The following is a 144,179-nucleotide window of genomic DNA, read 5'->3' as shown; positions in this document are numbered from 1 at the left end:
AACACCCAACTGCATGAGATTGCACAGTCAGTTTCTCTGCAGACTAAGTACAGCAGGTACTTATCATGCAACCAATCAGTGTCATATCACTTATATTTAAATGAGGAGATGCATGGTTAGGGGTATAAGGAAAGGGAATTTCCCCAGTTATCCCACTCCTTGGCCTATACCCAAAGGACTTAAAATCAGCATACTACAGAGATACAGCCACAACAATGTTCATAGCTGCTCAATTCACAATAGCCAGATTGTGGAACCAACCTAGATGCCCTTCAATGGATGAATGGATAAAGAAACTGTGGTATATATATATATATAATGGAATATTACTCAGCCATAAAGAATAATAAAATTATGGCATTTGCAGGCAAATGGATGAAATTGGAGAATATCATGCTAAGTGAGATAAGCCAATCTCAAAAAACCAAAGGACGAATGATCTCGCTGATAAGTGGATGATGACACATAATGGGGGTTGGGAGGGGGGCAAGAATGGAGGAAGGAGGGACTGTATAGAGGGAAAAGAGGGGTGGGAGGGGTGGGGGGGAACAACAGAATGAATCAAAAACTATTACCCTAGGTAAATGTATGATTATACAAATGGTATGCCTCTACTTCATGTACAACCAGAGAAACAAGATGTATCCCATTTGTTTACAATAAAAATAAATTAAAAAAAAGGGAATGGGAATTTCATGATCATTGCATCAGATTTTAAAATGCAGTTTTCTGGTAATAGCTATTGTCTCAGTTTTTTTTTTTTTTTGAGTATTTGTTTTTTTTTTTAAATTGTTCTTTTTTGTTATACATGACAGTAGAATGTATTTTGACATATTATACATACATGGAGTATAACTTCCCATTCTTGTGGTTGTACATGATGTGGACTTATACTGGTTGCTTTTTAAATTCTTTATCAGGCATCCATCCATATTTATTTCTTTGGGTTCTGTTGCTAGAGAGTTAGGGTCTTTGGAGGCATCATATTACCTTTGTTTTTTTCATATTTTTATGTTCCTACGTTGAGATTTTGGTGGAATGGATATTTCTACCATTTTATGGGGCAGGCTTCTTAAGTGGCTGTCTCCTGATGATGTGTCTTTGATTGTGTGTGTGATGATGTATCTTAAGGTTGGATACCATAGTGTATCCTCCTGATTGCTTCTTTGACTGTGATCATTGACTTTGGGCACGAAACATACCACGGCAAAGTTGGAGAGACACACAGTGTCTGGGCCATGAGAGAGTATGGGGACACTAGTGGCTTAGGCAGGTGTGATACAGAGAGCAGTGGTAGTGGAATGCCCACCATGTGGCTCTTCCCACAGTAGGGGGCAGGTCGCTTCTAGCAAGGGATGGGAGTTTCCTCAGACCAGTTCTGTGCTAGCAAGGGCCTCTGGCACCGACAGCTCTAGCAGTGGTGAAGGGCCCGATACACTTATTTTCTGACCAGTCATTGTTAAGGATCCGGATGCTAAAGGTGGAGAACATTCCTTCTATGGCAGTCATAACAGTCCTGACAGCAGCGTGGAGTCAGATAAGGTATGGAGGTAGGGCAGCAGTGGGAGCTACATAGGTGGGTGGCATCAGAAGCTACAGTGCTCCCTTTCTGTTGGCGGCCATTCATGTCCAGGAGAGGAACTGTGGCTTGTGCCAGTCAACTTTCCTCTTGGTTCTCTTTGGCCATGTGTACCTCCTGGCAGGGTGATGACACTTTTCTCCCCTTGATTCCTCCTACTGTAGTGAATGTCTGGGGACAGTGCGACTGTCAGCCACAGAGTTGTTCAAGGTCCCCTTAGCACAACCCAGTGGGCAGGGCAGCAGTGAAAGCCACAGTATCCCCTCACTGCCTTGTCAGTAAAAGGCATCTGAGCATGGCGCATGATGGGTGGCAGGAACTGCATGGGTTCCTTCCTTCAGTCTCAGCACTGGCATGAGTTCACATAAGACTGGCCCTGACCTTAGCACAGAGGTCAAACATCCTAATCTGGTTCTTCTTCTGTTCTCCTCAGTCTCACACTATCTGCCCCCTACATTGCAGGTTACCCAGAGGGTTTAGGTTATAGTCAATCTGCCGGGTCAAGTTGGGTTTGCAAGGCAGCTACCTGACTTTCCCCTGCCCCTGCCAGCTAGCGCAGCAGAATGTCCGTGGGGTCCCAGAGATGGGAATACGCAGGAGTTTCTTGACTCTACAGCAGTCCAAACTCAGATAATAGCTCATTTCTCAAGATGACTCCTGACTACAGCACTCTGGATGTACACTGAGAGATGATGTGAGATCCTTTTCTAAAGAAAGACTACTGGACAGATTTCAGGTTTCTTATCTAAGTGGGTTGTGAGCCTGTGAGGATTGTGAAACTTTCCAGTAACTGGGATTGCTAGCATCCACACTGGTAGAGTTTTCTGGGACTATTTTTTACCCTGGCCCCTATAGAGGGGACCCCCCTCCTCCCCACAAGCTGTGGAGCCAGGGTGGCAGATGATAGGTTATTTCATTTGTCTTCCTATGATGTCATTCCAGGTCTTTGACTCTTATAAGTTTCCAGTTTCTTTTGCTGATTTCTACTGTTCTTCCATAATCATTCACCTAAAATGCAACTATACACTTAAAGTTTTGGTTCTTTTTTGTGAAGGAGGAGGTGAATGCTGGGCATCTCTATTTAGTCAGATCTTTTATTTTTACTGTGTAAAAGGCTTAGATGATACTATTTTCATAGAAGTGCTATAAATACCATATTATTAAGAAGACTATTGTCAAGCTTGCACAGAAAAGAGCACAATGTAAGTTTGGGTAAATATGCTCTTACTTGGGCATCTAAATTTAGTGTCTGAGTCACAATGAGTTTTACAGATGGAATTCTGCTTACTCATTGATAATGTTAGTCAGACATAAAGTTAAGTAACTACAGATTCAAATATTCAATCCTGTGACTCAAAGATCCATGTAAGCACTGTCTGTCCTACAGAATATAGGATTTAAACAATATAGTCATACACCGTTTGAGAAGCAGGCTGAGTGTCAAGGCAGTGTGCCACATACAGAGGCCAGAAATGTCTGAATAGGTCATACATTGAGGCATTTTCTTTGTGAGGAAGTCAGTGTTAACCAAGACCATATGATACACAAGATAAAGTTATTACCTCTTCTGATGAAGCTGGCTCTAGGAGAGACTTGTGCTTCCTTTCAATGAGTTTAGAGAGAAGATTCCTTTCTCTTTCAGAGATGGGCTGCTCTTCCCACAGAATAGCACGTATGCTTTGGTCAAATTTATTGTCCCAGGAAATGGCTGACATTTGTAGGGTGGTAGAGAATGCTTGCCTGAAATAGACCTTCAGTCCCTGGTCAAGGAAGAAAAGAGATAGATTGGTATAACTTTAAGGCAATTGCTATTAAAACTTTAAAATAATAGTTGAAACAGAACTTGGTATTTATCATCCTCAGTTGCCCTCTAACCATTGTGGTGAGATTTGTGCATTGACAAATAAATATCAGCAGAAAGCTGAGATGCTGTTCTCATAGGAAGACCACTTCTTCCAAGAAGTGCTGCCTCCATTATCATATGCATGCACCACCACAGAGTAGTGGATATGTTTTGTTGTATGTTGCTACAGGAAATTTGATTAGGAAAATCCTTTTCCTGGCTTGGCAGTAGAAAACAAAGACTACCAATGGGACTAAATGGAATGGAAATGTTACAAAACTTAAAGCATTTATTATCCTGGGGAATGGGGTCTGAGTCACAAAGAAGAAAAAAGTCCCATGTATGTTTTTACTACCTCATAAAATGACCTCAGAAAGGTGGGGTTGGAGTCCTGGTGGAAGTCCCCAGCAATGATGTGGGCCAGGCAGTGGATCAACAGTAGAACAAAGCTTCCCACAGATGCCAAACACTCTCTCCCAACAAACAGTGTGTTTTCAGCAGTCTAAATGGAGAAGATACCCAAACACAGAGATGTCAACCTCAGGGAACATTTCCACTGCCTCTTCCTTTTTCTAAGTTTATATGGTCTAAAATAAGACTCCCTAGGCTTAATGGAAATGTACCAGAGGGAAAATTCAGAGGCAGGAAAAAGTACTGTTTAGTTCTATTGTATGAGTAAATCATTTTGTGCACTGTCTCCTAATTTTTGCTGCTACCTCCATCTTACAGAAAACAAGTTTAGAAATTCAGAGCAAAGTTATCTATGTATCTGTGTCTCTTATTAATGTTCTCCAATCACTATTCCCTTAGGTGGTGATTTTCAAACTTTAGTGTGAATAAGAATCACAAGGGGTGATTTTATTGTTGGAGTCTCTCTGGTTTTGTGGGCTTTGGGCAGGCCCAGGCATTTTCATTTTTACCAAACTCCCCAGGTAGTTGATGCAGGAGGTCCATGGACCACAACTGAAGAATCACTACTTTAGAGGGCTGTCAGAATTTTTAGTCTTTCATGCTTTTGTTGTAATCAAGTTTTCAAATCACTGGTGTTGCAATTGATTTGAAATAACTTCCTCATTCATTCTCTTAGGAGGCACTAGATTGACATGAAAAAGCCTTAGGTGATTGGAACTAGCCTGAGATCTGTCCCTTGAATCAGTTGTAGGTTAGGAGAATGAGTTTGATGTCACTTGGACCCAAGTCTCAATTCTTGCTAATTCTGTGATCTTCTATCAGTTACTCTAATTTTCTGAACCCCAATTTATCAATTCATAAAATGGAGATAACAAGACTATCTACTCCAGAGGGTTGCTAGAAGTTATAAATGAGCCTGACTGGCACACATCATTCAGTGATTCCTGAGTTCGTTTTCCCATTAGTAGAATGGGATTAAATTTTCCCTCCGTCATAGAGTTAGTTTGAGGCTCAAGTGAAATAATGTCTGGAGAGTACCATGTATGAATATATATATTTTTTTGTTTTATGAAATCCCCTAGTGATCTACTAGGCAAATGTAAACCATTTTCTAATCCTTTACCGTTGATTAGCAGTTCCTCCTCAGAATCATTTACCAATGGACTGTTGTCAGTGTTTAAAGTCCATATACACCAGCTTAGAGTTATCTGCAAGGCACTTCCAACCTACATATCTGAGGAACTACTAGGACAGGAATAATTTAGATCCTCTTCTGTAGAAAGATGCTGATTGCATAGATTTCCTGAAGCTGGAACCATGACTCTTACGGGAAATACCAGTGTGGAACCACCAGCTTGGAGAATGACAGAGATCTATTAATGGCACAAAGCCATTATGTTTCCCTGGGCACAAGCCAGGACATATTCACTTCACTGATTAGAGAAAGCTCTTACGTGGTGACATTAATTATGCCTTAGCTAAATGACTTATTTCCAAGAGGAATAAAGTATATCAGGATTTGAGAAAGAAAAATCCTTTATAAAATTTATTCCTTTTGCTTCTGCTTATCTTTAATAGACCCAAGAATACAATATCCCTGATCTGGGAATGAATGTACAGCACCTTATAGAAGAAGGAACCTTGGAAGGCATTGTCTGAAGCTTCTGTTGTGGGAAGATGAGAAGCAATCTGCAGAGTGATTTCTGGAGCCTGAAGAGAATGACAAACAAAAACAAAACCCATGCTTTTGCTAAAAAATTCTTATGCAGTTCCACTTCATAGAATCAACCAAATTAATGGGAAATAAATACATTGGAACATCAATTTAAATTGTACAGAGTAAGTAGATTCAGAATACACTATGGGAAAATGGAAAGTATTTAACTATGTATTTAATATTTATGCCAACTGACAATTCATTGTTTTCGAAATTAATTTCTGCTGGGTGCAGTGGCACATGCCTGTAATCCCAGTGGTTTGGGAGGCTGAGACACGAAGATTGCGAGTTCAAAGCCAGCCTCAGCAATTTAGTGAGTCCTTAAGCAACTCAGTGAGACCCTGTCTCTAAATAAAATACAAAATAGGACTGGTGATGTGGCTCAGTGGTTGAGTGCCCCTGAGTTCAATCCCTGGTACAAAAAAAAAAAATTTATTTTACTACTTCTCATTAAAGGCTGGCCATCAGGCATGAGGGCTCACAAGCCATGTGGCCTGGATTCTAACCTTGGCTCTACCTTTCTAGCTGTGATCATGCGTAAGTTTACTCAACCACTCTGCATCTTTTTCCCTCAAAAATGTGAAAAATCATAGTATCAGTGTGATTGGGTTTTGTGAAGATTAGAGGAATTAATTTATGCAAATTCTTACAACATTTTCTGGCATCTAAAAAGAACTTACTTCATTCTACCTATGATTAACATCGATCAAATTGTTGTACTGTAGATTGGTGCTATAACTTCCATCAGTGCCTTCAAGGGGACTAGAAAGTTCACAGCTCCAGGATTCATGCTAGGGAAGATTCAGTGCCACAGAGCTCCTTCCTGGCCACCTGACCTCTGCAGTTCCCCAGTGACTGCTCCACAGAGAGGCAGACTTACGTGAAGCTGGGGGACGAGGAGGTCCAGGATGGAGAGGCCATACTGGTAAACCACAAACTCCCTAGCAGAAAGGTCTGTGGATTGCACAGGTATCAGCTCTTCTTTCTGCATTGTCTGAATTTCTAGGAGATCCTGCAAAGAGCTTTTTGGGTCTATGAAAATCAAGAGAAACCAGTAATGATTTCACTGATTTTTAGTATAGTAATGGGAAGTAAATATATTGGAACATCAATTTAAATTGTAACAAAGTAGATTAACCACAAGTATAACACCACAAATCAGTTAAGGAAAATGTTTATTTACAACCAACAAATCCATCTATCCGTATATCCATCCACCCATCCATCCATCCATCCATCCATCCATCCATCCATCCATCTTCCCATGCTATATATGTACTATGTCTAAAGAGCTCTTTCCCATCTTCATGGAAGACTGATTTAGAACAGAGAAGCCATAAGGGGGGCACAGAGAAGATGGCAGCAGATTTATACTCTGCTATTTCATAGAGTTGTTTGGATAATTAGGTGTATTGCACTCAGAACAGTAGCTGGCACACAGTAAGCACTTAGTAAATGTTGGCTGTATTAAAATTTTTCTTTCTTACAAATTGTTTCTAATGGCCTTTAGACAATTTAAATGGGTATTTAGACATTTCTATTGTCTTTTTCTTGAGAGAATAATGAAAAATGGTTTGGGTAGCAAAGTATAGGAAAGAGGGCTGAACTAGTAGTCAGAAGACCTATATTCTGGCTCAGGGTCTGTAAGACCCTGAGGAAGTCACTTCTTTGAGCATTGGTTCTCTTGTATAAATAAAATAAAGAATACTATTTCACTATCTTCTAGAATTAGAGCTAGGTTTTCCAGGTATAAATAAGATAGTGAACATAAAATTGCTTTCAGGATGATACAGTTGATAGAATTGTAAGCAGGTTGAAGTGAAGATGGGAACCCTTAAAGAAGGCCTCATCTCTTTACCTGTCCTCTTTTTAGTTCCCATAAAAGGGAGGAGGAGTTAATCATAAGGTTGGTTAAGTTCCAGAGTCAGTAATCTTCTTTTGTAAAGAGTCAGATAGTATTTTAGGCTTTTTAATCCAAAAGCCAAAATCGGGATTCAAATTGAGTGTTTCCTATCTTTATGGTAGAAGAGGGACCTTGTTCTCTTACAAAGCCTTTCCTTGCTTCTTTGATAAATAGTGATCTGCTGTCTTGCAACCGCATGAGAATGTGTTGCCTCCTCTTTTTTTTTGGTATAGCCCTTGTAATCAGGTAGTTTTTCATATGGGGAAGCAGATTTTGAGTGCAGTTCTGGGGAAGGCACTGCTAGGGTTGAATTCCCACAGAACTACACATTGGCAAAAAGATCTTTGACTACTTGCTTGACCTGTCCAGAAGCTTCAGTTCCTCATCTACAAAACGATCATAGCACCAACCTCAATGAGTTGTTGTAAAGATGAAATTAATTGATATATGTAAGGATTTAGAACTGTACATGACGTATTGTAAAACGTCCCCTACAAATGTTATTCTTCCTTTCAAATTTCCCCTGATTACTTAAAAATGTAAAGCCATTCTTAGCTCACACATCATACAAACACAAGTAGCAGGTTGGAATTGGCCAATGGGCCATGGTTGACCCATCCCTGCTCAAGTTCAGGGATGTTTGTGGAACTGTGCCTGCTAGTGGCCTGTAACATGCATGGTCTATGGAAAGGTACACACTTGTTTTCTGTTATTCCTACTTGGGAGGTGGGTGAGTTGAAACAGACCTGGCTCTTTGGTGTAGACCAGCCACATTTTCTTGAGTTTAATTCCAAGGGGTGGTATTGATAAAATGATCTGGGTTTCTACAGGGCAAGGTCTTCTCCATCTCCCCTGTTTTCCTCCCTATGTCTCATACTTTTCCATTAACTCCTTTTAACAAGTTGCTGACTGGTATGGGACAAAAATCCCAAGATTTAGATTCAGTATTTGGTGGGGAGGTAGAGGGCAGTTAGGGATTCCCTTTTGGTAATTGGTCAAGTATAATTACAGTGGTACTTTATTCCTACTTGTTATTTTTTAAATAGAAAAATTCCTTGGCAGTCTTTGGATGGGGACAAAGAGAAAGGGATGATTGGAAAGACTGGATTCTGGCATTCCTAGTTCCTGGGGGTCACACCTTCACACACCTTCAGTGCCCCATGATAATTCCTAGGGACCACCAGGAGGAAGATTACCTGGTTTGTGATGCACTTGTGGTTCAGCTCCTTCCTTGTGAGCTTGGGACCAGATGTCTATTTTCTTCAGGATTGAGAAGAGTGGTGATGTCTGGATGGTGTCAACTTTATCTGCATCTGAACAGAGAAGAATATTATAATAGTAGAATAAAGGTATAGGAAGGTGGCCAGAGCCCCAAAGAACAAGATGTGGCATCAGGTATGACAGGGAGCCTCTAAGATGGCCCCTCTGATTCCCTAAAATGTGTCAGTACCCTTGTGTAATCTCTTCCCCTTGAGTGAAGATTGGATTTGGCAATATATTTAAAGTGAATAGAACATGGCAAAAGTGATGAGATGTCACTTCTGAGATTAAGACAAACAAAAAATCTGGCTTCTATCTTGCTCATGCTCTCTCTCTCACTTGCTTGCTGTGAGGGAAGCCAGCTGTCAGATTGGAAGGTGCCCTATGAAGTCCACGTGACAAGGTTTTGATGTCATTGGCCAACAGCCAGCGAGGACTCGAGGTCTGCCAACAGCCACAGAGTGGGCTTGGAAGTGGATCCTCCCTTAGTCAAGGCTTGAGATGACTGCAGCCTGTGCAAAACCCTGAGTTAGAGGTGCCCAGGTAAGCTGTACCAGATTCTTGACCCACAGAAATTGTGAGATAATATTTATTATTTTAAGCCATGAAATCTTGGGGCAATTTGTTATGCAGCCACAGATAATCAATACATTGGGTTTCTCTGTGTCCTTCCTAAAGAATCTGTGGCCTGCTCCTATGGTGCCTGAGACCTAATTATAGTATTAGGACTTATCTAAACATGACCAGGATTGGCAGAAGAAGGGAATGCTGGATGAGTGACCAGCCTTACCTGCTCCTGGTTTCTGATCTTCAAGGCCATGACCTTGATCTCCCACTAGCATTGCCGTGAGGCTCTTCAAAAATGGGATCAACAGTGGGCAGGCAGCAGCCTGGTCCCTGGTATAAGTAGTGACTCTTCCATAGAATCTGTCTCCAGGGTAATTCTCCAAACATACAGGGGATCCTGAGGCAATAATCTAGGATGAAATAGAACTGAAGTCCATACCTGGTTCCCCTGTCCCATATGGCTACTTTGGGAGTTTTTCTCTAAAGCCCCCATGAAAAATGGAAATACAGATCTCATTGATCAGATCCAGAGGTCTTTACCTGGCTGTGCAAGAACTGGAGGCGGCTCAGTTCCCGTTGGTACTGCAGTTGACCCAGGGCCCTATCCAAGAAGCTCTGTTTCTCCTTCACTATCTCTTGAAACTCATCAGAGAGATGCTGTAATACCTGGATCACAGGAAACATAATGTCCAAATTAAAGTGGACCTTCTCTCTTTTTTTTGTCCTGCTCCCTCTTAGCCTATTCCTTGGGCTCACCTGCCCCTGAATGTTGTAAGGGCCTGAAGAACCGCATGCTGACATGGGAGGATGTGCTCATCCCTCAGTGTCCCCTTGTCGGTCTTGAGCCTTACCTTTCTGGGACGGTTCCAGACCTGTGGGCTCTGATTCCTCCTGTGCTGCAGCCATGCTTCCTCCTCCTGGCCCTGCAGCCGTCCAGATGCTTGCCTGAGCTTTTCTGCTGCTTGCCTTAAACTCTGCAGGACTTCCTGCAGACCCAGTGCCACCCGTGCCTCCTCTTCCCACTCCTCTCTGTCTGCTGCAAAAGGCAGAGTAAAGGGTCACATGACAATAGCTACCATTGAAGGTAGGGAGGAAGAGAGAAGACAGTACTTTATTGGAGCCAGGGGATCTGCTAGGTGTGAACCAAGGCCTGACTGGGAGCTTGGGAGAGAGGAGCACATTCAGGGGTGAGAGGGACTGCCCCTGCTCCTAGCAGATTGCTGCTGTGGCCACCTCTTTCCCACCTTGAGAGAGAAGGCCTCGCTCTGGGCTGCTGAATGTGCTCAGAACTCTGACTCTCCGCTCTGCCTCCTGAAGGTAGCAGGCCTCCAGGGCTGCACAGGCCTCCTCAGCAGCCCTCAGCTATATAGGACAGAAAATGCAAAGAAATGAGCCATGGAGGGAAGGCAGACCTCTGGGTTGGGGTGCTTCATGTTGACCCCTCCTTCCTGCTTAGGCATTTAGGAGTGACTGAACTCTAGGGCCTGGGGAGTCTTGGAACTGTCTACTCTGAGAGAGATTCCTTCCTGTGGCCTGGGAGGAGACAAGGACTTCGGATATTCAGAGAAACTTGTGAAGTCTTGGAAGATGGATTGGGACCATGAGGTAGCACCTCTGGGCCTCACCTGCAGCCTGCTGTCGTTGCCTGGAGTGAAGCAGAGCTCCTGGCTCAGGCGCCCCAGGTATTCCACTAGCCACGCCTCCTCCTGTTCCTGACGGTGCCAGAACTGCTGCCGGGCTGTCAGTTCCCTTTCCAGGAGGTCCTGCTACAATTTCCAGCCTGTTTAGGCTTTTCCAATCAGAGCCCCTCTCCCCCCAATTTGGCAGCAAAGTCTTCTCAAGATGCTTGTGGTCATCCATGACTGAGCTTGGCGCAGCAGGTGACTTGATTGCAGATGGAAATATAATGACCACGTACTTCCTTCAAGTCCCCCAGTCCCTCCTTCCTGTCAATGCCTGACCTTTCCAGTGTCCCCTAGGCCTCCTGCTCCCAGTTTTCTCTTGGGGGAGGTCAGGGGAGATGGGCTTGTGGCAGTGGGGAGTAGCTATCACTCCCTAAGTATCTCCTTCATACTGATCTGTGAAATAGTATCAGGGTTCAAATGTAAATTTCTTGGCTTCCAACAAAATTACATATTCATCTTTGTTTCTGAAACCATAACTAGACTTAGAATGTATGGTAAGACCCTAAATCATTTTAATTTTGATGGAGATCTGCCAAGGGCTGAATTACTGAAATAACCTCCTGATGGGGCTTCCAGCTCTGGTCTGGCTCTGCTCCCATCCATCCTTTGCAAGCCTGCCAGACAGAACTTTCAAGAATGCTGATTATACATAAGCACAAAAATGTCTGGAAGGACATTTGCCAACGTGTTAACAGTGGCTGCATTTGGAGGGAGAGACTGCATGAGGCCAGTAGTGCCTAGGTGGAAGCAACATGGGGGTGTTCATGGTGGTGGGGGAAGGTTGGGAAGGGGAATTTTGCTTCTTCATTTGTGTACTTTAAATATGTAGCAGGCTTTTGAGTAATTGTTTTCATTATTCCACATTTTTCAAACTTAAAAGTCTTAAAAATTAATATCTGATCATATTACATGCCTACTCATAATCCTTTGGTGGCTCCATTTGCCTTTCATGATCAGTCATATTTCTTGGCTTCTGAGCACATATTGTTCATGATTTCTTTCCTGTCTTCCCTATTGGCCTTTCTGCTATCTTTGTTCCTCTGTCCTCCTCATTCTGCAGGAACATTCGTGGTCCCCCACCTGTATCCTTTGTGCTTGCTGTCCTGAGACCAAGTGGTTTTCTCTGCCTTTATCTTCAAGTTTCAGCCCAAGTGTTATCTCCTTCAGGAAACCTTCCCTGAACTCTTCCCTGAATGACATGTCTTCCCTGTGGTCCTTTTTTGTGTAGGGGGGCTTTACTGGGTATTGAATTCAGAGGCCATTTACCACTGACCTACATCCCCAGTCCTTATTTTTTATTTTGAGATAGGGTCTTTCAAAGTTTCTTAGGGCCTTGCTAAGTTGCTGAGGCTAGTCTTGAACTTGGGATCCTCCTACCTCAGCTTTATGACTTGCTGGGATGACAAGTGTGCTCTACTGTGCCTGGCTCCTCTGAGGTCCTTTAACATCTTCATAAATTATAATCATTGCTGAAACCTATGGCTAGCCCATCCCTGGGGGAGGGAGTCCTGTCTAGTTATCTTTGTGTCTAAATCCCTCACATATATCCTGGAACCTAGAAGACTCTCCACATAGAGTTGCTGAATGAATTAATGAGCAAAATAAACTTCTACATACCAGACCAGGGTCCCTCGCTCCCCGAGGCAAGGCCTCCAGCACCTGTACCACGGGTACAACCACTCTGGCAGAAGGATCCGTCTGAGCACCAATGACAGGACCACGCTCCCCAGTCAGGGGGTCTATAGCTTGAGCCCCAATGGAGATTGGGACAAGACCTGTGGGATGTCAAGCCCACCACTGGCTTTAGTAACCAGAGACGGGAGAACAAAGGAAGGGGTAGTCACAGGAAGGAGAAAACATGGCAGGAAGGGAGCTAAAGGAGACCCTTGACCTCCTTTTACCCTTTGTGGGCTCTGAGTTGGAGTAGGGGACTTCCTGATGGTCACTGGCCCTGAAGTTTGGGAATGGCTGGTGAGTTTCTAAAGTGCTGGTCTTTGAAAGAGCATAATTTTCTCAGGGAAGATAAATGACCTGTGGCTCCAACTAGGGAACTCTGGGCATCTTTATTTTGGGTCTCAGTAGCCCTAATTCACTCATTAATTAACCAGGGGTACCCCTCCCAAGCTTTACTGGGTTTTCTCCCACATTCTTGATTCCCTTGAGCTTTTAGGGGTTATAAGTTCCCTCCTACCTTTACCATCAGCATCTTCCATTGAGCCTGCCAGGGGTGTGGCATTACCAGAATTCCCATCTTGCTCCATGCCCAGAATGGGCACCATGAGCCCAGAACCCTCAGGATCTGGGATCTCCATCCCATACAGGGCTGAGATCCATAGCTCTGTCCCAGGATAGCACATCATTCCTGAAGGGAGAAGAGGAATGGAGGTTAAGCCACCTAAAGTATTTCCAGGTTCAAAGTGTCTGATCCTCGACCACTCCACCCTATAAAGACTGCATTTGTTGCCTTTGAACCCAGCTTAGCATTTTGAATTCAGAAGAGAAGAAAGATTGAAGTTCTGATGGCCTATTTTGGAAGGAGCAAGTGAGAATGGAGTGGCACCAAACCTTTTGGGAACAATTTCCAGGCCACACTGAAAGGTGGGATGAGACAAGAACTTATAGTCTCAAGTGCCTTCTTTGTATCAGAATTTGAACTAAGAATTACATATAAGTCATAGTTTATTTGGTCTTTGACTAAATCTATGCAATAGTGCTATTTTTGTCCTCACTTTAAAGATGACAAAATGATGGCAGAAAGGTTAGTAACTTGTCCAAGGTAAAAGAGTTAATAGATAGAGGGGCAGGTCTTCAAACTCATGTCATTTCTTACTCAAACTCTGGTTCTTTTCTGTCACACCATAAGTAGAAGGAAGCTTCTAGAAAGAGTGAGATAAGCTCCAGGAAGATGCCACTCCTACTTCCTCTTCCTGCCTTTCCTTGTATTGGGGTTGTAGGAGGTGGGTGAGGGGTTGGGTGGGCTCCTTTCCTGAGTTTATGAGTGGGAAGTAGAGGACTGTTGCCAGAATAGAAGTTAGAAAGGAGTTGAGGACTCAGGAGATTCCAGCATTAAACGTGGTTCTTAATTCTCTGAACTTCAGTTTCCCACTATAAAATGGGGATCATAATGACTGTTACAGTGTTTGAGGATGCTATGAAATAACAAGAGACTGTACACTTCACAGACATGAAGTGTGAGACTTAATGGAGTTGACAAGAGATTGAAAGATAGGCATGCGGCTAAGTCCTCATGGTGTCGGTATGGAGGCACCAAGTCCCTTCTTGCTTCTCCTGGTCACAAACATTCATGGCCAGTAGAGCTGCGTCCCTGCTCTGAACGTATGCACTGGGGGGCAGAGAAGTGCCAGGTTATTCTGGGAGGGGAGTTCAGGTTTCGTTAATCCTCATCCTTGCTTAACAACACATACCTATCCTGCCGCCACTGGCTTCAATGCCATGTGCTGCCTCCAGCTGCCTGGCCAGTCTCCGAGCCTGCTGCAGGATGTGGTGTAGACTCAAGGCTAGAGCCTGTTTCATGTCCTTGATGGCAGCCTCCAGAAGCTCCTGAACCCTCCACCCTGGACTCTCCTGGCACTGTTGGAGGACTGTAATCACTTGCCTCTGGGCCACCAGCACATTGGCATCCAGCAGAGCTTGTGACCCTCCCATATGGGGCAATGTCTGGTCCTCCTGTTGGGAAACTCCTTGGAGCCAGACTGTCTTCCCACTCAATGGCTCCACAAAGCTGTCACCAGGCAGCATAAGGTTCCCCGTGGCATCTCGCAGCCCTCCCAGAGGAAGCACCTGACCTGGAAGTAAGAAACCAAGAGGGTAAGATAGAAAGGGACTGTTTGGAATGCAGGCAGGTGAGAGATAGGGTAAAGCAGGGCCAAAGGAAAGAAGCGACCTGCAGGAGAGTCAGTGCATGGGGTGAGGGAGGGGCATCCACATGCAGGGCAGGAAGAGGGATGGACCTCTGGGGCTTGCTTTGATGTTAAGTCACCTTGCTTCTCTTTTCCCCTCCCAGGGGCACAGTAGCAAATGTGGGTCAGGGTAGCTGAGAAGGAGAGGTAATTTTGGGGTTCAGGAGCAGAATGAAGAGGAAAGGTGGGATGAGGTGGAGTTTGCAGCCTGGACCAGAACCTGGGGGTGTAGAGATCGAGAGATAGGAACTGAGCAGCTGGGCCAGGCAGGGAGGGCAGGGTGGGAGGATAGCATGCGGGTTGCCAGAAGACCTGTGTCTTCATCCAACCGGACTCCAAGGATTGGCGAGATGCCTCCTGTCACTGGATCCTCCATGGGGCCCCCCAACTCTAGAGGGGCCAAGGTCTTGGTGAGAGGATTGCAGTATGTGCCCCCAAGAGTGAGCCACTGCCTTGTTTGGGGGTGTAGTGTCACAGCCAGAACTGGCACTTCGATGCCCGTAAGGGGGTCCGTCATGAGAGCCCCCAGCTGTGATGTCCTTCTTGGCTGCAGGGCAGGCAGGTTCGTGGGTGGAGGGCAACCTGTGGCAGGACAGGTTGGGTAGGGCACATAGGGGAGGATGGCGGCTTCTGATGTTCGTACGCCACCTGGACAGGGAGATGGGGTGGTGTTGGTACGCTTTAAAATTCCCCCCGCTTCCCTTACCCTGCAAAGCAGAGGCAGTCTTTCTCCTCCTCTTTTTCATTCAGCGAGCAGCTCTCTGCAATGGTGGGACCCTCTGCATCCAGCAGAAATATTAAGTTGCAGAGGGGAGGAGGTATTTATTTCTCTGCTGGTCACCAAGCTGCGCTACGAATAGGGCCTTCTTCCTGTGCTGTGCTCCATGGGAGTTCATACCTGAGGCCCCCAGTGAGCTCTGACCTATCTCTGAAACCCAAAGCAAGATTGGAGTAACATGGTAGGCCAGGGTCTCACCAGCATTAGAATCAGTAGTGGGCACCAGAGTAGCACTCAGCAGGTCGTATCCCAGGTGTCCGGCCTCAGGCAGCACACGTCCAGTGTCAGGGTGGATGAAGTAGCCTGGGGGGATGGGCCCTGCATGGCCACTGGCTGGAAGCATTGCACAGTTGGGGCCCGGGACCATAAGCTTGGTGATGGGGTTCATACTGATGTGATCAGCGCACCCCTGCGGGCTTGTGGTAGCTGCAGGAAGCAAACATTGCCTGCTGGGTCCTGGGCAGGCAGGTGACTGGAAACAGCAGGTGACAACTCCACCCAACCCCAGACGTGGTGCTCCCCCAAGTCAGGAGTCTTGTCTTTTTCTGAGTCCAGGGCAAAACTCCAAATTTGGATGTGGCATTGTGATATCTTCAGATGGCTGGCTGCCAGAGACTGGAAGAGCCTTGGGATTCCCTGAACCGGGCATCCATCAAGAAAGGCCCCGAGGGACTTCTTTTCCAGGAGGTCCAGCATTTCCCAAACATGGCTGCTTGCATTTATCTGTCAGGTTTTACTTTTCGGAAGTGCCACCTGGCCTGTAGAGCTATAATTTGTGGTGGTTTTGTCTGTTTCCTCCTCAATTCTTCCTATTTCTGAACCTCTCTCTTTTCTGCAGGGCACTGCACAGGAAGCCCCTCCCAACCCCAGGGGCTTCTCTTTGTTTTCCCCTCCTCCTCCCTTCTTCCCTTTCTCCCCTGATGGGTGTCTTGCAGGTAGAATTTGAATTTCTGAAAGCAGAGCCAGGTTTTCCTGGGGGCCCTGGCTGAGGCCCAGTAGGGCTCACCTGGCTGTAGCAGCTCTGCCCCAGTGCCAGTGCCCAAGAAGCCCCAGGCCTTCAAGCGGTGGCCTTCCTGCAGCATGACCTGGGACAAGTAGCCCAGCACAGTATCCAGCTGGGGAACCAGCCTGTAGGAGTACAGGGTAGGGTCCGTCAGGGTGCAGGGGCAATAAGAGGTGGGACGAGGACACTATGGTATGGCCAGTTCTGGGACCCCATGAAGCCATTCTCTCCACCCCTATCTCACTAACCTTGACCTGATTTAAGCAGGTACACACCCTTTGGGAGGTTGCCCGACCTGGGAGGACTTCTGTGGCCTGGAGCTAGTCAGTGCCTTCAGTAGCCGCTGGGCCTCCATCAGTGCAGAGCAGAAGGAGGCCCACTGCTCCTGCCTGTCATGGAGGTCTTGGTGGAGGACCTTCAGCTGGTGACTGAGGCTTGCTGCGTATTCACCTGCCAGGTGCCCCCTCCGTCTGGCCTCTTCCTCTGCAGCCCTGGCAGCTGCCTCAGCAGCCTGGGTTAGAGACAATCCTGCCTGTTCACCTGAAGAGGCTACAGCCACCAGGGACAGCAGCCCTGGGGACTGCGGAATGTTCTGGGCAGGAGTAACACAGCAGCAGTGTCAAAATGGGTAAGGAATTCTCAGGGATGGTGGTGGGGGCTTTGCCCTGAGTCCTGGGGCCAGGGAAATGGAATAGGTGGGAGGAGTGCTAAGGGAGGGAGTCTGGGTCTCCTTGGGGGGGATGTCACATGTGGGCACAGTGACCAGGTGAGAAAAGCCCAACCTGCTGCTGCTCCCCTTGGGTGCTGCCCAGAAGCTGGTTGGTGGAGGCTGGGGTGCATCGCCGAGTACCCCACAGTTGCCGGAGAGAACGGGCTTCACTCAGAAGTTTGAGGTAGAGGAGTTTGAGCTGAGAGAGAATGTGGAGTTAGCCTGTGAAGCTCCGCTCTCTGGCTCTCTGGAGCCTTTCTGTCTTCCACTGCTGGGACTGCAGCACCCCCTGCTGCCAGTAGCTGGAGAAACTCCAGAGGAACCCCCTTCCTCAACACTGAACTGGATGAAGACCAGCTGTGAGTCCCAGCAAGGCCCATCATGTACAGTTTGCCTGAGGAACCCTGTGCTCAGCTTTACTACTTGGACTTACAATGTATTGTCTTTGATTGTAGTAGCTGTCACCTACTGTCATGAATATGCTTACCCAGTTGGGCTACTGAGGACGAGGATTGGAAATCTAAGAGATCCTAGGTGTGGCTGTGGTAGATTCCCTGCCATAGATCTGAGGTCCCAGGTTTCATAATACCAGCCCTAAATTTAATCTGAAATTGATCTCCCCTGCCCATATGCTCCCCTTTCTTCTGATTCTTTATCAAATGACTGAGGATATCTTTAGGGTTTAGATCCCATAACCAACTCTCCCAAAGATGAACCCATTTTTAGCCCCACTGTTTCCTCAGCTTTGGGTGGAAGTACTGTCTGGAGGTGCCAGTTACCTCCTCCTTGGTCTGGCTGAGTTTGGTCGTCACTGTCAGAGACTGCCTGAACAGGATCCTGAAGAAGGCTTCTGCATCAAACCACTCCAGGTCCACTTGCTCCTCAGCTTCCCAGTTGCCACCTGTGGGGGGAAGGGAATTGGGATTATCCTCTGAAGTACAGATCTGTATACATCTTCAGTGCATCTTCTATACGTTCTCAACAGTCTAGACTCAACCAACTAATGGTGTAGTCCTTGGATGAGCAGGATTAGCCTGACAGGAAAACTTGTTAGAAATGTAGAATCACAGGTCTCATCCCAACTTTATGGACTCAGAAGGCCCCCCACCCCCATTCCAGGAAATTTATTTGCATACTAATTCCAGTGCTGCTATTTGGGGCCCATGCTTTGAGCAGCAAGAGTAGAAGGTAAAAGTCTCAGTGTGACATATACTACAATCTGCAACTTCTTTCTCTAGGTAGTGCTGGATACTTTCTTGAACACTTTATACATGGTTATATTGTTTCTTTTGGAAAGTTTGTATGGAAGTGTCTCTTCCCCTTTTACCCTCTGCAACCTTAGTGCCTGGCAGCATCTGCATACAGTAGCCAGTCAATAAATATTTATTAAGCGAACAAGTGAATGAATGGAGAGGAATTGAGCAATGAGTAACCTAGGAGGATGAAAACTGAAGCAGGAGCCAGGTACACTGATGCACACCTGTAATCCCAGCAGCTCTGGAGGCTGAGACAGGAGAATTGCGAGTTCAAAGCCAGACTCAGCAAAAGTGAGGCTGCTAAGCAACTCAGTGAGACCCTGTCTCTAAATTGAATACAAAATAGGGCTTGGATGTGGTTCAGTGGTCCAGTACCATGGAGTTCAATCCCTGGTAACAACAACAACAACAACAACAACAATAGCAACAGCAGTAGCAACAAAAGAAGAAGCAGGAGCTGGCCAGGGGGACTTGGGAGCAACTCTGGGATTCTAACCTAGCATGTCACTCACTGTGAACTTTCTCAGCTCTGGAGGCACCAGAGTTTTGGTGTGATCGGCCTCTCCTCACTGAGGTCACCCCCGTTCTTGGGGAAGAATAGGCATCAAGGTTGTATCCTTGCTGATGGGTCCTGAAGGTGATGTGGGGAGCGGCCTTCCGAGCCCAGCTGAGGCTGTGACAGTGAATCTGCAGTGGGGAGCCAAGAGAGAGGCATCCTTTCTGAAGACTCTGAAAGGACCAGTTCCCTGCTTAGCTGTGGTTAGGGAGTGCTTCAGTCTCTCTTGCTTGGGTCATTGGAAATGTTAATTCTCTGTCCTTGTCCTTGTTCTCTGTCCCTTGCTTAAAATTCTTATCTGCTGACTAGAAGGTGAAGTCTGAACTTCTTATCAGGCCTGTGAGATCATCCACAATTTGGGAAAGAGAGAACAAATTATTTCAGCCTTATCTATGTACTTAATAGCCTGAGCTCTAGTCATGGAATTTCACATTTGTTTCCCTGATCCCTTGGTATCAGTTGGGTTTGATTTCAGTTTCCCTCACAGATACCAAAAATCATGCATGCTCAAGTTCTTATTTCTTATTTATTTATTTTTTTTTGGGGGGTGCTAGGGATCGAACCCAAGGCCTTGTGCTTACAAGGCAAGCTCTCTACTGACTGAGCTATCTCCCAGCCCCCCTCAAGTTCTTTATATAATACGGTATATTATTTTATATAACCTACACACATCCTCCTCTGTACTTTAAATCATCCTTAGATTTTTACTACAATGTAGATGCCATATAAATAGTTATACTATATCATTTAGGGAATAATGACAAGCAAAAACTCTGTACATGTTTGTACATGTTCAGTAAAATACCATGTTTTTTCCTGAATGTTTTCCATCTGTGGTTGATTGAATCCGTGGATGCAGAACCCATGGATATGGAGGGGGCGGCTATACTTCTTTTCTCATCCCCACCCCTTGCTCAAGTGCATACCCCCCAGGCCTGACTCACCAACCCCATGTTTAGTACAGAGACCACTTTCTCATATATCTCCTATCCTGACACCTGAGGGAGAACAGTCACCCTGTCTTTGTGTGACATGGGCTTCCTGGATGTGCTGTCCCTTAGCTCTGTCACACTTGCTGATATTTATTCCTTTCCTGGTCTGTATTCTCCCAGTTAAGCCTGGGGCACTGGTGGCCTAAGGCTGCACCTTTCTCACTCTACATCTTAGCAATTGTTACAGTGCCTACTGCATACAGGGAATGGGAGATTCAGTTACAGGAAGGGGCCTTTAGAGGTCATCATGCACAGTTGTGAAGATGTCGCTTGCCCGGTTCTACTCACCAACAGAAGCACGCAGAGCCCCAGGAGCAGCACAATCTCCCCTAGGACACCTGGCCAGTCAGACTTCTTCAGGGGCATTGGGATCTTGGCGATGCCAGTTTGGATGAGATACCTGGGAGTTGTGGAGGCAAAGGGCCCGATCCCAAAGCACTGGCCTCCAGGTGGGAGAGTGCGGAGGTACTGGGTGGAAAGAGGTTTGTTCAGTCTTTGGGTCACTGTTTGCCAGAGACTGGCTAGGGCACAGAGTGGCAATCCAGGCATGTTAACACTAACCAAATAGTCTAGATCTTTGTGTAGATCTGGGGTCTGGCAGGCAGAATCTAAGTTTTTCTGGGGAACTCATTCACATCAGATGACCTCTTAGGTGGTCATGCTGACAGGCTGAGATACTAAATCCTGTGTGTGTGACACAGACAGGGCACTTGGATCAGTGCAGGTCATGAGGATAAATCATTATGTAGACTGGCTTCGGGTATGTGCCTTCAGGATGAAAGAGGGGTGGCTGTGAGAGACGGAAGTCCTGAGCCATTCCATGCCATCAGTGTCCTTCAATACACACTTGAATATCCAACCTCACAGTGTTTTGCTCCTTACCTATCACATGTTGGGCTGTTGTGAAGGGAACCTCAGCATCCCCAAAATCTCTGTTAGCATTGTGGGACCCTGAACTTTGATGGGGACGCCAGGGGTATCTCCTTTCCTGGAGATCTATCTGGTGTGGTTATGAGGCTATGTTTTTTTTTTTTAAAGGGGGAAATGGTGACATAATACCTTAAATGAAGCAAATCATCATAGACAAACCATCTTTCGATGCTGGTTGCTGCTCAGACGAAAGACGTAGACCCCAGGTAGCTGGAATTGCTGGAGAAAGAGGTGGGAGCTTTTCTCAGAGAGCTGGGCCTCCTCAGCCAGGGCCCGGAAGCGCCCCCAGTCAAACTGCTCCAGTGTGTTGTAGAAGTGGCCCCTGGGCATAGTGAGGGGAGAGAGTATGTTGCCTTTTGGAGGTGGTGGCAGATGCAGGAGCCTCCAGGGTAGCAGGCTGTGACTTTACATACTCACAGGTCATATTCAGGGTAGTGCTCACGAGTGACCAGGAAGGCCAGAGTATCATTGATTTGGAGGCAGACTGTGGGGTTTCGAATGCCAGGCTCTAGAGGTGACAGATCCCCAGGGTGTGTAGCATTGAGGCTCAGTGACCAAAGGGAAGTCCAGTTTCCTTCTGTGGACTTTCCTAGGTAAGATTCTGAACATGAGGGACAGCAGGCACTTTTCAGATGGATTTTGCTGGGACATGGGAAGGGCATGGGAAGCTGTGCTGCTTACCTGGACCCTCGTCTGGCTGCCTGGAATCTGTGAGGGGCAGGCCAAGTAGATGCAGAAGCTCACGACCTGGTCTGGTTATGCCCAGGAAGCCAAGCTCTAGAATATGTCAGGGTTCTCCTTGACCCTGTGGGGACTGGGGCTAGAGTTTTCCCACAGTCCCAAACTGTCCAGTCCTAATTTGCACATGGCAGGATTCAGGTTTTTTAAAAAAAGGATGAGTCATAATTCACATGCACTTCTCAGGGAACCCTTCCTGAGGGGAGGGTTTGCCCTATCATCCTTGCCCTTCTATCTTCTGCCAAAGGGCAAAGCATGTGCCATGGGAAGGACAAGGCTTGCAGGCCTGTGGTCCTGAGCAGTGGCCTCCCTCTGCCAGCTCTTACCATCCACCTTGACCACATATAGAGGAACAGGCTTCTGCTCTTGTCCCAAGTTGCAGGGATGGCCCACAGCACGTGGTGAGGAAGGTCTGTCCAGGAGAGAGAAATTCTAGAAATGAGGGAGGGCAGTGTCAAGACATCAAGAGTGACACATTTGCTCGGCAAGGAGGTGGGGAGAGCCCAGGGCCTTCCCTGAGCCCTGAGTGTCCTGACAGGGATGGTGGGGAAGTGCCAGGTGAGGAGTTCTTAGAATTCTGTGGGCAAAAGCAATGTGGAGTCATGATTCTTGATGGTATCACTTTTCAGTAAGGAACACAATGACCTCTACTTCTTTAAGGAGTTTTATAAAATGAAATTAAAGTGACATAGGGGCCTTTTTTCTGGTTGGAGAACCTTGGAGGCAGGAGAGGTTGTGTCAGTGGTGTGGGTCATGAGCAGTAGCTCCTCGGCCCCACGAGCATTCACATCCTCCATGTTCTATCTTGGGAGGCAAAAGTCACAGGCATAGGGTTGGACCTCAGGGCACTGTACCTGGCTCCTGATGCCTTCAGTGACGGAAATCTGTGGGATGCCCTTAGGGCAACTGAGCTGCAGGATATGTCTCTGTCCCTCTGGGCACAGGGGACCACACGTTCCACTTGAGTGTTGTTCCCAGCACAGGCAGAGCCCTAAGCCTGCATCATAGCCACGAGCATCTCCAGGTGTGGCACATACCTGTGCAAAGACTCAAACTTCTTGGGGACACCTCCCTGGGGAAGTCTCCCCCCATTTTCTCCAACTTCTTCTAGGAACTGCCCCAGAGTGTAGGGCACAGATCTCCATGTTTCCAGGGAGGGGCCAGTGGAATAAGCCCAGCAGCTTGGAGGTTGAGTATTTGAATAAGAGGACAGAGGAACAGGAAGGCAAGGGTGTCATGTTATGGACAGCCTCCTACCTCATAGGCACAGTGGTCATTCCATTGACCTTTGGTTAAACACAGTCCCTCCTGGTTCCAAGAAGCCCCATCCTTGCAACTCTTGTGTTCTCGCGGGACACAGCCCAGTGGCTTGCCAATGTCTTGGTAGCCAGGGAGGCAGGGGCATCGACCATCACTGGGCTGGTGGGTGGGAAGAATGGGAGGAAAGCTGTTTCAGGTTGGCTGGTTAATACTTGGTTGCGGTGAACCACACAAAACCCTTTGGCTGTGACCCTGCCTGAGATGGGTTAGAAGAGAAGGGCAAGGGAGGGGAAGGGAAAAATAAACAGAGCTGGGAAGGAGCTGGTTCAGAGGGGAAGTTACTGGCATGTACTGCTAAGGGTCCAGCTGATGCTGTCATTTCATTCCAAAAGACTTGAGAATTTCAATAAAGGAAGGATTTACAAGCACATTTATTGGCTTATGAGGAAAGCTCAAGTTGGAAGAGCTTGGACTAGGGTGTTTTGGGAGTGATCATGATAAAGAATGACATAATCTTGTCCTTTAAGGAGGGTAGGTAGATTTAGCAAATAAAAACTCGGGGTACTTAGTTTCAGTTTCAGATGTATAATAAAGACTTGTTTTTGTTTTTTGTATATCTCATGCAGTAATGAAAAAAACATGTTATTTGTCTGAAATTCAATTTTAATTGGGCACCCTCCAACTATTAATACTATTCCAAAATGATTTGGAAACCTGAGCCAATTGTGGTCAGGTTACACCTGAGCCAAACCCTACCTGGGACCAACACAGTCCTGAAAATGCAGCCAGTCCTTGGGTCCCTTCATCAGAGGACATACCTGGAATACTCGCGCAGGTTCGCGGCAGACACACGTGTTCTTGCCTTCCTCTGGCTGGGTGGCCTCCGTGCCACAGGGGAAGCAGGCATCCTGGCCATGCCAGGGGTTGAAGAACTCCGGAGGGCAAAGGTGGCAGAAAGGGACATTGTGGGGACCAGCTCTGGAGAAGAAAGTTCCAGGGGGACAGGGAGCAGGTGATAGGCTGGGACAGAGCTCACCTGTGGATGATAGCTGTGATGTAATTAAGGATAAGATTTGGCTTCCAGGAGCTATAGGTCCCCTTGATTTCTCAGGAGCCCAAAGGACCCTGACTACCCTTTTCCCCCACCGGGGAGCTTCTGACCCTTAGCCAAACCCAGGTGTCACATAAAACCACCAGCGACCCTCAGAGTTGTTTTTCTGTCCCCTCTCCTCAACTTTACCTCCAACGCCTTTGGTGCAAAATCATTCCCAGCTCCTACCCTCTGCGCATCCTGATGGGTCCAACTCTTCTTTTGCACAGGGCATCTCATCCCCACATTCCTGAGGATTCTCTCTGATCAAGCAACTGGCCCTCTGGAGGACAAAGCAGAAAAGAGCTATCAAGGCCCATGTCCCCATGATGTCCCCGAAGGGGAGAATCCTTACCTTCTGGACAGGCATGACTATGGCAGGGAGAGAGGTAGACTTGGAGACAGGTGGAGGACACAACCAAGAAAGATCTCAGGGGGAGCAGATGAACAGAGAGAAGGGGCAGAGCAGAAGACTAGACAAGGATGGCTCAGTAGAGAGCCAGAGAGATCTGAGCCCCGGATCAGAATGCAGAGAGAGATGCCCAGGGAGGACAGCCTCTGCCACTCAGGGCAGCTCTAGGAAGCACTCACTAAATATTTCATGAAGATGAAATCTGAGATATAGGTCCTCTGGGCAGCCTTGGCCTAGACAATATAAGCGTTCCCACATCCTTTTCCCTCTCTCTATGCTCCATTTACTTCCTACAGCAGGGCATGTGTGTGTGTGGTGGGGTTGGGGAGCATGTGGGCTTAGGGCGAAGACGTCCTAGCTTCCTCCTTTTACTAGGTCAACCTCCTTTAAGCACTTTCAATATGCAAACCCTGCAGGAGAGATGCAAAGGGACTATAACTCAAAGCTTCTGTCTTTGGTTTCAGAGACCCATAAGATTTTAGTATTAGAAAGGACCTAGGAGATCATTTAGTTCTCTTCTCCCAATTTACTGAGGGTAAGTCTTGAGGTCCAGAAAGACTGAATTCAGTTTTAACAAACTAAAAATCAGTCACATGTTCTTAAAGAATACGCATACACAAAATAACTAGAACTCGTAAAACAGTGAGCTCCTGATATAACCAGGTGCCACCATAGATAAAATGTTCATAAGGTGGTAGAAAAGCTACCTTTCAAAATTGGATAATTAGTTGACTTATCCCTTACACAAAAGTGATAATAGGTAGTATTACCTAGTTTTCTAGGTGGTATTCTAGGTAGTATTTTTGCTGTGAAAATCAATCAAACTAACAAGTCAGGAAGGGCTTGGAAAGGATAAGGTTAAATGCAAATAGTGAGATGTGCCTGCTAAAGAGAGGGAACTGAGACTCCCAGTTTGTAATCCCAATTTACAACTTGTAAAGGGGCTTCTGATTTCAAGTTTGAATAGTGCCAGGATGGGAGAGACTACAGAAAACTCATTACACTACTTTGTAGTTGGGCCTAAGAGTAAGAGGTGGTACATCTGATTTGATCTATCCCTTTGTAATTCATCAACTTTTTCTCCAAATGACTTACGACTTGGTTGCTTTTAAAAGAGATCTACCCATCCAGGACAAGTATCCCCCAACTGAGGGCATTTCATTCACTCAGTCATTTAGTCATTCATTCCACAAATATTTATTGTGTACTTACTGTGCATGGGGCTCTCTCCTGGGGCTGATGATACTTAAAAGACTGTGCTGCAAGTGCAGAGGGATTGTGAGATGCTGTTTTTGCAGCTGGAACTAGAAGGAAAATTACCAGTGTGCAGAAGTAAAACTTCTTGTAGAGTCATATTTGAGGAGAGATTAGCATCCCTGGAAACCCATGTTCTGAGAAAACATGTCTTACACAGTGCTGTCTAATAGAAACATAATGTGAGTCACATATGTAATTATGAATGCTTTAGTAACTACAATAAAAAGTAAAAAGCAGGTGAAATTAACTTTAGTATATTATGAGCTCAATGCATCTAAAATATGACCTCAGTATGTCATAAATGTGAAAATACGATATTTTACACACATTATTTTTTTTTAACTAAGTCTTTGGAATCCATTGTCCATTTATACTTAGCAGCACATCTCAACTTGAACTAGCTACATTTCAAATGCTCTATAGTCATATGTAGCTAGTGGTTTCTATATTGTTCAGCACAGGCTAACTCCTGGAAAACCACTTCTCTGCAGGGTCCTCCAACTTGTGAGTAGCCCCCTGAACTGCACAACTCTTCAGTCATCTGCTTTTTTCCTAAGTGGTTCAGTCATTCTGTCCTTGTCTTTCCAGTAGGTGGCACTGTGAGCTTGCAGGAAGTGCTAAGCTGGGGTGGATGGTGAGGTTGGGTAGGGTGAGGGAGTCCTACAAGTAGAAGACATTGGGGGGGGGTCCACAATGTGTGAAAGAGCATTGGTATCATTTTCTTAATTATTTTGATGAAAATTAAGATGAACACCATGTAAAGGTTTTATAAGTCTTCTAAAATTTTCTTGCCCCAGCAAATCATCTGGGGATTCTTTAGGGGGAAAAATAGATTCTGGTTCAAGTCTATAGGTAGTCTGGGATGGGGCCTGAGATTTTGCATTTTTAACAAGCTCTGAGATAAGGCTGTGGCCATCAGGACCACACTTTAAGTAGCGAAGTTTGTGAGGAAATTTGACAAGCACCACCCTTTTTGATTCAAGCTTATGAGATGGACATAGTAATGAACCTTATTTTATGTAAGAAATGGTGGCTCAAAAAGGTTAAGTAAGATCATCCTGTTAATGGGAGGTGAGATCAGAAGCAGAACCCGGGTGTTCTGGCTCCTAAACATGCTCTTTCATTTCAGTGACGTAAGTTTTCTAAGTGGCAGAATGTGGGCTCATCTTATAAACCTTTCTTCCTCTGTGAGAAGGTAGGGAGTTTCCTCCTGCTCTGAGATCTTATGGGAAGTGTGGTCTTCTGTTCTGTTTGCATTCTGTGTCTATTACAATCACGGCCAGCAGCCCTCTCTGTTTTCCTTCCATCTGTGAAATCAACCTCAACAGTTACTTTCTTCCTGGTGAGTGGGACAGTGAGATTGTACTTAGCTAGGGGCCTGGGGATAAGATTTCTCCAGTGCGTGGAGATAGTAGTGTTGGAAGGGACCCCAGGGATGATGTGCTTCAACTTTTTTATCTTGTAGATGGGGAAACTAAGGCCCAGAGAAATGGAGTGACTTGTCCTGGGTCAACATGAGATAAGATGAAAAATTCCTATAAGATTAGGTCACTGCATAGAATTTCTAGAAATAGCAAACTGGGAAAATATTTTTGAAAATTCAGGTTGCTCCTCAGATTGACATTAAAATAAAAAATCTGATCCTAACTGTTCTCAACTTTGAGAGGTTTGGCCTCAGAGTCCTTGGCCATTGGGGATATTTTGGGTCTGCGATGTGGTGAAATATTCACTGAGCCCCTTTCCTAGGCTCCATCCTGTGGAAATACAAAAGAAGCATAAGGCCTGAGTGGACTCTTTCCCTAGAGGAGTGCAGATATGACAAATGAGGACACAATACCAAATCTAGAATTGAGTGCTAGGTTGTGCGTAGATGACACATGCTGAAAAGGCTGGAGAAGCGAATGCTGTGCTACTCATTCTGATTTTCACTCCCTGCCCCCAGTGCCGTTCTGAGACTTGCCCAGGCTGAGTCCATCTCTAGCCTGAGGTTTCTAATGGGGGCTTGGGCTTCATCCTCTTTTGCCCATCCCTTTTGAGAGCTGATCTACATTTGTTTTCCCAGGACTCCCACTGTCTCCCCTAGCACCCTGACTTCCACTTCCACTGTTTCCTAAAACTGCCCTCTCCCAGCGCCTGAGGGTGGCCCTGGATGCTGCTTTTCACCTGACTTTTCACAGGTCTTACAGGTTGGGGACTTCTTGACTTTCATGATTCCGAAAGTCCCTCGGTCTCTTCTTTGACTTTCTCCCATTTTGACAGTTAAGTTTTTCTTGAAATATATGGTTTTGAGGAAAAATTTTCGAGTCAATTTTATATTTTACAGGAAAATTGTGAAGATGGTACAAAGTTCTCATGTACCTCTCATCAATTTCTCCTCTTATGAACATCTTACATTAATAAGACATGCTTGTTATAATTAAGGACCGAGTCCATTATTATTAACTGAAGTCCACACTTTGTTCAGATGTCCTTAGTTTTTACCTCTTGTCCTTTTCTGTTCTAGGATTGTGCATTACATTTAGTCACTTGTTTCTTTTGTCTCCTCCTGTTTGTGACAGTTTCTCAGACTCTCTCTGTTTCTGGTGATCATGACAGGTATTTTGTAGAATGTTCCTCAGTTTGGATTTATCTGGCATTTTTTCTCATGATTAGACTAGAGCTATAGCTTTTTGAGAAGACCGGAGTGATACAGTCCATTTTCATAGCATCCTAGCAAGGGCACATATAATCAACACAACTTCACTGTTGATGTTGACCTCAATCACCTGGCTGAAGTAGTGTTTGTTAGGTTTTCCACTGGAAATTTGCTTTAAAAATTTCCCCTTTCCATACTGTACTTTTTGAGGGAAAAAATTTACCTGCCCACACGGAATGCGTGGGGAATTGTGTCCCATCTCTGAGAGGGTGGAGCATCCATGTAAATTATTTTAGATTCTTCTGAACAAGATTTGTCTTCTTATCTATTTATTCAATCATTTATTTCATGATTTGGGCTAAAACTATTACTTTTTTTCTCAAAATGATCTACTCTTGGCCACTGAGAGCGCTTTTAGTTGCCTACTGGGTCCTTTAGACATTTTCTATGACTCTGTGTGTGTGAGAAATTTCTTACTTTTCTGGCATGGTAAGATGCCCCAAGCTCTTGTATATTTCTTGCCCCAGTCCTAGAATCAGTCATTTTTCTCAATGAGTTCTGGTTCCTTTTATTGAGAATCCAGAATCTGGGTGCTAGATGTGCTCTGGTCTCTTGATTTTCAATCTACTTTATTTTTTATTTTTACCTGTTAATTCTCCTGTCCCCAGTCTGTTAATTACAGGGGTTTCCCAAGAGTGAATCACACATTCAACTCAATCAAAAAGAGTCCTGACTGCATATAAGAACTTGTGGGATGAAAGTCATAAAGCTCAGTCAGAGTTTACAGTCAAGTGTGGGAGACGGATCTAAAAAGCTTGAGAGCAGACAGGGACATGGCACACAATGCCTAGGGAGTCCCTAAGGAACTTGTGACTAATCCAGACTGTGAGCTATGGGAAGCCTCTGAGCTGGGATTTGAAAGAAGGAATGTTCTATGTTCTCTTTAGTCTTTTTCAAAATTCCTACCATCTCCTTGACTGTGGCAGCCAGTGAGTGCTTCCTCTCTGGATGGAGAAGCCATTGCCAGTGCTAAGGTTTGCTCACTTCTCTCCTACCTGTGCTTCTTCTACCTGCATGAAAATGAGCAGATCTTGGACTCTCTTCAACTACCCAGAGCCCTGATAATAAATGTGGTAATATTTTATTTCTTAAATTGTGGGAGTTTGTTATTGTATTCTTCATCCCTTTTTGTATGACTTAAGTATTTCATAATAAAATTTGAAACCTACTTACGAAGAAAATAAAAAAAGAGTTGTCTGTGGCCCTGGCCTGAGTGACTGACTCTACCTCCCTGCTCTAGGAGCAGGGACTGTCCTCCCAGATGCCTGCCACTCCCAGCCTGGAGCCAGGGAAAGCGAAGCTGGCTTGGGCCAGATAGGTCTGCTGGAGCCTGTCTGATCAGGTGTCCCTTAGGTGTTGATGTGACTCAGTACCAAGTGGTGCGGCAGTCAGAACACTGTGCTCTTGCTACTTTCCTTGCCCCTCTCATCTCCGTGACCTGCCTTTGATTCCCAGAGAGACTCAGAGCTATGACCTTGTGACAACCCTTTTCTACATTAGGGACTCCTGCTGAAGTCATTCTGCAGGGGCTGGGATGGGACTTTAAGTTTGGGGCATAACTCCTCTATCTCTGTGTCTCACCTGACCTGACTCAAGCTTCCTGTCCCCCATCTAAAGCATTTGTGAACAAAACCTGTGAAGGGCAGTTCTGGGTCTAGAAGCAACTGAGAAAAACTAAAATTCCTGTCAACAGGTGAGAAGGCAGGTAAGAAGCAGGCCAAGCACTTGGTTAACTGGGGACACTGTACTAGGCCAGGGGTAGCATTTTGGTTTGAGTCTCTTGGAAAAGAATGAGAGTCTAGGTATACTTCTTTCCCTAGTGTTCACAGGCTGGTAACCATGATGTTCTATTTGCAAGGCTAGTCCCTGCAGCCTTTGAGTCCAGGGAATCTCTGTCCCTGTATTTTATAGGGGTTGGTCACTTCTGATAAGATCTTTTTAACTGGTGTCATAGGTTAGAGATATCTGCACATTCCCTTATTTTGAATCTACATGACCAATAGAACTTGACAAAAGTGAGACTCTAGGATTTCTGAGCTCAGGTCATATGAGCTTGTAATGTCTGCATGGTTCTTTTGGAACACTCTCTAGGAGCCTTGATCTGCTATGTAAGGATTCTCATTATCTTGAGACTACCATGCTGGAGAGACCACATGTAGACCCTTTCATCAATAATCCCAACTAAGCCAAGCCTTCCAGCCCCACCCACCAAGATGGAAGCCATGCATGTGAGACCATCTGCAACCCCCAGATCTGTCTGTTTTCCAGCAAAATAGCATAGATGCCATATAGAGCAGAAAACTTGTCTGGCTGAGCCCTGCACAGATTTTTGAATTACAAGCATTACGAGATATAATAAAATATTGTAGTTTTATGCCACTATATTTTGAGATTATTTGTTACATAAAAATAGGCAATCAAGACATCTGGGGCACCCCCATTTAGATTACCAGTTTCGGAAATTGTCAATTTCCAAATTCTCCATCAAAAGAAGAGATGGAAGATCTTGGATCATTCTAAAAGTGACCTGGCTGAAGGGCTGGAGACTGACAGTCCTGAGCATGCCTTTGACAAGGTGTCCTGGAGGCTCTGGGCTTGGGATTGCCTGAGTAGCCTGGTAAGACCTAAGGGTGAAGTACTGAAGTAAACAGGAAGACTGACCTAGAAATGACATCCAAGATGTGTGGAACAGGCTGCAGAATCTGAGGGGTGAGAGTCTAAGGGGAAGCATGTTGTCAGGGGTACTGGACACTGGAGGAAGATCAACTTGGAAGATACATAAAAAAAAGAAGCTGGATTTTGGAAGGAGGATAGGGGGTAAGTGAATATTTCCCAGAAGGATAAGCAGGGGCTACAGGAGTGTGGGGAGCATAGAGCTAGTTTCTGCCAGGGGTTCCAGCAGCCCCTGGGCTGGTACTGCCTTATGGTGTTGCAGAGGTCCCTGTGCTTGACTGTGTTTAAAGAGTCCTGCTGGGCGCCCAAATGAGCTCACACAAACAGTGCAGGTGCAGGCCTGGCCCGTAAACCACAACAACCAGGGCCTGTGTGACCACAATGCACTGGGCAAAGCTTCTAGAAGGGGATAAAGGCGATTATTTGTTTAGCATCATTAGCAAGAGTCCCAGAATCCAGCAAAAGCAAAGCAGAAACTTTTGTATTAAGGAGATTAAACCTTAAACTCAGCTGAGAAGGCTCTGCTGTATTGAGTGGCTTTGTTGTGCCTGGCATTGTGTGATTATATGCAAATCACTGGGAAGCCTCTCTGGGGTCCTGGCCACAGAGGCTTAGCTGCCTGGCCGGGTGGGTGTGTAGAAGAGTGGGCAGCCACACGTGTAGGTCTGGCAGTACCAGCACCCAGCAAGGAAGCCTGCTTTTCCTCCAATTCAGGGAACTGGAGTTTTGAAAAGATGTTTAACATGTCATCCAGAGGTTTCTGATGGATAGGAGTTAGAGACAGACATACTAACAGGACAGTGTAACTGGAAGTTCAGAGCAGTGATCAAGGGACCCTCTGACCATATCACCCATGGCATCGTTTAGCATTCTTTATCTTGAAACTTAGAGTAATGTATGTAGTCACCCAGGAGATGGGGACATGTTTTGGTTTTCTTATTTTATTTTCCCTTGGCCACTGACCAGGATCAGAGGAATGATTCTGGGGGATTATCCTGCATTTATTAATTCAGAAAATGTTCTATTAATGTTCACTCTGAGCAAGGTACAGTGCTAGGTTATGGGTAAGAACAGAGATAAATAATGTATCTCTGTTTAGAAGTTTAGAGATAAGGTGTTTGTTTACTCAGGTAATTAAAATACCTGATAGAATTTGGTAAGTGTTGGGGATGCTTGGCTTCTGATCAGGGCTATTTGGAGGGGCTGGAGAAAGCTTCAAAGAGAAAGAAATGTCAGCTGGCCTCAAAGTTCTGGAATTTGAGGCATACAAGGGATGGGGGCTGCAGGAGCCAAGGGCAGGGTACAGATTCCCTGTGCCTGGATGACACAGTGTCTCAGGCACTGGGGGAGGTAGTTTATTCATATTGGGCCCAAGGTCTCTTTTTGTGCTAGAGTTTGACCTGCACAAATCAAAGTCAGAAGTCTAACCCACAAACATTAGATCTAGGGATTTCGGCCCCTGCAGAGCTGCCATTGGGGTAGCACTGGAGGTTTCTGTATCTTGCCTTTTTTTCCCCCCTCTTTTTGTTCCAATACATGGTTCACAGAGATATGTATTTTTTGTGTGTTGTTTTTGTTTTTTTTGTGGTGCTGGGGATCGAACCCAGGGCCTTGTGCATGCAAGGCATGCACTCTACTGACTGAGCTATATCCCCAGCCCTGTATTTTTTTTTTTATTGTAAACAATGGGGTACATCTTGTTTCTCTGTTTGTACATGAAGTAGAGGCATACCATTTGTGTAATCATACAATTACATAGGGTAATGGTGTTTGCGTATCTTGCCCTCTAATGGCTTTGTGGGTGCTCTGGGATCCTCCTCTGCCTCTTTTTTCTTTTAAATTCTTTTTAATTTTTATTTTTTTAAGTTTATCTTTTAATTTTTTACAGATTGCCTTTTGATTCATTGTACACAAATGGGGTACATCATTTTATTTCTATGGTTGTACACAATGTAGATTCATACCATTCGTGTAATCAAACATGTACAAAGGGTAATGATGTCTGTCTCATTCTGCCATTTTTCATACCCCCTCCCTCTCATTTCCTTCTACATAATCTAATGTTCCCCCATTCTTCTCTCACTTCCCACCTCCCCACCCCCATTATATATCATTCTCCACTTATCAGGGAAAACCTTCCTCTGCCTCTTCTCCTGAGCAATATCTTCAGCTGCTTCTCAGCCTTTAATAACAGGGTCAGTCTGGACACCTCCCTGGAAATATCCAGGTGACCATAAGATGTCTAGCAGGGTCATGAGTCATAGATGTTATTTCCCCCATTCTACAGGATCTCTGGGCCTGGCAGGGTCTGAATTAAGCATGAGGGTGTAGTGAGATTGGTCCTTGGCCTTCAAGACATGTTGCTGAAGACGACCACCAAAGACATCATGAGAACTGACAAGAAAACCTGGGAAGACTAGGTAAGCAAACTAGCACCTGAGGACCTGGGCAGAGTGGAGAAGCAGGTAAGAGACAACAGGATTGAACTTGGCTGTCTAGCCTGGGGATGGAGGGAAGAACCTGCTCCTGAGCTGCTGGATGTGGTGGTGGTGGGGGATGCAGGAGACGTCTATGGGCACCCATTATTGCAGCTCTGACCACAGTTGCCAGCAGTAAGGACACTCAGACTTTCTCTGTTACCTGTACTCTGCAGTAGCTGGTTCACTGGCCTTGGCCCAGCATATTCACAGAGGGTGAGACACCCTGGGCTGGCTGCAGGACCAGGGGTCAGGTGAGGTTGTAACACACATCTCTCTGGCCCTCTCAGGTCTGTCAGGTGAGCACACTTGGGTTGGGAAGGAGGAACATCAGCTTTGAAAACATTCCTTTTCTAGGAATGGAGGCAACATTTCTAGTTGCCTCCATTCCCATTCCCACCCCTAGCCTCATGGGACAGTAAAAAGCTAAGGGCCTCCGTGAGCCCTTCTGCTGAGTTCTGAGCATGACAATCATCTTCTGTATTACAAGGTCAATGCACTCCTCCTCTTTTGAAGGAAGTTTCTGGATCATGGGGTCTCTGGGTTCTGAGGAAGGTAATGGATGGAAACAAACAAAAAACCTCTTTGGAACTGTGTGTCCCTTGCCTCATCAGAGCAGCAGCTGTGTTGTGAGGGTAGGGGTTTTGAGGTGCTGGGGGCTCCAGCAGGATGGGAGTCAGGCAGGAAAGGCTCCAGATGATGGGGGAGTTGAAAGGAATTTTGTAAAGATATTGTCTGTGACTTGGGTTGGATAAAAGATGCCGGCAGAAGGCAGACGGGGCTGTTCACCTGCTAGGCTTTTGTTCGGCCCGGCAGCGTCTGCTTTCCACACAGCCCTTGGGGTGGGGCGATGCTGGGGAGGGCATGCTGTCTGCCATCTGCAGGAGAAATACAACAAACACCCACACGCGAGCCAGCCAAGGAGCCAACGGAAACTCTCAGCAAAACAAACAGTGCTTGAGGGTGCCCTGCTGGAGTGTGTGGAGGGGTGGGGCAGGGCGGCCGCAGGAGAGGCCAGAGGGCCCCTGCTGGGGCCAGGCTGTGGCTGGGCTGACTGCAGGAGCAGGGGTCAATTGAGGTTGTATCATATCTGCCTGGCCCCCTCAGGCCTGCCAGGTGAGAGCCTCTCATTTGTTCAGCTGCCGGGTCTGAAATATGAGGGGTTAAATAGCTTGAGTTAGTTATTACCTATTCTACTGCTCATGGTACCCACGATCAGTAGAGACTCACTGAGAGTGAGAGGTAGAGTTAGGTAGCTTGGACCGGAGACCTGAAATCTCTGAGCCTCTTGCTTCCCACTCTGTAAAATAGGGAGATGATAATGCCTAACTTAGAAGGTGGTTGTGAGAATGGAAAAGTGTCTATTAAACGTACTTTGTAATCTGCAAAATATTGTGTGAATGCTCTTATTGCTGTTTTCTTTGCATTGACCGGTTGGATCACAGCAGATGATCTGGGTGCTTACTTTTGGCTGGTGACCTGCAGGACACATACACATCAGTGGGAGAGACCCTCAGCCTGGTCTGGTGGCAACTGGGAGGTCTTTTGGTTTGAGGGGAAGAAATCTTGGACTGACAGGTGGGGTCTGGGGTCTGGGTCAGCAAGGGAAGTGAGAACTGAAATGGCTTGAGGTGGGTAGGTGGAGCAGAGAGTTGTATCTGATGGCTTGGTGGCCTTACCAGGCTCTGGCCTCACTCTGGGGGTAGAGGAATGGGCTGTAGGTTTTCCCCATTCCCATGCTTTCTGGGGATTTGTTTTCCCCTCTCCCCAGCATCCACACCTCAGTGCAGTGAATGGCAGCCAGGGGTGAGTGTCCACAAACCTGTTGGGACAGGGCAGGCAGCTTGTTTGCTCTTCCCAGGGCCAAGCCTGGTGGGCTGGACTGAGAAGTATTGTGTTACTCAGCCAAAGAATTCATTTTCTCGCCTGCCTCCATTTATAAAGTAGAAACAAAAACCCTGAACTATATGTGCCTGTGGCCCCAAGCCAAGTCCTCAAGTGTCATTTCTGGGGAGCTGCTTCCTCCCCAGGGCAGGGTGAAGCCTCTTGGAGAAACAAGAGCCCTTCTTTCCTTTCCCACTCAAGGCAGTTGTAGTGGTGGGCCTTCTCTGGTTCCTTCCGACCCCCAGAGGCCCTGGGTTCTCTGTCACTGGCCTTAAATGTTTTCCTCATCTTGGGTCTGAGCACTTGAGAACATAGTAGCTCTGATAGCTTCCCTTGGACTAGTGGCGACCAGGGCTGGGTTGCTGAGTTTCTGCCTCAGCCCTGGCTGGTACTGGTACACTCTGGTAAAGAGAACCACCAAGTATTCTGCCATTGCACGTGGCCTGGTGCCCTTGTCTCTGTTTGCTTTGAGAAACTGAGATGGGTTTCAGATCCTCCAGGCTTTGTCTTCCTAGACTTTAAAGTTCTGGTCAGAACTAGGTAGCCCGAGGAAACTCGGACCGGCTCTGAGCTGGCCTTTCTGAGTTGTGTCTGGCTAGAGTCTCAGGACCATTATGTTGGAACTTTTAGAGACCTGTCAGATGAGCTCTTATTCTGTAGCCAGAGTTGAGATGGCTGAGGGAATAAGAGTCAGGCAGAGAGCATGACAGGTGTTCGGGGGGTGGTCAATAAAGGTATTGTTCAGGGCTCAGAAGGATCTCAGAGATTCCCTGGCTTCCTCACTTCTTCCTAGACAGACAGTTCTTTTTCTTCCTATAGGATCTGTATAGGAAACTTGGATTTGAGTCTGCCAAGGTTACTGATTCACCATGGACAAACCATGTGTTTCATATGTTCATGACTCAGTTTCCCCCCACCTGTGGAAAATAAGAAAGTCAAGTTGGATGATCTTTAAGGTCTTTTCCATCCTTGGTGGCCATTTTATGGCCATTTAAAAAATTCTCAGTCCACTGTAAGCAGTATGTGTAGGTTTGTGAATGAATTCTGGGTACCATTTCCTCTTGCCTCAATTCTAGGATGGGGTTTCCCTGACTGGGACCAGTTAAAATGACAAAAGCTTCTAGAACTACTTCTAGGAGATAAATATATATTATCTGAGAAGTACTGATAATAAGATTCAGTTTTTAAGGAGTGTGAAAGTTTAATTTTAAAAGTGTAAAGATATTTATAATTAAATTGGCCGTCACTCTTCCTTGCCTCCAAATATGTTCACATCTCTTCATCTGGCGGAAAAAAACTTTATTTGACCTGTTGACTTCTCTCATGTCTATTGTTCTTATTTAAATCTTACTTATATATTGGTTAGCAGTTTTGTTGGCCATATGTCTGTTTAGTGTCCACAGCCCAGCTTTAGGTGATTTAGCAATGGGGTTTGTGGTCTGACTGCTTCACATAGTTCATAATGCTTGCTCATAAGCATTCTCCTAGTAGCAGCCTAGGGCTTTACTTGTGTATTCCCCCTTCTTTCATACTCCAGGAACAGTGCTGACTCACATTAATTCTTAGTCAGTACTTGTTGAAGGAATGGAATATCAAAGGAATGAAGACTTGGTACTCATAAATGTTTACTGAGTTGCACTGAGCAAATCTCTCTGTCATCCCTGACTAACTTGGCATGAAACTTACCTGCTTCCTACCTCTCTCACAGTCTCCTCGGCTGATCTGAGTGGTTCTTTTTTTTTTTTTAACTTTTTTATTAGGGCATTATAATTACACATAATAGTGGGATTCATTGTAATATACTCATATATGCATATAACAATTTGCTCCATTTTTCTGCATGGCTCTTGATACTCAGTTCTCTGGCCTTGGCTCTGATACCTCTTGGTGTCCTATCTTGGGAATTTCCAGCCAAGGTTGTGTAACTGAGTAAGTTATGTGGCTTTGTGGCTGCATCTTCTACTTTTTTTTTTTTGTTTACTATAAAGTATACATCCCCAGCTCTGTATTTTGCTAGAGTTCTACTCTTAACATATCTATTTTCTAAGAAAACTTAGAAGTCATCCAATGGGCCCCTGTCCCAAAACTTCCCATTCTTTTCCTCTCCATTTGTCAGTTCCCTCACTAGGCTGCTCCTTCACTGTTGCCCAGTCCTGGTGGTTGTCCTGCATTCTGCTTCTTCCCTCCATCTGTCCCCTTGTCTAGATGGCAAGTCTCTTAACAATAGGGATCATATTGTACATGATTAAATCAGTTTTGCTCACAGAATAGTGAATATTTGATAATGTGATAAATCCGAATATTTGGACATTGATGGGAGGTGCTGCTCCCTCAACAGATTTGGAGATACCCTCCCTCTGATTTTGGAACCAGAAAACCCTGATTTCAAATTCCAATTCTACCATTTACCAGCAACAAATCTTTAATAAATTTACTTCTCTGAGTTTTGATTTCCTCTTCAATAAAGCAGTGATAATAGTGGCACCTACCTCAGGCTTGCTATGTGGGCTTGTGAGATACTGCAAATCAGCTTTTAAAGCAGTGCTTGACACACATCAGGGGCTCCAAAATGGGAATTTTTGTTACTGTCGGTTGGTTGACATTGACAGTGAACCTGAGGTTCTAGGCTAGACATAAAGCAATATATTGCTCCTTCTCTGCCCTTCCGCCTGCTCCAGTTCTCTCAGTACAATACTCATTTACTGCCTGGGTCAAGGTATAAGGTACAAGGATTAGTTCTCCCTTCAGATAAGCCTGTTAATTTCTTCTTCTGGATATGGAACCCTTTCATCACTGACAGATGATGTGGGAGCATAGAGGAGAAGAAGGAAACTAATCTATAGATCTGAGAGACTGGGCTGGACTGCTTTTATATACATAGTGCCTGTCTTCAGAATGCTTGTAACCTGGCAGGAAGAAAAGGCCAGAATGTGGGAAATAATTAGAAAGCAGTATTAGGTTCATATGATGAAGTGCTACAAAAGATGTCTGCCTTTAGTGGAAATGCCCTTAAATATGGTGGTGAAGAGGTTCTAGAATCATAAAAAAAAAAACAGGATTCTAACCTTGGTTCTGCCACTTTGTGGTTGTGTGACTAGATTATTTAACCTCTTTGTTCCTGTTTCTTCATCTGGATTCTGGATTTTTTAGGGAGAATTAAATGAGATTGTGCTCAGTAAATTATTTGTCAGTACATGACACACAGCAAGGACTCCTTAAGTGTTTACTATTATTACAATGATGAAGATGTGATTTCTGTGTTTGGACAAAAGAAGAGTTATTAAGGCCTGTGCTCATCAGAAGGCATAGGATTTAGGTAAATTAAGAGGGAGAGGGAATACCTTCTAGATGAAAGTGGCAGCAATAACATCAACAACCAGGAAAGAGTAAGAGCCATGGGAGAGTAAGAACTATTTAAGAATGATGTACATCAGGACTTACAATATCAGGATATATATAACAGAGAACATAATCTTGGAAGATCTGAGAAATCAGGTGGCACCAGCTGATGGAGAACAGAAATGGAAGAGTTTTTCTTCTTCCTACTCTTCTTCATGCCAAGCATGGTGTTTTGCTCAGCAAATGCTTATCGATTGCTACTGAACTTTTTGGTCTATGCAATCTTGGCCTAACTGTGTGGGTCTATATTTCTTATAAGGCATTAAGGTTTGCAGAATTACTATTTTTTTTGAGCTCTTCAATGAATTTTCTAAAACTACCTGATCTGAAACTCCAGGAATGTTTCATTCTGTAGTATCTTTATATTTGGTCAAGAAGTCCAGGGATACCTTACCTGTACTATTTATAGTTGAGAAGATACACAGCATTTTCCTCTGAACCTTTGCCCTCCAGACACAGTGTCTGCCTCATTTTGGAATCAGACAGTCTGATTTTATCCCTCATTGTGTGTCCTTGAGCAAGGTACTGAACCGCCCATGTTCCATTTCCTCATGTGTAAAATTTGAGTATTGTGCCAGTTATCCATTTATTGCTTCTCAGTTCCAGGTTCCTTTCAGGACCTGTTCAACAATCCTGGCTAGACTCTCTCAACTTTTCTTCCTCCCCATGAGCATGATGTTAAGCTTTGTTAGTAGAAGGTACCTCCCTCCAAAGTAGATTTTTGTGGGTCATTACTTAATATGTATGGGGTTTCCTTTTGGGAGTGATAGAAATAGTTTGGAATTAGTCGTGATGGTTGTCCACCATTATGAAAATACTAGAAGTTACTTCACTATACAGTTTAAAATGGTTAAAGTGATGCATTTTATGCTATGTAAATTTTACTTCAATTTAAAAAAGTAAGGTGTTGTGAGGATGGGACAAACTCAAGAATGGGGAGAGCTTAAAACAAGGTTTGGAATGTAGCCAGTGATCTATAAATGGTAGCAGTGATTGCAGTCTTACTTAATTTCTTAGTACATAACCATATCTTTATGATATGGGCCTTACTCTCCCTAGTGCTAATAAGACCCTCACAAACCTGGTTGCCCTGCAGCTCTTTTGGCCTCTGGTGTTGGTGGGCATGCACAACCTGTTCTGGGAGTGGAGACAGAGTGAATGCCTGCACCCTGGTTTCCCTGAAGTGCTCCAGACAACCCACACTGGTGGCTTAAGAGTAACTGCATGGGCAAGAGACTGGGTTGCAGAGAAGTCCAAGAGATAATTTAAGTCTTGTGTCCCAGGCCTCTGGGCCTCTGGGCCTCTGGGCAGAGTTAAATTTGAGTCATGAAAGAGTCTCTTGAGGCCTGACTGTCCTCCTCCCACAACCGCCTGCAGACTGCCCTTCCTGGTGTGATGACTAGGGAGCCCGGGCTCACAGCTCTCGGTTCCCTCTTGGGAGGGAAGGTGGCCCCTGGCTAGAGATGGTGCAAAACCCTGTAGATCAGTTGGGCTTGCTGAGACCCACAAGGCAGGGATCCAAGAAAAAGCACCAGGAACAATATGGCAGCTTTGGAGACCTCCTGGGGAGCTGGTTGGGAGAGAACTTTCTTTGGGATGTTGTCATAGCTGATGATGGAGGCAGTCAGAGAAAGATGTAGGGGTCTAAATAAGGAAGTCAGTTCCATCATTTCTTCCATCTATTTAATAGTCCTCTCCTATCACAGCCTATAAAACCAGTGTTTCTATCTGTACTTTATCAAGACTCAGACATTTTGGGGTACTCAGAAGTTTTACTCAGAAGTTTTCTGTCCTAATATCTCCATGCATATCCATGCACTTGTTGGCCTACTTGTCAGCTCTTGGTTAGGAAAATCCTGTTAGTCAAATCCCTTTCCTTGTAGCTTCATCTTGCTTTGTCATGGTTGCCTGCTGGAACCTTGTCAGAGAGCAGGAAGAGAGAATGTTACTGCCTTGGGCTGCCTCCCTGCAGAGCTGTGTGGTCCTTGGCCTGAAGCTGGGGGGCGGGGGACACCAAAAGCACGTGCCTTGTGATATGACATCTCTCTCACTCTATTGCCATTTTCCATTAAGCCGACTCACACAATTTTAAGATATAAATGCCTGTGCAAAATAATAGAGTAACCAGCTGTCTGCTTTCAGGGCACGCACATCTGACTGACCTCATCCCTGTTGGGTAGCCACAGCTCCCGGGTAGCATTGGTTTTGGGGTCCCAGAAATGCCAGGGCATCCCTCTGAGGACTCCCCTTGGACCTCCCCTCAGACACAGTTGCCAAACATGTTTTTCATCTTTCTTAATCTGCTCCTCTTCTCACGTTTCTCAGGTCACAGCTGCATTGTTATCTGATGGGCTTGCTGCCAGCCCCATGAAGCCTGACAGTTACAAAGGGTGGATTAGCTGCAAAAGAATATTTATTAGAAAAAAGTCCCTTTTTCTTCTTCTGTTGTTTTTTGTGGAGTTAGCCACATATTGCCTAGGTGACGTGGCAGCAGCCTTCTGGGAGTTGTTAGCAGAGGCTCCCTTTTTGGGTTATGGGCAATGACCATTCCTGCTCACTATGGGCCATCTCTCACAGCCTCTCTTGGAGGGTCCTACTCAATCTCAGAACTCAGAGAAGTCTATAATATGTCTGGCTTTCTCCAGAAAGAAGAGCATATTTTTTCATGAACCAATCTCACCTTCTCCATAGTCTCCAGAGCAGAAGATGAGTACAGCACTGATCATTTGGTATTTATTTCAATGTGGTGGTCCCTTTTGCTGGAGTGTTTCATGGTGTTATCAGATAAAAGAGATATTCTGACCACAGAGATAGGAAGGGCATATTAAAAAACCCATTCGTGGAGAAATGTTGCCACTGAGGCAATTTTAGATTTCCAAGAAAATCAACTTCTTTGTGGGGAGTTGATTTTTGTTCTCTTTTGGAGACTTCATTGATCACAAATCAAAGGGGTTTATAAGCCTGAGCAATGTTCTGATAGCACCACCCAGGTCTCTGTGAGGTCCTAGAGGATATGGTCTGTTAGGACATATGCACTTTGAGTAAACTCTGGGGAAATGTCAACTTTCCCACCCCAGCCTGGGAGCGGGCTATGCCAGACCTGCCCAGGCCTGCATGCCTCTGATGCAGTGTGATACACGGGAAGGGGGGTGAGAGGCCCTGAGTGCTGGCCAGGAGGGTGACTTCTGGTTCAGTGTGGTCATTATTTGGAATCCAGGCCAGTCTGGACTCTGAGGGTAATAGGAAAAACAGAGGAGTCAGGGTCTCTGGGCCAGAAGTTGGGATCTCTGCAGAGTGGAGAAGAAACCAGTGTCAACAATAAACAGGTATTATTAGAGCTACAAGAGACATTGCTGATGGAAACGCTTGTCCACCCACCACTACTAGGATCCAAATCCCATTCTGTATCCCTACCATATTTGCCACACACATTTCTATAATATATTTTCTCTATCATGTGCTCTCCCCAGGAGAAGCTATGGCTTTTGGAAGAGAAGACGTATTTCCAAAGAGCGTGGGAGACAAGCAGTGAGAACAGTAGGTGCGGGGCTTGAGGCAGTGTAGCTACTCACAAGCCTGCTCACCTTTCTATGTTTTCATTTGCCTTCCCTGCCCACTGACTCTCTATATTCTCCTTGCCACCCTCATCTGTCTCTGGAGAGGCCTCCCTCTGCCTGTTGGTGGGCAAGACCCTGGGTATACCCCCATTAGCTCCTCAGCTCCTTTCTCAGTGGGTTCCTTTCAACTTCCTGGTGTTTGGAGAATAGAACTAACATTCTAGAAGACATCCAAGTTAGAGCCCTTTCCTTTCCTTGCCCTGTCCTCCACATTCAGCTAGTTTCTAAAGTGAATATATTAGTCCCCCCTTATCCATGGGGATGCGTTTCAGGATCCCCAGTGTATGCCTGAAGTACCAAGAGAGTACCAAGCTCTCTATGTACTATTTTCCTTATACATTCACACCTATGATAAAGTTTAATGTATAAACTGGGCACAGGAAGTGATTAACAGCAATAACTAATAATTGAATAATTATAACACTATACTGTAATAAGTTATATGAATGTGGTCTCTCTTTCAAAATACACTATTGTACAGTACTCCCCTTCATCTTGTGATGATGTGAGATGAGATGATACAATGCCTACATGATGAGACGAAGTGAGGTGAACGATATAGGACTTGTGACATAGCACTTGGCTACTATGCAAGGATTACCTGACTATTAGAGCTGCAATACCACAGAGGGAGATCTGACAACTGAGTCAGCTATGAAGTGACTAACAGGCAGGTAGTGTATACAGCCATAGACAGATGATTCACATCCCAGGCAGGATGCAGCAGGATGGTGCAAAATCTCATCATGTTACTTGGAATAGCATTTGGTTTAAAACTTATGAATTGTTTATTTCTGGAATTTTCCATTTAACATTTTTGGACTGCAGTTGACCATGGGTAACTACACTGTGTAAAACAAAACCTCAGAAAATGGGGGTTGTTGTATAGTGCACATGGGTGGCACCCAGTAGCCCTTGGCATTGGATGGGAGAGACACAAAAGATTCACCCATGAGTGACTTCAGCAGATTTCGGTGCTCTCCTGGACTCTTCCAAAGGCTGTACTTCATGGTGATGGTCAGAACAGGAAAGGCCAATTAAGCCTCTAAGCCTGTGCTAATTTCCTTCATCTATCCTGCTTCTCCATGAGGCTCTTAGCCCCCTGATGTTGGGGGTTCTGAGTCTCTATGGTGACTCAGCACCCAGAGAGGGGGAGACCTGAGTCTCTGGGCTTCCTCTTCTGGCAGGCCCCTGACAGGACTTCAGGCCTCCAAGGCTTCCTGGTTCTACAGTTCTTCCTCTTACTGTCCTCAGCTCACAGCTTCTCATGAAAGTGGCATTAGGTAGAAGGAGCTGAGCTTTCATTCTGGCCTGTTATTGCTTTATGCCTCAGTTTCCTCATCTGATGATGACATCTGCTTCATGTGGGTGATGGCATTGCTTCTGAGAATTAGATGAAGGTCATGGTACTTTGAGAATCAGGTATGTGATATTACTTATGGTCGCTGTTATCAACAGTTCCCTCAGAAACTGTCAGCTTGTTTTGTACTGCCTGCAGTTTGGGGTGGGTGAAGTGTCTCAGCACTCCTTGGGAAGGAGTAGGTCAGTTCTCTGGGAGGCGGTCAGCATGGGCGCTTAATTGAATGACTTGATCACTTGGTACACATGATTCTTTGTGCTCAGTGCTGTGGGGACCCTGAAATACATTCCATCAGTCTGGCCCAGCAATGGGTAACAGCCTCTCCTGGGTGTCACTTCAAGTTCTGTGTGGTCTGGAGTGTTCTGGCACTGATAAAGAGCTGATTCCTAAGATCTTCTGGAGAGAGCTGTCCTTATTTGGAGGTGGTGGTTGAAGGTGAGCTGGAAGGTGTTCCCAGAACCTAATTTTATAGAACAGTGAGAGGGAGGTCTCATCCCACCAGTCCTCTGGGCCCTCCACCATGGAAGCTGTCAGTAGGGGGAGCTCCATCATTATGGCAGCTCTTGCTGCTGAATCTGGGTCTTAGTGTCTGTGGAGGGGTCCGAGGAAGGTCTTGAGAAGTGATCAGGGGCTGTTTTCTGCAGGAGGAACTCTAGGTGTGTGCTGAAGAGGACAGTCAGGAGTCACTGGTTGCAGGGGTGCTGGATGGAAAAAAAAAATAGACATCTACTGTACCTGGTGCCCAAGGGTTATAGGGGTGCTCAGGGAAAACATGCAAAGAAAATATACCAACATCCTGACTTAGGAAGTCTTGGTTAGGCAGGAGAAGGGAGAGAGGGGCCACCTCACTAAAATGAAGCTGTCATGGTACCTGCTTACTAGGACATGAAATCCAGAACTGCACTCTCTTTGTCCACCCAAGGCTGCCTGCAGGAACTTGCTGCAGTAGAAAGAGGGGATATGACCTAAAAGAGAACCCTTAGGCCCCGGTGGGCCTGCCTCTTGCCTTTCTCAGGAGCTGCAGAGCCATTTCTCCTCCATTTCTGTGTCACAATAGATAAGACATGGAAAGCCCAAGGATAGGATGTTAGGTTTCTTGTCTTCTTACACCTGTGTGATTAGATTCTGTGGGATGAGTCCACCCAGAGGAGGAGGGGGCCTGGGAGGTGTCAGAGGCAGAGTATAGGGGCCATTTCTTAAAAGTCAACAAAAGTGGGTCAGCATGTTCTGTTTCAGAACCACTCTGCCCTTACTGCTGATTTCTGAGATGAATCTTTGTGCCTTGGGTGATGAGAGTGAGATTGAAATTGGGATGCAGGGAGGATGGTTGACTCAGGGACAGAGGAGGGATTTGCTGGAGCTGTTTTCTGAAGTTTTGCTGCATCTTTCTACACTGGGGTGAAAAAAGAGACTGTTTGACTTGGAGCAGTTCAGGAGAATTCTATAACTCAAAGAGAGTCACTCCATGGGAAGAGAGAAGTGACTGTTGATCAGTTCATGATGGGATTTACAGCAGATCACTGAGTGTCAGAGATGGAGAGGCTGAGTCCTCTCCTCAGCAACTTCTGTGCTCTTTTGAGTCCTCTGAGCTCTGTCTCAATGTGGCATCATTGATCTGCCCTACCTCCCACTTTTTGTAGGCCTTTATTTATACTATTGCTGTGGAAGCCTGACTTACTTTCATTTTCTTACAAGCTAGGTGTTTTTTTACCCTTCTTGGTATAGATACCATTTAATATGTGGGTCAGATGGGAGCCCACAGGGATGTCCTGCCATAAACTTTATCTTTGCAATTCAGTTGGCTATCGCAGCTTGCTAGAAGCAAGAAACCCTGTTGAATTGTCTGTTTAGGGTTTGCAAATCACGCTGGACTCAGACGCAAGGCCAAGTCTCCCCCTCTGCATCGAGGCAACCTTAAGTAAGAGAGGTGGTGAGTGCTCAGGTCAGTATATCTAGCTGTGCCATCTCTTCCCTCCCCCAGCTCTTCCATGGCTCCCACTGCTCTTAATAAAAATCAGAACACTTTAGAACTTTACAAGGCCTTGCACGATGCACCCTCCCCGAAAGAATGCTCTGCAGACCCATCTCATTCCACTCTCTGGAGTTCAGCTCCTTGGGACCTTGTCCCACGATGCTATCAGGCTTGTTTCAGCCTCAAGGACTTTGCATATGTTGTTCTTTTCCTGGTATGTTATCTCCCCTCCATCCTTTTATCTAGATGATTCCCACTCATCCTTCAGGCTCCAGCCTATGCATCATTCCCCAAGGAAGCCTTCTTGTACCTCCTAGATTGTATTCTAGCTAACATTCTCAACTACTGTAATAGTACTTGTCACAATTATAAATACTTTGAATCACATAATTGATTATTTTATCTTTGCTACAATGTGAGCTTCATGAAGGAAGGGCCTGTGAGTTTATCTTTTATCTTGTTTTTCACTGTGGCACAAGTTAGGTGCTCAAAAAAAAATGTGTTGAAAGAATGGGGTTACCAGATGGTCAGTGCTAGATACACCCCTCTGGCCTTTTCCTGGACAGACTCCTCAAATTACATGGATATTGCTTTTTGTTTTTACCCACTGAAGGTGAGGACCACTCATGGGCTAAGTAGTTCTACACAGTAACTCCAATGACTTTTGAGGTTTACCTCTTGCAAGATGACTGCAGTCTTATCTCTTCCCCAGAGAGTTTCTATTAAGTCAGAATCCACTCCCTACCATGACCACTGCCTGCTTTCTCCTAATCTTGTCTTTGTGTGAAAAATGTGGCTATCTCCAGGTAAAGTGGAGATGTTACCTGGTTCAGGAAAGTTATTGGCTGTGATCTGAATTCTAGCTCCAGAGTCAAGCATCTCAACTTGGTCTACCTACCATAGATGCAATTTCAGGATGTAATTGAGAAGCATGTCATATGGACTGCTTTGGATGGTTTTGGAGCAAGCTTTGGAATCTCCTGGAGAAGTCAACTGTTTCTGCAAATCCTCCAGGACTTTGCACCTTGAGACCTGCTCATGAGAAGTGGAGAAGACTGCCTGTGATTTTCCCTTTCCTTGGAGAACTGGGCTCTATCTTGGTGACTGGGCACTGAGCTTCTTCAGCCATTTCAGTTGTCTTTTGTGGGCATGCTTCATTCCAAGCCACTCCCCACCTGCCTGTCCTTGGGTTCCCCTACACTGAGTCAGCAACATCCCCCCTGCTGCCTTGGCATTGTGTGGCCAAGCTAGGCCAAATCTGGTTACAATGAGTCAGTTCTTCTGGAATCTCATATCCTGTACTCTTCCAACATGATGCCAACTGGCAACCAAGGGTGAGGAACAGCCCTGGCAACTGAAGCTGCCAAGGACTTGTGACCCTGCACAAGCCAACAACAAGAGCCATGTGAATGGGGGGTCATTCTGCTGGCAGGTCTTTCTTTCAGGTCCATGTTGGTTCCTGTCTAGCAGCACCACGACACTGGCTGGCAGTCAGGAATCCACTGCTGGTGCTTGTTGGTGGCTTGGCACTTCTCCATCTAGCCAAGGCATTTGGACATTTTTCCTGTGTTCTCCTTGTGAGCTTGGGAAGCAAGCCAGTACTTTTCCTTGGAAACTGCCTCTATCGATGTCATTGTACATCCTGGTCCCAAGGGAGACATGTTTCTTTATTTTCTCCACAAAGACACCTTCTCTTACCCTTGGCTCAAATACAGAAACCTCAGAGAGTAATAACTCTGTGGGGAGGGGAAGGGATATATTGTAGGTGGTGGTGGCAAAGCACAGTTGGGTTTGGTCACCAGTGCGAATGAAGCTTTGAATCCCCAAGGTTATAAGTCAGCCAAGAAGCTATAGGACTTTTTCTTGTCTCTGGGACTGATTGGCTGTGGCTTTAATAGGAATACTCTGCCACTTCTGTGAGCACAAGTGTTGATTTCTGTTATGGACTGAATTGTGTCCTCCCCACATTCATGTGTCGAAGTCCTAACCCCAAAACCTCAGAATGTGATTGTATTTGATGATATGTCTTTAAAGAGGTAATTAAGGTAAAGTGAGGTAACTGGGTGGGTCATAATCTAATATGACTGGTGTCCTTACAAGAAGGGATTAGGACATAGATAAGTGTGAGAAAACAATGGAAAGACAAAGAGGAGAAGGTGGTCATCTGTAAGCCAAGGAAAGAGGTTCTTAGAAGAACTCACCCCTGCTGACATCTTGATCTTGGACTTCTAGCCTCCACAACTGTGAGAAAGTCAATTTCTGTTGCCACGCAGTCTGTGGTCCTTTTTGGAGCAGCCCTTGTAAACTAATACAACCTCCTTCAGATTTAATAAAGGATTTACAGAGGGACAAGAGAGCAATAGACTGGAATTTCCCATTTTGACCAGCTTCTTCTTGGGTTTTTGGTATTGGTGGTGTCCCTTTGACTTTTCTGGATCTTTCTCCTTCAGGCAACCTCCAACCTCATCTGTTTTTAGTGATTAGCCAAGGTGGTCAAGAAATGTAGCATTTCTACTCTTATTTATCTGGTATGAAAATCTGATCATAGGACCTGCATCATCTCGATGTCACCCAGCATGGCATGCCTTGCCCTCTGGAAGGTTATGTTCTATAGGCAGGAAAGACATGAAGATCACTTCACTATTTCATGACGGGTACTATGATAGAGGTCAACAGAGAGGCAGGGTAATGTATTAGAGGACAACCTGAGCCTCTGAGGAAGTCCCCACAGGCTTTGTGGAGATGTTGGCAGAGCCTGGAGTCTGTCAATTCTTTGAGGATGGGGGCTGGGTCTTGCTTACCTTCTTGTACACATGGAATCTAGCAGTGTTTTGCACATAGAGTTTGTCTAGTGTGTTGGGTGAATGACTCTCTTGAAGTCACTTTTCAGTTTTACCAGCCCATGATTCTGTGATCTAAGAGTAGTCAGTTGGTTGAAGATGCTGCTGATAGGTGGTATGAAGGTAAGCAGATACCGGGTATTGTAGTATGTAAAGTCATTTATGAACAATTAAACTGGGAACAAGGGAGGAGAGTAGAGCAGGCTACCCTTCTTAACTCAGATTTTTGGGAAGATCCTCAGGTATAACCACAGGAGACCAACAGTGCAGCTGTCCCATGCAATGATCAGAGGTGATATATTGCTCTGCACAAAGCAAAGGTTGGTCAAGTTCCTCACAGCTGTTTCCCGCACAGAGGAAAGCCCCTAAGTTCCCAGGCAGTGTAAACTGACTGTGTGTTTATAAAATATGCCCCATGGGCCAAGAACACAAAAACACTAGAGAGGCACAAAACTTGAGCTGGTGCAGCAGGGATTCTTGATGCTTAGGAGCAGGGAGAAGAGCGAGTGTGGGTGAGAGAATGGTTAAATTCCAAGTGAGTGTGGCTTCCCTCTGGAGAACACCCAAACAATTAAAACTGAAGTTCAAGAAATAACAAGCATGAGAGCCTTTGGAAAACAAATTGTGCCCAGCTTCCTTTTAAAGCTGAGGGGTCAGACTGAGATGGAACTCAGAGGAAAAGGTTGCCGACTATGGCCATGGCACCCAAGGAATTAGGGGCAGCTCCTGCTCCCCATCTGAGGGCTCCGAGAGCTCAGATTAAAATCCCTTCTGCCTGGCTTTTACAAGATGGAACCGAAAGAGCCCAGTGGTAAGAAGATAGGAGGTTGAGGAGGGCTATTCCCCCCCTTTACAGACCACATGGTGCCTTCAGATGAGCTGTTTTGTTTCACGCTGAGCTGAGCTCACCTGGGCAGTGACCTTGTGACAAGAATACCAGGCCGAATCCAGATCAGCAAAGAGAGGACAGGAAGAGGAAGAGAAGCGAATGCAGCCATGTGGAACAGTGACTGGCGGAAACCCAGTCAGAACTGCTGGTTAACATCATTTTGAATCCTTCAGAGTTGATAAAACTCTGACAAGGGCAAGTTCTTATAGTGAATCTATAAAAAAGGTGGTTTGGACCCAGGAACGTTAAGACAGAAGTGCTGGAATCATCAGACTCTCTCAACATATATAGGCCATCCTGGGTCCCACGTCCCCTCAAGGGTAAACCAAACCCAGCAACTTTGGTGTGCCCAGACATCTTAGTGAAGATAAGGGCCTCTGGGAATACCAAGGACTTCCTCAAAAATCTGCTCCAACAGACTTCACTGCAGGCCGTGCGGCTCCTGATCTCAATGACAGAATGATAGCAATGGAAATAAAAATAAGAGACTAACTTTTATTGATTAAGCCTCTGATCTGCTTGGGTACTGTGCTCAGCATACCTAGTATCTCATTTAGTTCCACTGTTATTCTTCACTACGTGGGAGAAAATGAGGTGTAGAGAAGTCAACTTGCTTTCTCAAGGTCACAGAGTAAGTGGTGGAGCCAGAATGCAAATCCAGGGGCTCAGCCCCAGAGACTGTACTCTGAATGGTCCCACTACTCTGCTCTGGAAAGGGACCTCCTGAACCTTCTGGGGGCTCAGGCTGTTCTGGGGTGAGGCATGAATGTTGAACTGAACTAAGGGGTTCTCTGGATGGTGGAGTACCCCAGCTTATTCCATTTAGTCATGTGACTAACGACTTTTCACATCTGTTCTTTGACCTGACTTCAGGAAGCCAGAGTCATCTGAGGTCTAGGGTGTGTGTGTTTGGGGACCCTACGTGAGAGGCACACCTACCTAGAATTGAATACAACAATATAAGAAGGCGGGCATGGTGGCAGGACTGACGGATTGAAACTGACTCAATTTATTATGCCAGGAAAGGAACTGATGAATGAAGCCTGTAGACCCAATCTATGCAACCCGCTTCCTTCACCCAGGCTATACATCAGTAATAGCACAGTTTTCCCTTCCCCATACGCTCCAAACCCTTCTCTCCTAACAGCTAAAAATACCCTACATGGCCTAGAATGAGGTATAACCTGGAATTTAACCACAAAGGATCTGCCACATCCCACTGTATTTTTAAGCCCTGGGTGTCTAGCTCCTTTATATGTCCCTGCTCTTGGGCCCCTGGGTTGCCACATCCTTCCCTTCCAGCTCTGTGACCAGGTAGACTTTTGTTCTGTAGGCCTGATTCTCTGATTTGTGTAATGCAGATGTGTCTTGGGAGGCTTTGGGATGGCCATTAGGAAAGACATCCTTAGGTCACAATGGGGCCACAGCCATACCAGACATCTCCTCCCACCATTTTTCACACCAGGAGGATATTGGGAATCTCGACCCTTCTCTTTCTTTCTTACTCCCTAGTCTGACCCCTGAGACCAAGGTCAAGGGGGCCTGATGCTTCTAAATAAAAGGAGAGCTTCTCAGTTCTTTTACCTTCTATCCTTGCAAGTCTTATATACAGTGCTCTGGTTTGTACTCAGGCCTCTGACTTATGGTGGGCTGGGAGCTTAGCCCAGTGGTAGAGCACTTGCCTAGTGCGAGGCCCTGAGTTCCATCCCTAGCACTGCAAACAAAAACAAAGTGAATGGTTTCAGCTGCTGGTTTACAATAAGGGGGCTGAAGAGGAATGAAGGAAAAGGAGAAGCTCTGGAGGAGAGAGAAGTGATCAAAATTAGGTTTCCCTTCTCCCTGTCTGAGGGAGCCCACTGGGTAAAATCCTGGAACTAGCCAGCCAGTTTTGGGATTTTATCCAGTGGGGCTATCTGTGGTCTGCGCTGGGCAAGGCAGACACAGTTGCCCCCAACTGTGGCTTCAACCAGGGTTCCAGAGGAGTTAGTTCATTTCTTAGGGCATCTTGCAACTTGAATCCTATTTTAGAGCCAGGCAGCAAAAATCCCATCTTGGCCATAGCCATGACTTCTTTTTAGGGTTTACTCTCCTGGGCAGTCTGTTCCTCTTTCCCTAGGCTTCCCAAAGATCCTCACAGTTCTCTGTTAAGCATTCATCTCTCTCCACTCCCTGCAGCTGGGGAAGGTGGCAGCATCTCCAGCAACCTCAGGCTTCTTGTCTTCCATCTCCTGATGGGAGGTACTCAGTTGTCACAGCATGCAAATCAGTTTTGCCTAGAGATCTTGGGAGAAGAAAGGGAAGCTCAGCAGCACTGATCTCATCCTGCGTTCTGGGAAGCTGCGCTTTTTGGCTGCTGCTTTCAAGTGACCCAGATCTCATTTCAGATCCTGAAGTGGGGCGTGATTCTGAGGGGCGTTTGAGAATTAGGAACTTGGTTTGCTGGTTGTCTTTGAGGGTTGGTAGGAGAGAACCACAAGCCTGTCCAGAACTTACCTTCTCAAGAAGGGGCAGGAAAACAACACAGCAAAACAGCTACCCTGACTAGAACACCACCTAGTGTCTTCACACCACACACCCACGTGTGGTGAAGTTGCAGTTTCCCATGAAGATGAAAGAGGAGAAGCATAGCAGGGATTCCCTGGGCCCCAAAGGAGAGGGCTCAACGGGGCAAGGAAGGGACCATAAGGACAGCCCATGTACTTGTCAACTTCATTCCTACTGCTCTCCTGGAGGGCCATGGAGGGATATGCCTTCACTTTCTAGAAGAGGTAATCCAGCAACAAAAGCTTGTTAGACATGCACTGCATGTCCACCTTGTGCTCTGGGGAATTTGATTAAATAGAAGACTGTCCTGGCCCACGTGGAACTTAATAAAAATTGAGTGGGGACATCAACCACAAATAAAGGAAAAGTTAAATAACATAACACATGCATACACATAAATCACACACAAGAGCAGTTACAGGCGGTACATGACTAATTGGCAAATGAAAGATATGTTCACTCTCGGTTTGCTCCCACACTGACATTTTACTAAATGGATGGAACAAACAGAAGGATAACTAACATAACCACACAGCTAGCTGAGGTCGGGGTGGGGCGGGGATCTCAGATGGGGCAGCTTGGTGTGTCCGGAACCATCTCTACACGTCTTCAGTTTGAATGCAGAAAGACTTGTTTAGTGAAATGGATTTGGGGCGGGTGAGCTTTGCCATCCTCTCAGAAGGCTCTGGTAGTATTTTCCTGCAACACATCTATCATGCCTACTCACATCTGTCTTCCCACCCTCCATCAGAACATACTCCTGGAGGATTCTTCCATTGTTTGCCATTTTGCTCTCTGAGATGTGCACTCTGCTTCTGGCCTTCGGGATAGATGCAGCAGTTGCTTGTCCTCTATTGCCAAGTCCAGGCCACTCCTCTTAGGGTGAATTCCTATGGGATTGCCAATGGAGGCAAACTGAATTTGAAGCTAATTGATTTTGGAACAAGTTCCAGCCCTGTCCCATTCTAAGTATGTGACCATGACAGTGAGCTTCAGTTTTCTCATCTGTAAAGTAGGCACCAAAAGGATATCGGTACTATATGATTGGTAGACAGCTAAATGAGATCCTGAACATGACAGCACCTATCTCAGCACCTGGGTGTGTCAAGAGTCTATTTCTGTGTGGAAATTCACCAAAGTCTATGCTAAAGCAGTGCTTCTCACCTTACATGTGCATTCAAATCACCTGAGTGTCTTGTTAAAGATGCAGACTTTGATTCAGTAGAACTGGGTGGGGCTGAAAGTCCATATTTCTAGCAAGTTCCCAAATGATGCAGATACTGCTGGTCTTAGGACTACACTTTGGGTAGTGAGGTGCTAAAGAACTCTGTGATTAGAATCCTGCATTTCTGTGACTTGCTTGGGTGCTGACCCCTGTCTGCATTGGTAGCTTATACTGACTCTTGTCTTCTCTTTTTGAAATCTTACCTTGTTCTTCTAGTTTATTTCATTCCACCCCTGTTGCACCTTTTTTGTCACCGTGGTCACCTTTCCCCTCTTACTCTACACTTCTGTCTGACCTTTCCTTCTAGAGTGGCATTGCTCACCCTAACTACCCTCTTCAGTGTTTCTGGCTCAGTCCCACAAGCCTCTTTGCCTGAGGTCACTTTTGATTAAAATCCACCATACTTTCCTTTTCCCCTGGATCACCAGGAAGCTTTTAGTTAAGTTTTGTGTTAAGCAGTGTTTTCTCCTGATATTTTCTGACAAAATGAGTCTCTTTCCACTTGTCTCTTCTTTTATGACTTGGTTCTTAAAATTTTATTTTTTGTTTTATTATAGGTACTGACGTTTTCTATCTGAATGATCTTGGGCAGGTCACTCAACCTGTTTGGGAATTCCATTTTTCTTCCCTATGATGTGGGGATAATAAAGGTACCTATCTCAAAGATTGGTAGGAGGATTAAATGAGTGATATCTACGAAGTCTTTAGAACAAGGTTTGTGGCAAACCCCAGAAGAATGTTATTGTTTTTAAATTTTTTTATAAACTGCTTCCAATTCTTTTGAAATGTAAGGTGGGAATCATCATCATCAATCATCAAAACCATGTCAGCATTGAAGTATACTGAATACAGTATACCTTGAAATTTTCATATTGCATTGGAATGCTTGAAACTTCTTTTAGAAAGAAATTAAGAACAAGTGAAATCAAATGTAGTGGATAGTAAACTTTAGGGAACATGTCTCGTGTAGTCTAAAATCAAATGTGTTGAAATGAAATAGAATCTATCCTTCCTAACTCTGTGACTTTAAACCACAGTAGCCTCCTGATGAACCATTAATCTCTGCATCACCAACAGACATTGAACATTATAGTCACAACAGTTCTCTTGAACCTGCTCACTTCTCAGAACCATGGTCTGTTCTAGCCATTGCTGGCCCAACTAATTTCTTCGTCTTAATGACTGAATTCAGCTGACCTGATCTGATATCATTTCCTTCTGTGACTTATCACATCTCTGTCTGCTTCAGGAAACCATTCCACTGGATTCTGCCCCAGCTCCTAGAACTTTACTAGATGACCTTCTGGGGTTCTTTGTGTGCCTCCTCCATCTCTTCATTCATTTACCCAGTTAAGTGTATTTTATGTTTATTCTTTGTCAAACCCTGATATAAATAATAGGAAATACATAAGTCACCAAAACAAAGTTATGGCTTTTTACCAAGGTGACCCTTTAGTTGGGGGTGATGAGCAATAAGCAAATGAAAATAAACAGTACCATATATTCTGTGTTTTCAGACTGAGGCCTGTGGACCAACAGCAATGATGTCACCTGGGAGCTTGTTACAAAGTGCAGAGTGCAGCGCTATGGAAGCAGAATCTGTGTGTTAACAAGATCTGCAGGTGATTTGTGTGCACTTTACAGTTTGAGATGTGCTGCTTATAGAAAACAGTCTGTTCATGTCATAAAGGTAAAGAAAACAGATTAAGGGACTAGAGAATGTTGGGGTGTGTTTGCGGGTGCTGTTTGATATAGCATGGTCCATGAGCCTGCATTGGGAACATAGCATCTGCTCCGTGACCTGAAGAAGGGACAAGTGTAATTCCATTCTCAGCAGAGGAGATGGCAAGTATGAAGACCCCCCCTAATAAGGAACATGCTTGATTGTGCAAGAGATAGCAAGGGGGTTGGTGTGGCTGGAGCTGAGTGAAGAGGGGGAGAGTAGACAGAGACTGGAGCAGGGAGGATGCTAGATTATGTAGGGCTCAGGCCCTAATGAGAAACTGGGCTTTTACCCTGGTGCAATTGGAAGCCATTGGAAGACTTTGAACAAAGCAGGGGCATAATTAGGCTTGAAGAGCATCACTCTGGCTGCTGTAACTGTGGTAGGACAACGGCAGAGGCTGGGAGACCAGGTAGGAAGTAGTCACATCAATCCAGGGGAGAGATGATGGCAGTTTGGATTAGTGTGGTGGTGGTGGAGGTGCTGAGAAGTAGATAGAGTGTTGGCATATTTTGAGGATAAAGTCAATAGGGTTTTCTTATGCATTGGGTCAGAGAATGAAAAAAGGAGGAGAGTCAAGGGTGACTGACTCCAAGGGTGACTTCTTGTCTGAGAAACTAAGAACAACTGTTTTTTGCAGGAGGAGCTGATTTAGTAGAAAAACTGGAGGATGTTGTTAAGTGGGAAATGTTTACTAGAAAATCAAGTTGCTTATACAACTTTAGGTTTATGGGAGATGTTTAAGATAGGATGACTTAATGGTCCTCTATTCTGACTACCTCATTTCACAGCTGAACACACTGAGTCTGAGTGAGGTGAGCAGGCCTTGATTAAGGGCACACAATTAGTTGGTCATAGAGCTTGTTTTTGGTCTTCTGTACTCATTACATGCCATCTCTCCATGCATGATTTCTAGGTCAGTGACTTATTATTATTTTTTAAAAAAAATTTTTAGTTGGTGGTAGACCTTTAATTAATTAATATGTGATGCTGAGAATTGAACCCAGTGCCTCACGCATTCTAGGCAAGCACTTTACCATGGAGTCATAGGCCCAGTCCAAGGTCAGTGAATTATTGAGGTAAATTTGTTTATTTAGGAAATTCCAAACCTCATGGGGTCATGGAAATGTTGGAAAGCCTGTCTGATGTTTCCTGTGAAAGGCTCAATCCAGGGTTAGGGGGCATATAGGTGGGATCTGAGTGGTCATTCTTGAATCTCTAGTCATATATGCCCTCATCAAGAAAAATTTTAGGGGAGAGGGATAGTGACTATTAAGTTCCTTTCTAAGACACTGACAGAGGCTCTGTGCAAATTGTAATTAAGAAAGGATTTCAGAGACTCACTGAGTCATTTTACACATGAGGAAATTGATGCTCAGAGATGAATTCAAGATTCCACTGGGACTCTGAACTCTCAGTGCGAAATTAGGGATTTGGAGTTGGAAGATCTGTGCTCAACTCTCATCATCTCCATTAGCCCCAAGTGGGAGGAATGAATCTCTTACCTTCCTTATGTTTTCATTTCCCCCAGCTGTGTGACACTGAGTGAGTCACTTATCCCTCCTGTATATTAGCTTTTTTCATTTGTAAAGTGGGTTGATCAAATGAGATAACACAGAAAATGTTCTGTGAAACTGCTTTGGTTCCCATCACAACACGCAGCATTTCTTATTCTAAAACCATCCAAAAGAGGAGAAACAAACAGAATTCAAATCGAATCCTACATTAGGAAGAGGACACTGATGTGGGAGAGTCCCGTGCCATGTACCTTGCATCCCTTGCCAGCTCTCTTTCCAGCTCCCTCTTCTCCTAAAGGGGTCACTTTTAACCCTTTCTATCCTCTACCACCTCACTTATCCCTCTCAGAAAATATAGTTGGAAGGGTGCGCTAGAATTCCCCATAACCACAAACATCTGCAAACACACCCATTTCCATCTTTTCCTCCTGAAACGATGTCATCCCACTTCTTCCCTTGCTTACCTCCACTTCCAACTTCGCAACTCAGCTCAGAGGCCACGTGTTCCAGCCCCATCCACCCTCTGTTAGCTGATTGGGTACTCCTCTTCAGTTCTCCCACAGCACCCCATGACTCCTCTATAATAGCATGAATCCCACTGACTTATGTTTTTTTTTTTTAATGCCTCCTCATTAGCAGGCAGGGATTCTACTTGTCTCTACATCTACCTGGTACCTGGCAGGTATATTCAGATGAATGTACACATGATGCTTACTTGGGTGGCCCCGCGGGGGACTTCATTAGCTTCTGTGTTGTCATCTCTCATAGTTCTGAATTTCCTGGTCAGAGAAGAGGCTTCAGGTTGTTCAGTCTCCCCGTACATCTCCCATCCTCAGTCAGAAATGAGTGAGAGCAGAAGTGGTCTGTTTTGACTGCTTTGCCCCAGCTGTGTACCCCATCTCCTGTTTGTCTGCCATCTTCTCTTGGATGGTAGAGGTAAGAACACTGAAGTCAAGGATGGCTGCTGGAAGAGGAGGCAGGTTTGCCCTTGCCAATAACTCTAAGATCAAGTCTGAGCATTCTCACCTGCTGTAGGGACCTTCCCTGATATGCCGCAGCCTCTGCCTGACATCTGTTCTCAGAGTCAATGGGACTCTGAGCAAGTGATGGTCATTGGTGTATCACCAACCTAGAAATGAAAGGAAGTGGGAGAATCTAAGAGAGATCGATGGCAAGACAGGGGATGGCTTCCTGCCTGCTGCTACCCCACTTGATGCTTGTCCTCAGGAACTCCCATCTGTCTATAACATGAGCTTGGGGGCTTAAGTCAGGGACAGCTAATTGTCATATGAGTCTGTCATCAATCTAGGCAAGGTGGCAGCACAGAAGGGTCTTTCAGCATTCTTTCACTGCCCTGCTAGAGCCCCTTCCACAGTCCTGTTCTTCAACTGTCAAAGTCTCCAAGCTCCCCTTTGATTTCCTACATTTTACACATTTCCTGCCTTCTTGATTTGCATTAAAAGTCACACATCATAGAGGAATAAAGCACAGCGACTAAGAACTTGCATTCTGGAGATAGTCTGACCCAGGTGCAAATCCCAGTTCTACTAGGCAAGTTACTTACCCTTTCTGAGGATGAATTTATTCAACCAAAATGTGGCACATATTATCCACTCACAAGGGTTGACCAAGATTATCTTAGAAAAGGCTTAAGAAGGGCCTCTGAGCCCTCAGCAAATATTTATTATTGTCACTTTATAACTACATCTTTACCCACTTTGTCAGAAACAATCACTCTCCTTGGTGTTACTGCAGAATATTGTAAGCGTAATATATAATCTTTTAAATAATTTTATGTAATGTGCTATATATAGGCTATATGCTGCATGCACTATATAATATGTATTTCTATATACTCATGGCACAACTATATGTAGTATATATCCTGTATATTATTTGTGGTGTATACTATATATTTAAAGGTCTTTAACAATTTATAATATGTGATAATACTAGTAATAATGATAACTTTTATTAAATACTTACCATGTGTCAGACATTGTTCTATGAGCTATATATGTATTAATTCTGTGTTCAAATTTTGTAGACGACAAAGTGAGGCACAAAGGAGTTAAAGTAGCTTGCCTAAGGCTATGTAGTAAGAGGAGGAGTAGAATTTGAAAATGAGGTGGGCTGGCTCCCATCTTAGAGCTTGCTGGATATGGACTTTGCCAACCCCCCTGGGCTGGGAGTTTCATGTGCCGTGTGTGTCTAATTCAACCTTGTCACCTCACCAGGGCCTTGCACCACGTTTGCAGTTTTCTGTGGCATGCCTGAAGGGAGGAGATGCCATCAGCAAAACTTATCAGCTCTTTAATTGCTAAAAGCCCCCAAATAGAGCATGCCAGCTTTTTACTCTCTGCTTAGGTGCTTGCAGCCTGTTGCCCAGTTCCCAAAGATCTGACTGCCTGCTCATTTCTGGTTTGACTAATCAGGCTGTATCTGAGCCCAGCAGCAGACAAACCTTTTTCCCCTAGGGAAAAATGCTTATAGTGTTCAAGATAAACTGCAAAGGGGAAAAAAGTGCCCCAAAGCTAATAGAATAAGAAAACTAGAGGCTCATTTTGCAGCTAGGCATAGTGGCTGAGCAGTGAGAACCAAGATGTCAGCTGATGAAGAGAGAGGATACTCAGGATTCTACTGAGAAAGCAGCTTATTTGGGACAGCAGGGTCCCACTGAGTCACTTGCCTTTCCCCCATTCTAGGCATGCGGAACTGTCACCTGAACATGACTATCATCAAAGACATCTATGTGTAGTGAAAAGAATATATGATTGATAACAAGTCACTTATTTCTCCTGATCCAAAATTTCCTCTTCTCTAAAGTAAGAATAATAATAAAACCTGTCTCAAAGATTTGGTGGGAGAAAGTAAAACATCATACATTGGGAAGAGTGGTAAAAATACCTTATATTTATAGAATACTTGGATAGCAATAATAGTAAAAGGATAGTAGTAATAATATCTAACCAATAAACAGCACTTGCTATATGCCAGGAACTCTCCTCAGTACTTTATATGCATTTTATACTCACAACAACCTCATGGGATAAATAATGTTATATTCATTTACAGATGAAAAAACTAAGACACAGAGAGGACACGTGAACTGTCACACAGCTATCAAGTAGCACAGTTGGCCTTCAAACCCAGGTAATCTGGTATTGCTGTGCTGTATCTCCTCCTTATGATGAATGTAAGCACAAATGTTTATAAAGCATGGTCTCAGTAAATCCTTACTGCTCCCTTAATGGGAAAACTCTAGGGTTCAGGGAACATTAGTCCATTCCTTTTTTTTTTTTTGGTACTGGACACTGAATCCAGGGGCCTTAACCACTGAGACACATCCCCAGGTCTTTTTTTTTTATATTTTGTTTAGAGACAGGGTCTCACTGAGTTGCTTAGTACCTCACTAAGTTACTGGTTTTCAACTTGCAATCCTCCTGCCTCAGCCTCTAGAGGCGTTGGGATTATAGGCGTGTGCTAACATGCTGGGGCCAGGCCATTCTTCATACGCCATGAAATCTGCCTCCTGAAGAAGTGTCTTGAGTCTGCTGTGGATCCCAAATCTTTGGAAAGTTTGCTGGAGTTGCAGAAAAATATCAAAAAATCAGCTTTTTTTCTCATTAGAGATTCCAGGTAATCTCTCCATACTCTCTGGGTTCTTGTGGTTCTGACATCTTAATGTCTCAGTAGCTGACACTAATGACATTGGTAGTGACTTAACAAATCAGACCACAGATATTTATTAGGCACCCATATCATGCCCAGCAGTGTGCAGAGGGGTGGGGGATAATGTATAAAAGAAGCATGATTGTGTCTCTAGCCACACAGAGTTAGAAATCCAGTTGGAAAGAGCCAACAGGTGAAGTAGTAGAATAACAGGATGATGACCTTAAGTGATAATGATAACATATGACATTGTTGGCAATGAGATTGTGAGAGATGAATGGAATATGCTGCTGATTGTGCCCCACTCATCTCCTGGGCTTTTCCTCAAAGCTCTCAGTTTTCTTTGAGATGTTGTACTCAGCATGAATGACCTGTCCTTTTTTCCTGGGGAGACAATTCCAAGTAAAAGAATATTCTTTGCCCAGCGTCTCCTGCTGCATTCACCAAGAGGTCTTTGCCCTTTTCATTCCTTCATCAGAGGTGGTAGGGAGGTCATTTTGAGGTCTACGACCCCTCAAGTAAGAACTGAGACAATGGGGTGGGCCATTTTGGGCTAGTCATTAAGTCAGAAGATTCCCTGCCCTTCACTCCTTTGGTAGTGTGCTCTTGCTTCTCCAGGTAACTGAAATTGCTTGCTAATAATGATAGATGGTCAGCACACCATCTTAATTTTTTTGATAGGTTTCAGTTCTTTCTCTTTCAGCTGGGTGATTTTGATCAAGCTGCTTAATCTTTTTGTGTTTTAGTTTTCCCAATCTGAAAAGTGTATGTGTAAAAATGAAGTGAGGACAAGCTGCAATAATTCAGTGCTTGACATGGGGGCTGATACATGATATGTTTTCCTAAAAGGACATTTTTCTGTTATTTAGTTCTACTATCAATGTCCTCAAATCACTGTCACTTACATCCTCATAATCACTATCATCATCAAGACCATCATCATCATCATCATCATCATTATCATAATCTACCCAGTACATCCCATGTCTCATTTATTTAGGACATTTTATTTTTTTCCTTAGGACAGTTTTAAATGAGTTGAGGATTAATCAAATACCAGTTTTCCCTGTGTGACAATGATTTAATTTATCACCACACTCAGGAAATACCTTTATTCAAATTTTCAGGGGGCAGGGGAGTAACTCACAGAAAAGTAATGCTAAAAGTTGTAGATTCTCTGATGGGAGAGAAGGAACGTTAGTTATAGCTAAATGGATTTGGATGCTCCTCATATTGTGTCTTCTGCAGCTCTTAGGTCTGTCACTGAGGTAAATAGTTTCCTGGAGTTCTCTCTATTTTTGTACAATACACTGAGGTCATTTCCCATTCCATGTCAATTGTAGCATCATAGTGAAAACTATAGTTCTGAATAATGGGAGCGCCTGGAGGAGAGCAACAAAAGTGTTTGAGGTTGGGATTCTAAAGCATAAAAAGCACAAGTTAATTACTTTTGGCATCTCAGATAGATTTCTGTGTACACAATTGCATTTCATCTTTGTAACCTGCAACTATACTTTGAGCAGTTCTAACATAGAGAAATTTACCCACACTCTGCCCAGAGTCATGCTCTAATTTAATCCTAGGAAGATGGATGTAAATGCCACATGAGCAGCCCTGCACCTCTGGAGCCCCCACAGGCGATGTCTTTCTCTGGAGAGGTATTGATTTGATAATTGAGAGGGGACTCATTTTGAAATTTTTGCTTGGGGGCTTTCATTCAAAGTTTCGCTCTGCAAGGAGGTGTTCAGTTCCGTTGAATTTCTTCACCAAGTCAACAAAAATTGCAAAGTGGAAATGAGTGTGTGGTGACATTTCCGATGTGGTATTTCTTTTCTTTTTTGGTTTGTTTGCCTTTGGCTAAAAACACAGTCAGATCTTTGTGCAAGCATGGATTCTGGAAGGCCGTTGAAGGCCCAGTGAGAAAATCTTAAGGGCATCTTGGGAACATTTAGCACAAACACAGTGGCACAGGCCAACTTGCCTCAAGGCTGGGAGGGCTGAGGGCTTCTCTTCAGTAACCCCACTCTTCCTACAACTAGCCCTGGAAGGATCTGGAGGGGACATCCTTTGGCTGCTGTGTGAGGCTTGATCCATTCATTCATTGAACAAATATTTGTTGAGCCTCTTCTAGTGCCAAACCTATTCTAGGTGTTGAACATACAGCAGTGAACAAAAAATAGACAACAGTCCCACTGACACAATTCAATTTTCCTCAGATTGCCTTACTACTCTTATTCTGTTCTTTCTGATTTTATGTGTATATGTTATAAATGTATCGATGTATCTTCTTAAATTTTATACAAAATATTAAATTTCTCAGATTTATATGTAATGAAATACAAATATATTCATACATAAATAACATGTGAAAATATGTATTTGTATCTTCCTAGGTTGTTTGTTCCAAGAAGACAGGGATTGGTTTTACCAAATTATCTTTGTAAGAGCCCAAAATAGCATCATTAATTCATGTAATAAGTACTTCTGAGAGCCTACTCGGAGTGAGGTGAGGAGGATACGGTGATGGGTATTCTCATAGAGAGTATACAATCTCAATTAGTAAATATTTAGAGATAGTTAATGCTTTTTTGTTGATTTTAAATCTGGGTTTAATGATGTACATCTTTTACCTACTCAGTTGTTAAGAGGGAGCCTAGGTCTTCTGTTTCTCACGCCTATTTTTCCAGTAAATTTCTCCATCTGACCTCCCTGGTAACCATTTCCTTCTCTACCCTGTACTCTATCTCAGCTCTTTCCAGGGCCTCCCATTCCTTTCTAAAGATCAGTAGTAATATTACTCAGCCATAAAGAATGATAAAATTATGGCATTTGCAGGCAAATGGATGAAACTGGAGAATATCATGCTAACTGAGATAAGCCAATCTCAAAAAACCAAAGGACGAATGATATCACTAATAAGTGGATGATGACACATAATGGGGGGTGGGAGGGGTTAGTGTTAGGGTTAGAGTTAGGGTTAGTGAGGGGGGCAAGAATGGAGGAAGGAAGGACTGTATAGAGGGAAAAGAGGGGTGGGAGGGGTGGGGGGGAAGGGAAAAATAACAGAATGAATCAAACAACATTGCCCTATGTAAATTTATGATTACACAAATGGTATGCCTTTACGCCATGTACAAACAGAGAAACAACATGTATCCCATTTGTTTACAATTAAAAAAAAAAAATTGAAAAAAAAAAAAAAAGATCAGTAGTAAGGACCGTATCCAGGTCATCCTTTAGGCACTGACGGACTACGGGAAACACATTTTGCAAACATCTGAATGCCCCAGTCCCACGCTGCTCACATCTACCCTTCTGGGGGCAGGAGGACCTCTTCTCCTCCAGGGACTTCCCTGCATCCCACTCCACCAACCTCAGCGCTGGCCTGGAAGTGTCATTCCCCTTTGATCCATGCTCAGGCCCCAGGCTGAAGATGCTGTAGTTTGAAAGTGAAAGCTATTGAATTTGGAGTTTGAACAGCTCAGAGACTGCTGTTCTAGGAAAAATGAGAACAATTCCTTTAGAAGTTTGAGCCAGGTTAAAGCCATAAAGGGACTAAGAAAATAAGAGGCAGTAAGGTTCAAACTTTGTATTTGGGAGAAGTAACTGGAAAAACTCTGTCCCCTTCCACCCTGCCATCTACTTCAACTGGGGTTAGAAGGCAGAGGGGAAAACATCTGGCTGAATTTGCCCTGCTAATGAGATTTATCATTTCTCCTGGGGATGAGAGTGAAACTTAAAGTCCTACTTAACTCATATGTACAAGATGAGTCCAATAATCAAATTCAGATGGCGGTGCTTTCCAGAACCTTCCTAGATGATGAAGAGCATGAAGTCAGGGAAAGGCTTTCCACATGGCCAGAGTCTAAGTGGTATCTAAGGGTTCAGTCAAAACATCTGACCTGCTGGATTTTTCACATTGCCCATTTTGACAGTCTTGCTGTCTGTTTATAAGGAGCACAACCAAAGTAGTAGGAGCTTCCATGATGTGGCAATTGAACTTCCAGGGCACCTCCTGAAAAGGGCTTCCACAGACTGGGCAACCCACTTGGTGAAGTGGGCAGTGATGGTGTTCAGCTGCCCCACTTCTTCTCTGTGTGCGCCTCATCTACACAGCCCTTTTACTCCAGGACCTTCAGTACTCACTCCCTTTCCCTCCGTTAAAACTTCTCAGGAAAGCTCAGGAACTCACTCATACTAGCATAGAAATCAGGGATTCTACTTGAAGGTGTTAGAACTTTATAGGAACTATTGCCTTTAAGTAGAGACAAAGATTTATATGTGATTCTCAATCTTGGCCATGTATCAATATTGCTTGTGATACATTTATAAAATGCATAATCCTGGGCCCCACTCATGTTTAAACTCTGGAATGAGGACTAGCAATCTGCAATTTATTAAATCTTCCATGTGGTTCTGAGGCTTGCTGCTGCTGAAGTTTGAGAACCACTCCTTTAAGTTCAAGGACCAAGGAGAAGATGGGACATTTTGGTCAAGAGCTAGGTAAAATGGATGGACCACAGGGGTACCCTCTGCAACCCTGTTCCTCATGAGGTCAGCTAGTTGGTGTACACATAAAGCCATCTATGGTTGCTCGTGCATCTATTGAAGATATCAGCAGTGTTAGGATCTTTTCTTCCAGAAGGAAGGACAGGTGGGATTTACCTAACATGTCAACAATGTACTGGGTACTTATTTGAGGTGGTTATGTCAGTGGTCATGACTACCCCCTTCCCTCTTCTGGTGCCCCACAAGCCACAAACCACAAGTGAAGGTGCTGGACAGGGCAGGGTAGAAAAGGTTGAGGTAAAGGAAGTAAATTGTTTTATTTGCTGAGCTGAATAGTTAAAGGTTATGGAAATCTTTTGTACAGCATTTCTTTAATTGTAAATTTTATCTTAAAAATGATAATCCCAAAGCACTCACTTGGTATATAATGTCTTTATGGCCTGAAAACATTATAAATAGAAGATTTCCTGAACATTTGGCTAAAACGTGGTGACATTTCAATTCTATTCAACCAGCACTATTATTTACAAGATGAATGAGAGACACTATTTGTAACCACAGGTTCTAGGAGGGAAGACAAACTAGTGAGAAGACCACTAATGAAGAGGGGTGAGCATCTAGCTATTGGCTGGTTCTTACTTCTAGGGTTCAGGTAAGTCCTTTACAAGGGGATGTTTAATTTTAAAACTGATGGTTGAACAGGAATCAGTCAGATGAAGGGATGTAGAGGAGGAAAGGAGAAGATGGGGAGACGAACTTTCTAGGTCAGGGAAGAGTATGTGTGAAGGCTTGGGGAAGAGAGAGTCAGAGGTGGAAGTTTTAAGAACTGGGATCTGAATATGCCGTGTCCTAGAAAGCATGGTGGAAAGTGACAGGAGATGAGGTTAGAACAGCAGCAGATCCACTCCTCGGAGGACCTGGGAAGTTAGATGAAGGATTTGGGTGAGGGCCTAAGGGAAGTTGGAAGCCATTGAGGGGTTCGAAGCAGTGGAAGAAGATAACAGATTTGCATGAGAAATAGATCTCTTGGCTGCGTTTTGGAGGTGGATTCGGGGAGGAGGAATGGTAGGTATTGAGAGATAGGAGATGTCTGTCATGCAGATTCAATTTATGAATGGTTGCCCAGGGAAAAATATGAAATGAACTACAAAACTAGGAGATTAAGATGCATATTTAATCATATGTTCTTTTTCAGCCCTAGTTTTGTTTCTTTGGCTGAGATAGATCTGTGACAGCTGTGGAGACCTAGCCAGGGGCTAGAACTCAATTAGTCAGAACTAATTGAACCCTAGTTGTGGGCCAGTCACAATATAAAACATGGTGCTGGACACCATGGGGGCATTCCAGGAAGGCTTGGTTCTTGCCCCCATGACACTAACACTGAGTAAATGAAAATACTTAAATGTTCATTGAAGATTCAGGCAATTTGCAATCAGTTATCAAAAAGTAATGATGGAATCACAAACCCTTTAAAAGGAGGATTCTAAATTATTTTGTGCAAGATGTGGTTTGAGTACAGTTTTGGAACCTGCTGAGAAGTGAGCAGACCAACATGCCCAGGAGCACATTGCAGGCTGGAGCAGTATGAACCATGGGCACTGTGGTTGCTGTCACATTTGTGATTTCAATTTGCCTTGATTCTCAGGGGAGGTCAACTGAACCTCACACACATGGAAAAACACATTAGCTTTTGGCAAAGAATGAGAGAGTAGTGAATGTTCCCATCTTAAAGAGCGGTCACTTCTCTGCTGTACCATCTGGAATTACGGTGGAATAGGGGCATATGGGAGGAATTGGAAGAGGCCTGGAAGGGCAGGGGCACTGAGGCACTGCCATGGGGAGTGTAGTGGGCCTTAGATAACTCTGGCTTATCACCCCACAGTCAGGGTGCTCTGGTTTTCAGAACATTACCTAAGTCCCAAGGCAGTTTAGAAGTTACATATAATATCAGGAGGCTATTCTAAAAGTTCCATTCTCAAAATCCCCTAATCTTTTTCTCTTAGTGTAGAGACAATGAGCTCTTATGCAATAGGTAACTACTCTGAAGCTTATATTTGGTTCTGAATTACCTTCAAGTCTCAAGTTCAAGTTATTACTTGGTGGCTACCTGCTATATCCTGGATGGGGACTGAGGAGGAGGTTAAAGGGTACAGGGACTGAAGTTGTCCTATAATAGCAGCATCAGGTCTGGATCAGGCCCAGGAGAAAATAGGCATGTCTCTGGCATGGCTTCTGGGACATAACTGTAATGGCCAGTTGACCAAGCAGGGGGACTAGGTGAGGAGGTCAAGGTGATGCAGAGAACCTGTCTCAATGTCAACCTGGAAGAATTCAAAGAGGCATGGCATAGGGCAGAGCCTCTCCAGCCTAGTGTGTTCTTTGGAGATGCTTGTGGGGGCTGTCCCTATTGAAGTCCAGAGAAGCCAATGGAGTGGACAGACCTCACAGACAGACTAGGGACACCACTTACTCCCTTTATACTTGGACCTCTTCTATATCTTATATATTTTGATAATTTACTATTCATTGTTTTGTGAAAAAAGGGATGCTGAGGATAGAAATCAGTTGAAAATCTTTCTTGTTCTAATGGCCTATTCCCAACAGGCTTTTTTGTCCAGGTTTGAAGGTAGGTCCCTAAAATAGAGGAGGTCCCCATGCCGTGGCATCCACAGGCATGGAGCACTGGAGTCCCAATGCATGCTCAGCATGTACAGATCAGGCAAGACTCTGCAGGGGGATCTGTGGGGGCAGGGATGGAGAGCAAGAGCCAGAGAGCTGCCAGCAGGAAGAACAATGGGGTAGTGTGAGTGCTGCCTGAGGGGCCTGAGGACATGACAGTCCACCACTGCTGCGGAGGTGTGTTTGTCCAGGCAGGAAGCCACCTTGGACCCTAAGCCAGTCTCCCCTGGCATATCTTCTGACCACACCTTCAGCAGAGCCCCTGGGCACCTTGTGGAGGCAGGAGCTGTTGTTGGATGCCCAAGTCCAGCCCACTTGGCCTTGTCAGTCTCTTCCTTATTTTCTGGTTGTGGTTGAGGACTAGCCTCTCTGCTCCAGGGAATATTCTCCATGGATGTTTAAGCCACTCAGGCTTGTCCTTAGTCACCTCATGGACTCACTATCCAGGAGCCAGATTCTCAGAGCTAGAGGCACTTAGTCCTCATGAACTGACTATGAAGGAAATGAACTGATGGTTAGAATACCCATCAGGTGTTCCCATTGACTCTCCAGCTATATATGTGGAATGAGTGATTCCGTGAATGTGCCAGGGCTCTTCCACTGTGTTAAAACTGTTGGCCCGACCATGGTGACCCATGCCTTAGTGGGTGGGAGTAATTTTGTCATTGGGTGACACTGTTTCTGGTGTCAGTCATTTGAGGACAAGGTATGCCTCTTAGATCAGGCATGGCTGGGTGCAAATGTCCAGAGATGATGTCGGGGTAGGCCCATGTGAAGATAAACAGTAGAAATGAGGATGCAGTGGAGGTAGGCCAGATATCTGGCATTACTTTTAATGCTGGGTATGGAAAAGGCAGGACCCACAGCCCACAGGAATGAGCTAGAGACTTTGTCACTTTGACTTCTCCCCCATGCTTTGCATTCTCTGGGCTCTTTCTTAGTATAGGCTCTCTGGTTCTGTATTTGGTAATCTAATGTCCAACACTGACTGGCGTTTATTGCTGGCATTTATTGACTGGTATTATTGCTAGGCTTCATGGTAGGTCTTTTCATGAAGCATTTGATTTGGTCCTCATATCAGCCTGCTAAGGAAGTTTTGTCTCTTTTATAGGTGGGGAAATTGAGACAGAGTGCTAAGAGCTTTGTTCAAGGTTCAATTTTAAGTGCTAAAGCTGGGATATGGACCCAGATCTATTTAATTCCAGAAATCAAATTCCTAACTACCTTTTTATTATGGAGTCTTGTAGACAGTACTAGCCCGTCTCTACTGTACTATTATCAAGAAGACCTACAAGCAATCAACAAACATATGGAAAAATGTTCAACATCTCTAGTAATAAGAGAAATGCAAATCAAAACTACCCTAAGATTCCATCTCACCCCAATTAGAATGGTGATTATCAAGAATACAAGCAACAATAGGTGTTGGTGAGGATGTGGGGAGAAAGGTACACTCATACATTGCTGGTGGGGTTGCAAATTAGTGCAGCCACTCTGGAAAGCAGTATGGAGATTCCTCAGAAAGCTTGGAATGGAACCACCATTTGACCCAGCTATCCCACTCCTTGGCCTATACCCGAAGGACTTAAAATCAGCATACTACAGAGATACAGCCACATCAATGTTCATTGCTGCTCAATTCACCATAGCCAGATTATGGAACCAACCTAGATGCCCTTCAGTTGATGAATGGATAAAGAAACTGTGGCATATATATACAATGGAATATTACTCAGCCATAAAGAATGATAAAATTATGGCATTTGCAGGCAAATGGATGAAATTGGAGAATATCATGCTAAGTGAGATAAGCCAATCTCAAAAAACCAAAGGAAGAATGATCTCGCTGATAAGTGGATGATGATACATAATGGGGCGTGGGAGGGGTTAGTTTTAGGGTTAGAGTTAGGGTTGGGGAGGGGGGCAAGAATGGGGGAAGGAAGGACTGTATAGAGGGAAAAGAGGGATGGGAGGGGTGGGGGGAAGGGAAAAAAATAACAGAATGAATCAACCAACATTACCCTATGTATATTTACGATTACACAAATGGTATGCCTTTACTCCATGTACAAACAGAGAAACAACATGTATCCCATTTGTTTACAATAAAAAAAAAAAAGAAAAAGAAGAGAGGTCAAGTTCAAGTTTGGATGAAGTGTTACAGAGGGTAGTGGAGCTCCCAGAGTTGCCACATGAGGAGGAACCTGAGAACAGGTGGTGTCCCTTAGTCAGTCCTCCTTCCCTCCTAGTGCATCTCCCTGTCCTGTCCTTGCCAGACCCTGCCAGACCTTGGGTGTTGGCTTTGCTCTAGTATGCACAAGACTTCATTCATGGTTTCTCTCAGCAACTTCTTCCTAGCTGTCCCCAAAGCTGGGAATGGCTAATGAGATTCCCTTAGAAACCTGATGGTATACCCTACATTCAGGATTAAAATAGAAACCTAAAATACAGTAATCCTTCAGTTTCCACAGGGAATTGGTTCTAGAACCGCCCCCCACCCCCCGTATCAAAATCCATAGGTACTTGAGTCCTTTACATTAAATGGTGTAGTGTTTGCAAATAACCTACACACATCCTCCTGGATACTTTAAACCATTTCTAGGTTACTTGTAATACGGAATGAAATGCGAATACTATATAAGTGGTTGTTATACTGTATCATTTATGGTATAATTACAAGAAAAAAGTCTACATGTTTGGTACAGGCATTTTTTTTTTTTTTTGCAAATATTTTCAATCTGTGATTGGTTGAATCCACAGATGTGGAACCCATGGATACAGAGTGCTGGCTGTGTGCAGTTCTCTGAGTGGCTTGCATCCCAGGAACCATACTTGCTCACTGCCAGCTTTTGGCATGTACTTCTCAAATGTCCACAGGCACCATGCTCCACTGTCAGTTGCTGCTGCTGCCTGAGGGTATAGGAGGTCCGGACAGGAGCAGATGTTCCAATGACTACTGTTTGTTCTGATCTATCTAATCAGTTTGAGGTGACATCACAGCCTCTGACAGATGGGAGCATATGGTTGTCTAGATTAGATTATATGATTCACTGGAATTTATAAATTGTCATTTAGTAACCAAGTTCCTTGTCCCCAAGTAAAATAACAGAAGCATACTGGGATTACAGTGGATGTGAAGGAGGCATGGAGAGGGGGTGGGGAATATCTAGATAGCATCAGCCCATTGTGTTATCTCTCCCAGTAATATTCGTCCTTGTTGTTGGTATGAATATTTATGAATCTAGGTGACTGTATGGTATAATCTATCACCACTCTGTTGCATATTCTCACACCTCTCTGCTGCAGGATTGCCTTTGGGGCCCAAGTTCAAGGTTCCATGAGATTGTAATAAGAATAACTATCCCTTTATATGCTCTATTTGTCAGGCACTTTTGCACTGTTTCACACACATTATGTGACCTAATCCTTTCTAAAATTTGTAATATTTATGCCTGATTGAGATAAGATTGGGCAGGGGGGCAGGATCAAGTTCAGGGATTTTGCTCACAGGTCTCAACTACCAAATGTGGCTACCATTGTTCAGGCTGGAATGGCTGTTCTCCCCCAAACCCACAACCAAGCAACAGGAGATGAAAGAGCCCTACTTTCTGAAAAAGAAAACAAGGCTTTATAAAGGGGGATCTGAATAAGGCAATAGTTCTCCAGGACCAGTAGTCTCCATATTACCCTGGAAATTGTCTGGTCCCATCCCAAGTCAGAAGTTTGACTGGAGTTCTGGGTGTGATGATTCTGACACATGATCAAGTTAGGAAATCACTGGAAAAGGGAATCAAGTGGGTAGGTTCTTAGTCCATTCCTGCCCTTACCCTGCCAGGTGAACATGGTCAGATAATTTTCTCTCTCTGATCCTGGTTTCCTCCATAAAAATAAAGGGCTCACTCCAGAGTCATTCACTTTCCAACATTTATTGAGTGTCCACTATGTGACAGATTCTGAAAGTGTGAAGATGCTGTGTCTTCAGAATGGAACACAATGAGAGTCAGGTGGCTTGGGATAATTATGTTACTACTCTAGGTTCAGCTCTAGTTAATTCTCTCTCTCTCTCTCTGTGTGTGTGTGTGTGTGTGTGTGTGTATGTTCAGTTCTTGCTGGAACAATTGTTAGAAAAATTCCATTTCTAACTCTCCTTTCTCCTGATTCCTATATATTTCCACACTGTTGCCAAAGCCACTTTTAAAAGAAGTGTGACTCTAATTCTCTTGCTTCTCAGTTAAAAACCCAATGCCTCCCTATTTTCTATGCTTCACAAATGGAACATAACAAAGGACCAAACTGCTTGTAGTGCTCAGAAATGTGAGAGGCCTCAAACATAATTCTGCTTAGGACATAGGACATACGGGCTGGTTGGATGGGGAAGAGGAGAGAGTGCTGGCCAACAGAGGTTCTAGGCTCTATGGAACCTGAATTCTGTGGCTGCAAGAAAAAAAAAAAAAAAAGAGGGTAGAAGTCTTGAGCAACCTTTGATGAAATCTCTGCTCGTCTTTGGGATTCCTGTGACATTTCATCTAGATAAACCCGGTTACATTTCCTGTGTATATTTCAAATCCTATAAAAATTTTGAAGCAATGAAAAATGGGTGTGTTGGCTCAAGACTCAAGACTCGGTCTCATGGATTTGAGGCTATTGTGGGAACTGGAGCCATTGTATTCATCAATCAACATCCTTTATAGGGTCCCTGGGGCTTGGTGACTGCTGTAATCTATCTGGCCAATGGCTTTCCAATTTCAGGTGCAGCCTCTGATGTCACAGCTGTGTAAACAGCTATCTCACCACCTGAAAAAGAGTAAAGGATGGTGATCAATGAATCAATGAGACTTTCCTGAGCACATACTCATATTTTCAGGAACCCCATATTTCTTGCACCAGAAGAGGCAGTACTTAAAGTTTCTATAATGTAGCTTGGCATCAATTTCTAAATTGAGCAATCCAAATTCAAGCTGAGATGGGTCTGGGACTACTTAGCAGTATGTTTGGAACTTTGTTTTGCAGTGCATTGACCTGTGAAAGCCACATTACTGGTGCAAACAGGCTGCCTTGTTTGAGGAAGATAAGTTGTCTGAGATTCATTCTGGTTTGTCCAAGTGGACTTGGAAGACTTTGGGGAAAGAGAGCAAGGATGTACAGAATCATAAAGCTTTTAGCTTCTGGGCTCAGCATCTCTAGTCAAACCCTCTAGAGGTATCAGTGGCAGAACAGAAAGCTCACCAGAGCCAGGGTTCCCACTTCCTGTGATCAGACCAAATTTGGGCCTCCCTGAGCTCAGTTTCTGTTTGTCATTGTGAGGGTAGCTGCTGGCTGGCATCCAAATGATACTTGTTAAATTTGTTGAATGTGGAATATCTGGGTTTAATGTCATCATAGGTTTTTATCTATATACCTCAACTGGGTTTTTAAAAATATATATTTTAAAGTTGTATTATAATATAATTTCATGAATTACATTCTAGTATTCATTCTTTTTCTGGTTGAACATGCAGTGGTTTGATTCAATTAAGAGTATGCTTATTTGAAACTGACTTTCAGTCTTTGTGGGGACTGGTTTATTTCTGGTTCATCTGTATTCCATTCTTGTGGTAGGGAAGTTTAAAAATCTTGGGGTATTTTTCAGGACTCCTACTGGTAGCCCTACATTCCAATGTTGGATCTTCAAACTTATGAGACTGATTGAAAATCTGTCAAATTAAACTGGGTTTTTAGAAATGTTTTTCTGAGTGTGCCCAAGATCTTTATTTTGAGAGGCACTATCTGGTCTACTGCTTTCCTTGTCTGGTAGGAAAATAGTCTCTCCTCCACCACCGCTAGAATGTAAATTCTATGAAGTCAGGAACCTTACATTTTTTTGTTCACTGCTGTATCCTCAGTGCTAAACACAGACTGGATGACAGTAGAATGACATTTAACAAATGTCATTTGCTGAATGAATAAATGGGTGAATGAACAATTGACTCTCTGGGACTTTGCTCTCTTGTGGTGATTGAAAGCTGGAATCAGATTGCCCAGGTTAGATCTCTGACTCTTCTCTTTATCCACTGTGTGTTTTAGCCAAGTTTTTAAATCTCTTTCTGTCTGTTTCCTCATGTGTAAAATGAGACTAATACTTCAAAGCATTGTTATGAGGATTAAGTGAACTAATACGTACGAAGTATCTAAAACAGGTCCTGGTATATGGTAAGTGCTCATAACCTTTTGCCATATTGATTTTGGGAGCTGCAAGACACATGTGGAGCTTTTGAAGTTATTTTACCTCCATCTCCATCCTACACCCCTATTCCCCCTTGCATGGTGTGACTATGTCTTTTTTGAAGAAAACATAACTAAGTGGGTTTTATTTATTTTTATAGAAAAGAGTTTTTATACCAACCAATTTATACAATTTATATTTGTGTGCCTGAAAAATTTTTATCCCATAGTGGTACATACTGGGCTCAAGTCAAAAGCTTTTGTATTCATTATTAATAAAAATTATTATAACAATAAGAATAATAATAGAAATAAGAATTTATAAGTCTTTCCTATGAGCTGGACATTGTGTCACTTGGTGGTCAAGGACTCATGTGGACCAGGGGATCATGGACATTCCAGTATTGACCGGATATCAGAATTTGGCTTTGTCTCTGGGTTTACACAGGGCAGACTTAGCTCACTTTGTTAACTAGATTCACTAGTGTCACCATGACCCACAAATGCCTCATGTAATTAATTAACTGCTCTCTTTTTTGGAGACTGATTTCTCTTTGAACTCACAAGCTATCTATAATTTCAAGCTATATTTATCTCTCACTTTTCCTCATTTTATTCTTCTTCTACTTATGTTTCCATGTTTCATGTTCTCTCTCTCTCTCTCTCTCTCTCTCTTTGGGTTCTGGAGATTGAACTCAGGGGCAGTTGACCACTGAGCCAAACCCCCAGCTCTATTTTGTATTTTATTTAGAGATAGGGTCTCACTGAGTTGCTTAGTGCCTCACTTTTGCTGAGGCTGGCTTTGAACTTGTGATCCTCCTGCCTCAACCTCCAGAGTCACTGGGATTACAAGTGTGTTCCACTGTGCCTGGTCATGTTCTGCACCTCTTGATTTATTTATTCAAGTTATTTTCCCATCAAATTAGAGAAGAAAAAAACCCAAAAACCCAAAAAGCCATGAAGTTGCTGGCCTTTCATCTGTACCTGTGACATAAAGTTACCCAGGAGCATTTCATAATGCAAATAGACTTGTCTTCACATGTTGGGCCTTTGCTTTTTTATAGTAAACTATCCCTTTGATTCACAAGGAAATGGACTTCAACTTTATTGCAGTTCCTACTTCCATAATGTCTGGGTACAATTCACGAAACATACCTGGTGAAAATCTGAGTCTCTGGAGGGCCAGGTGTTTCAGGAAGAGGAAGAGGAAGAGGAAGAGGTTCCTTTTTTGTGTCTTCAGAAGGAAGGATGATTGACAAGTCGTGCCTCAATCATTGGATAAATTCCCTTCCCTTCACTCCTTTGAGACTTCAGCTCAAAGGGAATAGGACACTGGTCAGTAGCTGGTCAGGCCAACAGCATACCTGATATTTGTTTTTAAGGAAGTTCTGTCACTTGGGTGACTTTGAATGTCACCCAGAAAAGCAGTGAGGTTCACGATGTGAGTTATGGACAGGCAGAGTTGGTGCCAGGTCATAGAGTCACCAGAACACTATTCCATAGGGGAACTATTGGAATGGAATTGTTTCTGTGAGCAGAGCGTTCATGGTGCCAAACTCCCTCCTGTGAGTGGGAAACCATGGTTATGTGTTTAGCTAGACAAAGGAATGCTCCACACTATGCTTAAGTTGGAGCTTTTGTTTTTCTTCTTAATCAGGGCTTTCTAGGGACATTCCAATGAAAAAGACCTGAGAGAGGATGGATGGTAAAAAGGAATCTTGAGATAAAGGAAGGGCTAATTTTTTGTTGTTTACTTTGGTGTTTCCTAAATATCTAAGCAGTGTCTCCTGATTTAAACCAAACCAAAACAAACCAAACACAACCAACAGAGTTAGGACCTCTCCAAACCTATTGAGTCATTCTCTGGGGGCCAAGGTGGGGCCCAGGAATATCTCTTTATAATGAGCATTCCATGTAATTTGAGTGGGAACCAAGGAATTCCTTCCTAGGAATTCTTGTGGGATTTTCCATTATTAAAAAAAAACCAAAACAGGTTTTCTTTTTTCACACTACGAATAACTTGCTTGAACACAGGGACTATGCTTTCCTTACCTTAGTAGCTAGCACAATTTCCAGCACAGAGTTTGTGCTTAATAAACATTAGTAGAAGTATATATCATGGAAGATATTTCTCAAAGGAGGCCATCAATTGTGCAGGGAATGGGGAAAGGTACTATTGATCGTATGACAAAAATATCAAATAAAGGTCATTATTCAGTGGTGGGTGGTGCCAAGCAATGTTGAAGCAAAAAACAGAACAAAGAGTCTTTCTGTCTTAGAAGGACCATATAGTGAGTAGAACAGCCTGAAGACTTTCCTTTTGCAAAGGCTATTTTCCAAAGCTCCATGGTAATATGAGAAACAAAGGGAGTAACCACCGGACTTTCTTGACTATCTTCCAAGATAACTTATAGCAGCACTGGGTTATAGATAATAATTAAATCACCTGGTTCTTGTTTTTCTCATCTGCGTAATGGGATATGGGTATTTACCAGATGCCTGGGTTGATGGAAAGTTGTCAGTATTACTAGAAGCCATCTGTTTAGTACCAAAGGGCATTCAAAAATAGCCATAAACAGAATTGGACATCCTCTAGACTGCCACAGAAGTCAGGCTATTACAGTAATAAAACCCTGTCTTCTGAACATTGGCCTCCATCCAGACCAACTGGGTTGGTTCAATCTCCATTTGATCAGACCAATGTGATTTCCGTTTCATAGTGTCTAGTCCTAACGTGTAAGTATTTAAGGTGTGATAAAACTGGAAATCCAATAGTTGATGACATTTTTAGATAAGGACCTGCCCAGCAGCTGTCAGCCATATTTGCAGATCCTGGCTGGGAATTTGAAAAGCTGAGATGTGGTCTGAACCCAATGCTTCTTTGGTAAGGGTGGCAGGGCAAGTACTTTTCTTGAAAAGTAGAAATGGCAAAGTTTGAAGGACTCCCTAGTGTGCATGAATTTTGAGAACAAAAATATGAAAGGGAATTCAGTTGTGTAGCCTCTTGATCTGAACCAAAACAATAAAATTAATGTATAGAAAACTCTACACTTTTGCATCTAATCTTTGCAACAATTATTATTTCAAGTTTGAAAAGGAAGAAACTACAACTAGGAGAACCTAAACAACCCACAAGTCTTCACCATTTGTAGTACAGCCAGATTCCAAACCAGGAATTCCAAATGTAAATTAATCTCTTCACTATATTTTCCTGACTCCCCTAAATGGAAACTATGCAGAAGAATGAAATGATATGCAATTGCTGGAGTAATGAGAAATGGGCTTAACTGACTGGGTATGTAAAGAAATGTACATACTGTAGGCAGCAATAGATTTTAATATTTTACCTGTGGATTGCTCATTTTACCTTGGAGCCCATTATTGTTCTAGCTAGATTTAAGTAATTTCTCTTTCATATTTCAAAATTTGATATCATAGTACTTCTCTAAAATAAACAATAGTTCTTAACCTTGGATATGAAACAGTGGTTCATGAACTCTATGGACTCTCTACCAAGGAAAATGTTTGTATGCACATAGAATTCACGGGTACTCTTTAAAATCACCCTGGTCTTCTCCTTCTCTCCCATCTCTAAGGGGTTAAGAAATCCATTTGACTTTGCAAATTGCCCTGAATTTCTGACCACAGACTATTTTCAGCATCTAGGGATTGTTAAGTCTGTGGGCCATCAATTTTCTATGTTTTAGTATATCTGTACCTGTATTGATGACAAATCATTTGTTGAAAAATGTTAATTGGATTTTTTGTCTGTCCCACACCAATTATGTGTATTTTGCTAACAATTTCTGTTTTGTTTATTGCTGTATCCCTAAAGGCTGGAATTTGGCACAAATTACAAGATATAATTAGCATTTTTTTGTGTGTTTAATACATGTGTTTTTGGAAATTGTAGATTAAACTAGAATGAATCACATAATGCAATAGGACAACTTGTTTTTTAAGGGAATTTGTCTACAATTTCTCCAATATGTACATTTCTGTAGATTTTTGGTATATACTTTATCAAGCTAAGGAAGCATCCTTCTAGTCCTAATTTTCTAAGAGTTATTTTTCTAATATTAGAAACAGATATTGGACTTTATCAAATGTTTAGACATTGATTGAGATAATTTCCTAATTTTTCCTCCTACAGTTCATCAATGTGTTGAATTACATTGATAGGGTATACTAAGAGTGAAACATCCTTACATTCCTGGGATGAACTGTATGTATTATGATGTATCATTATTATTTCATGATGTAGTATTCTTTCATAATACACAATTGGATTCTACAAACTAATATATAGTATTCTTGAATCTATGTACACAAATTAAATGGCTGATAATTTTCTTATATTGACCTTATTTAGATTTAGAATCAAGGTTACATCAGTCTTCTATTTGCAAATTTCCTGTGGTTGGTTGGTTTGTTTGAACTATGACTTAACATTATTGGATCTTTTAAAATATTTGAATTACATCCATGAATCTGTCTTTTAATTGGTAAGCTTAATCTTTTAATATTTATTATAGTTACTGTACTATTAGAACCCATCCTGTTATCTTATTTTTATGTTCCATTTGTTGTATTTTAAAAAAATACCTCCTTCCTGTATTCCATGGAAAGGTCCAGTTTTCTTTAGCTGGTTTAAAAATGAAACATTCTATTTCTGTTTTTAGAGTAAGAACAGAAGTGGTAGTTGCCCTTCACATGTTTTCTGCCATTGATTTCCTCTACAGGTTAAGCATCCTTAATCTGAAAACCCAAATCCAAAATACTCCAAAATTAGAGACTTTTTGAATGTCTACATGATAGCACCAGTAAAAAATTCCACACCTGACCCCATGTGACAGGTTGTAGTCAAAACATGCATGCACAGGACTGGGGTTGTAGCTTAGTGGTAGAGCCCCTTCCTAGCACATGTGAGGCACTGGGTTTGAGCCTCAGCACCACATAAAAATAAAATAAAGGTATTGTGTCCACCTACAACTGAAAAATATTTTTAAAAACATGCATGTACTGAAAATATTGTATAAAATTAGTTTCAGGCTATGTGGATGGGGTGTATATTAAACATAAGTAAATTTTGTGTTTAGATTTGGGGCCTATATCCAATATATCTCACTATGCATATCCAAATATTCCAAAATCCGAAAAAAGTCAGAAATCTGAAAGACTTTTGGTCCTAAAATTTCAGAAAAAGGTTATTCAATCTGTATTTTCCTCTTTATGCAACAAAAACATTAGTATAATTAAATTTCCCTTTGATTTCCTTTAGTGCTTCATATCACAAAATTAAATAGAATATAATATAAATGATGTCCCTTGGACTTGTGGCAAGCACGTAGATATTTTTTAGATATTCCATTCTGTGTTGTTATAGGTGAGTTTTCTCTTTTTGTTCCCAGTTTTAAGAAATTTTCTATTACACACTTGATCCAGATATTTGATGACCTTTTGTTCTGATATTTCTTGCAACATCCTCCCAGGTAGCCCTTTTCATTTGAATACTTCCTCAAAGAGCAATTTTAATGTGAGGCCTTGCAGGTCTCAGGATATTTTTGTTATGCTACGATATTTGAATGGCAGTTTGGCTAGATTTAAAAATTACAGGTTCAATGTTCTTTTTCTTCAATAGTTTAAAAATACTTCTTTATTGTCTATTTGCATCTAATTTTGTTATGGAGAAGTATACTTTTATTCTGATTCTTGATTCTTAGTTGTTAATAGACTATTCTCAGTAAAATTTTAGTTTCCTTCTTTTGTTAGTTATTTAAAAATATCGTATTCTGTGTCTGGCCATTAGTTTTCCCTTCCTCTATTATTTGTCTGGGTCTGCTAGTGTACAAAATCTGATTCATTGGCACACCTCTGGGTCTCCCCTCCTCCCTGTTTCCAGAGGGTAGGGATTTACCCCAGAAGGTATAACTTCTACTGATCTGCTCCAGGTTTAAATCATACTGATCCTATACTAATGTGACTGCCATTTTCCCTTTACTGATTTCAACTTAATGAATATCCACTAGTATAATTATTTAGAGCTCTGGGTGTCATCAGATGAACTTAGGTCTGACACCTACCCAACAGTCTAGTAACCCTGTGACACTGGGCAAATTAAATTTCCTAAGCGTTTGTTTCTTGGAACAATACAGATAGACATTTCCTCATAGAGTTGTTGTGTGTGGACTAGATTAGATAATGTATTTAAGGCTACACATGGAACCTGGACATAGTAAGTAATTTTTATTAGGTTATGAAAATTGTGATGCTAGGCCTGCGAGGAGAAACAGAGATGAATAAAGTTCTTATTTTCATGGACTTGGAGAGAAGAAGAACCAAAATACGATCACTGTGAGAGAGGACCAGAAGGGTTCACATCCTCCTAGGAATCTATGAGACATTCAGAGAATCGCTTATTTATTTTATAAACATGGAAACTGAGACTAAAAGAGTTTTGTGACTTGTTTAAGGGGACAGAGTAGTGAATGGCAGAACCTTCATGGGAACCCACGTCTCCTGGGACTGAGCCAGGCCTGATGGACGTGCCTAAGAGGCCCAAGGTTTTATGATGCTGCTACTTTCAGAGCCGGGCTGCCCATCATCCTGCAGTTAGAGGCTTTGGGTGAGGCCCAAAACAGCCAGGAGACAGCCCTCTCTCTCTTGTGAGTGAGTTGTTTATGTGAACATTTCTCCTCAAGACCTGCCCTCAAACAGATAACCCATTAGAGACAGTCATCCGTAACTTCATCAAGTGAAGTTTTTCAGAGGTAAGTATGGCCCAGGTCCTGTGGAAACCCTGGAGAGAAAAAGATGAAACCTCCTTGAGGAACCTACAGGATCATGCAACAATATCCCTTCATTTAGTGACCAGACCAAGTGCTCCAAGAGCTGAGAAAAGATGGATGGATATTTTCTTGGCCGAGAGGTTTGGTGAGTCAGAATGTTTTTTACAAAAAAAGATACATTCGAGTTGGATCTTGAAAAATGAAGAGGTGATTTTCAGATGGGGAAGAGAGGAGAGGAACCCAGCAAGAGGGGGCACAGGGTCAAAGGAGGGGTTTGCACAGATATTCAGCAGTGCTTAGAAGGCACTGGTAGGAGGGCAGCCAAGATGTGCAGGAGAGGAAGGCAAGGGCTCCATTGGGAGGGGCTTTATGTGCCCCCAGTTCTGTGGCTGAAGGGAGAGGAGAATGTCAGTGTCAGATGCAAGATTGCTCTGAGGCACCAGACATGGCTTAGGGGGTCCTGGTCAAGTGGTCTCACCCCAGACTGGTTGGATCACTGGATTCTGAGCATGTGGGTTTCAGATATACAGTGACAGAAGGCTTCCACACTAGGAAGGATCCTCGTGGCTCACACTCCATACAATATAGGCGTTAAGCCCCTGACTCCTCCTGTGAGAGGCACTAGGAGAGAGGCCCTGTTCTTACTGTGCCAACAAAATCCCTTTAAGAAACCAGCTCCATTTAAGGGGCCTGGGCATCTTCTTTCTTCCCTGAGTTGGCCTCTTTCTCTGTGGACATATCTACCATCAGAATCAATGTCTTCCATATTTTAACAAAATTAAGGCTTACGGTTTTGGTGGGGACTGGGGCCAAGGGAGGGGCCACTGAATTTCAAAGTGGAATAAACAGAAAAGCAATATTAAAGGAGGAGGAGGTTGTTTAGTGAGGCTTGAAGGGAGGACAGGTGCTTCCTCTGATGTTGAGAATCAGTGACCCCTGGGAATCGCATTTCCCGTTGAGCAAGCGTCCATGGCAGACAGAGTCCTGCCGAAGTCCTGGTGGTGGAACCCAGAATGAGCACCAGAGAAAAACCAGTATTTTCCAGAAGTTCTTTTGGGATCCCCATTGTGTGAGGAGGTCCAAGACTTGCCATGGTGCTCACACCATCTCACTCACACAGACCTTCACACCCTCACACACAGGACATCACGCTGTGGCTCTGCGCAGATGGCCACGGCCTCCTGTGCTTTGTGGTTGTTCAGTCCCAGCTGGCTGGTTCTGTGTGTGAAGCACTCTGTAGCCAATAGGTCTCTGAGGATGCACCCATAGTGGGTTGACAGGCAGTGCTGCTGAAGAAAAAGTGCACCCGTGCCTGAGGTGGGAGGATGTGATGACGTGCCCCCACGCAGCGGGAACTCAGGCCTTTAAAAAGCCGAGGAAGCAGCCTCAGAGCAAGCGGTGGTTCCACTGGAGGAAAGCACACCCAGGTCTCACATTAAAGAAGCCAAACTGTCTGCTTCAAAGAAAAAAGGCAACATCCTGTCACAGGCCATGCTCTGGCAAAAGCGTAAGTGGTTTGATTGTGGCTGTCAAAGTCAAGTAAGCACAGTCAGGGGCCAGGAGATCACCCGTTGGCTTGGAGTTGGGGAGGTGGTGGTGATGGGGCCACAAGGCCTGGGTTCCAAACTGGGGAGCAGGGAGGGAGAGGGTGGGCGAGATAGAGCCTGGTGGCGAAACCAACCTGTCAGAGGTGATGCTGATTTTCCAGGCTGGTGGGGGAATGAACTAGTGTCCCAAGGTGGGACAGCTCATCCTATCTCTGCTTCTGTGCATGAATCACTGTGGTGAAGAAAGGGCAGTTTATGATTCACAAAACAAAAACCACATGTGATACAGGTTTGGGGCTGGAGGGGAAAGCGGTGCAGTTCTTTACGTGAGGGACTTTATTTTTATAGGCAGATACTCTTCAGCCTGTTTGGTTTTGTGGACCTGTTTCTACCTCAATAACTTAGCTCTCTGCTGAAGGTCATTTGTTTCTGGGCATGCGTTGGCACAAGGTGGAAAACTGGTTTTAAGAACTGGGTCTTTAGTCACTTCATTCTCTGCCACTTGTTCTTTTTCCCATTCTGTGGTAAGACTTGTGTGTCCCAGTGCGGAAAGACAGAAGGTTTTATCTTTGATCTTGGTTTTTATCCCTGGAGTTCGATGGAACAACTGTGAACTTTATTTTCCATTATGTGGACTAAATAGGAACTTGTGTTGTTCATCTTTGAAATCATAAAGAGATTATCTGCAATATTCCTTTTATGAGGTAAATGAAGTAACTCAACAGTCTCTTGAGAGATGAAGCTTATGGCGGTTCAGTTCTATACTTCTTCAGTAAGAAGTGTTACCAAAAATATTGCTTTATTCTTTTAAAGGTACTTAGTTCTCTACATGCCTTTTAATTAATTCAGGCACACCCTACCACAGAGCAAACTTCATCTAAGAGATTGTAGATCTACAGAAAAAGGTAAATTAGGGAGTTTATTTTACAAAGGACTATTCTATTGGATACTTTGAAGTTCTGAAACTATAAATTCATTAATTAAAATGTGACTTACAGTCCTGCTATATAATTTGTTGTTTTTATTTCTCGTGTAAATTCTTTGGAATTGAATTTATTAATGCATGATGCAGAGGAGTGACTTCAACATTTCTCAGATTGTGATGTGAGATGCATTTTTTCCCAAGTATTTTATTTTTTTCGAAGCTATTTGTGAATGGGGTAGTTTTCCTGATTTCGAGATGCATTTTTTATAAATAAAAAGAAATAAACTTTAATTGGGATTTGGAGTTATGGACTCCTTCCAAGATAATTAGGAACATTTTTCTTTGGATGTTGTACAATTCTACCAGAAAGAGGATAAAGAAAGCTTCTATCCTTCCAGAAGCAATGGCAGCCAGCGCCATTGGGAATGTTTATGGGAGCTTCTAAGCACCCATATACCCTCTCACTTTGAACTGAATTATTTGGGTTTGTGTGAGTCCCTCCTTTTTTCAGTTGTTTGGTTTCTCATATTTAAAATGGGAGTAAAAAAAAAAATACCCCTTTTGCAGAGCTATCCTTTGTAAGCAACAGTGTCTCCCAATGATGCTAACTGCTTGGTTCTGTATCAGCATCTGAGATGGTTTGCTTCCCAGGTAATATTTTCTCTTCTCAGTTATGCATTACATTTTTTATTTTCTAATGTTCTCTAAGAGATGAAAAGTTTGCTTTTTTATAAAGGGTATGTCAGAGGGCATGCTCACAGCCTGGGGCCTAGCCAGGTGTGGCAAAACTCCTTCATAAGGGGAACGAAATTGTAAGCTCTCCAGTAGAATAACTGGGGTGAACATTTCTACATGTTCAGATGAACACACATCAAAGTTCTCTTTAATTGTCTTTTACAGCCTTAAAGAAAACTAGGGAAGGCCCTGTGCACTGCACCTATCCTTGTAACCAGGACCCACGTATGTGGTGTTTGGGGAGGGCACCTGGGTGACTAAACCCTGTGGGAAAACCAGTAAAAAAAGGGCGGCATCATCGGCCCACTTAGAATCACTGATGGAAGGGCAGGGTTTGAAATCAGACACCAAGAGTGCTGAAAAGCACTTTCTTTTTCAGAAAACACCCTGGAGGCATGAGCTGAAATGACTGTGCCCTGGGGTTCTGGAAAGGGTTAAGAAAACATTCACTCTGTAAAAGTTGCCTCCTTCCTACCTGGCCCATGACCCCTGTTGGTGGACTACATGTGAACACAGGCTTTGCTAGATCTGAGAATAGCGTGACAAAACTCAGAACTGCTGGCACAGAGAAATGATCTTCAGGCCCCAACTATGGATTAAAAATTTACTTGACCAGCCAATTAGATAACTGCGGATTCTCTCCCCGGTTCTGCACTTGGCCCTGCCCGTCCCACATAGCATAGAACTAACATCCACCCCAACTAGTAATGGAACAGAGAAAACAGAATGAGTGTTGGAGTGAGATAGGGCTGGAGGTGACAGATAGCTTTCAAATAAGTTATTTTATCTTCTCACATTCTTAAAAATCTGGAAAATGGGAGTTTGAATTAGTTTTTGTGAGAACTAAAGTAGAGAATATTGGTGAAGTGATATCAAGTTCTCCGAATTCTCAATTAGTGCCTTCCCCACCAGACATCTCCCATCTGGTAAGCCCAACTTGAATGATCAGGGTTATGCCAAACTCCCTCTTGTATATCCTTTTCTACTCTTTGGTTAGAAGAGCTAAAAAGCCTCAATCAGAATATTTTTGGGTGTTAGGATCTAGTGACATTTTCTAATTGTCTAAAAGAGGAATCTGCAAATATGGCCTGTATGCCAAATCAGGCCTACTGCCTGTTTTCGTAAATGAAGTTATTGGAACACATACCTATTTGTTTGCATATCATCCAAGGTTGCTTTTGCTGTGATGATGGTGTTGAGTAGTTGTGACAGAGACAGTACATCACATGAAGCTTGTAGTAATTAGCATCTGGTCTGTTGGAGAAAAAGTTTATGCCCTCTGGTCTTAGATGATTTGCTTGGTACTTTGAGTATTTATTTCCTTGGGGTACTCAGTATCCTGGGCTTGGACAGTGTTAGCGGCAATGGTAGATACAACTTGCAGCCAATTTATTAAATACTTTGTCCAATGCCTAAAATTGATTTGATTGAACTTCCTTAAAAGTGCTTGTATGTGTATAAAACACTCAACACCTCTTGTTAGAGAGGAAATAAATTGGCAACTGCATTTTATCACTCTCATTAGTATTAAGAAAAATCTAATGATAATGGAAAACAAACAACCGATTTTCTTTTGACTGGTTGTCTCATGTCCCATAGACCTGGCCTTGATATATCTTTATTGTAGTACCCAAGGAGGCACCTTAGGAAATAGCTATAATCAAATTATTATGGCACAGATGTGACTTTGCTCTCGGATAACTTGAACAGAGAGGAGGTTTAGCAAACAGATAAATTAGGGTATCAGAATTCTCGTGAACATGAAACTCTGCTCTTAGGATTTAACCTAGGGGTCCATTAAGTAGGCAACACTTTTAGGATACTTAAAAACAAGGAAATTTAAATATACATATAATTTTTTTTTGAACCTTGAAGTCACCTACACAGATCAGACACAATTATAACAAGAAGTAAACTTAACATCTGTGGACAACCTCTAATATTTCTGTTCTCTGTTACAACCTTTACTTACCTAATGAGCCTAATAAACATCTTTACCAAGTTTATCCATGATTCGGTGTTTTTTTTTTTTTTTTTTGTATCAGGGATTGAACCCAGGGTTGCTTAATCACTAGGCCCCATTCCCAGCTCTTTTAAATATTTTATTTAGAGACAGGGTCTCACTGAGTTGCTTAGAACCTCGCTAAGTTGCTGAGGCTGGTTTTGAACTCATAATCCTCCTGCCTCAGCCTGCTGAGCCACTGGGATTATAGGCATGCACCACAGCAAAATGCTGATTCAGTGGTTCTTGCTGTGAAAGACAAATTGAATCCGAAGGAGAGACATGAATTCACAGGCACCTTCTGTATGTGGAATAGGTGACCCATCTACCAAGCACACAAATGTAATTGGTAAAAGAGCAGATGGTTTTCATGGTGGATGTTTTACTTCTTTCTCCCTATATTTACTACAGTAAAATGCCAAATGTGTCCCTCTCTATACCCGGAAAGTTACTCAGAAATTTTGAAAGCTCTGTTTCAACATACGCTGCAAATCTATTCTTCTGTGAGAAACAAAAATAGAATCAACGGTGTCTACATTTGTTCACTGAATGTGTGACATTTGATTAATTAAGAAGTCCTATAAATGTTTGTTTTTAACTTTCTCATTACAAAATAAGTATATCAGTTTCTCTCTCCTCTAATTTCTTCCAAAAGTAGTTTATTTTTTGACTAAATGAAGATGTCCAGTAATTTCTCATTCTGAACCAACCAAATCAAAGTTTGGTGATGTGATCTTTAACATAGTTTTCACCTTTAGGAAATACCTAGCAACATTGTGGTTTTCTCATTTTTGAGGAACTGCTGCTTGACAAGAGTGGGCCTGCCTTGGATGGGAAGGGGGGCTTCACTGAAACCTCCTGTCCTGGTTGTGAGGTGCTATAGACAAGGCCTTATTTTTGTAGACAGGAGACAAGGACTCTACTTTGCCCCATAGAAAATCAGGCACGGGGCCATCAGCAAACCACCTAACCACTTTGGGTCTCATGTGAAATGGAACTTGTTTTTTCCTGGCGAAGGGCAAGGAAACTGAACTTGATTGAAGTTCTTTTCCAGCTCTAATTGCTGAGTTTTCTTATGTGCTTATAAAAATTAGAGCATATATATTTTTTAATTTTTAAATTTTATTTGTTCTAATTAGTTGTACATGACAGTAGAATGCATTTATACGTTTTGATTGATCATATATAAATGGAATGTAATCTCTCATTTTTCTGATGGTACATATCGCAGGATCACATCAGTCATGTAGTCTTACATGTACATGAGGTAATAATGTCTGTTTCACTCTACTATAGTTCCTTCCCCCACACCCCTTGCCCTCCCTTCACACCCCTCTACCTAATGTAAAGTAACTCTATTCTTCCCTATCCCCTATCCCACCCCACTTATTGTGAATTAGCTTCTGCATATCAGAGAAAACATTCAGGCTTTGGTTTTGGGGGTTTGATTTATTTCACTTTTAATTCAAGAGTCCATAGTATAATGGAATGGATTTTTGCATCTGCTTAGAGCTGTCCTTTTCAGCCTTGGCTACACAATGGAATACTCTGGGGAGATTTAGGAAACACTGATCCCAACTCAGAACTTCTGGTTAAATTTCCCTGGGCAGTGGGATTTTCAGATGCTTTTCTGGGTGATTTTAATGTGCAGTCAAGGTCAAGAACTGCTGACTTGGAGGTTGAAATCAGTGGCTTCTACTTTACCTTTGGATTTTACATTCTGTGATCAGAACATGCTCAATCCTTTACATAGTGATAAACAGCAGCTACGGGGCATTGAGTACTTACTTGGTGCCATGCGGTGTACCAAAATTTCTGTTGGACTCGTTTGGATTTTATTTTGTTGCTCATGAAGAGACCTGAAATAATAGAAATTTAAATACAATAGTGACATACTTTCTGTCATGTAAAAGAAGCTCATGTTCATTTGCTCGAGATTGTATGGAGTCTATACTGTACTAATGACATCCCTGTCTTTCTGGTCTGCTGTCCATGGCATATGGCTTTTGTCCTCAAGCTTTCTTCGTAGTTATCTCTGTAATTCGAGTCCCTATGTTCATGTTCTTTTTCACGTTTTCAGACAAGGACAAAGAGGAAAAGGGAGAAACAAAAAATGATGTCCCTCTATCACTGCCCCTTCCCCCAACACAAAACTCCTAACATGTAACGGCCACTCCTACTTCAGAGGGAGAACAGCATAACTGTTTAGCTGGGCACACTGCCACACTCCAGAATGCAGGGGTTGTTAGGAAGGAGGGAGAAGGCAGATGTTGGGTGTGACAACTGCCAGTCTTTGCCACGCTTTGAATGTGTTATCTCATTTAATTCTCATAAAAACTCCATGGCATAGCTTCTGTTGCAAAGTCTTTGCATAGATGAGGAAATTGAAGCTTCAAGATTAGGTTAGTAACTCACTCACACAGTGAAATTAATTTGACCCAGACCTCAAGTATTGACTTGCTAAGCTGCCCTGTTTGCCACGCACTTAGAAAGTGCTCTTGGTGAAAGTCCAGGCCTTCCACATTAGGTAAAGGCCGAGGGCAAGATGAAGCCCACCAGCCCACATATGGCTGTTCATACCTTGAGAACTCACTTTTGATGTGTTTGGTCTTTGCTTCAGCTTACTCATCGAAGAAAACAGGATCTGTGCTTGCTATTGCACCTCCTCCACTGGGCCCTTTGCAGACATCTTGGTTAATGGAAGGCTCAAAGAGGAACCTAGAGTCTGCCCCAGATAATCCAACACATCTGTTTTTTGAGCAGCTCTAATGCAAATCCTGTGTGGCAGCCTATGTTGGGAGTCCAAGCTTCTGCCTCCTGGGAACTTCCTTCCTTAAGAACCTTCTAGACTTTGCAAGGGCCAGTCTATCCTTTCCCATCTCTGTGTGTGACTGCAAGTGAGGCATGGACTAGGGTTTTAATTTAAGTTGGAGAAGGACATCTCTGTTCTTTGTTTGCCATTAGTGGTTTAATGCTTAGCTTCTAGGTTTATGCCTAATGGTTTTGTGATGCTGCCAAGTCCCTCTGCCTATTTCTGCCACCACTCTTACATATACACCACGGATGTGGCTCTTCCCTTTTAGGGGGTATACTGTGCTTAGCATTAAGAAAGAACCAATAAATAGTAGTTACTACTATCATTTTCCTATTCTCTTTCACTTTACTTCTGAGGACAAGGTTGTGCAGGCTACTACAGTCTGTATGCCCTCTGAGTTCTGCATTTCTGGTGAAATGGCAGGGTATGTATTCCTAGTCTTATAATTAATAATAGGGTTCACGATCAGGGCTCATGCTGATGGTTAAGCTGCCCATTCTGTGACCAACCTGGCTGTGATTACCCTACCACACTAGTAAGGTAGGATGCTAGTAAGTCTTGTAGTGATGGGCAAACTTGTGTTTGTGTTTTAATTCACCAGATTGGACCAAGGTGTTTATAAACTAGTAGCGAGGAGAATGACACTTGAAATATGCAAGAAATAGCACTAATGATACCGAAAACCGAAACAACAATGTGCTACCTCCTTTTCTTAGTAATGGTTTCATAGTACCACTTTCTGGGAAGAGCTGGTAGCCAAAGAATGATAAACTAGAATCATTTTCAGACCAGGTGTTGGGACCAAAAAGGATTTGACCACCCTTAAGAAAAGCTGAATTTCTTTTTAATCCAATAGAAAGAATCATACATTTAACTGAAGGTGAGGAAAAGAATAAAGATTATTAAAACTTTCTGGTCTGAGAAATGTTGAGGAGAGAGAAAAGAAAGGAAAGAAGAGAGGCAAAAGGGTTGAAAATAGGAGAAAGTCTTACTGTTGAATGAAAGCCAGGTCAATTCAGCCCATTCTGCCTTACCCATCCATCCATCCATCCAATAATGAAATTATGTCTAGCTAGAGAAATTAATAATTGGAAATAAATTATCTTCAGCAAGAAGGGGGAGTCAATGGGATCAGGGAACATGCCATGGAACATATGGCATGGTATTTAGGTCCTGAAGAATTGATGATAGTCAAGTTCATTGCTTAGATTCTGGGACATACAAATCTATCTTAGCATTGGAAAGATCATCCAAGGATGAAAAGGCTGATAGACACAATTTTTGTGGTCATAATTATCTTTATGCAAACCAAATCTGCAGAACCCCAGTGTAAAAAGGAGCAGTTTTGAGGGGATATCCAGAGTTCAGATTGCTCATTTACTTCCATATTTCCTGCCTCTGTCCCTCTTTTGGCACCTGAAGGCACCATAACTATATTCTAGGGTTCTTCAGATCACAGACCACCACCCGATCTGATCAATCCTTCACTCTTTTCAGCAAGATTCATGGTGGCTGCTCACAGATTCTTGGCTTACAGAGTGAACTGCTGGGAAGCACGTTGTATTTGTCTTTGTGGAGTTTTAAAGATGTGAAGGTCATGTTTTCAGTCTTTGTGTGTTTCTAGTAAATAAGGGGAAGGGGAAATTCTTTAACAATTAACCTAGTGACAGCTTTCCCAAACTTGATATTCTAATAACCCCTCCGCTTCCCCACTGTCCTTCATAAGGGAATCCCCCACATCATGAGGTCCATTGGTTAGTAAATCTGAGAATTACCCCCCAAAATGCATCTTGACTGGTAACTTGTCTCTTATGAGTCCATCATCAGGACTATTTCCACTCATGATGACTGTTCATGGACCACCATGAACCTTGCATCTTGGGCCTTTGGATTTGATGTTAAATGCACAACTGTTGCTGGGTCTGAAAATCCTTCCAAGGGAGTGGTCCTTACATGAATGTTTCAGGAAAAGTTTATTTTTTTCATAAGAAAATCAAAATTAGATAAAGGTTAATCAGGGAATAAACAACTGAATTTCCAGCTGTCTCCTCCAGTTGCCTAACCCACAGATTTTTTTTTTCCTGTCCTAAATCAGACTGGCAATTCTAGATTCAGGCCTTTATTTAATAAGGAAAGATGTATCCATCTCCTCTACCCCATCCCTTTCTATGATGCTTCCTTGCTATAGAATTGAGGTGGGTACCCAGGGTGGTTGAGTTCTCTTGTTCAATGCCTAATAAGGGTCTATTGCTCTCCAGATCTCAGATTAGGCCCTTTATCTCCCCTTTTGAGGCCTGCTGCTCTTAAAAAAGCTGAGGCAAGACATAATATGTCATCCCAAAATGATCTATTATGCACCAGATGCCTGTGTCAACCTTACCCAATTCTTGTGATAATCTTTTAAGATGGATGGCATTTTCATTTTGCAGAGAGAAAAACTGATGCACACATATGCTAAGTGGTTTTACACGGGTCACACAGGTAATAAGGAATGTGACAGGCTTAGCAAACTAGATCTGTCCAAGACCCAAACTGTACCATTGCTGCTGCTGTTGCTGTTTCTGCTTCCTCCTTCTCCTCCTCTTCCTCATTCTCGTTTTTTTTTTTTTTTTTTTTTGGTTCTGGGGATTGAACCCAGGGATGCTTAACCACTGAGTCACATCCCAAGACTTTTTAAAAATTTTTTTATTTATGAGACGGGGTCTCACTAAGTTGTTTAGGGCCTCACTAAGCTACTGGCTTTGAACCTGAAGTCCTCCTGCCTCAGGCCTCCTGAGCCGCTGGGGTTGCAGATGTGTGCCACTGTACCCAGTCTATACTACTTCTTAATGCCAAGGATTTTAGGATTTATTTGGTTATTTCCTCACCTTCCATATGAAATAAATCCACCCTTAGATGGAAACTGGTTATGACTTCATCAAGGGTAGCTCTACTCTGGCTCAAAAGTCATTGCAAATTTGACTCTCAGATAGTTAGATTTAAAATCTCTGAAACCAGCTGATTTCCATATTAGAATCTGAGTCCCTGGGATTCTTCTTATCCTGGTGGGTTAATCATCCAAACTAGGGTCATACCACCTAGTGAAACATCCTTATGGTTCTCCCAGGGCCTGCCACTCTGAGTGTCTTGGATGAGACTCACTCTCATGGAGTGACTCTAACCCCAGACCTCTCTCTGCATTGGAGAGAGATCTGACATGACTTTTGCTCCTGTCCTCTTTATGCAGTCCCCATAAACAGGGCTCCCTAGCTTGCTGCTCATTCAAGCATTACTGAGTCAGGTGGAGGTGGAAACAAGTCAAACAAGTCAGAACTACTTCAGTTCTGAAACAGATGCAGCTCTGTCACAGTTTGTAATTCTAGATTTGCTTTTGCTATTATTTGATTTCCTCTCTATAAGCACAAGAGCAGACTATAAGCTCCTTGAGGGCAGGGACCTAGCATGTTACACTTATTAAGTACTTGTTCAATGAATGCTCTGCCAGGGGTCTCTTGATCTTGACCCCTGCATTGAGATGTGGTGTATCTGAGATGGGAACCCTTTCTGCTCTGGTGACCCCAGTTTCTGTAAAGGGCGGGCAGATGCAGCTGGCTTCTCAGGTGGACCTGTCTGCTGTCATTTCAGTCGAAAAATACCAAAAATAAGACCTTGCGGGGAATTGTTTGAGTCTCTCAGTTCTTGTCACTCTTCACATGAACAGGCTGCTGGCAAGTTTCTTTGTGGACTGCTTTTTCCTCCCTCAGCTGGGAAACAATATTTCTTGGGGGAACTAGCTATCAAGGGGCACAGGATCAGAGTGATCAAAGCTCATACCCCAACTGGAAGGAGGAGAGTTAGGATTTACCCTTGGACCATTTGATGATTAAACTCCAGAGAAATGAATGGTACTTGTGCAGGCAGGGAGGAAGGAGGAAGGGGATGAGGAAGAAATGTACTGTGTTGGGAATCAGAGGTCCTGGGTTTGCTTGATGATATTATTTTAAATGTAGTATTGGGCAAGTCATCAAATATCTCCAAAGATAACTTTCCTCATCTGTAAAAGAAGGGAGGGGGAGCAGAATGTCTCCCCTATATACTTCAGAGGTTGTGGTGTGGCCTCACATGAAATAATTTGAGTAAAAGGCTTTGTGAGCCACAGATCATCATGCAAATGTGAGTGTGGTTATTTCAGAGTTCTTGGGAGTTAAGACTGTGACCAGGAAACACATGGACTTTTGTCACCCATTCATTCAACCTACCTGGTTCTGGATAAAGAAGAAGTGGATCCAACACCCTTCCATGCTCTGCTTTTCCACAGGAGGTTTGGAGGGAGGGTGAACAGGTGGTTTGGAAGGTGAGGAGAGCACCTGGGGAATGGACACCTGGACACTTGGTGCTTGTGAAGAAAGAATCAGAGGGCTGCTGCTACACAGGAGCCTTTCCACTTGAGGTCTTTGGCTGATGCTATCTGAGGTTATGGGGTGGGACATTCAGAACATTTGAGGCAATCCAAGTAACACTTGAGGCTTCTGAGTGGGAACACCTTAGGCAGGAGCTTGGTGGGTCAGAGTGGGCTGTGGGCAAGTGACTTTCCACTTATACCTAAAGTAACTTGAGAGGAGTCCCTGTGTGGTCACAGTGGGTGTCCTCACTGGCTATGGCTTCTTTTCACATAGCAATCACCAGGTTCCTAGGTCCATAAGGTCTGGAGCTCTGTGTCTCTAAGACTAAACTCTTTGTAGTTACTCCAAAAGTACTTTAGGAGTGAGCCTTCCCTGGTCCTCTTTGTCAGGACTGTTTTCTCTAGTCTCTCTCAGCTCACGTAGGTCTGGGGAGCTTCTAAGTGACTGTGGCCTTCCTTGAGCTTTTCCTATTGTACTTACCTGTGGTTGATAAGTGCAGGGGTGTTGAGAATGAATGTGTACCTTAGAGTGGGGACACAGGGAGGGGAAATGCCACTGATTCTTCTCCTTTTCTGGCCAGACCAGAATCTGCCACCATCTTTGAGATCTTTTGATAGAGACATCCCAGCCTCTGGTCATGACAGAGCCATGACACCTTGGCTGACCCAGCAGACTGACAAGAAACATCAAATCCTAATTTAGTTCATTTTCTCTCATATCTTCTGAACAACTTTAAAGCCACATCTCCCACCTTTGTTCTTCTTTCATTGTTCATATTTTCTTCTTGGCCTTGAGTGTTATCTAGATTTCTAGAATATATGAGTGATGTATTTATATGTCCTGGCTGCAAGTTCCCCTCAGTTCAAACATTAGTGAATGAAAAACTCACAATTACAAGTATATGGGTCTCTTTGTTGGCATACATTAAAAACAAAAAACAAAAAAACAAAAAGCGGAAACTAGAATCTAGAGTAAATTGGGTGGGAAATATTTTCTGTAGCATGTCAAGTCCAAATTTGGCCAAAGCCCAAGTTCTTTCTTCCTGCTTGGAGAAAAGTCAGTCATTGTCCATAAATGTAAAGAACAAATTTGACTCAGACCTTCACCCTAAGAGCACCAGCAGTAGCATTTCAATTAGGAAATCGTTTAGTCTACTTTTCCAGAAGACCACAACTCTCTTAGGCCATGAACACAAACAAGGTTCTTTACATTCAAGTGAATAATCTCAGTAACTTTTCAGATTTTATTTTTAGTTAGAAGCTAAGTCAAATTTGTTAGCCCTAGGTTCTAATTCCTATTGTTCAATTTTTTGCTTTTGATTTTGCTGGAAGTAAAAATAAAATTTTGTTTTTCCTTAGTTAATTTTTTTTTCTTTTAAATAATAGTGAAGATCAGCAGTAAAAGATTTTACAGTGGTAACCTGGAGCAATCAATAGACTGTCATAATATTGTGTTGCATGTCCTTCTGGGCTTGAAAGTTTTTATCTTTCAAAAAGGTCTTGTGTGCCTGTAACCTTGAGGTTCAATCAGTTGCGAATGGGAAGAATTCTTAGTGGAGAAGATTGTCAAGATGGGTGTCAAGATGTGTTGGAAAGATTTCTGTTCTCTGGTTCCTGTGTGATAGAGATGCATGCTTATCCTGGATCCCACCTAGCCCAGCAGCTCTCTTAACTCTTGTTCAGATTGCTGCTTACCTGGTGGGAAATCACAAGGGAACAAGCCTGGAAGAAGGGTCTTCTCTCAAGAGTATCCTGGAGGCTGTTGTAGGAAATGAATGCCTGTCTGAGATGGGCTCTTTCAGATCTGCTCTGGAAGAGAGGTTGGTTACTGGTGACCAGTGCCTGGTGACCTGTCTCCTTAGCTGAGTAGCTTCTGTACTGTGGCGTGAATGTGGTTTGCATGAGGTCATTAAATAAACATGCGCTGAAATTTTGCATGTTTCCTCAGCAATATTTTATTATACCTCCATCAAGGAACAGGAACACCATGCTTATTTAAATCAGTAGAATCCCGTATCCTTAACTTAGTGCAGAGCGAGCACAAATGTGCAGTCTGGGATGCTATGTGAGGTACTCTGTTGGCCTGAATCTGTCATGCTCTGCACTCTCCAGTGGAATGGCAGCTGCAGAACTCTTATTTTTGTGATGTGAAGCATGTCTGGGTGTGTGGCAGAGGGAACTGAAATATACTCTGCTGACTTTTTATACCTTCATATTTTTTTCATTGCTCATTTTGGAAAAGGGAAGCCCTCACTGGGGCCAGATTTACGGGTTTTGCTCTAAATTAATTTCCTTCCTCCCCTACACCCCAATGGCAACTGACTTCTAGTGGTATGGAAAGGAAATATGCTGAACTTCTCAGCCCCAGAATGGAGATTTCCAATGAAGGTCAAGAGGTTCATGTTTAGGTGGACAGGTTTTTCTGTGATGGGTGACAGAATGCCCAGGGAGACTTAAAAGGCCCTCAAACCACAGGTTAAATAGTGAGAAAGCTTCAGGTTTTAAGGCTGTTCTACCTGGAGCTGCAATTTGATCAGGGGATTATTAAAATTTCTTTTTACTTCTACTTTGGGAAATTGGTCTTTCATCTTCTCTGCTAATGTATTATTTCAATCTGTTCTTTTATTTTCTTTTGATAGTCTTCTTAATTGTTATTTTAAGAAATTATTTTTAAAATTCTTTAAAAAAATCTTTAAAACAGTCCAGTTCAGTTGTTTTAAAGTTAGTTTGATTCAGGGATCCAGCAGCCCCGAGGTAAGGCAATCATTATTTCAGACAAACTTCTTTTCCTCTTGCAAAGTTGTATTTGTAGGCTCATTTCTCATACTGATGACAGTTAGAAGTACAATGTTTACTGTGGAATTAGACAGGTCCATTGTTGCTCCACATAGATTGGTATGAAAGGGACTTGACTATTGAGTTCCCTTGGGAATTGTTCTGAGGCTTTGGATTCTGATATTTCACGAGCATTTTGCACAGACACTGTTGGAAGCAGCCCCACTATTGTCTTCTCAGGTGGAGTCATTACAGGATTCCTTGGAAGTTGGTTTTGGACACAGGAGTGGGCATCAGGAGACCTTGGGAGCTGTGGGAACTGTAATAGCAGGAGGTGGGGACTTAGAAATTGCTCTGCATACACTCTGTTGTTTCGGGACACATCTGTTGACGCTGGGTTCCAAGGAAGTCCAGGCATTAGAGGGTGATACCCTCTGCTCACTGCACCGCCTCCAAACCCTCTTTGTTCATTGATTTGAAAACAACAGGAGGCAGGAAGCCCAAGATCCTGGAAGTGCCCAGCTGGTCTCTATCCAGCCAAGTGTGTGGTGTGTCCCCTTCCTGGTAGGGAGTGGAACTAGGAGGCCTCTGGGCCCTTCCCCAGAACTGTATATGCAAATCAAAGCAGGGAGAGCAATGTACCTGTCTTTGATCTGGGCTGAGATGTGTGTATATGTGATCGAGCCTTTCTTGTCTCCCAGCTAAGGTTACAGGGTGACCACAGTGCTTGGACCCCAGATAACCTCATACCCCATATTTTTCACAAGTGCACAGTGCCCTAGTCTGCACTTTGTGCCAAAGGAATAGCTGAAATCCAACTAGAAACAAGTGTGAGTTGAGTGACATGACTGAACAAAGCTGACGTGGTTGTGGGTGACCCTGAGAAGGAGTAAACAGAATATGGGAGAAGCAGTTATCCCTGCTCTTTGCCAAGTGAGGCCACACCTAGGTTCTGTGGGCAGCACAGAGCATCAATGAGCAGATAGAGACATGGCAAGTGGAGCTACTATGGGAATGAAACACCCAGAAAGAATGCTTGGCGTTAAAAAAAATGTCACTGAGAATTGGTTAAAGACTGGGAAGTTAATTTGGGTCTCCAAGACCTTCAGATGCTGGAAAGGATATTACTCTAATGATAATATTAGTTCACATATACCAAATGCTTTTCCTGTGCCGAGTTCTATTGCAAGCACTTTACATATAGTTATCAAATTATCCTACAGCATGCATACAGTTATGATCTTCATCTTATGGATGAGGAAGCTATAAATGGATGAATTGGGAGTCTCTTTAGAAAGTAATGTAAGGAAATAAAGTTCTTCTTTTCATAAGGCAGGTTCAGTAGGAGGAAGAACTTCCTGATATTATACTTCTCCAAAGGATGGTGGAAGGAAGAGAAGAAAAACATGTATTAAGCATTTACCATATGCCTGAACTTGGCCTTGGGATCTCCCCATGTATCACTTCAGTTAATCCTCAAAACAATTATATTAAGAAGGAGTAATTAGTGTCATTTTACAGATGAGGAAATTGAGGCCCAGAATAATTAAATAAATCTGAGAATTTTCTAGCAATAAATAGCAACCTAGATTTGAATACCAGTGCTATTGGTTCTCCAGTCCATTGTTGTTGCTGCTTAGAAGCAAGGTGAGGGTGATCAGGGCACAAATACTAGACCAGCTCCTCCTGTTGTACACTCAAGTGTCAGCCTAAATTTCACAGGTTTGTTCACAGTCATGTCACTCCACCCACACTTGTTTCCAATTGGATTTCCAGCTATTCCTGTGACTGTCATTCCACTGGTAACTGTTTTATTGCTTCTCTTCCTGACTATACTGCATGATGCACATGGGCAGGGGCTGTGTCTATCTTGTTCAGGACTGCACTCCTAGTGCTCAGGAACATCTGAAAGAGTGAATGAATACCAGTAGAGAATACTCGTTATGACAAGGAAAATTAAAATTAGGATAATTAATCTGTTGGGATGTTGTAGGGAGATTCTTCTTTTAAATCAGGGATGATTTATCAGTGATTCTAATCCCAGCACATCTTCAGAATTACTGGAGGGATTTTTATCCATGTTGATTCCTAGGCCTACATCAGTCTCCCAGAATCAGACTTTCTAGGAGCAAGGGCCTGGCTGTCTGTATTTTGCATCACTCTAGTTGATTCTGCTACATTGTCAGATGAAGGACCCCAGCTGATGTGTCTGAAGCTTAGCCTGATGCGCATCATCTGTCCCTGGGCTTGCTTCCTTCCTGCTACTTGTGCCTAAGTTTCTCTGCCTGCTGGGCTTTGAGGCAAGGCCAAGCTGATGCTGAGAGCCCAGAGGGAGGTCTGGTGCTGACTCAGGCCTGGGATCTTATCAGCTGAGTATTTGCTGAGCAAAGTTCAGTCAAGGCAGCACTGTGGATCCGGGTTTAACAGATACCCAGGCTTCCGGACCTTTGATTCAGAGTCCAGGTCCCTTGGAACCTTATCAGTGGATGATAATGGGCTCTGTTTGTGAGTCCTAAGAGTCAGTGCTTCTCACCACTCTTGGTCTCCAAGGATCCAGGGCCCATAAGCCACAGGCTGTCTGAGCAGGCACATTGTCACAGCACAGCTAGGGTTGCTCTCCCTGGTCAAGAAGAGCCCTATGTTCTGGTCCATATTTGGGTTGGTGCTTTGGTTTCTTGGCTTTGATTACAAAGGCAAAGAAAACCTTTTAGCAGTAAGGTAGGCACTGTAGTTCCAGGTTATATAGATCACCTTTATGTGATTGTCCTATTTCCTGGGAGTCCCAGAGAAACTTGGTGTCACTTGCTATAGCCCATTAAAAGGTACTGGAGATGGGAAGGGAAGATGAATGGCAGCACATTTTAAAGAATCACCAATTGATTAATCAACAAATAGCTACTGAGCTCATTAGGGACATAACTTGAGAAGATATAGAGAAATAAGGTGTAATAGCTCACCTTGGAGAGTTTATAATCTAGTTGGGGCATTAGAAACTTATACCAAAAGGATAACTAATACCTGCAGAATACAAATTTCTTGAGTGCTTACTCTGCACCTGATTTTATTCAAAGCATGTAGTTTATTTCTTATTTACTATGTTAAGTGACTTCTCAGAACAATCTTTTGATGATAAATTCAGAGTCTCAGACGGGGTTTTGTAAATTGCCCACGATCACACAGCTAAATTGTGGCAGGGGTAGGATTCGAGGCATGTACCATTGAACTCAGATCTTTCTGCCATCATCTGCTGCCACCTATGATGAATACTAACCAGATCTGGAAATATTTGAGTCATGGCTATAGAAATTCCATAGGGTGCAGGGGTTTGAAAGACGTAGGAGAGAATCTGACTGTGGTAAACCTCAAGATATGAGGAGGTTAAGACATGCAGGAACCTTGTAGAGAAAAAGATAGACCTTCTGGTGGAAATCAAAGTTTATGTAGTTGTTAGTGTGCAAAGTAGTTAGAAAAACAGGTTCAGCACTCATTGTGAAGTTCTTTCAATTTCAGACAGAGGGGCTGGGCATCAACTTCTGGGTGTGAAGGAGCCACAGAGGGGTTGGGGGCAGGAAGAGTGACAATACCAGGCGAATATTCTAGGAAGTGTCAGGTGGTCCTTGTGTTCAAGCACAACTTAGTAGAGCAGGCAGATCCTTGAGGCAATGGGCACCTGGGTTTGGGGTTTGTCTGATAAGGGCCACAGGCTCCAGTGACATTGCTTTCCACAGCCACAGCTCCAGAACAAGCTCCGGCCCCACCTCGGCCATACCAGGGTGTCCGTGTGAAGGAGCCAGTGAAGGAACTGCTGAGGAGGAAGCGTGGCCATGCCAGCAGTGGGGCAGCTGTTACGCCTACCGCGGTGAGAGGGTCACAGTGTGTTGTGGGGGCTGGTCAGGGGGATTGGGCAGGAGTGTACCCCTTGGGGGTTTGAAGGCAGGCAGTTACATAGTGATGTGTAGGAGATGGACCTACCAATTCCTTTGAGGTGGGATGAGGTTCAGGGGGCTGACTTGAACAGAGCTGTTGATGGGCCTCAGGAAGTGAATGACACACTTCTTGGTGTGGGTTGAGGGTTCCTTCTGGGAAGAGGAAGGGTCAGTTCCCTAAATGTACAGCATTCTTGCTAAATGGAAACACAAACCCCTTTAAATGGTTGGGGCATGAGCTGGAGGGTTTTATTCTGACAAGGGAGAGTCTTCCCTATGTGTTCTACTCTGGGGTCCCTAGACGGGTTTCCTGCATAGAACTGACTGGAGATGGCTAAACACCAGTCCTGTCTTCTCTTCTCCCTTTAGGTGGTGCTGCCCCATCAGCCCCTGGCAACCTACACCACAGTGGGTAAGAGCTCCCCACAGCCTTGGTCTTCTCCAGTCCCCGCTCTGGTTGGCATCTGCAATTCTATAATTTCCTTTCTCCCACAGGTCCTTCCTGCCTTGACATGGAAGTCTCTGCTTCTACAGTGACCGAGGAGGGGGCCCTATGTGCCGGCTGGCTTTCCCAACCTGCCCCAGCCACTCTCCAGCCCCTGACCCCATGGACACCTTACACTGAGTATGTGTCCCATGAAGCTGTCAGCTGTCCCTACTCAGCTGACATGTATGTGCAGCCTGTGTGCCCGAGCTACACCGTCGTGGGGCCCTCCTCAGTGCTGACCTATGCCTCCCCTCCACTCATCACTAACGTCACGGTATGTCACACAAGACAGAGCGGTACCCGTTGCCTGTGGCACCTGTTTAGAAGCAGGTCTGACTTTCTGACCCCTGCTGTTGGTTCCTAGGATTATCAGGTTATCTAAGTCTACCATGTCCTCCAGGAAGTTCTGCTCCTACTTTTATCTCCTAATTATCTCCCATAAAGATACCTGTCTTGTCATGCCTTTTATTCCCTTTGGTGGGGGAGATCTGCTTCTTTCCTGAATCTCTCCAGCTGGCCTGTAAGCAGTGAGTCTTAGTGACAAATTGAAGTTCTTAGTGCATGGGATACCAGGTAAGCTCTGCCTTTCAATTCAGATAACTCAGGGAATGATTATTCACTTAACAGTGGGATAGCCAGAAGATTTCCAGACTGAACAAAAGGTGACAGAACTTTGCAGAAAACTATTTTTGGGGCAGATCCAACTGTAGGGTAACTGTTTTTTTTTTTTTTTAATTTTTATTTATTTATTTATTTATTTTTTTATGGTCGTACACAAATTTTGAGCTCTGTCTCTAATGTCAGATTGCTTGTGTTCAAATCCCCACTCCTTTACTTACAAGCTATATAACTCTGGGCTTAGTAGCTTGACCTCTCTGAGCCTCAGTGTCCTCATCTGTAAAATGGAAATACTAACAAGAGGGTGGTTGTTGGGATGAAATGAGGTCATGCATGTGGAAGACTTAGCACAGTTCCTGGCATACAGAAATCACTCAATAAATGTTACTTACTGTCATCATATCAAAGTCTGCCAGCAGTGTCAACCAAGCAATGTCAACCACTTTTCCTTCAAGTGCCAGGCAGGAAAAGAAGGGCCTGCCTGCTGCTGCCCCCACCCCTAGGAATGGAGGAAAGCAGTCACAGTTTTGTGTGAATGGTGTGACATATGTGACCGAAGGAATGGGAGTCCCTCCAGTGTGCAGGAAAGAAAAGGCCTATAGTTGCGGGGGTACCCAGCTGTACTCCAGGGAAATTGGGAAGTAGATCTGGGTCTCATGAGCAGTCACAGAGCCCACCCTCCAGGTGGAGCTTGTTTTGGCTCCCCATGTCCCTTGGGTTCCCTGGAGGGTCCAGTGTCATCTGATACACTTCCCTGCCTCTTGCACCTTCCTGGCAAGGCCTGTGGAGGGCCCACCTAGCTATCCTTGACGTGGAGATCTCTGCTTCTGCAGTGAGGAAGGGGGGGGGCCCTGTGTGTTGGCTGGCTCCAGAGATGTTTCAACGCCTTGCTCAGACAAGTTATTTCCATATCAGGGGCCACTGGGGTGGACAGGAGGGGAGGACATAATGGTTCCCAGTCATTTCAAAACCAAGGATTCTTTTCTTTATTTATTCCCTTTCATCATCTCCACCTTCTGCTTTGAAATGTTCTGTGTATCAAACAAACTGTATTTAGTAAGAAATAATTTATTTGTTTTGCTATTTTGTGAGTTAACTCATCAAAGCTGGCTTGTGCTGCCAGTCAGCACTTCTGATCAGCAGAGATAAGAACTGTATGGTGCTGGTTTGGTGTAATTCTATCCCTGCCCAAGGAACCCTGCAGTTGCAATTGACCTATAGAAGTTGGGAACACAAAAATGAAGGTCTCCTTTTGGATTTTTGAAATAATGGAAATAATTAGGCTTTCCCAGATCCTTTCTAGTTTCAGGTTGCTGGATTGGGCTTACAGGGCTCATGTCAAAGGAGGGAAAGTGGATGTGCACAGTGAAATGTACACACCAGCCTGGATGTTGGGAGCTTCCAGCTCCACCATGCTAGAGAAAAATACCCTAAAGCTTTGCTACTCCAACTGTGCTCCCTGGACCAGTTGCATTGGCATGGCCTGAGATCTGATTAGACGTGCAGAACTCCAGGTCCCTCTGTAGACCTCCTGGACCTGAATACGTGTTGTAACAAGATCCCCAGGAAGTTGAAAAAGAGCTCTGTTCTAAGAGACTCCAGTAGCTAGTTTACTTTTAAGGCACAGTGGGAACTGGAGAGAGATGACAAGGGAATAGGGATGAAAGGGGGAGATTTTGGTCATCTCAACATCAGTTCACACAGAGAATCTCCCCTTCTGCATACTTTCCTCCACTATGAAATAGCGGGATCAAAGTGCTGCCTCTGGTAAGCTGGATCTGGGAGGTAGTCACTGCAAAGGTGGGATGTATGGTTCATGGAGCACCTGGAAGAATGGCCTTGGACCTTGGAGGGTCATGGGGCACCATGGGGTGTGATGGCCACGTGCAGCTCAGAGACTGGAGGAGAGGATGCAGAAGACACAAGGAGCAGAAAGAAGGCCCTGTTCACTGACAGAGCAGTGCTTCCCCTGCCACAGAAGGGCTGGGCCTCTCTGGTCACCACCAGAAAGTGATGGAGCTGTGTTGCCCTCCCAGACCTCAGAGGCCAAAGCCAGGACTGCCTTTGTGTCTGGGCAGGATAGCAGCCACCTCCAAGATACATCTACTGAGCTATGTGACAGCCTCATTCTTTAACATGTATTTTCAGACTTTAAGATATGTATATTTTTCACATTTTAAGATTTCTGAAATTGGGATGTATTTTATGTTGAATGAAATCTAGAAAATCCTCTCTAATTTGCTCAGCCCTAGGATTTCACTACTATTTGTATCCCATTTAATAGATGAGGAAAATGGAGCTTCTGAGTTGGGAAGTAGCATGAGCATGAACATGTAGCTAGCAAGTGACAGATGATGGATACAGTTTAAGTGTGTCCAGCTCGCCCTGGAGGGAGGTTTTGAGAAAGAGGAGGTGGAGGCCCCTGAAGTGAGAAACCAGGGAAGGGCAGAGTTGAGGGAAGAATTGGTGACTCTTGAGTCAAGGGTGGGCAGGTGGACGTGCCAGGGCTGCTAAACCTTGGTCCTGTGTTTCTTCATCACAGACGAGAAGTGCTGCCACACCCACGGTGGGACCCCAGCTGGAGGGCCCAGAGCACCAAGCGCCCCTCACCTATTTCCCGTGGGCTCAGCCTCTTTCCACGCTGCCCACCTCCACCCTGCAGTACCAGCCTCCAGCCCCAGCCCTGCCTGGGCCTCAGTTTGTCCAGCTCCCCATCTCTATTCCTGAGCCAGTCCTTCAGGACATGGACGACCCCAGGAGAGCCATCAGTTCCCTGACCATCGACAAGCTGCTGTTGGAGGAAGAAGATAGCAATGCCTATGAGCTTAACCACACCCTCTCTGTGGAAGGCTTCTAGGGCTGGATCCCACTTGCGAGTCCTTTTCCCTGAAACTGGGATTTATAAACGAGGCAGGGGTTGAGTTCGGATTCATATCTGTTTGGAGCGATCGTTTCATAACTACACTTTCTACCCAAAAGTAGAACTGTAGTCTTCCCTTCCCCCTTCCTTCTCTTTTTCCTATTTCTTTTTTCAGTCCTCTTCCTTTGGGGAGAGAATTACAGGGATATTGGGGATAATATTTTATGCCAAGTGTTGCCAATTCTGCAGCCCACGTTGTTTCCATTTCTATCATGTCTTCTTCCTCAGAGAAGACCTTCTCTTTCCGGTGTCCTCTGCTGTGTCATAGCAGCAGCAGCCCTGTAGAACTGTCCTAGGGCCAGTTACACCCTCTGTAATTCTGAGATGTATGGGTGTCCTGCGGGGAGACCAGCCCTGCCAGCATGTCCCAGGTGAGGCAGCCCAGGGCAAACCTGGTGCCAGAGTCCTTGAGTTGTCAGTTCTCATAGTTGCTCCTTTGTTTGCTGTTCTCAGCTAGATTTACAGTCTAGGCAGCAAAGGCTCAAGGCTGGGGCTCAGCATAGCGACAAGTGGGGATGGGAGAGGATCATCAGGTTGGGTAGGGGCAGGTCAGTGAGTGGGGAGAGAGATACAAGAGGGCTGGGAACACACATTGGGCTTGGGGTAGGGTGTGGAAGGGGAAGCTGGGTCTTATGGGGAGAAGAGGAAGGCTGAAGAGGGATTTAGCTCCAGCTTACTTGATTTCTAAAATGGACAATGAATTCAGGAAAAATACTGCATTAAGAGTTAGTTTTGAAGCTCTTCTTGACATATTTCCAAGGAAAGCTGAATTGTCAAAAGGATGGATATGTTTGTCTATTTGTGTCCCCCTCTAGACCATCTGCCATACCCCCTGAAGCCTAATGGCAAGGGGTTCTGCTTAGTGCTGTTATGTTGACTTTTCAAATGTCTTAGGTCACCTATAAGCCAGCATTATGAGGAGCCAGGGTTTCTTCCTTCCAAACACCATCCTTCCTGGGGGTTTCTAGAGCCTTAGCCAGAACTACCATTAGGTTTTATTTCAAATGTTCTCTTTTATTTTTGCGGGTGAAACATCATTTTTAGGGGACTGGGTGCAGTTATTGCCAGGGTGCTTAGCTCCTGATGGTGGATGTGTGCCTTGGGAACCAGCACATCATCTGCTGATGACACCATTGTCAACATTAGGTGGTCATTCTGGTCACTGGAATCCACATAGAAGTAATAGACTTTGCTGGGAAATGAACAGTGTCTTTGACACATCTTTGCTATTTTAAATAAAAATCCTGGACAAAGTTGCCTTCTTTAGAAGTTTTTCCTGTTTTGGGTTCTATTTCAACCCAAATTTCTTGGTATCTGCCTAAAACCCCAGTACACATATTTTGAATTATTTTTATTCATACTTAATGTTTCATTTAAAAAGGTTTACACAGCATTATAGGTGACAAATGTACATCTTGGTTGACAGTATGTGAGCAGGCAAGGGAGAGGGAAGTCTCAATCCTGTTTGATTAAACCCCTGGTTTCCCATAGAAATCTGTGCAAGATTTTCCAGCTCTTTAAGGGTTTGAGAAGATGCAGAAACAACCCTTAGAAAGGAGCTAAAGTTGGCAAAGTATGTATTTGTTAGAATTGAAATGGTATCTTTTCCCCTTCTTATCTTGAGGCCCAATGCCTTGTTTGTAATCATCCATCTAGGTTTCTTTCTGGGTTATTCTGCTAAGATGGAAACATTTTCAATAAAGATTTATGGAGTCATTTCTGCACCAAAGTGTTTTATTTCTTATAAAATTAATCCCCCATAGTTTTCAGTCTCCCATGAGGCAGTGCCATTAGAGGATTTTGCAAAGTGATCTGTTGCAGGAAGAGATAAAAACCCATCCCTGCTGTGTTCATAGTCCATCTCTCCCATGCAGGACACACACACATGACATGGCCAGGTGGTTTGGTCTCCAGGGGAGCCGGGAGCGGAGTGGTGTCAGAGAATTGAAAGATCTTTTAACTCTATTGCTACTGTTATTCATGTTAAATGAGTAACTTATGATGCTGGGTGTTCAGGGAAAATTTCTATCATCAGCATGTCTAAAAAGACACCAGTCAGGACCCAGGGACTATGACATCATGCCCAAAGATTACAATGAAGCCAGTCAGTTCTCTCCACACCAGTTCTTGGAGGGAGTAGCAGTTTTGGAGGGGGCTCCTTTTCCTGGTGATTTTCTGAGTTACTAAGGGCTTCTGAGCTCTCTTCCTTTGTTGTTAATCTTTGTTGGAATAATTGCTTTTAAATTATCCACATTATTCTACTATATGCCTTATTTTCAGATCTGGGAGGACAGTAACACATCTAGTTTTTTAGCTCAATTGAGATTATGGGGACCATTAATCATTTTTGTGTAATCTTGTAGATCAAAACCTAGAAAAAAGGGCTGGGGTTGTAACTCAGTAGTAAAGCACTTGCCTAGCAGGGGTGAGGGCCAGGGTTTGATTCTCAGCACCATATAAAAACAAATAAAGAAAATAAAGGTTAGATTCTTTAAAAACAAAACAAAAATCAGAAAGAAGACATGAATAGAAAGGGATTAGGATTTTTTTCCTACAGCTTTAGTGAGATTCAACTATAAAAGTTTTCTTAAACATGCACTGAGCCTTGCCCTACTCTCTTTTGAAGTAGAAGTATGAACAGCATGGTCTGCAATGGGAAGAGAGAGGCCAGCTTGGTGTAGATTGTTGTTTCATAAGATTCTGTTTGGCAAGTTGTCCACTTCAGCATGGAGAAGAGAATCCAGGGACAGATGAGCGTGTGGTAAGATAAAGAAGCTAGACATGTAGAAAATAACAAAATCAAACCACCAAGTGACTCAAATTCTCTGATCATCAGGCTGTACACATCTTTAAGTGGAAGTTTGAAGATATGTTATAAAACTAAACATGAGTTTCCTGAAATCAGAAACCATACAGAACTTAATTTGTATTAATTTACTTCCTTTATGAGTCTAATATGAGACACTCAATGATTCCTTGTTGAATTGAATTAATTGGGGAGATTCTCTACTGACTGCTCCTAAGTTTGTTATGGATGATTGCAAGTTGATTTTAGGAGAGTCTTCTTAACTGAACTTGTAGACACAGATGCTGCTCGAATGGTGTCTCTGAAAGCTTGTGCAGAAACATCTAAAAGCTGGTGTTCTATTTGTCAGTTCTACAGTTGTGAAAGGGGTTTCATTCATTCATCCAACATATTAAAATTCTTAAAAAATTTATTATAAATTAATAATTTATAATATATATTTGTGGGGTAAAAAGTGATGTTATAAGAAAATATGTGGAATAATTAAATTAAGTAAATTAGCATATGCATTACCTCAAATGCTTATTTTTTGTGGTAAAAATATTTGAAATTTACTTTGTTAGAAATTTTGAAATGTGTTAATACATTATTATTAACAGTATTCACCATACTATGAAATAGGTCTCAAAACAAAACAAAACCCTATTCATCCCGTCTGAGATTTTGACCATCATCTTCCCATTCCTTCCACCCTCCAGCCTCTGTAAATATCATTCTACCTTCTGATTTTATTAGTTTGACTTTTTTAGATTCAGCATATAAGTGAGAATACATGTATTTGTCCCTCTATGTCCAGTTTATCTCATTTAGCATAATGTTCTTCAATCCTATTCATGTTGATGCAAATGATGGAATTTCCTCCTCTTTAAAGTATTCCTTGAATACCACTTTTTCTTTATCCATTCATCTGCTGATGGGTATGTAAGTTGATTTCATAACCTGGTCATTGTAAATAGTGCTGCAAGGAACATGGGAACACACACATCTCTTCTGCCTACTAATTCAGATATTTTGTATAAATGCCCAGAAGTGGATTGCTGGATCATATGATAATCCTAGCTTCAGATTTTTGGGGGAACCTCCATATAATTTTCATACTAATTATATTTTCATCAATAGTGTACAAGGGTTCCCTTTTCTTCACATTCTTGCCTACTCTTGTTACCTTTTGTCTTTTTGATGATAGCCCTTCTGAAAGTATGAGATAGTACCTCATTGTGATTTTAATTTGCATTTTGCTAGTAATTAGTGATATTGAGCATTTTATCACTATCATATTTACTTATTGAGTGCCAGCTCTGGGATAGGCAGGTGTCATGACTTATACAGTCACCTGTGTTGACTAGTTTCCTAGCTCAGTGATCTCTTTTCATTATGAGTATTTATTCTTATATATGTATTTTTAATTATAAATTATATCCTTGAACACTTCTATGAATATAACATCCATTATAAAACATTTATGGTAATAGCAATTTTAAAAGATGAAGTAAGTACAAAATAAGTAATATTTAATTATTTCATTTATTAGCAATACAAAAATATATTTGACCTCATAAGTATAAATAATATTTAGAAGGAGAAGAGTTATTGAATATAATTGCATTTATAAATCTTTTGGTATGTCAATTTGTCAATTTGAAGGGATAGGCCTAACTTTGATTTCAGTACTTTGTTTGAATGGAGTTCATAGTTGAAAAGGAGACACACAAAGATATTTAGGTCCAAGTAAAAGTAGTGTGTCATTGACTGTGCTAAGTAAAGTATAGAAAATCATTTAGAAATACCTTCCAACAGTTATGCAAAGGACTTATTTTTCAATTTGACCTTTAAATTCCCATCTTCGCTGAGGTCAACTAGTCTTGCAAACTCATTGATGATGTTGCCTTTTTATATTTTTAACACAATGAATTAAAAACCACTCAAAATCTTTATTTGGGAAAATTTTAAACAAGCTAAAAAATTCTGTTTCCACTTTATTTTTTTTTTCCTAATGAAAAGGATTGTGAAGATATGAGAGTGCTGTTTTTTTTTTTTGTTGTTGTTGTTGTTGTTGTTTGTTTTGTTTTGTTTGTACTGGAGATCAATTCCAGTGCCTTGTGCAGATGAGGTGAGCACTCTATCACTGAGCTATCTCCCCAGTTCATGAAAGTTTTTAATGGGTGACACACAATATGATTCCAATATGCGGCCAAGACTGAGAACTGCCACTCATCACCCTTTCCCCTCCAGAGGGTTTCCTATTGTGGTCAGGCCTGAATGCTGTAAAAGACAGCTCAGATGTAATTTGTGAATTATTTGTCAGCGTCTCCTAACTCATAGGATTTGGTTAAAAATGTCTTTTAGAGGAAGGAGAAATGTGATCGGTATGTTGCTGGGGACTGAACCCAGGGCTTTGCATGTGCTAGGCAAGAGCTCTGTCAATGAGCTAAATCCCCAGCCCATGTGATCAGTATGTTTTTACCAAGATGATTCTAGATAGGTATTTCTCTTTATTCTGAAAGGGATTATCTTGTTTTCTCTCCCAAATAACTCAGACTTATATTTCCATGTTTTCCTTTTAAATTAAAATTTACAAACCATTTCACTAAATAGAAATAGCATAATCCTTTGTGTATAGCCAACAAAGGGGCCCAGGGCCTTGGGGAAAAGATGCATTAAAAATGCCTGAACTCCATGGCAGACCTGATTTCTAAAGAAGTACTTTCTTTCTGCCTCAGGAAAGTAAGTCAGGAAAAAGATTTTTCAAAGTTGCAACATTGGGCTCTGTTCACCCCTTGAGAAAGTGACTTTCTGGCCCGTGTGTATTTGAAGATCAGGAGGCAGACAGCAGATGCTAGTGATGCAGAGTGGGCTTCTGAGCAGACCTTCCAGCTCCCATCTGTGACTGAACCATCACTCACAGGGACACAGAGATGCAGTGGCTGCTGTGTTCCAGGTGGGAGCCCTGATTAGATGCACTTCTGAAATTGAATAACAGACCCTTTCACATATCAGAGCCATTATCACCTCATCTGAGCAAAGTGGAAAGAACGGTTTGGAGCAGGCGTAAGTAGGTTGGAAAGGGGATAAGTTCTGTGATAATATGTATAAAATGTTCATTGTAATATCAGTTCCTCTTAAGTAGAAGGTTAGAAAATATTCTTGCATCTTAAACTTTTAAAATTGAAAAACAGCTCACAGGTGTGATAAAAACACTTTATAAGCAAGATTTAGTCACATTGTTTTTCTTGCAGCTGATATTGAAAGAGTCTCTTGACTGGAAAATAAAATTTACCTTACTGTTCATAGCATTCATTCTTCACTAGTTCACGTTCTGAAATAAGAGTATCTTTTATACAATTTTTTAAAATAGTCTTTAAAATGCTCTTTTCTTTAATAATAATGTGGTTGTCATAAGCCTTTTGATACTGGTAACCAGAGTCATTAAAATTAGAAGGTATACGTAGACTTTCTGAAAATTCTGTTTTCTTCACCAGGACAGTTCAGGGCAGTGACCTGGGTTCCTCAGAAGCCCCTGGGTTGGACAGCCATTCATAATCCAGGTGGGTTGGGAAACATCTGAGAAAGGCACACCTACCAGGGCTGATTCCTCTCGAGTATGCCCTGAGGTTATGAAAGAGTCTTAATATTTCACTTCTACCCATTATTTTATTATGGAGAATTTCAAATATGCATGAGTTTAAATAATTGTACAGGGAACATCAATATATGCACCACCTAAATTATACAACTAGCATTTAACTCTAGTTTATCACAAATCTATCCATCTACCCACCCTCTATTTCTCAGTTAATCCATCTTATATTTAGATGCATTTCCAAGTATGTTGAAACATCATTGCACTCACTACTGAATATATATATATATATGTATATGTGTATATACATATATAGGTATGATGTGTATATATTTGATATCAGTTTAAGGTTCTTTTTATTGTGATGTCAAATATATACATGGGAAAGCCTACAAATCTTAAAGGTATATACCATTCATTAAGTTTTGGAAAATGAGTACGGCTATGTACAAGTGTCCATTATCATACAAAACAATACTATTCATCCCCAAATCCCCTCACATTCATTATCAGTCACATTCTACCTCCACATCCTTAGACTTAACCATCAATTTTTTTCATCATAGATTTGTGTTGCTCATAGCAGAATTAGCATGAATGGAATAATACAGTATACATTCTTTCGTGTAACTCTTCTTTCTTGTAGCATGTTTTATATTCATCTAGATTGTTCCATGTATAGGTAATTTGTTCCTTTTTATTGCTGCATCATGCTCCATTGCATAAATCTGCCAAATTGTGTTTATCCATTCTCCATTGACTGACATCTGACCTGTTATGGCCAATAAGAACATTCTTGTACAAGTATGTGTGTGTAGATATGTTTTTATTTCTCTTAGGTAGATAATTAAGAATGAAATAACCAGATCATACCGTGTTCTATGTTTTGCTTTATAACTTCCAGAATTTTTTCCAAAGTGGCTGTGACATTTTACATTCCCAGCACTGACAAATGAGAATTCTGCTTATTGCACATTGCTGACAACTCTTGGTGTATCTCATTTTGGTTCTAATTTGCATTTCTTTTGATGACTAATGATGTTGGACATTTTATCCTATGTGTATTTGCTGTTCATTTATTTCCCTTTGTCACATGTCTGTTTAAACATTTTGACAGTTTTTAGTAGGTCAATTTGTTTCATTGAATTACAAGTGTTCTTACATATAATCTGAATATAATTCCTTTACCATATACATGTAGGGTGGATGTTTTCCCTTAGACTGCCTTTTGCCTGCTCATTTTTCTAGTGGTGTTTTTTGTAAAGCTTTAAATTTTGATGTGCACAATTAATCACTTTTTTATGGGTGTTTATTTCTAAGAAATCTTTGCCTCTCTTCAAGTTCTGAAGATATACTATTTTCTTCTAGAAGATTGGTGGTTTTATGTCTTACATACAATCTATGATCCATTACTTCTGTGTGTGATGGAATAGGACTCAGGAATCTTACTTTTACTTTTTTTCTACATGGATATCCGATTTTCTAGCATGTTCTTGAAAAGTCTTTCCTTTCTCCAATGGATTGCTCTGTTGCTTTTGTTGAAAATTAAATTGTGTAAGTGTGATTCCATTTTTGGACTCTCTTCTGATCTGTTTGTCTATCCTATGCCAGTACCATGCTGTCTTAATGATTATGACTCTATTGTAAGTTTTAAAATCAAATGTATAAATCATTCAACTTGTTCTTTTTTTCAAGATTTCCTTGAATATTTTAAATGCTTTGCATTTTCATGTCAATTTTAGAATTAGCTTGTCAATTCATATAAAAATTCCTGATGAGTTTGTATTTGGGATTTCAATAAAGCAATAGATCAATTTGTAGATAATCAGCATCTTATAATACTGCATCTTCCAACCCACAGACATAGTATATCTTGCCATATTTTTAGGTTTTTTTTTTTTTCAGTAAGATGTAGTATTTTTCAGTTCACAAGTCCTGAACATATTTTGGAAACTTATTTCTAAGTACATTATGATTTTAATATTATCGTAAAGGAAATTTTAAAAAAACTAAATTTAGTTTTCAACTGATACAAAAATCCAAAGATTTGGTGTGTTAAGTGATGTTTTAATACATGTATACATTGTGAAATGTTTAAATTAGGTTAAACAAGTGAGGCCCTGTGCCACTTAGGTAGACCCTGTCTCAAAATAAAACATAAAGAGGGCTGGAGATGTAGCTGGGAGGCTTAGTGCTCTAGGGTTCAATCCCTGGTACCCACCCCCCCAAAAAAAAACCTATCTCAAACACTTTTCATTTACTTATGGTAACAACTTTCATAATTCTTTCCTCTACCTCTGAACATACAGAACTTTGCTATCAACCTACAACAACACACCAGAACTTTCTGCTTCTCTCTGACGCTCCCTTAGTACCCACTGCTCAGCCTTCTCTACTCTCCCAGCCTCTGGGGACCACCATTCTACTTTCCACATCTGTAAGATCAGCTTTCAAAAACCTCACACGAGTGAGAGATCACGCAGTGCTTATCTTTCTGAGCCGCGTTTATTTCACTTGACATAATGATCTCCAGTTCCATCTGTTGATGCCAATGAGAGGATTTTACTCTTTATGGCTGAATGGCATTCCACTGTGTATTTGTAGCACATGTTCTTTATCAGTTCATCTGTTGATGGATGTTCAGGTTGTTTCTATTTCTTTTGCCACTGTGCCTGGTTCCTTTGCTATTGTGAAGAGTGTGGCAGTGAACGTGGGAGTGCAGGTGTCTCTTCAATATACTGATTTCATTTCCTTTGGAAATACGCCCAATAGTGGGATTGTTGGATCCTATGGTATCTATATTTTTAATTTTTTTGAGGTTCCCCCATACTGTTTTCCATAATGGCTGTACTAATTACATTCCTACCAACAGTGTGCAAGGGCTCCCTTTCCTCCACATCCTCAGCAGCACTTGTTACTTTAATCTTATTGACAATAGCCATTCTTATTGGGTTGAGGCAATATCTCATTGTGGTTTTAATTTGCATTTCCTTAATAATTAGTAATGCCAGGCATTTTTTATCATATACTTGTTGGCTATACATGTGTCTTCTTTTGAGAATTTTGAGAATTGTTGATTTAGGTTCATTGCCCATTTTCACATTAGGTTATTTAAATCAGGTGTTTTTTTTTGTTTTTTGTTTTTTGTTTTGCTATTAGGTTCTTAGAGTTCCTTATATATTCTGAGTATCAATCCCTTGTCTGATGTATAGTTTGCAAAAGTTTCTTCCCATTCTACAGGTTGTCCCTCCCTTCCTTTGTTGATTATTTCCTTTGTGCATAGAAGCATTTTAGTTTGGTGTAATCCCATTTGTCTATTTTTGCTTTTGTTTCTATGCTTAGGGGTCTCATCTCCCCAAATCTCTTTGTCCATTCCAATGTCCTGAAGTGTTTCCCTGGGTTTTCTTATAGTAATTTCATACTTTTAGGTCTTACATTTAAGGCTTTAATCCATTTTGAATTGATTTTTGTCACTGGAGAGAGATAGGGGTCTAGTGTTCATTCCCTTGTCAATGGATATCCAGTTTTCCCAGACTCGTGTATTGAAAAGACCACCCTTTCTCCAGTGTGTGTTCTTAGCTCCTTTGTTGAAAATCAGTTGACTGTAAATGCATGGGTTTGCTTTTAGGCTGTTTTGTTCCATTGGTGTATGCATCTTTTAAAAGTATTAATTCATTTATTTTACATTTCATGAATTATGGGATTATGTATGCAAACATACAACTTGAACAGGTTTGCCTCTGTTTTTATGCCAATATGATTTCAATTGCTATAGTTTTGTAGTATATTTGACGTCAGGTTGGGTTATACTTCCTGCTTTGTTCTTTCTGCTGCAGATGGCTTTGGCCATTTGTGTGTGTGTGTGTGTGTGTGTGTGTGTGTGTGTGTATGTGAGATTACATATAAATTTTAGGAATTTTTTTCTAGTTTTTTTGAGAACATTACTTGTATATTAATGGGGATTACAGTGGACATTTTAATAATATTTATTTTTCCAATCCATGGACACAGGAAGTCTTTTTAGTTTTTTACATCCTTTTCCATCTCTTTTGTCAATGTTTTGTTGTTCTAATTATAGTTATCTCTCACCTTGGTTAAATATATTTCTAGGTATTTTTTGTGACTATTATGAATGGGATTGGTTTCTTGATTTCTATTTTGGATAATTTACTATTGGCATATAGCAATACGACTGATTTATATATATTGATTCTGTATCCTACAATATTGCTGAATTTAGTAATTAGTTCTAATTGTTTTTTTGGTGAAGTCCTCCAAGTTTTCTATATATAAGATTGTGTCATCTACAAACAGTGACAATTTGACTTCCTTTTCTACACTTTGGATGCCTGATTGTTATGGCTAGGATTTACAGCACTGTGTTGAATAAGAATGGTGAAAGTAGTCATCCTTGTCTGGCTCCAGATCTTAGAGAGAAATTTTGTAGATTTTCCTCATTCAGTGTAATGTTAACAGTGAGTTTTTTTTTTTTTTTTTTTTTTTTTTTTTGTGGTGCTGGGGACTGAACCCAGGGCCTTGTGCTCGCAAGGCAAGCACTCTACCAACTGAGCTATATCCCCAGCCCAACAGTGAGCTTTTTAAAAATGGCCTTTATTATATCGAGGTAAGTTCCTTCTCTATCTAATCTGAGTAACATTTTTATCATGAAGAGATATTGAATTTTACCAGATGCCCTTCCTACACTTATTTATTTTTTATTTTTTATTATTGTAATCAAATCGGGTACAACTTGTATCTCTGGTTGTACATGAAGTAGTGGCGTACCATTTGTGTAATCATACATTTACATAAGGTTATGGTGTTTGATTCATTCTGTTACTTTTTCCTTCCCCCCACTCCTCCCACCCCTCTTTTCTCTCTATACAGTTCCTCCACCTCCTTTCTTGCCTCTCTCCCACCCCCCACTATGTATCATCATCTGCTTATCAACGAAATCATTTGCCCTTTGTTTTTTTTAGATTGACTTATCTCACTTAGTATGCTATTCTTCAGTTTCATCCATTTGCCTGCGAATGCCATAATTTTATTCTTCTTTATGGCTGAGTAGTATTCCATTGTATATGTATACCACAGTTTCTTTATCCATTCATCAATTGAGGGGCATCTAGGTTGGTTCCAAAATCTGGTTATTATGAATTGAGCAGCTGTGAACACTGTTGTGGCTGTATCTCTGTAGTATGCTGATTTTAAGTCCTTTGGGTATAGGCCAAGGAGTGGGGTAGCTGGGTCAAATGGTGGTTCCATTCCAAGTTTTCTAAGGAATCTCCACACTGCTCTCCAGAGTAGCTGCATTAATTTGCAACCCCACCAGCAATATATGAGTATACCTTTTTCCCCACATCCTCGCTAACACCTGTTGTTGCTTGTATTCTTGATAATCGTCATTCTAATTGGGGTGAGATGGAATCTTAGGGTAGTTTTGATTTGCATTTCTCTTATTACTAGAGATGTTGAACATTTTCATATATCTGTACATTGTTTGTAGATCTTCTTCTGTGAAGTGTCTGTTCATTTCCTTAGCCCATTTGTTGATTGGGTTATTTGTATTCTTGGTGTAAACTATTTTGAGTTCTTTATATATTCTGGAAAGTAGTGCTCTATCTAAAGTATGAGTGGCAAAGATTTTCTCCCACTCTGTAGGCTCTTTCTCTTCACATTGCTGATAGTTTCCTTTGCTGACAGAAAGCTTTTTAGGTTGAATCTAGCCCAGATATTGATTCTTGCTTTTATTTCTTGTGCTATGGGAATCATGTTAAGGAAGTCTGACCCTAAGTCGACATGTTGAAGATTTGGACCTACATTTTCTTCTATAAGATGCAGTGTCTCTGGTCTGATTCCAAGGTCCTTGATCCATTTTGAGTTGATTTTTGTGCAGGGTGAGAGATAGGGGTTTAGTTTCATTCTGTTGCATATGGATTTCCAGTTTTCCCAGCACCATTTGTTGAAGAGGCTATCTTTTCTTCATTGCATGTTTTTGGCACCTTTGTCTAGTATGAGAAAACTGTATTTATTTGGGTTTGTGTCTGTGTCCTCTATTCTGTACCAATGATCTATCTGTCTATTTTGGTACCAATACCATGCTGTTTTTGTTACTATTGCTTTGTAGTATACTTGAAGTTCTGGTATTGTGATACCCCCTGTTTCATTCTTCCTGCTAAGGATTGCTTTAGCTATTCTGGTTTTCTTATTCTTCCAAATGAATTTTATGATTGCTTGCTCTATTTCTGTGAGGTACATCATTGGGATTTTAATTGGAATTGCATTGAATCTGTATAGCACTTTTGGTAGTATGGCCTTTTTGACAATATTAATTCTGCCTATCCAAGAACACGGGAGATCTTTCCATCTTCTAAGGTTTCTTTAATTTCTTTCTTTAGTGTTCTGTAGTTCTCGTTGTAGAGGTCTTTCACCTCTTTTGTTAGATTGATTCCCAAGTTTTTATTTTTTTGAGGCTATTGTGAATGGGGTAGTTTTCCTAACTTCTCTTTCTGAAGATTCATCACATGTATAACATGCATTAGATTTATGAGCACTGATCTTATATCCTGCTACTTTACTGAATTCACTTATGAATTCTAAAAGTTTTCTGGTGGAATTTCCCGGTTCTTCTAAATATATAATCATGTCATCAGCAAATAGGGATAGTTTGAGTTCTTCTTTTCCTATTCGTATATCCCTTTAATTTCTTTGGTCTGTCTAATTGCTCTGGCTAGAGTTTCAAGGACAGTGTTGAATAGAAGTAGTGAAACAAGTGGTGCCTTGTTCCAGTTTTTAGGGGGAATGCTTTCAGTTTTTCACCATTTAGAATGATATCGGCCATGGGCTTAGCATAGATGGCCTTTACAATGTTGAGGAATGTTCCCACTATCCCTATTTTTTTCTAGTGTTTTGAACATGAAGGGATGCCATATTTTATCAAATGCTTTTTCTGCTTCTATCGCAATAATCATGTGATTCTTGACTTTAAGTCTGTTGATATGGTGAATGACATTTATTGATTTCCAGATGTTGAACCAACCTTGCATCCCTGGGATAAAACCCACTTGTTCGTGGTGCACTATCTTTTAATATATTTTTGATTGCAATTTGCTAAAATTTTGTTGAGAATTTTTGTGTAGATGTTGATTAAGGATATTGGTTTGAAATTTTCTTTCCTTGCTGTGTCTCTGTCTGGTTTAGATATCAGGGTGATATTGGTTTCATAGAATGATTTTGGAAGGGTTCCCTCCTCTTCTATTTCATGGAATACTTTGAGGAGTGTTAGAATGAGCTCTTCTTTAAAGGTTTTGTAGAACTTGGCTGAGAACCCATCTGGTGCCGGGCTTTTCTTTGTTGGTAGGCTTTTGATGACTTCTTCTATTTCTTTACTTGAAATTGATCTATTTTAATTGTGTATGTCCTCCTGGTTCAGTTTACATAATTCACATGTCCCTAGAAACCTGTTGATGTCTTTGAAATTTTCTATTTTGTTGGAGTATAGATTTTCAAAATAGTTTCTAATTATGTTTTGTATTTCACTCGTGTCTGTCGTAATATTTCCTTGTTCATTCCAAATTTTAGTATTTTGAGTTTTCTCTCTCCTTCTCTTTGTTAGTGTTGCTAAGAGTTTATCAATTTTGTTTATTTTTTCAAAGAACCAACTATTTATTTTGTCAATTTTTTTGATTGTTTCTTTTGTTTCAATTTCATTGATTTCAGCTCTGATTTTAACTATTTCCTGTCTTCTACTACTTTTGGTGTTGCTCTGTTCTTCTTTTTCTAGGGCTTTGAGCTGTAGTGTTAGGTCTTTTATTTGTTGAGTTTTTCTTCTTTTATTGAATGCACTGTATGAAATAAATTTTCCTCTAAGTACTGCTTTCATAGTGTCCCAGAGATTTTGATATGATGTATTTTGTTCTCATTTACCTCTAAAAATTTTTTTATTTCCCCCTGATGTCTTCTGTTATCCATTCATCATTCAATAGCGTTTTATTTAATCTCCAGGTGTTGGAGTAGTTTCTGTTTTTTATTCTGTCATTTATTTCTAGTTTCAATCCATTATGATCTGTAGGATACAAGGTAGTATCTCTATCTTCTTGTATTTGCTAATAGTAGCTTTGTGGTATAATATATGGTCTATTTTAGAGAAGGATCCATGTGCTGCTGAGAAGAGTGTATTTGCTCTTTGTTGGATGGTATATTCTACATATGTCTGTTAAGTCTAAATTATTGTGTTATTGAGATCTATGATTTCTTTGTTCAGTTTTTGTTTGTAGGATCTTTCCAGTGGTAAGAGAGGTGTGTTAATGTCACCTAGTATTATTGTGTTATGGTCTATTTGATTCCTGGAATTGAGAAGGATTTGTTTGATGTACACGGATGAGCCACTGTTTGAGGCATAGATATTTATAGTTGTTATGTCTTGCTGATTTATGCTTCCCTTAAGTGGTATGAAATGTCCTTCTTTATCCCTTCTGACTAACTTTGGCTTGAAGTTCACATTATCTGTTATGTGGATACTCCGGCTTTTTTGCTGAGTCCATGTGCGTGGTATGATTTTTCCCATTCTTTCGCTTTTAGTCTGTGGGTATCTCTTTCTATGAGATGAGTCTCTTGCAGGCAGCAAATTGTTGGATCTTTCTTTTTAATCTATCTGCCAATCTGTGTCTTTTGATTGATGAATTCAGGCCATTAACATTCAGGGTTGTTATTGAGATATGATTTGTATTCCTGGTCATTTGGCTCATTTTTGTTTTTTGACACGACTTGGTTTGTCCTTTATTTGGCTATTCCTTTAGGGTGGTTCCTCCCTTTGCTGATTTACATCATTGTTTTTCATCTCTTCCTCATGGAATATTTTGCTGAGAATGTTCTATAGTGCTGGCTTTCTTTTTGTAAATTCTTTTAGCTTTTGTTTATCATGGAAGGATTTTATTTCATCTTCAAATCTGAAGATAAATTTTGCTGGGTATAAGATTCTTGGTTGGCATCCATTTCTTTCAGAGCTTGAAAAATGTTGTTCCAGGCCCTTCTAGCTTTTAGGGTCTGGATTGAAAAATCTGCTGATATTCTTATTGGTTTCCCCCTGAATGTAATTTGATTCTTTTCTCTCGCAGCCTTTAAAATTCTGTCTTTATTTTGTATGTTAGGTATTTTCATAATAATGTGCCTTAGTGTGGGTCTGTTGTAAATTTTTACATTTGGAGTCCTATAAGCCTCTTTTATCTGATTTTCCATTTCATTCTTCAGATTTGGGAAATTTTCTGATATTATTTCATTGAATAGATTGTTCATTCCTTTGGTTTATTTCTCTAAGCCTTCCTCAATCCCAATAATTCTTAAATTTGGCCTTTTCATGATATCCCATAATTCTTGTAGATTCTGTTCATGATTTCTTACCATATTCTCTGTTTGGTCAACTTTGTTTTCAAGATTAAATATTTCAAGATTAAATATTTGTCCTCAATGTCTGAGGTTCTGTCTTCCAGGTGTTCTATCCTATTGGTTATGCTTTCTATGGAGTTTTAAATTTGGGTTGTTGTTTCCTTCATTTCAAGTATTTCTGTTTGTTTTTTCAGTATCTCTAACTCTTTATTGAAATGATCTTTTGCTTCCCGCATTTGCTCTTTCAACTGTTGAGTGGTGTGATCATTCAAAGCCTGCATTTGCTCCCTCATCTCATTGTTTGCTTCTCTGATCATTTTAATTATGTACATTCTGAACTCCCTTTCTGACATTTCTCGTGCCATGCTATTATTGGATTTTATTGATGTAGCATTTAGGTTTGTTTGGGACATTTTCTTTCCTTGTTTTCTCATATTGCTCAGGTATCTACCCCTCTATTAGCACAACTGAGATATTGCAGATTTCCTCTATTGACTTATAGTGTCCCATGTAGATTTCTAATAATTCACTTCCTAGCCTTCAGTAGCCTAAAGTCTTGGAGGAACTTGATAATGCAGTGCTCCACAAGGAAGCTGCCCCTCTAGGGGTGTTTGTTGAATCATCCTTACATCCTTGGGAGGAATTCCACAGGATCATGGTAAATAATCTTTTTTACCCACATTTTTTATTGGTACATTATAGTTGTACATAGTGATGGAATTTGTTTTTACATATTTGTACATGCACACGACATAATTTGGTCAATATCACTCCTCAGCACTTCCCTGCTCCCTCACTTCTTCCCATCCCCAGTGTCTTTCCTCTACTGATCTCCTTTTGATTTTCATGAGATCCTTCCCCCTGACCTTTTATTTCCTTTTTCCTTTCTAGCTTCCACATATGAGAGAAAACTTATGACCGTTGACCTTCTGAATTTGACTTATTTCATTTAACATAGTTGTCTCTAGTTTTGTTTATTTCTGCAAATGACATAATTTAATTTTTCTTTATGGTTGAATAAAAATCCATTGTGTATATATACCACATTTTCTTTATCCCTTCATCTGTAGTTTGGTTATTATAAATTGTGCTGATATAAAGATGGGTATGCACATATATCTATAGTATGATGACTTCCATTCTTTAGGATAAAAACTGAGTAGTTGTATAGCTGGATCATATGGTGGTTCCATATAGCTCGTCTTTTGAGAAGCCTCCATACTGATCATTTCCATAGTGATTGTACTAATTTAGAGTCCCACCAACAGTGTAAAAGTGTTTCTTTATTCTACATTTGCTCTAGCATTTATTTGTATTCCTGATAACTTCCAGTCTGACTGGTGTGAAATGAAATCTCAATGTGGTTTTGATTTGCATTTCCCTAATTGCTAATGACATTGAACATTTTTTCATATGGTAATAATCTTTTTAATGTGCTGTTGGGTTTGGTTTGCTAGTCTTTTATTGATGATTTTGGCCTGTATTTACTTTTTTAATCCATATTTAATTTATCAGGATTATAAATCAGGATAATGCTGGTCTTGTAGAATGTGTTTGGAAGAATTCCTTCCTCTTTTTTTGGGAGATGAATTCAGGAAAATTAGTCCTTCTTTAAATGTTGAATAGAAATAGCAGTAAAGTCATCTGGTCCTAGGCTTTTCTTTGATGGGAGACTTTGCTACTGATTCAGTGTTGTTACTTGTGTTTGGTCTGTTTGGGTTTTCTATTTCTTCATGTCTAGGAATTTGTCCATTTCTTCTAGGTTATCAAATTTGTTGGCATATGATTGTTCATAATACTCTCTAAGGATCCTTTGTATTTCTGTTGTATCAGTTGTCTTACTTACTAAGAAACCCTTAGCAAGGGTTTCTCTATTCTGTTTCTTTTGAAGAATAAGCTCTTCGTTTTGTTGATCTTTGTATTTTTTAGTTTCTTATTTATTTCAGCTTTGATCATTATAATGTCTTTCCTTCTCCTAATTCTGGGTTTGATTTATTCTTCTTTTTCTTATTCCTTGAGATTTATCAATAGTTTTTTTTTTTTTTTTTTTTTTGGTACCAGAGATTTAACTCAGGGTCTTGTGCATGCTAGGCAAATACTTATACAAGTATAGCCTTCTCTAGGTTGGGAAGTTTCCTATTATTATTTCTTTGAATAAACTTTCTACCCTTTTTGCATTCTCAAGTCCATCTTGAACTATAATAACTATTTGGTCTTTAATACTTTTCCAAAGTTCCCATATGCTTTCCCCATTACTCTTTATTCTTTTTGCTTTTTTCTACTCCGATTGTGCATTTTCAAATGGCGTGTTTCTGAGCTCACTAATTCTTTCTCTTATTTTATCTATCCTGCTATTGCTGTCCTCTATCACATTTTTAATTCCATTGAGTGTATTTTTTAGCTCAAGAATTTATTTGAGGGCTGGGGATATAGTTCAGTTTGTAGAGTGCTTGCCCGTCAAGTACAAGGTCCTGGGTTCAATCCCCAGCACCACAAAAAAAAAAAAAAAAAAAAAAAAAAAAAAAATTGTTTGACTTTTAAAAATTGCTTCTGTCTCTTGGTTAAGTTTTTCTGCTAGAGTATTGAATTGTTTGTGTTTTCTTCAAGGTCATTGAATTTCCTTAAAACAGCTACTTTAAGGAACTCTGAGAGTTCTCCCATACTGATTAGTATCTAGTCAATTTCTGTCATCCTAGTTTGACTTTTGGTGAAGTTATGGTTTCATGGAAGCTCTTGAAGGAGCTTCAATATGACATCAAGTTGGCATTGAAGGATTAAGTATTTATTTTAGTCTTTATAATCTAGCCTTGTTTGTGTCTGCATTTCCATAAATTCTAAGCAGGCTGCTTATTTTCTCTGAACTGTATTTACTTGCATTATTTTGGCACCAGATAGCACCCAGGTCCAGGTTTACTGGGAATCTGCTGTTGGTTTGTTGGTTATGTTTCAGCACTAGAGTGCGATCCAAACCCAGGTTTGTTCCTTCACGTGGTGTGTTGTTCAGAAGGAACCAATGGAGTACCTGAGAAGTCTTCCATACCCATAGACCTCTCCCTGGGATAGAGGTAGACCCATATGCTTTATCCAAAATCACTGGCCTGTGCTCAGGTACTATGAGATTCTTCCAAACTCTGGGTAGAATCCTTGTGGATGGACTGTCCCCAGTGTCACTTAACTGTGCCATACTGTGCCAAACCCTAAGCCCACAGCCCACCAAGATCAGCACAGCACTGGGGAAGGATCAAGGTCTGTGCTACTATGGGGTGGTTATTGCTAAGGTGGTTTTGGGGCCCAAGACCACTGCAGCCAGCCACACATAATGGTGGTTGGAATATAAACTTGGTAGACTAGAGCCATATATCTTCTGTTGGCACCAGGGCTGTTCAGAGGCTCCATCTGCAGGTAGGCTTTTATCCTTAGCTCTTGTAGAGGTAGTTTGGTAAATACATAACTGTCCAACCTGGTGTGTCTATGGGGAGTTGGTATCTGGGGGATTTTACTCTGTTATCTTTTTCTGTTCCTGGAAATTTAAAAAAAAATTTTGTTTTCTAACTGCTGCTTATTTATAAAAGATACAATTAACTTTTGTATTTTAACCTTGTATCACTTGTTGGTTATAAAATCCTTTTTTTTTTTCAAATTCCTTATGATTTTATGTGTTAACATTCATGTCTGTCCAGAGATTTTATTTCTTTCTCTGAAAGTTATAGTACTCTTATTTTTTCTTATTTTGTTGCATTGGCTGGGATCTCTAGTACAATGTGAATAAAGTGGTGACAGATAAAGTCCTTAACTTGTTCTCAACGTTTGAGAAAAAACATTCAATATTTTACCATGTGTATTATTAGTTGGTGGTGTGTTATTAATGCCTTTCAGCAGTTTGAAGAAGTATCCTTTTGTTTCAAATTTGATGAGTTTTTAAAAAAAATTCTTCAATGGTGTTGAATTGGTTTTATAATTGTTTTATTTGTTGAGATAGAGATAATCATGCAGTTTTTCTCCTTCATTTTGTTAAGTTAGTGAATTACTTTAATAATATTTTTTCCAATGCTGAGGATAGAATCCAGGGTCTTATATATGCTAGGCAACCACTCTACCACCTCTACCACTGAGTTATACTCCCAGCTCTGACAGATTTTTTAAAAAATTGAATTGTTCTTATATTCCTGGAATCATTTCAATGTATTATTTTTCTGGTAAAGATATTTCATCTATGTCTATGAGAGCTATTGGTTTATAATTTTCTTTCCTCATAATATCTTTACCAGATTTTGGTCTCAGGTTATGTAGCCACATAAAATGAACTGGGAACTTTATCTATTTTCTGTAATAGTTTGTGTAAGGTTGGTATTATTTTCCCCCTGAGACAGTTGATATGATTCACCAGTGAAATTATATGTGCCTGGAGTCTAATTTGTTTTTTATGACAATTTCAATTTATTTAATAGATAAATGTTTAGTCAGATTTTTAATTTAACCTTGTATCACTTTTGGCAATTTGTAGTTTTTTAGGACTTTATTAATTTCATTGAAGTTGTCAAATTTATTGGCATAAAGCTTTTCATAATATGTGCTTGTTTTTCTTTTAATGACTGTAGATATTTCTTCTTTCATTCCTGATATAGGTAACTTGTGCTCTCTTTCTTCCTTAACTTATCTAGCTAGAGTTAGGGTTTTTGGTCTTTCTTGATCTTTTTGAAAAATCAACTTCAATTTTGTAAATATTTTTTGTAAATGTTGTCTATTGTTTTTCAATTGTGTATTTCATTGATTTCTACTTTTATCTTTTTTATTTGCTCCCTTCTACTTAATTTGATTTTATTTTGTTCTTTAACTAGGCCAGGGTTTCTCAACCTTGGTATGATTGACATATTTGAATGCATAATCATTTGTTGTGAGAAGCTGTTCTATGTATATTAGGATGTTTAACACCAACCCCTGGCTTAGTAGTTGACAGTAGCTCTTGTACACTCAGTTACAACAACAAATCTGTTTCCAGACACTGCTAAATATCCCTTGGGGAACAAAATTGCTTCTAGCTGAGAATTACTCATCTTTATTTTAAATTTATATCCTAGGGTCATTGATTTATTTAAGGCATTCTTCTAATATACATATTTAAATCTGTAAAATTTCCTTTAATACTGCCTTAGCAATATTCCTTTTGATATATTAATTTTTATTTTCATTTAATTAGAAATATTTTAAAATTTCCCTTATATTTCTCTCTGACCCATGGGTTATTTAGATATACTCTGTTTAATTTCCAGATAGCATGACATTTTTCTAGATAGCATAACATTACTTATTTGCAGCTCAATTGCATTGTGAAAGAATATGCTATGTAAAATTGCAATCATTTAAAACGTATTGAAATAATTTTTACGGACCAACATTTAGTCTTTCTTGGTAAATGTACCATGTTCTCTTGAAAAAGAAAGTAAATTCTGCAATTGTTGGGTGTAGTGTTCTATAAACATTAATTCATTAAAGGTGATTGTCTTGTTCAAATCTTCTGTGTTCTGATTTCTTTTGTCTAGTTACTCTGTCAATTGCTGAGATAAGGTTGTTAAAATCTCTGTGATTAGGAATTTGCTTATTTCTCCATTTAATTCTGTAGACTTTGGATTCAAGTTAGTTTGACTCTCTGTTATTAGTTATATACACCTATATGGTTTTTATGTACTTTATGCACTATGAATTGCTTTTTATCATTATGAAATGTCCCTCTTAATTTCTGGCCACATTGCTTCTTCAAAATCTTCTTTCTGTTTTAGTGAAGTCACTTTAGCCTCCTTATGCTTTACCGTTTGCTCAGTGGTACTGGGATTACTTTTGCAAATAGAAGTAGTACTGTAATATTTTATTCTTATCTAGTGCATTGTTTACAAAGAGATTGGCTTGTCTTTGATCTTTTCAGTAGTCTCACAGGTAAATTATGCTGTTATTTTGACTTTGCAGAAAGTCCACAGGAGATAAATGACTTTCCTAAGATTCCAGAGGTTAGAACCAGAGTCTGAATTTTTTCTTCCTTCCAGTGCCTGGGCTTTTTGACCACTACGCTGTTCTTTTCTTCATGACTTAAGTAGAAAGAAAAGTGGAGGGATCCAGCATGGTATATCCCATGATGGTTGAGGGAAAATGTAGAAAGCATATGTGGAGAAGGTGGTCCATTTTCTGTCAATTAAAGACTCATTGCTCATAGTTCCACCCCAGATCTTAAGGTTGACTGTAAAGAAAAAATCTTTTGGTTATATTATGAAGGTGTTGAGAAGCTGTCAGGGTTATAAAAGTGAAGGATTCATCAAGATCTCTGAGTATCAGAGGAGAGGTTGGGCTGTGAAGATTGTTGTTACAACACACGCATATTGAGCATGAATCAATTACCTTCATTATGTTGTGTGTGGTACAGCTCCACCTGGAGCCAGAGGGATGGATAAGGTGATGTCCAGTTGTCTCCATGATTCCATGGCAGATTCCATGACTCCTCCTTAAGGAAGCCACAAGAGAAGTTTGGTCTCCAGCTTTTATTCTTTGAGGGGAGCCCTTCCTTGATATTCACCTGGCAGTTTAAGTCCCAAGTGGTCAAGCTGCAGATCTTGCTGGGGCTAACTGTTTCAACTGGACCCAAGAGCTCAGCTATGAAAATACCAAGGATAAGATGTGTTTATGTCACCTTCAACTTTTGCTTTTACATCTCTAATGGCCCCCAGAGCATAATCTGTCTAGGGAATTTGAATAGTAATATATATATTCAAATGGTGAATTTTATAACTTATAGACCTGAGCTTATGACTTTATTAAATATTCCTAGCATTGTTACACTCATTTCTTTCCTAATAAAATATACATGTTGTCTTCACTTGCCACCCAGTACAACCCTAAAATCTTTAACACTACTTGCTGTTCCTAAAGTAAGTTGTAGAACTTCTCACCTCTGTATCTTGGACATGCTCTTACTCTCTTTGCTGATTCACCTCCAATGCCCAGTTCAAATACCAACTTCTCTGAGAACCCTCCACTATCTGGTCATCAGAATAAATGATTCTGAGCTTCCAAGGCCCATTGATGAGATCTGTCCTCCTCCATTGAGCCTTAAGGATCCCCTGGATGAAATTTACTTCCCTTCAGAAGGTACAGGCAGGTAGGGATTGACTTACAAACATTGTAGGGCAAGGACAAATCCACTGGATGAGTCACTGGACTCTGAGCAGCCACTCTCTACTCAGCAGGCTGTTGAGTCCTGGGAAATTTTTTTTCCACATTGACCAATGTTGTCAACCTTTGCTCTATAGCTAGACAGAAAGGGTTAAGCAGTTAATTCCCCTGTAGCTTAGTAACTGCAGCAGAGTCCTGGTATAAGTAATTTGCATAATGCAGACTTATCTCCTGGAAGATGCAGTGCCCTGAAATCCCAATGTAAACCAACTCCAGCTGTACTAACCTTTGAGACTTAGGGGCCTGACTGGAACATTTCTGGGAGCTTTGCAGATCACCTTCTTTCACCCTCCCCAGGACAGCAAAAGTCCAAATGCAGCTTCTTATGTCCGGGGTGAGAATTATGCTGGAGGTGACTTTCACCTCCTTCTCACCATATGTGATCTGGGGAAGGGTCAGGAGTTGAAAAGAGTTACAGAGGGCTAAGGGGGACTTCAGTCTGGCTGCATTCCACTCCTTATTCCTAGGTTTCATTCCAGCCACATGAATATGCAGGGTCATCTTCTGTGTTCCCACAAAGCTTTTTATAATTTTAAAAACACTCATATGTTGCTTACCAGATGCTCGGCACTGTTGTAAGTACTTATTTGATATGAACTCATTTCATCCTATAGCATACCCAGCAGTCCAGTTCTGGACTGATTGGCTGTGATCATGCTCTATGAGATCAGGCAGATCTAGAGCCAAATCCTGGTTCTATCACTTGGTAGCCATGTAATCAAGAACAAGTTGCTTGGTTTGGAGGATCTATCCAGAGGTCAGAGTGGTGTGTTAAAGTCACCCACTATTATTATGTTTTGATCTATTTGATTTTTAAAATAGAGAAGGGTTTGTTTGATGTGCATAGATGCTCCATTGTTTGGGGCATAAATATTTAAAATCATTTTGTCTCATTGGTTTTTAAGCAGTATGAAATGTCCTTCTTTATCCCTTCCGACTAACTTAGGTTTGAAGTCCACTTTGTCTGATATGAGGATGGAGACCCCTGCTTTTTTACTGAGTCCATGTGCGTGGTATGTTTTTCCCCATCCTTTCACCTTTAGTCTGAGATGTCTTTTTCTATGAGATGAGTCTCTCAAAGGCAGCACATTGTTGGATCTTTCTTTTTAATCCAATCTGCCAAAATATGTCTTTTGATTAATGAGTTTAGGCCATTAACATTCAGGGTTATTATTGTAATATGATTTGTGTGCCCTTCTGTCCTGGTTTCTCCATCTGTGAAAAGGGTCCTCCAAAGATTAGATAGATAATGTATGCAAAACACTGAGCTTAGCACCTGATGTTTTCTTGAGTGATCTGTGACTATGATGACTGTGAGGGAGACAACCTGTTCCTTTAGGGATTCCTTTTTGCAGCCTGTGGGATCTGATACCAGAACAGAAGTCTATCCACAGTGTTCTAGAGCAGTGTGACCCCCTCTGAGCACTGGAACTCTATTAGGGGGGGGACTAGAGGCCCTACCTTTAAGGGGAGCCTCTTGTCCTCAGGAGATATGCTACTTGTGGTGGAGTGGAAGAGAGTGAGGGATGACACTGAACCAGAGGTTCTACCAGAAGAGTCTTAAGGCATTCTCCAAACTGTGCATTTGTGCTTCTGATTAGATTCACTTCTTTGCCAGTAAGAGTAGAAACCTCAACTCCCACTGAGGGAGTTAAAAGAGCCAAAGTGCATCACCCTCTGAATATCTCTTCCTCCTTAGCTGCCGGGCTTCTGCCATTAGAAGCCCTTTTGGTGAGGAAGACTCCAATGACCTCTGTTAAAAAGGTAACCTTGGTGGTGTGGATGTGGGGAAAAAGGTACACTCATACGTTGCTGGTGGAGTTGCAAATTGGTGCAGCCACTCTGGAGAGCAGTATGTTGATTCCTCAGAAAACTTCGGATGGAACCACCATTTGACCCAGCTATCCCACTCCTCAGTTTATACCCAAAAGGACTTAAAATCAGCATACTACAGTGATACAGCCACATCAATGTTCATAGCTACTCAATTCACAATAGCTAGATTGTGGAACCAGCCTAGATGCCCTTCAAGAGATGAATGGATAAAGAAACTGTGGTATATATATATATATACAATGGAATATTACTCAGCCATAAAGAAGAATAAAATTATGGCATTTGCAGGTAAATGGATGGAGTTGGAGAATATCATGCTAAGGTAATAAGCCAAACCCAATAAACCAAAGGTCAAATGTTTTCTCTGATAAGTGGATGATGATACATAACGAGGGGGTTTGATGGAGTGGGGAGCGCAAGAGAAGAATGGAGGAACTTTGGATTGTGTAGAGGGAAATGGAGCAGGAGGGGGTGGGGGAAGGAAAGATAGTGAACTGAGACAGACATTATTACCCTATATGTGATTACACGAATGGTGTGAATCTACATCGTGTACAAACATAGAAATGAACAGTTGTCCCCATTTGTGTACAATAAATCAAAATGCAGTGTGTAAAAATAAAAATTTTACAAAAAGGGGAAAGACATTTAAAAAATAGAGTCCCAGAAACAGGTTTTGAAAAAAAGGCAACACAGGACAGGGGCTTACCCCCTCCTCATCTCCAGGGAGAAAATCATTCCAGTCTTCTGGCTGTAGTGGAAGAGAGCACAGGGGTCTTGATCAGGGACCTAGAACCTTCTTAGGGAGCATGTGGTGAGGAGGCCATGCTCCTGGAAGGCCAGAAAGGCCTGGAGGGGCAGGGTGGGAGCTGAGGATAACTTTTGCCCTTTGGAACTTAACTTTAACTTCGACTCCCTTATACTAGGGCAAGCCCCTGAACTCCAGGCTGGAAGGCCCTGATTCGGTCAGCAGTTCAGGGTTTAGGAGCCTCTGATGACCAACTCCTCTGCCCTCTTAGTCCCCTCTCCCCGCTTGCAAGCCAGCCGGCTGGTACAGAGTTAATGAGTGATTTATTAAGTTCCACAGGTGACCTTACTGCTATTTGCTCCTAAAGCCCAGATAACTGATGGATCCTTTTGTTTTAGGGTCTAACAATTCATAAAACGGATTTTGCCAAGAGTGTGGGGTTAGATTTTATGAGTCTTAGAGCAGCGTCTTTGCTGAACTAGTCCGTGAGCGTGTCTGTGGCTGTGCTGTGGGGTTCAGTCCTGCCCCACGTAGCTCCTCAGGGACCAGCTTTCATGAATCAAGATAAGGCAGGTAGAGCTACTGTCAATATTTAATCAGGATATGTGGGATTCAGCTCTGTAAAGCAACACTTAGGACCTGTGTTTGCAGACTCTGGCAGGTGTCCAAGGAAAGTATTAGTCCTTTAAGGGAAAGATGACAGTTACTTGTCCCCAAGTCAGTCAGAGGGATTCAGGTGAATGTGGTGTGCTGCACAGCTCCCCAGGCCCCTAGGTTTTTAACAGCAATGTGGTGTTTTGGGTCTGTGCTGGCCTCCGAGGGACAAGGAGGGAGCTCCAACCCTCATAGCTAAGGGGATTCCTGGGCTGTTCCACGCTGAGGACAGGCTCTTGGATGAGCCGTGGTTGAGTCCTGTCTCCCTGCTCCATAGCACACAAGCATCCTCTGAGCTCATCGCACAAGTACCATGCCCTGGCTTTCCTCTTCCCGTCACCTGCCCTTCCTTTTCTTCTTCCATGGTGTGCATGTCTGTGCAGGTGTGTGCACACGGGGGGCTAGGGGCATGAGTTCTCAGGATCCCCCAGATAGAAATCCTGAAGCTGTGAGGAACCCTTGATACTTCTCAACAGCTCACCTCAGTGCTGTGTTCCCAATCACAGTTCCTCACAGGGTTTAGGAGCAAGAGCAGCTGCCAAAAAATATTGATGACTTTTTATACTCTGGGTAAAGGGCTAAGTACTTCCTCCATTACCTCACTTAATTCCACACTATATCTTCTGAGGTATTATTATCAACTTCAGAATATGGATGTGGCTAAAGAGACTCAGAGAGGCTAAGTAACTTATTAAGGTCACACAACTATTGAGTGGTCAAACTGAGATGAAAGCCAAGATCAATCTCAGTCCACACTGCATCCTTGACCACTGTGTGCTACCATTTCTCCAAATAAACAATGAAAACAACCTTAATTTAAATTCATCATAATCATGCAAGTAACACATGGACACATCATTTCATTCATTCATTTAAAACATTTAAAAAATTAAACGTTCATTTAAAACAATTAAAACTACTCAGGTAAGACTGGAATTCCCTCTGACCATCATTCCCTATTTCCTATCACTTTCCCCACTCAATGGATAATTGTTATCATTGTAGTTTGAAGAATTTCAAAACTTTTCCTACATGTTCACATGTATGCATAGAAAACATCGGCATCTCTGGCTGTTCTTTAATACATGGGATTATGCTTGTAAACACAATTCTGAAACATTTGTCACTTCACAGTATATTTTGACCCTCTTTTCATGTAAGCATAAGTGGGTTCCTTTCTTTCTTTCTACCACTGCTTCAAATTTCATATTAAAGGTGTGTGCTATAGTTCTCTGCTTTCTGGTTTTTGTTTCTGGTCATTTCCAAGTTGGTGCACTTTGAAGCTGTAATCAAATGTCTACCATCATTATGCTTCAGTGAAGATCCTTAAGATGTAGCTCTTTGTGCAATTCTGTGAGTATTTTTCTAGGACGGTGGAAGTGGAGTTGCTGTGTTTGAGTATGCAAATTTACAATTTTAATAGACACTGACAAATGACCCTCTAAAGTGACTGCACCAACTGATAAGTTTTTAAGGATTGTTATGTTCATGCTGAGGGGAAAAGTGCTGTCTCTCCATGGAGGACAGACAGCACAAGCCAGAGTGAACTTAAACTGTGGAATGACATGCATGCAGGTGGGAGTTCACGCCTGCAAATTGGAGGTCACAGTCTCACTAATCAGAGGCCAGTTATGAGAACTGAAATGCTCATAGCATATAACCATATACATACAAAGCACCAGATAACAGCTATCCCTATCTCAGATGAGGACAGGGAAGGTTCAGGATGTCTTTTCTGGAAAATCTCTAAGGATAGCAAGCCTACACCTGGGCTGGACCCAGGTGCCACCTCCTTTAGGGAGGACTGAATAACAGAGTATTGATGTCCAGCCCATTTCAGAGCAGAGCTGTAAGTCATAAGCCTTGTCCTTGACCTTGATCATGACCTTGAGTTCTCTCTGGCATAGCTTAAGAAAAGCAGAATATCACACAGCATGGGGATTCATTACCTTCTCATGAAAATAATACTCACAAGAAATGCCTCTCATGTTTTTGATGGTGAAATACCCTCTTTTTAACCCTAACTTCTTTGACATTTTGTGTAACAGATATGTAGGGTTTTAGGCCGTCAAGACAATTTAAACAAAGGAGGAGTGATTTCATTTGGTGGCTTTTATTTTCCTGCTAACAGCACAACAGAGTAATCTTGGCTCTGACTTTCACTTAGTAGGAGAAACCATGAAAAAATTGTGGAACCTTGCTAAAATTCAGAACTTTGTAAAAGTTGAATGATAATAATATCTATTAACAAAGATAATGTACTGGGACATGTGCTAATTAATCATTTTTGTGTATATTGTTTTGTTATTATCTAATTTAATGCTCACAATAAGAAGTTATTGGTGGTCCCTGGAAGCAAATCAGGATTCAAATCCACTAGCAGGAGTATGGGCTGGGCAAGTGCCCTAGTGTCCCTGTGGCTCAGGAAGTTTTGTTGGGGAAGTTAATGGACAGATATACAAGACTCCAGAAACAGCAGCCCATGGGCTGTGGGCATGAAAGGGCCTCTCCCTGACTGGTTTTGAAGCAAGGGATAGTGGATGGACCTGTGTGTGGATGCCCCTCAGCCCCCAAATAGGACCTCTCTGGTTGTGGCATAGAGGTTTGCCTGGGAGCCAGGAGGCAGAGCCCCATGAAGACCCAGGCACATACATCACGAAAACAGTAACTGACTTTGCAGAAGGACTGGGTCCAGCTCTACTGAGGAGTGGCCTTCTTTGGGCCTAGTAGATGAGGCTGTTGTTGGCAATTTTTGGCTTAAGAGTAAAGAGTGGAGCTCATCCTCCCAGATCTGCTCCTTGGAAGCCTTCATGGTGGGGCAGGTCCACAGCTTATTATATTTGCATGGTAGATTAGGACTGAAGCTCACAGCTCTTGACTCTTTATGAGCTTCTTAAAACCACAGTCTACCCCTCTTCATCCTGCCTGATGCTCATCTCCATTGTGCCAAAGGACTTCTCAAGGTCTGGTCCTTCTTCCTCCACCTTCTACCCGCTCTGAAGACCACAGTAGAAGATGTTACCCCAGAGGGGAAGAACATTAGCACCTTGGCATTCATCAGATCTGGTTTTCTGACAAGATGTCTGTCAGATGGGAATTCTGAGAAAGACCATGAGAGTCAGGGCAAAAGAGAGGGAAGTTTTAATGGTAGAGAACTTGGAAACCTTGCCCTGGGAGGGCAGACCTAAGCATGGTGCCAGAGAGAAAGGACAGGAAAAGGAGGAAGACAGGAGGAGGGAAAGAAAGGGCTTCTGAAGATCATCTTTATGCTGTGTCTATGCCAACCTCAGCAACTCAGTTGTCTCTCCTCCACATCCTAGATGTGAGGAGTCACCCGTAATCGGTGGCAGCCTGGGAGTGTTCCACTGGGAACACTGCCTTTTGGGGGATTTTGTTTCCTGAGAGGGTGGGACTTGGGGGAGCTGGTCAGCAAGCACATGGTTCTGTCTGGGCACAGAGGCTCTTTATCTGCAGGAAACTACAGACTCTAGAGCCCTTTCCATAGTCATGCCCAGTAGCACCTGATCCCTTACCCCTTTTAAAGAAAAGCTCTCTCTTCTGGGTTTTGTTTTTGCCTGAGCTCCCTCTCCAAGATCAATGTGAACAATGTTCTAGCCCAGGATGTGATTGACAGCACAAGCTGGGCCCCCTAGGACTAAGGGGAATGCCTTGGGTAACCTTAGGCATGTCTCTCTGGTGCTGAACTTGTTTCCTCATCTGTGGACTGGATCAGGGTCTTGCTGGCCCTTACTGTGGGATGGAGGGTCTCAGCTCAGCAGGTGAGATTGAAGAGAATTGAGTAGCTTTGACAAAGGAGGATTGGTGCTTCTTTGGAGAAATTTAAAAATATTATTTTTATAAAGCTGAGTCCCTAAGAAGTTCTAGCACAAAGTGAATCTGAAGATCTATGGAATAAGAGGAACTTCTGAGATTCAGGTCTCTTTTGTTCCGTTTCTATGGTGACCAGCTGTCTTGGATTGGCAGAGACAAGGTGGGTTCCAGAGATGTGGGATTTTGAGTGTTACAGGGACAATCTTGGGAAAATCAGGAAAAACTGGTCATCTTAACTATTCCCCAAACTCTCTGTCTTGAGACTGAGGGCAAGGTCCCCTGTTCCTTGGTTATGGGATGAATCAAAACCCAGATGTCCTTGGTCCTGTCCCATTAGAGTCCAGGCCAGGGCATCTTGCTTCCTTGTTCATGAGCTTGGTGTCATTCTGTCACCTGTGCCTCAGCAGCCCTATCCCCCTCAGTCAGCTGTATAGACTGTCCTTGATTTCAATTGTTTGGCAGGTAGTTTGACCAACTGTTCACATCTGTACAGAAAGCACATTGCACTCTTATTAAGGACCATGTTGTGTGCCAAGAATTTTATGGATCTCAACTCATTATTTCTCACAGTACCCCATGAGGTAGGTATTGCTATTATCTGTATTAGTCAAAGTTCTTCAGGAGCTGATGTGTATGGAAACTGAGGCACAGAGAGGAAAGTAACTTGCTGAAGGGCACAAAGAGTAAAAAGAGGGACCAAAAATTTGAGCTCAGGCAATCTTTTCTTCATATCCTATGCCTCTACATACTGTAGTAAATGGTCTTATTATCAGACCTATTATCTTGCTGAGTTCTTGGAAAGGATAAAAAGAAGTTATGTACACAGTACCTGGCCACGAGTAGATGCTCCATACTTGTTCATTCTCTTCTTCCTTCTCTCTTCTTTTATTAAAATTGAGGCATGTGGCCACAGAGTCCACAGCAGCATTGAGGAATGGAATTTCAGTTAAGGGAGCATGCAATGTAATGGGTATGTGATGGGGAATGGCTGGTGCTGCAGGTGGGAGGGGAGCTGGTCTGGTCACCTGCATTCCTGTGTTGTCTCCAGACAAGTCTGGAGCCAAATTCTAAACAGACCCAGGAGCCTGGAGAGAGAACAGGGCTCAGGGCGGGCCTGTAAAACCCAGATTCCTGGAGTCAGCAGGGAACTTGGGGCAGGTGGCTTCAGGGACCTTTGCCCTGAAAAAGTGGCCTTGGCATGCGCCTAGTCCTGTCTCCACCACCAGATACCAAGAACCACCACAAGGACATGGAACCAGTCAGACGGTGATACCTGAGGCCACCTCACCTGACCCCTGCCCCAGTTATGATTCCATCTGACCTCGGACTCAGGATGAAGTTACTGAGCTATCAGGCTATGGTATGTGCAACAGTGTCCCTGCTCATGGCTGCACATGGCTTGAGCTGCCCTCTGATGGCTTTTGGGTGAGGGGGAGCAGCCAAGTGTAATGAAGTGAAATCAGGGGCCAACAGGCCTGGACTCAAATTCTGACTGAATTTACCAACTGTAAGACGCGGGTCAAGCCATGTTATTTCTCTAAGCCCCAGTTTGTACATGTATAAAATAGAGATAATAATACTGAATGCTGAGTTTGTGGGGGTTCAATTGAAGGTGCTTAGCTTGGAATAGGAGCTCCTTTCTTCTTTTTTCTCCTCGAAATCCCTCTTTATGCTGAGTGTGGTGGCTCATGCCTGTAATTCCAGCAGCTTGGGAGGCTGAAGCAGGAGGATCACAAGTTCAAAGTCAGTCTCAGCAACCTAGCAAGACCCTGTCTCAAAATATTTTTTAATTAAAAAATGGTCTGGGGATGTGGCTTAGTGGGTAAGTGCTGCTGGGTTCAGTCCTTTGTGCCCCAAACAGCTCTCCTTGTCCGATGATTAACGGCATGGTCTGAGGCTGCCCTCTCTGACTCTGTGCTCTGTCTACCTTAAGTTTGGAAGCATCAAGAAGGACCCATAGGGTCAGCCCCATGCTTGGAATCAGGACTGAGATTGCTGCTGCCAGAGCCTCCGCAGGGAAAGCACCCAGAACCACTGAGGCGAATTCTTGTAAATTTCAATTGTATTTCTTGAGAACGAGTCCTGGCTTGCTTTGATTGATTTTTTTTTTTTTTTTTTTTTTGGCTTTCTAGTTATAGTACAAGAATTTCTGAATTTCAAAGCCCTCTAGCAAATATGCAAATGGTTTTAATTTGAGGTGTAACAGACAGGTGCAATCAACACTCTGAAGCCAGCACTTGCTGGGTAGTTCCTGCCCTATAGCTGATAGCTCAAAAGCTAGGTTTTTTTTTTTTCCCTACAGACATTGTATGGGTCACTTCCATCTGGTGTTCCTTTTAGACTGTTGAAGAGGCATTAAATCTAAGAAGAAACTTTATTTTTCTGCTTTGACTCTGACTAATTGTCTCCTGTACTTGTGTTTAGCAGGAATGAGTTGAGGACGGAGAGGAGCTGGGTCAGTCTTGGACCAGGGAGGAAGATGGCAGCAGACTGTGGGCCTCCCTCAGGGCTTATTTTGGTTTCTTCCTTGCCTACGTCTTCTTTCCTTTTTAGCTGCTCATGGGCTTTTGGTGGGACCCTCTATTCCAACATGGAAATGGATCCTAATCAAAGAACTGGGATTAAGTAATGGTGAAAAGCTTAAGTCAGAGTTGGACAGATGAGGATTAGAATCCTGACTTTTTTCACTTCCTATCCTTGTGACTATGGGGACTTCACTTAACTATGGTTAAATTTGATTTCTGAACATAAAAACTACCTGCTTCATGTTGCCAGGATGAAAAGCATATTTATGGAAATCACACAGTACAGCACAGCACACTTCAAACTCGCCTACAGAGAATTTCATAGTGGTAAGGACACACTTAGGCCTTCTATCCCACCAACGACTGAAGGGTCACATTATGGGTGGTCTGTTGGGAGACAGAAGAAAAACTGACCTTGGTTCTTGGCTCTAAGGAGCTTTGAGAGTGACAAGACTTGCATGTGAATAGAAAGTGTTGTTAAATGAATCTGAACTAAGTGTTTAATAAAATGCCAAGTTGAACAAGGTAGGTGATCAGAATAATTGAAATGCAGGGGAAAGAGGATACTATGAGACCTGAGGTGGTCCCTCTATTAGCTTAGCATTGTCTATGCACCGGGCTTCCAGGACTGGCCCCTCAATCCTTACCGTAACCCTGGGAGGTAGATACTTTTACCCCCATTTTATTTCACAAAAGGGCATGAAGGCCCAGAGGAATGAAATATATCATCCAAGGTCATGCAGTTAGACGTGGCTAGAGTTTGTTCTTGCCTGTGTGATGGAGGGGAGGCCTGAGGTGACCTTGAAGGAAAGGTAGGGCAGCGGTGAGAGGGGAGCTCTGTTCCTGAGTTTGCTGCTATATGGCGCTGGGGAGCTGTGCTCCCCAAGAAGTCATTAGGAGTGCTATTCAGAGCAAGAGAAAGCCCTCAGGGAGAGATTGCTGGGCTTGTCATGCCTGGTAGACTGTGGACATCAGTGCCAGCCGGTCCTGGCAGGTGAGGACCACATAGAACTCTGTGTAGCCACAGCTCAGCAATGAAACCCGATAAGTGCCCTGGCCCCACAAGGTGCCAGACATTTGCCTTCTTATCGGGCTGGGCACATTCCATGGTCAAGTGGCCACCTGGGTTACCTGTCAGGGTAGATCTGCATGGGGCTGTGCGTGCATTTGCATTGCTGCCTATCCGGCGAGTTTTGCATTTTTGACAGTCTGACCTGGCTACAAGGGGGCTGGCAAGGTGCTGTGCTATCCAGGACTGGTTCTGTAAGGAGTCTTGAGTTTGAGTCCTGCCTCACCTTTCCTAGGTATATGACCTTGGACAGGTTGATTCAGCTCTCTAGGCCTCAGTTTCCTTTACTGTGAAATGGAAATGGTAAAAATACCCCTACTCTTGGTTTAAGTTTGAATATTAAGTATTATAAAGATCCTGACTTACCTTGGTAAGTGCTCCATAAAATTAATTACTATTTTGGGTGGCTTTGACTGTTTCTGGAATATTGAGAGTTCTGAGCTCTAACACAGGGCACAGGCAAGTAGGGGCAGGGATGACTATAAGAGTTGATGGGAAGCCACCACAGTGACTTACCATTTGCACTTGGATGAGCCCCAACTTCAGCTCCTGGACCTCAATAGGGAATTTGAGCTGAGCTGAAGCTTTGGGGAATCCCATACTTTACCTGATTGTTTGGAAAGGCTTATGTGATTGTGATAAAATTTGCCCCTACAAAGTCTCTGCTGGGCTAAAGCTGGCTGGAGAAGATGACTCAAATATATCACCCAGCTGGGAACCATGTCTCAAAGGTGAGACTGTGGCAATCATGGACATGTTTCGCACCTGTCATATTCAGCCAAGTGGAAAGAGAATACAAGATGTGTCAGTTGGGTTTACACTGCAGCCTGCCACCTGTATGAACTTGGGCAAGCTCCTTAACTTTCCTCTGCCTCCTTCTTCCTGTTAGGAGGGCTGTATTTCTTTATCCTTTCTTTTACTGGGCATTTTTAAGAGCCCTATGAGGTTGATATTATTATGTTTATTATAATGAGCAAACACACTCAGATTGCTTAAGTACTTGGCCAAGATCACTGTCTAGAAGTCCCAGAACAAGGTGTGGCACCAACATCATGCCCCACCTGCTGAAGGTCTCAGCTAGGTCCCCCTGGGACCTTTTGGAAAGAGTCCTGGGTCAACTGACCAGTATGAGACCCTGAACCCTTCCTCTGGCTCCCCAGTCACTGTGTTTTTCCAAACTAAATTCCTGTGCTCTGGTGAAACCAATGGAATATTTGCATAGTGTATCTCCCAGAACAATCTCAGGTCCAAACCCTACACTTTATGAGAGGTTGGCTAATTAAATGAGGCACCATTGGTCTGTTGCTTTGGAGTTGATGTGGCAGATAGAATGTTTCAGGAGTTATAAAATTTCTCTGGACAATTATTGTCCCCCCCCCCCAAAAAAAAAAGTTCTAAAATGGACTACTTCAAGGAGTTTCCATGAAGATTCTTGTTTTTGAAAGACAGGAGACAGGTCTGGCTTTATGGAGAGTCACTAGAGAATGATTAAGACTGGCCTGAGGTTTTGATTTTGATTAATTCAACCTGAAATCCTCTTTATCCTCAAAATGCTGGCTGACCAGCCTCCAGTTCTGAAGTCCTAGTCAAGGGAATATAATCCAAAGTTGGGGGAGAAGGTGGCGGGTAGTTCTGGTTAATTCAGGGCTCTCCTGGGTTTCAGAAAGCAGAAGGACCCCTTAAAGTGGCAGATCCATTAGGAATTTTATTTTCCTCAGCAAATTCGGAGGACTGGAAGAGACCCTGTGGCTTTTGTGGGTGCATTCTTAGCAGCATTTCTTCAGTTGGCCTTGAACTTATTAGTGCGAGCAGGTGTGCACTGACCGGAATGAGGTATTGGGGAGGAAGAAGAGGAGCTCGGTCAGGAGGAGATTTCTGCCAGTTAGGAGGCATGTGAACCTGAGACCTCAAGTTACTGGAGCTTTCCTGGCTCCAAATGTGGAGAAGTGAAGGTATACAACCCCCCCTGCACCTATGGAGAGGAAGTCAAAGAAAAAGGTAGGTTGTGATTGCAGGGTTCAAGCTCAGCAGATTTGATTGGCAGTTTTGTAGACTTCAGACTGGGAGTTGGCTGACCTCTTAGTTTTTGTCCCCCACCCATGTTTCTGCCATTTCACTAGTTTCATGGGCTATAGGTAAAAGGAATAGAGAACAAAGAGTATTTCTCTAAGCTTTCCTTTAAGAAAGGGGGACCTGTTTTAACCTGTTTGTGTTGCTGTAACAGAATAACTGAAACTGGATCATTTGTAAAGAACAGAAATTTATTTCTCACAGTTCTGGAGGCTGAGAAATGTATGATCCAGTGTCTGCTAAACACTGCTTTACTTCCAAGATGGCACCCAATACTCCATCCTCTGGAGAGAAGCAAGGTTGTGTCTTCACATGGCAGAGAGCGGAAGGGTAAGAGAGTGAACTCTCAAGCCCCATTATTAGGATAGGTATCTAATCCCATTCACTTCATGGCCTAATCATCCCTTAAAGGTCCCATCTCTTAGCTATCACATTGCAACCCATGAAATTTGTAGGGGACATAAACCACAGCATAATTAGGTTTTGTCTTTTCTGATACTATAAGCTACCAAAATTGGTCATATTTCTCTCTGTGTGCATCTCTTCTTCCTGGCTTTTGTGGTGAATCATTTTTCCCCCAGGGGGTCAGGATGCATACTTCAGCATTTTTTTTTAAGTAGCATTTGTAACATATTTATGGAATAGTGTCCTTATCTTTTTTGCTTTTCTGCTTTCCTTCCCTCTTTCTTTTGTTTCTCCCTTCCTTAGCCACAGCTGCCTCCTTGGTTTCCCCCTTTCTCTTTCCTCTCTTCCTCCTCACCTTCCCCTTTTCTCTTTACATATATTGATTTTTGTTCTTCCCAGGCCCGCCTTAATCTTGCCTTGTTAACAGTATTTTGGGCTTCATGAGGTTAGGAATTATGTCCTGAGACTCAGATCTTCCAGCATCTGCAGTGACTTTCTAAAAACACTTGTCAACATGCTCTCGGTGAGGTGTGTCCTTGCTGGCCTGTGACCACACTGCAGAGACCAGGTGGAAAACACTGCCTTTCCTCACCCGGCCCTCCTGCCATGCAGCCTTTGGTTCTTTGAGCTGGCTGCTGCCCCTATTGCCACTGCCTGTCATCAGCACAGTGTTATCAACCACAAGTGTTAGTTTGACTGCACAGACCCTTTTCAAAGGGAAGAGGTGGCTGTGAATACCAAGTAGGCAAGTTTCAGGGATTCCTCCTTATTTCTTTATTCCCCTGTTGACACAAAGAATGTTTAGTAGCTGCTGAAACTAAAAATATCTCTGAGCCTTAAGATTCCCACTCAGTCCACCTCAAAGAAGAACAAAAACAACCAAAAAAATGAGTTCTCCAAGTCATAGGATAGAATTGCAAAAAACATGCCAGTATTTAGTCTCTAAGGGTAAAATCTCTTGGATTTTTCATTTCTATAGGTTGTGACCATGATGCAGATACATGAGTGTAGGGGACAAAAAGTCTCCATGGAATTGTTGAGTTGGTACCTTAGGCTTAAACAGCTAGTGCTAATGGTGCCGTTGCTATAGACAGACTGGGTTAAATGCTTCATGTGCATTTTCACTGAGTCCTTAACAAGAGGAGGCAAGCAAATGCCATTCTGATGCCCATTTTGCAAACAGGCAAACTGAAGCTTAGAAAGAAAAGTAGTTTACCCAAGCTTACAAACTTAGGGATTCAAATATGGGAGTGACTCTGGTTCTCATGCTTTTCTTAACCCTTGTATTTTACTGTCCCCAAAGGAAAACCATAATTTCAAAGTTTTTGAAAGCTTTCAGGAATGTCAACTGAAGCGATCCAACCTAAAATAAGCTGTTCAATTAATGAGTCATCAAAAGAAGATTATGATGTTTGCCTTCACTTTATATGTTTGGGTCTAACTAGATTAGTTCTACAAAAGCATATTATTTCCTTCTGGACATCATTAGGACAAGTTGCATTGCTGTCACCAGGTGAACAAACATCTTGGTTGAGAAGTATCAGTATCAGCTGGGAGCTTGTCAGAAATGTGGGACCCGGGGCCACAGCCCAGACCTGCTGGATCAGATTCCCCACTTCAACAAGGCTGTAGGTGATTGCTATGCAGATTAGCATGTGACAAGCACTCGTGGTCTGGGGATAGGGTTGTGCAGCCAAAGCAATTTGGGTTTTACCAGAAGAAGGAATAACTGAAAGCAGAGATAATTCATTCACAGTCCACTCCCTCCTTTTCTTTCAGTTTTTATTATGTAAAAAACATTTAACCAGATAGAGGGGAAGGAGTGAAAGGAGGGGAGGCGTTGTGGGGGTAGGAAGGATAGTAGAATGAATCGGATACTATTGCCCTATGTTCATATGTGTGATCCTACATCATGTACAACCAGACAAATGAGAAATTATACTCCATTTATGTATGTTGTTTCCAAGGGCATTCTACAGTCATGTATAACTAATTAGAACACATAAAAAATGTTTAACCACTCATGATGTAACTGTTAACAATGACCAACTCCTGACAACTGAATTTAAACACATTCTTTTCACATATTATCTCATTTGATGTTTATGAGCCAATGAGGTAAATGCTCTTTCCACCCTCATTTTAGAGCAAAAGAAGCATGGCATAGAGAGATTAAGTAAATTGTCCAAGGTCAACATAGTTAGCAAGGAAAAGCAGTTCTTTTAAACCAAAATACCTGAAACCAAATACCTGGGCACACTTCAAATATTACATCCATTGAGAATCATCTTTTTTCAGGCTAACACAGAGATTTTTGGAGTCACTCCACAGGATGAAATCCTTAACATAGTCCAACAAAAGCATTTAGCCACCTGTGTGCTCTTATTAGAACAAAAATAGCAACTACTTACTAAGAGTCAATAGCACTTGTATTTCTATTTTTTCTGTCCTTCAATTTTTATATCTTTTCAGATCTACTTTATAGATTTCACATAGAATTATAAGCTTTTAACAACAGGATGTATCTTAATTACCTTTCCACCTGCAGAGGGCTGGGCAGCATTTCGTAGATATTAGCAGCACATAAATAGCTATTGCAAGGGCTGGGGAGATAGCTCAGTTGGTAGAGTGCTTGCCTCGCAAGCACAAGGCCCTGAGTTTGATCCCCAGTACCGCAAAAAAAAAAAAAAAAAAAAAAAAAAAAAAATCTGTTGCATGTGGAACAGCCTAGCAATTTCAAGCTCTTTCCAAGAATGGTCCTTATGGTGGCCTCTCTGTTTTTCTTTAGGACATTTAAAATAATAGTTTGAAGGTACCATCGGAAATGGCAGTTTTTTCATAGAGACCATGATAATATCTGATCAAAATCTCTTAGTTACTGTCTGTTCTCTACCACATTTTCCCACAGAGCTTTCCCACAGAGCTTTCCCACAGAGTTAACATTTTGCTGTCTGAATGAATGGTGCCCTCATTCTGCTGAAGGACAACCCTGAGTGGGGGCGAAGGGTGGGTCAGTTGTGTGAACTATTTACTCCAGGAGAATTCTGCTCCAGAAGCATCCAGAACCTTTCCTAGTGGAAGAAGGACATAGGCTATGTAACAGGTTATGGAATTAACAGGTTTAGGTTCAAATTTTGCTCATCTACGCACCTGGGCATTTGACTCGATCTCTCTGAATTTCAGTTTTCTCATCTAGAAATGGGAAAATAAAACCTATTCCATTAACTAGCTAAGAAAACCAAGAGAAGTAGTGCATGGAGGTGGTCTAACAGGGGATCTGGGACACAGCGGATGCAAAATAACTGAGGTCCCATCTGCAGAGGTGACCTGTTGAAGTCAGCAAAAACATGATTTTTTTTTTTCCTCCCTAAGTGCAAGGAGAGCACTAAAACCAGGTAGGCAGGGAAGTCTTTTCCAAAAATAAACAGCATTCTTCTCAGACTTCAGTGCTATCGATGATGCATTTATTCCTCCAAGATAGAATGGTGCCTTGTCTCAATGTCTTGGAGAATTTGGAAAAGTCTTAGGTTTTCTGGGTTGGGTGATGTGACCGACTCTGGGGTGGTTCCTGAAGTAATCTTGTGGTCAATGTAAGAAAAATAACATTTTACAAGTTGCTTCCAGGATGAAACCAGTTTTGAAGGGGTTTCTGAATAAGAAGGGTGTACTCCGTTATCTGTGTTCTTTGGCAACTAAATTGTAGCCCAGAGAGGTTAAGGTACTTATCCAAAATCACTGAGCAAATAAGTACTGAAAATGGAGTCAAACCCAGGTCTGTCTGGCTCTTGAGTGCTGAATCTGGACTATACTGCTTTATGCAGAAATGGAGCCAGAATTTGGAAAGCTGGACTCCCACTCTTTTTGCTGCATAAAGCAGAACTACAGAAATAAGCCCCCCTTTCTCCTGCAGTGGGAGTGGGAGGGAACACCATGGTTCAGGTGCGCATGGCTGACCAGAACGCAAGGCTCTGCTGGTCCTCCACAGATGGCCTCCTCCAGTTAATCATTGAACTCCTGCTTCCCAGCCAACGAGAGGTGATGTGTCAGGACCAGAGGTGGGTGGGTGGGGGCATGAATGGCTGCTCACTTAACAGGGGCTCTTCTCCAGCCATTCTGGCAGGAGGGGAGATGAAGCCTAGGAGAAAGACAGCCAAGTCCATTGTAGCTTTGACCCTTCGTTTTACCTCCTTGAGAATGTAGGGGACAGAGAGAAAACCTCAGCCTCTTCAGCTTGGCTGCCAGTGAATGTTTAAAACTCACAAAGAGAAATGTAAAGGAGCAGCGTGGAAGTTTTCCAGCTGCCTATGTCTACTTCAGCTTAGTAGGTGAGAGGCAGGACAAGCTCCTCAGGAGTAGTCTCTCCTCAAAGGGACAGTGGGAAGCTGGCTTAGG

General features: G+C 42.5%; 1 protein-coding gene and 2 long non-coding RNA genes across 3 annotated transcripts; 2 read left to right on the top strand and 1 right to left on the bottom strand.

The window, feature by feature from the left end:
* The first annotated feature begins 34,698 nt into the window (after window positions 1–34,698).
* On the top strand, window positions 34,699–68,830 carry LOC124958091 (uncharacterized). The gene is made up of 7 exons (XR_007103833.1): window positions 34,699–34,827; window positions 54,959–55,063; window positions 59,757–59,834; window positions 61,937–62,011; window positions 62,747–62,859; window positions 65,424–65,514; window positions 68,653–68,830. It is a non-coding gene; the product is annotated as an uncharacterized LOC124958091 (long non-coding RNA).
* Window positions 68,831–71,570: 2,740 nt separating this feature from the next.
* Window positions 71,571–142,420, bottom strand: LOC124958092 (uncharacterized). The gene is made up of 3 exons (XR_007103834.1): window positions 142,322–142,420; window positions 87,528–87,598; window positions 71,571–72,335 (listed from the first exon to the last, which is right to left on the bottom strand). It is a non-coding gene; the product is annotated as an uncharacterized LOC124958092 (long non-coding RNA).
* Window positions 81,939–105,368, top strand: Pou2af1 (POU class 2 homeobox associating factor 1). Its single transcript, XM_047515790.1, has 5 exons — window positions 81,939–82,037; window positions 99,439–99,569; window positions 100,006–100,048; window positions 100,132–100,397; window positions 103,284–105,368. The coding sequence occupies exons 1-5, from the start codon at window positions 82,022–82,024 to the stop codon at window positions 103,596–103,598; spliced, it is 771 nt and encodes a 256-aa protein (XP_047371746.1). The 5' UTR covers window positions 81,939–82,021; the 3' UTR covers window positions 103,599–105,368.
* Window positions 142,421–144,179: the final 1,759 nt, after the last annotated feature.

The sequence above is a fragment of the Sciurus carolinensis genome, chromosome 11 (assembly GCF_902686445.1).
Source record: "Sciurus carolinensis chromosome 11, mSciCar1.2, whole genome shotgun sequence".
Lineage (NCBI taxonomy): Eukaryota > Metazoa > Chordata > Mammalia > Rodentia > Sciuridae > Sciurus > Sciurus carolinensis.
This window is presented reverse-complemented; position numbering and strand designations above follow the sequence as displayed.

Bases quoted from the DNA above. Each gene is read 5' to 3' on its own strand.
- Pou2af1 (XM_047515790.1), top strand. The intron at 100,049-100,131 runs GTAAGAGCTCCC...TTTCTCCCACAG, and splicing joins GGCAACCTACACCACAGTGG to GTCCTTCCTGCCTTGACATG. The intron at 100,398-103,283 runs GTATGTCACACA...TCTTCATCACAG, and splicing joins CACTCATCACTAACGTCACG to ACGAGAAGTGCTGCCACACC.